This window comes from Apodemus sylvaticus, chromosome 4, assembly GCF_947179515.1.
Source record: "Apodemus sylvaticus chromosome 4, mApoSyl1.1, whole genome shotgun sequence".
NCBI classification, from domain to species: Eukaryota; Metazoa; Chordata; class Mammalia; order Rodentia; family Muridae; genus Apodemus; species Apodemus sylvaticus.
Genome location: NC_067475.1, coordinates 61,763,767 through 61,872,717, shown reverse-complemented (window position 1 = coordinate 61,872,717; position 108,951 = coordinate 61,763,767). Strand labels below are relative to the sequence as shown.

At 46.0% G+C, this 108,951-nt stretch overlaps 1 protein-coding gene and 1 pseudogene across 1 annotated transcript; both read left to right on the top strand.

Moving 5' to 3' along the window:
* The first annotated feature begins 27,102 nt into the window (after nt 1-27,102).
* Nucleotides 27,103-27,735, top strand: LOC127683590 (dnaJ homolog subfamily B member 6-like; annotated as a pseudogene).
* A 13,816-nt stretch (nt 27,736-41,551) lies between these two features.
* On the top strand, nt 41,552-104,149 carry Casq2 (calsequestrin 2). Its single transcript, XM_052179627.1, has 11 exons — nt 41,552-41,986; nt 64,259-64,343; nt 67,031-67,131; nt 74,189-74,300; nt 77,733-77,806; nt 84,383-84,513; nt 85,766-85,811; nt 90,678-90,732; nt 99,865-99,965; nt 101,827-101,901; nt 102,844-104,149. Exons 1-11 carry the CDS (start codon nt 41,711-41,713, stop codon nt 103,075-103,077), a joined length of 1,290 nt encoding a protein of 429 aa, XP_052035587.1. The 5' UTR covers nt 41,552-41,710; the 3' UTR covers nt 103,078-104,149.
* The last annotated feature ends 4,802 nt before the right edge of the window (nt 104,150-108,951 follow it).

Sequence of the window (108,951 nt, the reverse complement as noted above, 5' to 3'; positions counted from 1 at the left end):
TCATAGAACCAATGGCCTCTCCTCTCATTGATGTCTGAAATGGCCATCCTCTGCTACATTTGTAGCTGGAGCCATGGGTCCCTCCGTGTGTATTCTATGGTTGATGGTTTAGTCCCTGGGAGCTCTGGGGGTACTGGTTGGTACACAGCCAACCAAGACTGAGCATAGGGTCCCCAATGGAGCAGCTAGAGAAAGGACCCAAGGAGCTGAAGAGGTTTGCAACCCCACAGGAGGAACTCTTCAGCTTTCAAGAGTGTAACCTGTCCTTTGAGTTGGGCTGTTTGAGCAGTCCTTCATCTCCCTCCATCACCTGTCTTCCCTGTCATCAATAAACTGATACAATTCAATGGAACAGTGCCACAGGAGATGGCTTTTCCAGACTGCCTGAAAGACAGGAGACGTTCTGTGCAGGCGTGGGTGATTCCTTCTGTTCTGAAAATGGCACCTCAGCTTTCTCTTGGCTAACAGCCACAGGAAACATTGTTGCTTGGAATGTCTCCTTGCAGGTGGTCCTCTGGAACCTCATCCAGTTGCTGTCTCACTATGAGAATGTATCTTGCTGAGTCAAAGATTAGGAGTAGGCCTACAATGGTAGTCCACAGTGCTTACCAATTCCAGCCAGAGTTAAAATATCTTCTCTTTCATGCCTATATGAAGATGAATAGGGGCATATTTCCTAGAAGGACTTTGATGTTAAAAGCCCTTCTCATAGCTAGACAAGAGTGTAAAGGCACAGGCACGCAATGGTCTCAGAAGACGGGGATGGGGGTCACAATTCACTCATTAGGTAACCATTGACTTCCAACTGGATGCCCCTCTGAGTAAGGTAGAGAGTGAACCTACCTAAGGGAGAGTTTACAGTCAAGCAAAACAAACAGGCAAACCTCTGAGGAAAGCATGTAGCAAGCGCTCAGGTGTTACTGAACATGGTGAGGGAAGGAAGGTTCTCAGTGGCCTCTGAAGCCAGAAAGCACAATGTCGCTGGAAGACTTCAGAAGACTTTATAATGTTTCCTTCTATTCATTTGAGCCCAACCATCAATCCTAACATCTCAAAAAGTCAAACAGCCAGGGGTCGTGTGTCCCTGCTCTACTCATGGAGTAAGTCTGCCCTCAAGTGACGGGGGCAGAAACCGGAACATTCAGAAAAGCATCACTTCCCAAACCAAAATGACCGAATCTAATTGTATCATAGGGAAGAGGAGACGAAGGAACACGCTAAACAGCATCACAAGGAACAAAGTCAAAAATCGAGCAAAAAGCCTGCTTTCGAGAGATGGATCAAAGCACTAGCAATACAGCCACTGCCGATGATAAGAAGAAGATATGGGATGTTAGGCAGTAGTGGGTTTAACTGGCAAACCAGTTAAGGGAACTGCGTAGATAAGGTTTAGATTTGTCTTCAAACAAACCTGCTATGAAAAAGATGTATAGGGACAATTACCAAACTTGCACACAGATAGAATATTAAATGTATTAATAACTTTTGTGAATTAATAATGACTCCTTATTTTAGATGGGCGAGAAAGATACCATACAGGAAATGGCATGATATTTGTTTTAAGTAAAGTATTCTAGATATACGACTTGTATAATCAAGAATGAAGTGGAAAAGAATTAGCTATGGGAGGCAGCTCTTTCTTATTTATTATTAAATAATTTGGCATAGAGAGAGATCCCATTTACTCAAGAGTCTGGCATAGAGGATGTCTGTAGAAACATGGTATCAATAATGTAGATTGTTGCAGATGAGGCATTCTAGAGGGAAAAGAAGAACACATAGGACCTAAGATCTACAGACCAGCAACATTGTAATCTCCTGGATTTTATTTTTCCCTTCTGCATTTTAATAAGTGCAAAATCTTAGCCCCACATCAGACCCACTAAGTCTCAAATTATATGTTAACAAAATTCCTTGGTAACTCACGTACTCATGAAAGTTTGAGAAACACTATTCTGAGTCATGTATGTCTATTAATAAAGCTGCTTCGTTTTCCACCTCTGAAATCTCCCAGTGATCAAATGTAAGATTTCATGCAGGGTCTCCTGAGAGCAGAGATCCACACATTAATCTGCGGCAACACCTACACCACTTCCCTTACTAATGGCCCCTCTGCCATCCATTCCTGGACCCCAGCCACACAACATCCTCCCTGCCATGCTTCCTAATTGGTAATCTGCCACCCATGACCTTGGCCAGATGGTGTACTGCCTTGGGACCCCTGGCCTCATCAGCTGATTCCACACTCAGGCAGAACCATATTACAAAGAGAGGCTAGTGCCCGGAGCACCCGTGGAGATGGATGGGCCCCCGAAGATTGTGGCATGCAATTAAAGAGAAAGAACTCTATTAAGAATTTTCACGAGAGGCCAAGGCCCTCTATAGACGGGGGTCACCAGTCCTACCATTAATCTAGTCTTGCTTTGTCTTCCAAATAGAAAATACTTTACATATGAAGAACTATGAGGGGGCAAAGGGGCAGCTGGTGAGCGCTTTAAGTCCATTCAGATGACTGGAACTTTCTGTTCTGTTCCATCTTCCTATGGTAGAAAGGAAGGAAGGTGTATCTCTGTGAATGTCATTTCCCTTTTGAGCAGAACCAATTTGGGAGCAGCCTCTAGGCCCTCCTCATGATTAACTTTCTTTCATGCATGCGGCTGTAATGAATATTGATTTTGGTGACAGCACTGAGCCAGTCTGAGGAATTTCACACTTAATGTCTCAGTCTAGATGAGACAGGTGGTATCCCTTCCATTCTCAGGGACCTGGCAACCACACCACACACAGCCTTTCTGGTGGAGCATCCCAGGAGAAAGCCTTTGCATATTCCTCAGCATTTGCCACCAGCTGCTTGAGGATCCAAAAGGTGGAGTTGAGGAGTGGGGGACGGGATAGGGCGTGGTTTCCAGAATGTGCTCTGGGGTCAAATAGCTTGAGTTCACAATGTTTCTAGCTGTGTAGCACTGAAATTTCCCACTGCGCGCCTCAGTTTCTTATAAGTAGAATGGGCAGTAGTTGTGGCAGTCCAAAGCACTCAGGATAGTGGATGGCACAGTGTTCTCTAATATCACGAACTGTGGCTGTGCAAACATATACTGTTGTCTTAGTCAGGGTTTCTGCTCCTGCACAAACATCATGAGCAAGAAACAAGTTGGGGAGGAAAGGGTTTATTGAGCTTACACTTCATCACTAAAGGAAGTCAGGACTGGAACTCAAGCAGGTCAGGAAGCAGGAGCTGATGCAGAGGCCATGGAGGGATGTTTCTTACTGGCTTGCTTCTTCTGGCTTGCTCAGCCTGCTCTCTTATAGAACCCAAGACTACCAGCCCAGAGATGGCACCACTCACAAGGGACCTGGCCCCCCTTGATCACTAATTGAGAAAATGCCCCACAGCTGGATCTCATGGAGGCACTTCACCCACCGAAGCTCCTTTCTCTGTGATAACTCCAGCCTGTGTCAAGGTGACACACAAAACCAGGCAGTACAACTGTGTTCTGGCCCTGGTCCTTCAGACAATTGAATGCCTTATAATTCAACCCTGAGGCCACACAGGGTAAGGGCAAAGTCCGCTGAGTCTGACTCTACTCAAAGTTAGCAGAGAGAGCTCACCTAGCTACTCTTTCTTCCAACACTCAGACTGTGGTACTCCCAGGATTTCTGTACTTAAAATCAAGACAACATTTTGGTTCCATCATTTACTAGAACAACTCACAGAATTCACTGAAAATGCGAGGCAAATAAAGTCTTATCGTGATAAATAAAAATCAGAGCCAGCCATTGTTTTAGAATAAGCCTCTGCACTAGGCCCCCTATAGAGCAGACTAAAAATCACAGTGGAGTCATCATAAAGGTCCACGTTGTTACCATGCTGTGGTTAAGTTATTTAACTGACCATCAGGGCATATAAGGGGAAGATGGCAAACAGTTTTAACTTGTATGATAAGGAAGCTCCCCTCACTTTAGTACAAAATATAACCTAGTCAGACCTGATAGTGCTGGCAAGTAATTCTAGAACTTAGAAGACCTCTGTAGGCACTGTACTCATATGCACATAGCCCCCCACACACACACACACATGCAACATCCACAACACATACCATACACACACAGAGAGCTCACACTTCCACAGACAATACCCTACACACAAGTCTAACCCCCACACCACACACACTGCACACATACATCACACACACAAACAGAGTCTCAGTCATATTGCTGTGATAAAACACCATGACCAAAAGCAACTTGGTTTATTTTGCTTACACTTTCACATTACAGTCTATCATCAAAGAGAGTCAGGGCAGGAACTTGGAGCAGGAACTTGGAGGCAGAGACTGGAGCAGAAGCTATGGAGGAGTACTGCTTTCTGGCTTGCTCCCCCTGGCTCCCTCAGTCTGCTTTCTGATGTACCTCAGGACCACCAGCAGGGGGATGGCCCCACCCACAATGGGCTGGGTTGTCCCACATCAATCATTTTAATTAAGAAAATGATTGATTTTTCTCCCACGGGCCAATCTGGATGGACATTTTCTCAATTGAGATTCCTTTACTCAAATAACTCTAGCTTGAGTTAAATTGACCAAAACACACACACACACACACATACACACACATACACACACACACACACACACAGAGAGAGAGAGAGAGAGAGAGAGAGAGAGTCATAAAACAAAACCAAACAGCTTTTGCCAAGTCCCAGTGGTCCTGGGCCCTGTCTTAGGCATGATGTGAGATTAGGATTAGATGTGAGAAAGGAATGGTCTTTTCAGTGGTTTTCTTTAAACTCTCATTTCAGGAGGAACCCAGCTTTACTCCCTGGAAAGTTGCCACCAGGTAACTCCCACTGGGTAATGCCCAATCACATGTCCCCACAGTTGGCCATTTTTTATAGATTCTAAGATAAAAATAGAGTTTTCCTTGGTCCATTGGTCTTCAGTTTGAAGTCTCCTCTGTCATGTAAAACTGGGAGCCAACACATTTGCCACACTTTTTGTTAACTCGCCTCTGTGACAGGTATGTTGGCCCTCTGGCCTTGTGAGTAGGAGGCTTGGGGGAGGGGGTGGCCCTCTGTGTGCAAGGTGCTGTCTTTAGAGTTTCAGTGTTCTCAAAGTACGACTGCTCTCCCTACCTCACCCTGTGAGGCAGCACCCGCTGTGTATGACACTTTAGTTTATCCATGAGGGTTCATGAAAAACTAATTCTGGTAACGTAAAAATTTCTTTTGTAGCCAAGAACTCAAGAACACATCTCTTCTGAAAAGCCAGTGAACTGGAATTCCTACTCTTCTTCAGGGGCAAAGGAGCGGAGCGGACTGGGCAAATGAATTCAGCTCTCTGTGGTTATGCTGAGGATCTCATCCCCGGGACCAGCGGGGCTTGGTTTTCATTCTGGGCCAACACCAACCTGGGTACCTGGGGAATAAGAGCTCATTTTAAAATTAGCCCATGCAAAAATAAATAATGAGGAAAGAAAATGCTGTGTTCAAAACCAAAAACAACTGGCAATGCCATTCAGTGGTAAAGCTTAACCTGTACGAGGCCCAGGGCTTGATTCTCAACACACACACAGACACACAGATGCACAGACACACACACACACACACAAATACACAAGAGGGAGGGAAGGAGAGAGACAGAGAGAGACAGAGACAGAGAGACAAAGACAGAGAGGCAGAAACAGACAGATACAGAGACACAGAGAGACAGAGATACAGAGGGAGAGAGAGACATAGAGACAGACAGAAAGAGACAGACACAGAGACAGGCAGAGAGAGACAGAGACAGAGACACAGAGACAGACAGAGAGAGAGACAGAAACAGAGACAAGGAAATACAGAGAATAACTGAGACAGGCAGAGAGAGACAGAGACAGTGGTAGAGAGAGACAGAGGCAGAGGTAGAGAGACAGAGAGACACAGAGAAACAGAGACAGAGTCAGAGACAGAGTGACCCAGAGAGATTCAGAGACAGAGTGACTGTCCCTTCTCTGCTTTCTCTTCTGCTTGTGTGAATAACTGAGTGCTGACAATACGATGACCTTGACCATTTCTGAAAAAGCATTCTACCAAGGTGGTCAAGTTGTGCTTTACTGAACTTCCTAAGTTCCTTCATCAGTTCTGAGTTCTCTCCCCCTTTCAGAGACCACACATTCCCAGTTTCTCTCAGCTGACTTGTTGCATTAGCCACTGATAGCCCCTTTCCCAGTGTCTCGAATGTTTCCTTACAAAACTTTCTTGGGTGATGCTAGTTCCTAGGAGAGCCTGTAACAATCTTCCTTTTAATAGAAATGTATTACTTTTGTGTGTATGAGCGTTTGCTTGCACATATATGCCTGGCACTACATTTGGGCCTGGTGGCTGCTGAGGTAGAAGAGGCTATCAGATCCTCAAGAGTGAAACTCACTGATGTTTATAAACTGCCACATGGCTGCCGGACATGGAGCCCCAGTCCTCTGGAAGAGCAGCCAGGGCTCTTAACCTCTGAGTCACCCCTCCAGCCTCATGGTAACATTTCTTCACTCTTTAGAGGCAATCTAAAACTCTTCCCCAAAATGAGCTCTTCCCTTTCCTAAATATGTAGAAACCTAAACATCTTAACTTCCGTAACAGTTTCCATTTGTGAGGATCTCCTCATAAGAGTGCAACCACCAGCATTAACTCTAGAGAAAACAATCTGTTATTCACTTTCCAAGAAAGAGAGAAAGACAAGTCTGCAGGTATATGGCTGTGGTACAGCCATGGGGGTGACCAACTTGAAATGTAAGTCTTGTCAGACCAAACACACACACACACACACACACACACAAAGATGCCAAGTTACTTTTCCATTTTGGTGAGAGAACATAATGGCTGTCGCTTAAATGTGATGATCTCAAACCAGGAAATTATTTCTTCTTCTCTCTTGTTGGAGAGCGGTGTTTAGCAGAGCATTAGCAAGATCTGTGCGGTAATCCCACAAGGCTACAAGGCCTTCCACATGCTAGGAGTCAGGGAACCCCAAAGAGCTGCCCCAGGAAGTCGTTCTGGCCATGCAGGCAGGGTTCTGTGGCTCTTCAGGGGCGTTGACCGGAAGAAGCCCTTTCTTGTCCACTGGAGACTGCATCTGCAGTGTTTTCCTAGACTCTGCTTGGGAAGGAAAGGAAGTGCTTCCTTCTCCTCTCTGTTGTTGCAGTGTGAACCAACCGGCTGCATTTGAATTTTATGCAAAGCAAGTGAAAGCACTTGTCTTTTAGTAATTTCTTCTAATCAATGTCTTGTACAGCCATCCACACTGGTAGGTCACTCTGTACAGTTCACTACAATCAAAGTGCTTCTTTTTTCATCCTTTTTATGTTTTCCATTTTCCAATTTAGATTTATAATGTAGTCTTGGAAGAAAAAAATAATAATAATAACCTAAGCCTTTGGGCCTAATGTAGTTTTTTTTTTAATTTGGTTTTAAAAAAAATAAAAAATGACATTGGCTTGACTTCTTTTGTCTGAATAAAAGCTTAAGCTCAGTGTAAAAGGGCTGCATGTGCTGAAATGTTGCCCAAGGATATATGTTATTATTCCTCCCCCTTGACCAGCAGGGTCTCCTTCTCTTTCCCTTTCAGCCTTTTGTTTGAACAGATGGGGTTGGGGAGACTGAGGAAAGAAAGGCATTCTGTTCTCATTAACTCTCCCCATACACAAACACAGCCTGGGCTTCAGGGACTCAGAAAAGGGACAGCTCCCACTCCATTGCCACTGAGACCCCAAGTAGGAGGTACAAAGAAAGCTGTGCTGAGGACAGACATCACCATATCAATGCGACTGCCAACCACAGAGATTGCCTTTCTAGATGCTTTTAGAAATAAACTCAAAGCAAAGCAAAACAAACAAGCAAACAAGCAAACGCACCCAAGTCTCTTCCTAACATAGGACCCAGGCAAGCACTACTTGACAAGCACACAAATCGGAAAGATATACTGTACTTCAGTGTATTACATTCATTCTTTCACCATGTATGATATCTGAAGAGTACAATGATAAATGTGTGGAGAAAGATGAAGTTATCCTATGAACTATTCGGTTATTTTACTTTATATGTGATAGAGTTAAAAACCTCAAAGATGAAGATCTAGAGTCGCATAAGCTCTTTCATTTCAATGTGATATGATAAAAATTATGATTAAAGTTCTCTGTGTGAGTGATCTTGCCTATTGGCTTATTCCTGAGCAAGAAAAAAAACACAGTTATGAAAATTAAAAATATGGTCTGAATGCTGAAATTGCTCCCTTTACAATCCTTCTGAGAGTCTAAGAATTCCATGGTATTTTGAAGAAAAGAGTAAGGCTTCAGAGAATGAAGTGAGATTGTCTGTCCTAGTGAGTTAATTCACAGGCAGACTCTCTTCCTGGGTTACAGAGTTGTTGGTCCTCTTGATTTTGTCTCTGCCTATCCTCACTAATGGGATGAGGACACTGGAGGGGTGTTTCTCAATGGTTGGAGCACATCAGCTTCCAATGTCACGTGCCTGTTCTCAGGAAGGCAAGGAAGAAGAGAGCCCTGCTCAGGAGAGATGCATTATATACCTTTTAACATTAGAATACACACACTGAGAAATGAGGTCTTTCCCAGGGTTTCAGAACAGTGAAAAAATTTCCCTTCCCCAAAACACACAAAATGGACTGCCTGGCCTTTTTCATTTTTAGTTTTAAAATTGTATGTTTGTATTTATTTATTTGTTTGTTTTTTCTTTGTTTATTATTTTATGTGTGTGTGCATGTGTGTGTGTGTGTGTGTGTGTGAGAGAGAGAGAGAGAGAGAGAGAGAGAGACAGAGAAAGAGAGAGAGAGAGAGAGAATGTCTGTGTGCCTGTGTGTCTGTGTGCATGTCAGTGTCCAAGTGTGTGTGCATGTGTGTGTGTGAGTGTGTCTGTGTGTATGCATGTGTGCACATGTGTGTGTGTGAACATGCACTCAAGCTCACAGGTGGACATCATAGCCCTAGTGGATCAATCTCTCTCTCCTCTGTGGGTTCCAGTGACAGTTCTGGAGGTCAGGCTTGTACCACAGGCATTGTACCCACTGAGACATCTCTCTGCCCTTGCCTGGCCTCCTTATTGTTGGGTTTCCAAACAGGATTGGGATATTTGTCTCAAATGACAAAGCTTTTCCAGAGGATAATCAATCCTTTGGAGTTGCATCAAGCATTTCTTGGCGTTTGTTGTTATTATTCAGGTAAGGTTACTTTACTCGCATAATAAGTCCCCAGTTTGAGTTTGTGATCAAAAGGAGACAGAGGACAGTTTTTATCCTTTGTCAGCAATTGTTAAAACCATGAACTCAAGGCTCCGAGTGACCTCTTAGAAATGAAATGGTCAACTTCCCAGGTGACCTCAAGTGGTGTTGATGCTAAATACGAGCCACTCAGGCTTTGCCTGTGTGCGTCCTGCTGAATGGAAAAAGACGTAGACTTTTAGACTCAGACTTTGGCTAAGCAAGCTGGGAGTAGCTCACAACACTTTCAGATTAGCAGGCTGAGGGCAGACTATAAATTGGACAAACAACTGCAGGGAAGAAAGGCCAGTGATTAAGAGGCAGCGCATCTCAAGGGGAGGCGTCTGGCAGGGTACAGCAGGGTCAGAGTGGGACTTGGTCCTGTTTAATACTTTCATCACATATCTGAAGGGGGAAGGGAAGCCACATAAAGACGGCTCTGCAGATGGCAACCCATTATAGAGGAGCAGCGAATGGGGAGGAGCAGAAAGGGGATTGCAGCTAGGAAGGGTGGTTATGAAGGCCTGAAAGCCCAGGGGCGGAGACTCCCATGGAGATCAATGCCTTCAGCATAGCAGGGTATAGTTGCTGCAGGGATTTGAAAGTGTCCTTGCAAGGGTCTTTAGCACAGGCAAACTCTGGGAGGCTGCTTGCTGGGAGACGTGTTGTCTCAGGTGTTTGGATAGCAACGTAAAGATCTTTTTGTACCCAGGACTGTGAGACTGTGTTTGTTGGGTTTTGTCAACTTGACCAAACCTAGACATCTTTGGGAAGAGGGAATCTTAACTTAGGAAAATGCCTCCATCAGGTTGGCCTGCAGGCAAGTCTGTGGAAGCATTTTTTTGGTTTGAGGGATATGGGAGGATGTAGTCCTGGGTAGGTGGTCCCAGATGGTGTAAGAAAGCAGTCTGAGCAAGCCAAGGTGAGTGTGTCAGCACGAACTCCCCCAGAGCCTTTGCTTTAGTTCCTGCTTCTAGGTTCATCGCCCCTGGAGTCCCTTTCTTGATTTCTCTCAATGGTGGAGTGTGAGCTGGGAGTTGTAAATTGAAATAAACCCTCTCCTTCCCAAGTTTTGTTTGGCTGTGGTGCTTTAACAGAGCCATGGAAACCCTAAGACACTGCCACCATTAGACCACTGAGTATTGTTATAAAAAGGCAAAGGGAGCGGGGCTGGAAAGATGACTCAGCAGTTAGAAGCACCTGTTGAGGACCCTAGTTCAGTTCCAAGCACCCACGCTGTGGTTCCCAACAGTCTGTAACTCTAGCTCCTGGGCATCTGATGACCTCTTCTGACCTCCTTGTGTACCAGATATGAATTTGGCACACACGTGTCCATGAAGGCAAAACACTCACACACATAAAAATTTAACTTAAAAAAATTTTTTAAAAGACAAAGGGAATTCAAGTTATAATCTCTGAGTTCATGAAGGTACTCAGTGAATAGTGGTTGAGATATTAGTGAATATTAGGGTTCAGTGGGCCCTTCTGGGGATACTCTAGGCTCTTGTGTCCCCAAACAAGGAACTGGATAAGGACACACGGACATTAGCAGGAGCAGGGGCTGCTTGTTAATAGATGGTACACTTGAGTCCAAGGAGGAAGACATGGGCCAGAACAAAGAAAGAGTTTAGTACTGCAAATGCAATGCTGTCCAAAGAATAGGGTCAGTTATACAGCCTTTGTATAATGTCTTCTGGAGCTCACCTGGACCTTTTCTGCAGTATTCTCCTGCCTCAGTTGAAAGCACAAGGAAGACTGGAAGACTGGAAGACCTTGGCTCTGGACCACAGGGACCTGCAAAAGGGCATTTGTAGACATGCACGGCCAGCCCTTTGTCTCCCCTTGTTGCTTTAGGTCTCAGATGAAGTGGACATCCAGGTGGCTCTCAGGATGGCTTGGTTCCCTCCCTGTGTAGTTTGCTCAAATCCTCTCTACAGGAATTGTGACTCGCCAGCCTGGTCTTTCTAGAAGTCCAGATTCCTGGTTTCCAACATCTGACTACTACGGCCCTGCTCTGAAAGAGTTTCTTCCTTATCTTTCACCTATGTGAAGTTTTCAGCAACACATTAGACGTCCCCTGTGCTCCTTGCCCTGTGCGACTCGCCACTGGTAACTCACGATTCTGTCTCCCAAACAACAGATATCTCCTTAAATGGGTTGGATCTGCTGTAAGGCAGACTGCTCACCAAGATTTGCTGTAGGCATTCTCCTTAGATACCATATGACAATGATAAAGGTCACAGCTGTCTCCTCAGTCTGCTTTAGGAGTTAGATGGAGTGGACACACCCAAGTGGCCATGGCAGCATAGCAGGAGACAGCCAAGAACTCCCACCAGTAACCTAAAGGGGCCCCCTTAATCTTTTAGGGACCGTGGCTTCCGTAAAGACAGATTGTTAATTTTGACAGAGAAGAGAGGTTGGGGATGAGCCAGCATGACACAGAGCCAGACTTATTGAAAGACAGTTCTATCCCGGCTCTTAAACACGGGTGTGTGTGTGTGTGTGTGTATGTGCGCGCGCACGCGCGCGCAGAAGTGCATAGGGAGGAAAGTAAGTGTGACCTTGAGCGTGGGTGTGGGCTTCTCAAAGGCGAGTCTTGCTTGTCACAGTGGTGACTGGCTGCAGGATTTTGGTAGCTATGGGGGTTCCATTGTCCTGTGGGACTCTGCCTGCCTCTACCACCGTTGCTATCTGACTGGTGAGATTAAATGGCAGCTCCAAAGGTGACTTAGATGCCAAGCAGGTAATGTCAAACCAGGAACTACAGGGGGTTAGGGCATGCCTGTTCCTGTAAATAGATTTTTCTGGTGAGTCTTAAGAGAATTAAGGTTACAGCTTGGAGGAGAAAAAAAAAGCCTTGAGTAAACTTGGTGTGTGTTGGAGTTCTCAATTTTTAGCAGGACATAGGCTTCTAGCAGATTTCAGGGTACCCATGATTTTCTCTGCTTTCCCACCTGCACTACAAACCCTTCCCCAGTGTGTGGGCACACAGCAAGGGCTTAGTGGGTGTCTACACAGCTTTCCTGTTGATACAGGCCCACAGCCACACACGGATAGCATTTTCTGAAACGGGCTTTAGAAGTACTCTCCTTTGGCTTGTTCACAATGTGACTCAAGCTCCAGGGAAAATACCCGCCACACAGAAGGGATATTTTCCCATAGAAGCCCCATGACCCTTTTCACCTTCAAACGGGTGCTGACCAAGCAGCCCCATTACCTCACTGTGAACTGGCTTGTTCCATGACGTCCTTGGCCCTCCAATCTCAACCCAGCCTGTCCTTCCAATGAGCTTACTTCAAGCCTTCGTAGGCAGCCTTCTGGGCTCTACAGCCACCTGCCATTGTCCCAGCATCCCGGGTGGACCTGGATCTTCCCACTGTGCATAATAAAGGCCAAGCATTCATGTTAAGACACGTGGAAAGTGCTCCTTCCGTGAAGCCTTTCAGAGTCACCCCCTTCCCACTCCTGGGCCCCCACTGTGAGAATGCCTCTTTGTCTGTCTCTATTTTGAGAGCTCCTGGTGTGGTACTGTTCTCGGTTTGTTTGAAGACTTTTTATTTATATGCGCCTGTGTGCGCCTGTGTGTGGGTGTGCAAAGGAGCACACTCTGAAGATGCTCTCAGAGGCAGAAGGTGTGGGACCCCTGGAGCTAGAGTTACAGGGAGTTGTGAGCTGCCAAACATGGGTGCTGGGAGTCAAGCTCAGGTCCTCTGTAACAACAGTAAGAGCTCTGAACTGCTCAGGGATCACTCCAGCACCTGCTTTTGTGTTCTGTTCTTTTTAACTTCACAATGTCTTCCTGTAACCCAGGTTAACTTCAAATCCACTCTTCAGCTGAGGATGACCTTGAACTTCTGATCTTCCTGTTTCTGCTTTCTGAATGCTAAGATTACAGGCAATCACCACCATGCCCAGCTTGCTACCAAAAAAAAAAAAAAAAAAAAAAAATTTAATCCAAAAGCTTGGGTCCTAGCAACCACCATGGGCTACCCTTGCCTACCTATCCCCGACTTCTCATTTAAAGAGATGGGTAACAGTAAGACTTAGAGGGGATTTGTTCAATATGGCCACTTAGAAAATGTGAACAAATAATAGGATTCAGTGTGCCCTAACCTGCCTGTCAGGGACAGAGGTTTAGGTTTAAACAGAGGACAAGAGGTGTGGCTCTGCCATCCCTGACCCGCAGCAGCGCTCCGCTCTGGTATTTTAGGTATTTCAAGGCGGTAGGAAGTTGATAGACAGCTAAGCTATTAGTTGCTGAGGCAGCAGACTTGGCTTCATGGATACTTGGCCACGTTTGGTGAAGTGAGAGGGAATCTGAGCGGTTTCACTCTTCCTGGAGTTCAAGGTGACTCAATAGGAAAGATGATGCGATTTGGGGACTTAGCTCAGTGGTGCAGTGCTAGCCTAGGAGAACAAGGCGTCAGCTCGGTTTACCCCAAGTTCCAAACCTAAAGTTTCTCCTCAGAAGTGTTCGCAGAGAGTTCTAGGTAGATTTGTTAAACTCCTGAACAGAGGAGGAGACAGCCTGAGGAAATCCAAGGATCCCCTTAGGAAAGGGTAGATCTGAAGTCTGGAGACAGGATCTGGTCGGCGCGCTCCGCCCCCTGTTGGCGAGAGAAAAAGATGCAAGCGGTTTTGACTTGAACGGGGAACCGGATGCTGGCTGCCTGAGTGATTGAATGGCAGCTAGCCCAGCCTAGGAGAGGTGCTGGAAGGAGTGTGGTTAGCACTGGACCTCGCCCCTGCCTCCCTCCCGCGCCGCGGTCCACATCTGTCCTGGGACAGGCATACAGACTGTGTAATCAGGCTCAGCTGGTAATCAGGGAAGTGCTGAACAGACGCTAGACTAAATTATCTCCCTGTCCCAGACAAAGTGGCCTTGCAGATGAGGGTTAAAACCAGACATGGTAGAAAAAACAAAGGGAGGAGAGCGGCAGCTGCTAAAGAACACCTGGCCAGTGGCCGGCTCCCAACTGTCCGCATTCACCCACAGAGCCTCTGAAGCCAGGGTGGGTTACCAAGGGAAGGGGGGCTTCAGACCAATGGTATTTGGTCCCAGAATCATTGTTACAGGAGGAATAACCCAGACCCACAGTTGCAAGAGAGGAGAGCAGAATCTGTTTCCTGCAATGGCTAGCTGCGTAGATGTGCACACAACATGCCTCGCTTCCTCTTTTATTCACTGAGGGGGCTGTGCTCCCACTTTCAAGAGACAGATGGTAATAGCTTTCCCCCACCCTTTTCCGAGGATAAGAGTCCATTTCTATTCCTTTACTTGTGACATCGGGGTCTGAAGAAGACATTGCAAGTGTTGCTAGAAGCTTCCGAGTTCACAGGTTGTGGGGAACTGGGGGTGGGGAAGAAAACTTAGGAACTATAAGAGATTGTGTAGAAAAGGGAGGACACTGACACTTGGAGGGGGACAGGTCTGGCCTATTCAGTAGGTGACTACTAAGGGCTCTGCGTCACACACGGTGCTGGGCACATGTGGTTGAGCAAAATCAAACTGTGCATGCTGTCCTCACAAAGTTTCCAGTCACTGTGGGTTGTGTGTGTGCGTGGGCACGGGGTGAGAGCCAATGACCTTTGAACAAAGTGTAAAACTGTACCAGTTCAGTTCTAGGAAGGGATGGGCGTGTCTCTGGAGTGGACTTGATCCAGCTAGGGAAGGCCACTGAGAAGGTGGCAACTGTGCTGAAGGAGATGACAGGTGAGCTGGCCGGTCCTGGAGAGAGGAGAACAGGAGTGTCCCAGCTGCTGCCGGCCGGAGGGGATGGGGTGGGGGTGGGGGTGGGGACAGAGACTGCAGGTGGGCGGGGCTTGTCCTCTACTGTGTGCTAATGTGTGATTCAGCCTTAGCCGCTGTATCTACCCGTTTATAACTCTGGGGCTTGAGGCAACTGAATACTGGATGAAGAAAAGTAAAAAAAAAGGCCACAGTGAAAGGTTTCTGAACACACCTTGACCAAAATCAGACTCAAAAGCAGGCACATAGTGGATCTGAGGTGTGTGTGGTGCCATCGCCCCTGTGAGTCTGCCTGAAACACCTCTGCTCAGATTCCAGGCGGCTGGGTGTTACAGACAGCGATCGATTGCTGTATGGACAATGTTTTCTGCCCTTCAGGGAACAGCATGATTTAATTATGCAAGCAGACTTTGGGTATTTTCTTACTGTGGTTCCTCAGCTTGCGAATATCTGGTGAGGTTCTTTTGGAATGTATTGTGTTAGAGTATTCAATTAAAGAAAACTGTTTCAGTCACTGACGAGTTTCATTTAAGAAAAATCACTGAGTTTTGGCTTTGGATTAAGACAGAAATTCCAACATCTTCGGAAATGTCCTTAAATATACTTCTGCCATTTCGTACTTTGCATTTGTGCAAAGCATTAGCCTTATCATCGAATATTATAACATAAAAATGCAGGCCAACTCTGACAAATGTTAAAGCTGCTCTGTGTCCAGCAGTGTCAAATATTCATCTGAGATTTAATTCTCTAATTAAAAAAGGCACGTCTCACCACTTTATACAGGTCAAAATTATATGCATGCCAATTGTTTAAAAATATATTTCTTTATGATTTGTTTTCAGTAAATGTTTGATTTATATTCTTATTTTATGTACTTTTATATCTAGAGTCATGGAAAAATTTCTGAGGCAAAAAGGAATGGAACGTGGAAAAGCTTACGGAGCCTGATTACACAATAATCTACAGTGTTTACAGCAAGAAGGTGGGGCCAAAGGCAGGCCGCCCACATCAGTGGGACTTCACATAACCACACGGCCAGGCGGTGAGGCCAGCTACGGAGGCTACTGCGCGCTGGGTGGCGTGTCTCTTAGAATTATGATAGCAGGTGCTGACAGATTCAATTGGCTCAGTGCTGTGGGACTAGTCCTGCCCACCACTACTCTGGTGCAGATCCTAGCCACATCTATCTGGTTCTTACTGGCCAGACAGCTCAGTGGCACCCTCTGCTGATGGAGAAGTTTGCCACCCTACTCCGGAGTGAAAAACTCAGATGCCTCAGGGTGTTCAGGCTTTTCCCCACTTGTCATCCCTTTTGTCAACTTTTACTGGTAACAGATTGTAAAGATGTCTATTTTAAACAACTGATTGCTGAGCGTGCAATTTTATCCTTTAGTAAGGACACAAACAAATTTGCATGGTGATGAAATGGGTGAGCTCATTTTTACATTAAAAAATTAAATCGTAGTTGACATACTGGAGGGCACTGCAGAGTGTGGGGCAGCTGCTGGTGATCCAGGCTCGGCGTGGCTCAGCGTGGCTCGGCGTGGCTCGGGTCTTTTCCAAGCATCATGTCGAGCTCTGACTGTAGGTAACTGTGATGGAGGCTAGCTCTTCTCAGGACAGGTCATTGAACACAAAACCAAGCCTGACAAATGGACACTTCTATTTACATTATGTCCACTAACATTCCATGGGGCAAAAAAAGTCACCAATGGGTCAGGAAGTGAATATTCCACCTTTAGTGGGAACGGACAGGGGATGAGTATTTGCTGCACAATAATCCCAATAATCCCAATAATTCCACCGACCATATGAGCAGCACAGTCTGGCACGGTATTTGAACCACCCACCATTTCCTTCTTGTTCTCCCTAAGCATTCAGCTAAATTCTTCCTGGAAATGCCTCAGTTGTGCTGTGAAGGAAGAAGGCGTGTCCACCACTGAGCCTGAGCGTTAAGTGGAAGTGAATTGTACTCGAGTCCCAAGTGGGAGAGGAATCTCAGGGGACCATTTCCTACGAATTCCTGTCGGAGAGCCGTAATCCTCAGGGCTTTTCTTTCCAGCCCTCGTCCCAGTTGGCTCTGGGGATTCGCACGAAGTGCAATTTCAGAAGAAATCAGTTTCCTTGAAGTGTGTGCGATGAGTCAGATGACAGTGTGTGTCACTATAATGCACACTCTCCTGGGATGGCAGCATGGGACATCTCTGTCCACTCCTCATCACTCCTCACCACTCCTGAGGGACATGTCTGCCAAAGCCAGCAGCTCCAAAAACCCAACTTGTGACTCCTAAGGAACCTCTGGCCCAGATAACCTCTCAGATCTCTGTTGTAAGAACCAGCAATCACTTCACCCCAAACCGTGTCTCCCTCAGAAGAAAGACTGGGGCTGTACTTTCCCAGAGTCGGAACATCTAGATACAGAAGGCTTGGGGTCCATCCCTCTTTGCTAGCTCTTTTTACACACAAATCCAGATTTGTAGGGGGTGAAGGTAGTATAGGCAATATTTGAATATATCTTAAATTCTTGAACATTGAATTTGGTCACAGATCTTTGGTGTTATTAGGCAAGAAAAAAATGTTCTTGCTTGAAAAGGTAGAAGGAAGGAAGGAAAAAAGGAAGGAAGAAAGGAGGGAAGGAAGGGAAAGGAGAGAGGAGGGAAGAAGGGAGGAAAGGAAGAAGGGAGGGAACGCAAGAATTTATTGGTTCACATATTCAACTCCAAGAAGGAAGGGCAGGGCTTGCTGCTCTAGAGATGGTTGCAACAAGACTGCAAATTTCCCTTCCCCTCTGTTTCTACTGATTGTGGGTCCCATGAAGTCCCCTGACATAGCTAGTGTCTGCTCTGGACTGCTGGTCTTTAAGAAGCTGAGGAGAATTTCCTCTGATCTACATCTACTTAAAACATCAGAAAGTCACAAAGTGAGAAAACCATCTTTTATTTTATAAACATTGATAACAGCCAATCAACCTTCCTCTCATGCCCATTCATCTGCTCATTCATTCATTCATTCACTCACTCATTCATTTTGCAGTACTGAGCATCAAACCCAAGCCTTTGTCCATGGTATGCAAGCAGCTTGCCACTGAATTTTATCTTCAGCAGTCAACTATTCAAATGTCTGTGATTCAGCCCTCCAGTTTGTTACATTGGTGAATGTTTCTAGGTGTATATGGATATAGTTCTGTCTTCATGAGTATAACTTTTATAGTGTCTTGAGATCAAGGTGGGTAACTCCTTAAGAAAGAATAACTTTAAATTATTCTTAGCCCTTTATATTTCCATACAAATTTTAAAATCAACTCGACAGTTTGTATCAAAATGACTCCTGAAATTTGCATTTAGAACTAAATTGAATATACAGCTCAATTGGTTATTTATTCATTAATTTTGAATGAGAGAGAGAGTGTGTGTGTGTGTGTGTGTGTGTGTGTGCATGTGTGAGTTCAAGTGGATGCCAAAGAACAACTTGTAGAAGTCAGTTCTCTCCTTCTACCATGAGGAAGGGGTGCTTGGAAGCAGAAAACAAAACCAAAAAACGACTTGAAGTCACATGCTGACAGCCTGTGTTCTGCCTGAGACAGCTCTCTCAGGAGATCTCCAAACAGCTCATCCAGATAACTGAGCTCTTGCAGACCAAAGCCCAGTCTTTTATTTATTTATCAATTCAGTCATTTACTCCAGGTTTCCTTTTGATTATCCCATAAATCAGCATTTCATGACCCTAGGCCCTGACTCTTAGAAAGAGATAACAAGCACATTTATTTTAATCTTCCAAGTAGTTGATGATTCACTCAAATACCCATAGTCCTCCCTTAGCCCCCCTCCCAGGGGAAAAAATGTGGACAGGAGGTGGGTAGTGCCCAGGCCTTGGTCATGAGGGCTGCTAGTCAGAGCCATACTCAGTCTCTGGAAGGTGGGTTCAGTGCCTGGGGCAAGGCCATGGGCTGGATCAGCAGTTTGTCCATCATGCTGATTTTAGCATCTTGCTTCTCCATGTCCTTATTTGGAATCCATGACATGTCATGTTGCAGTTTGTAGGCACCAAGGAAGTCATGGGGACAGCCTGTTGCCCATTCTTCTGGGGAAATAATGGAAAAGTACTGCTGGCCACTTTCCCACTGGTAAAGGCAGTAAATTGTTGCCAGCTTTTTTCACCATATTACAAGCCACATGGTGCAAGTCAGCAAACCTTCTGCACCTGCTCAGCAAGTGCCAAGAGGTCTAAGGGGTCCTTGACCCAGTGGGTGTGGTAGGGGCTCACCAGAGCCAGGCCACCTGGGGTTGGGGTGAGCTCCACCAGGGCTCCTCTAGAACCAGCTGCCTCCTTCACCCCAAGATTTTCTGTGCCACTTTCACACCGGGAACCCTGGGGGGGGCGGGGGGGGGGGGGAGAGGCTCTGCCACAATAGCACCTCAGCCCCACCACCTACAGGGTAGCTCAGTCCAAAGCACAGCACTTTTTTTTAACATTGCAAATGAATTCAGAGAGCTGTCTGCCTTTGTAAGTACAGACAATAAGCTAGCTGGGTGGGACTCGGATCTAGGATCTAAGATCACCATTCCCACCATACCTGGGTCTAAACTAGCTCTGTCCCAGATGACCTTGAACTCAGCAATCTGCCTGCCTTTCTAAGCACAAACAATAAACATAGCTGGGTGGGATCTTGCCATCACCACTCCCCAAATCTCTTTATGTCTTTCATTAGTATCTTTCAGACAAGCTGGCTCATTGCAATACTTTATAGCTTTTAGTAAATGGTACGGCATAATTAGAGTTTCTGGCAAGTAACTAAGTCTGGCAAGTTTCTGAGGTTACGTTTTTTCTAAATAGACAATCATGACATCTACAAATGGGGACAACTTTATTGTACCTTTTAAATTCATATATGTTGTATTTCTTTTTCTTGCCATATCCCACCAGAGAGACCGCCAGTGTGATGTTCAATATAAGCGGTGAATTCAGCAGATCCCGTTACGCTGACCACCTAAGAACTGCACTGTGAGAAGCAGCTAGCTCTCTTTCTTCTCACCTCTGTCATCTGCTCCACAGCCACCAGCATGTGTGAGTGCACCTGGGAGCCTTCTGCCTGGAATATGGCACCTAGCCTGGTGGCAAGATGCCAAGTGCCAAAGCCATCAGAGGAAGAGATGAGTCCTTCCATACCCTTTTCAGTGAGATGAGTGTTTACATGCACCCAGGGCAGTGTTCATAGGTCAGAAACCCAGTCATTGGTGAGTTCACATTGGTATCTACTGCCAGCTCTACCACCCTGAACACCTCAGCACAGGCAAGGAAGATGTTACTAATAACCTGTTGGCTCCTACACCATTGACTTGCAAAGTTTCTAGCTAGAAGCACTCTTACATTTGTTCCTTTACACATCATCTTCTCTGGCTGTCTTCCCTATTTCTTGTTCTCACATCTTTCCAGAGTTTATTGTTGGCCTTACTTATTTCCTTCTTCCCCTTTCTCTGGTGAGGTTTGTTAAGCTGCTTGGGTCTGTGGACTCATGGTTTCATGACATGGAAAATTTCCTGGAAATTGTTTAACCATTTATTTCCTTAGACATTGTATCTGATTTTCCTCTTTCTCTACTCCTTCAGAGACTCCAATTATAATGTCCCAGGCTACTTGATAAGTGTCTCACAGACTAACAGCTTCATCTGTCTGTCCTTTCCCTCAGCTCCCTCCATCTCTCTCTCTCTCTCTCTCTCTCTCTCTCTCTCTCCTATCCTCTTCCTTTCTTTTTTCTTTCCTTCTTTCTTATGTCTTCCTTCCTCCCTTCCTCTCCTTCTTCTTCCCTCTCTCCCTCTCTTCCTCCCTCCCTTCTTTTTCTATTTTCACCTCCTTCCTCCTTATTCCCTTTCTCCTCCCACCCTTCCTTTCTTTCCTATTTTAGACCTGCTTTTCATTGTTCCTTCTTATGTCTTGCTGTTCTCCACCAATGTCAAATCTATCTTTATTTCCAGGTATTTATTTGTTGTGTTTAGAAGTCCATTTTCCTCTGCTAGTGAGGACATATTACTTGCCACTTCAACACTTAATCTGACCCGCTCCAGTAGCACCTCCACCACCTCCCCTTCTTAGGTATGATAATCAACGGTGTTTACAGACATTTCCATGCTTAACAAGGTCAATGCATTTCTTGAAAAGAATTCAGCCAAGGCTGGGATATTTGCATTGTGTAGACACAGGTCACCCAGCGTGTTAGTTTTGCCACGTTAGGAAAATCATTTAACTTTTGAGTTTATAGATTCCCATCTAGAAATGGTTGTGTAAGAATAAGATTAGCTAGCTGAGTAGGAATTTGCTGAATTCACAAACAGGTGGAGGAGATTTGTGGGACCCACTGCCTCTTCTCCAGTCTCTCCAACCTCACCACTTTAGAAGCTGGCTTTAGTTGTGAGTCAGAGGAAAGATTAGCAGTCCCTTTACTCTCAGAAGGAGGGGCTTGAGGAATGTTTCTGGATACTGTGAACCCAGGCCACACGATGCAAGATACAGTGGCTATTCTTGGAACCTTGCTGAGATGATGAAGTGGGGATATTAAGAGCCCACAGGTGTCAGACGCCATGTCCCATGTCCCAGAACACCAGAAAGGCTTGCCTCACGCCTCACTGGATTATGTGCCCACACGTCCCTGTATAGATGGAAACTAAATCTCAGAACAGTCTCTCCAAGAAGCTTGGTCACCTTCACTCTATCAGCCTGGTTGTCTACTGAGGATAATAAGCAGGGAATTCAGAGATCCTGTTGGGAGTCTGCTAGCATGAGAAAGCAGAAATCGGAACCAAGGACCACACTAGAATATAAGTCAGGAAAGATGAAAGGAGTAGGTGTACGCCCAGATACTTCTCTGGCAACAGTTAAGGATAGTGTTCTTCCCAGTCTATACTTAACCCACAGTCTGTCAGACAAGAAGACAGAGCTATAAAGAGCAAGTGACTACACAACTGGCATAGAGATGTAGGCTTGTGCACAAGAGTGAAGTGTGCTGCGTAGCCAGGTCACGTGAGCAGCGGTGAGAGGCCTGCTACTCAAGTATCTACCAGAACCCTGGGCAGTGTCCACACAGAGCAAACCTCGGTGGGCAGACTGCGAGCTGCTTCAGTCTCCAGTGACACTTTGGGACCGGATGATCCCTTCTGTGCCTTATAAAACATTTATTACACCCCTACATTGACCCACTCCAGTGGAACCTCCACCAACTTCCTCCAGAGTTAAGACAATCAACCCTGTTTACAGACCTTGCCAAAGGTCTCCAGGGGAAGCACAGGCAAAACTGTTCCCCAAATAAGAAGCACTGATGGAACCTTCTGGTTTTAAATCCAAAAATGGTAACATTTGTAGTGATTCCCAGGGCTAGACCTTGGTGTGAAATGTAGAAAGATCTACAGTAAAATAATAATAAAAATAGTAATAACACACATATGTATCTAACACTTACACCAATTTATTTATGTCTGTGGAGCCACCAGGTATTATTTATATGTTACCACCCCACACACTTAGCAGAGGCATACGGTGTGGTTCATCCCACAGAGTCCCAGCTGCTGAGGTCCCAGCTCCATCTGTTACTATACGTGATGTTGGACAAAGGAATCCTGTCCCTGCAATTCTCAGCCTTGGTCCATAATGTAGACAATGGCAGCAGCCACCACCCCGTGCTTCTGTCACGGGGGTATCTCTGTCATGCGGGTATCCCGTTCACCCGTGGATGTAGAGGGCACAGCGCCACCCTGGATGAGGTGGTGGCCATTCCAGCACTTGTCCAATTCCAGCACTTCTCAGCTGACGTGGGGAGATGAAAGTGTTCTAAGTATTCATGTAGCCCCAAGGTTTCTTCTTCTATTTTAAATATAGGTACCCCATATACTAACAGAACTGTCCTGCCACCCAAAATAAAACTGAACTTTCAATTTCCCAGGAGCCCATGTGGACCTTAGGGTTATCACCTGGGCGGCTGCTGGATCAGGCACTGTGACCACCACATAGCCATCACCGCGGCTTTGACTGTTGCAGAACTTTCAGTTTTCATTATCCTTAGGCATCCCCTGGCTCTCTAATCTGTGCCTATAACCACTATCATAAAAGGTGAGAACTTCCGGAGCGTCAAGGCCAAGGTACAAGAAGAAGCATACTAGCACCGTTAATCTGGACTAGTTTTGTTTATCAGACTCAAATCCAAATGTGCATATCTAGATCTCTCCAAACCATCTCATTAGAGTTAAAAAATAGTACCCTCGTTATAATGAGGTCGGCTTTTCGTGTTTTAGGGATGATGAGACAGTTCATCTCTGTGTTTTGCTATTTGTCTGGAGTGTTTCCAAAGAGCAGAAAGCCTACCTTGTCTGGCACTGGGGTCACTTTCTGTGATGATCATCGTGACTGATGAACTTCTACCTTGTCTGGTACTGAGATTACTTTCTGTGATGATCATCGTGACTGATGAACGTGGTGGGATTTAGAATCAGCCAGAAGACACACCTGTAGATGTGTCTATAAAGGACTTTCCAAGGAAGTATGACTAAGGGGGAAAGACCCACCCCGCATTTGAGGGTGGCTTTCTTATGAGCTTAGCATCGTTCTAAGCTTTTAGAGCGATGAAAAAACAAATCTCTGCTGCTCGTGACTATCGTGTGCAGTGAATAAAGAGGAGAAAGTGAGGAGAGCAGCGGCTTCCACCTCTCTCAGGTTCCTGGATGAAGATGACATGTTAACTGTTGCCCAAGCTTCTGCCACCACGCCGTCTTCCCTGCCATGAGGCACACTCAAACTGTTAGCGAAAATACCACAGCAGCTGGGAAACCCCATCTGCTCAGTCTTATGATCTTATGGAGAAAACTTCTGGCTAACACATCACACACACACACACACACCACCACCACCACCACCACCACCACCACCACCTTCACATTTCCAGCAACCCATCCAAGAGTGCCCACTCAGTTTTTGACCATATATGGGCATAATGTCAGCTCCTAGCAGACAAGTCATTACCCCTCACCTAAGATCTCTAAAACCCCCTGGCCTCAGGCTAGGTACGTGACTTCCCACTTCCCACCCCATTCTCTGGGACCAGTGAGCCCATAAACCTGCATTTATCTGCCTCTATCTGGTCTATATTTGCAACACACACACACACACACACAGAGAGAGAGAGAGAGAGAGAGAGAGAGAGAGAGACAGAGACAGAGACAGAGACAGAGACAGAGACAGAAACATAGAGAGCAAGGCGATTACACACCTTTCCTCCCCGGGTTGCTTCTCCTCACGCTGTAGATGTAGCAATGAGAACAGTAATGGACACACTTTCCTACATTCCTCTGACCTTTGGCAATGATGAGTAGTTCAGGCTTTGGAAGGATTCACCCCACCAGTATCTGAAGGATTCAGGATGAGTCCATTGCCTGGGCTGGAGCTTTTAGAGGCATATGCTTCAGATTTAGTTTATGAGATTGGGGAAGAGGTTGCTGTAGTCTCTAGGAAGAAAATCACTACAGTTTCTTGTAGGCGATAGAATTGAATGGAAAGCCCAGACATTGTGCAATCACTATTCAACAACCAGACAGTCCATAGAATGAGTTTAAGAAAGGAGACAGTAGAGCAGAGGGGGAAATGTTGGTGGTGGTGTTGAGAAGAATCCATAGCAGAGTGGTTTGTGTGAGCCATGTCCTCAGCGGCCCAGATACTTGAACAGGTTAGTGGCACTCTTGGTGAGGCTGAGGAGGAGCGGCCTTGCTGCAGAAAGTATGTCGCTTTTGGTGAGCTTTGAGTGCTGTCTTTTTCTTCCTGCTCAATCTTTCTGCTTCATTCTCACCGTTGTGGTTGCGATGTGAGCTCTCTCAGCTCCCTGTTCCTGCCGTCATGCTGGACTTTCAATCCGCTAGAACCATAGCTAAAGAAGCCCTTCCTCCTTGGAGGAGCTGAGACCTCCTGCCTTGGTCTTGGTGTTTTTCTTAGCAACAGAAAAGTAACTAAGACACAGCAACCCACAGCTGCCACCTACAGTTAATCAAAGCTACCTTGCACTAGGGTTTTGCTACCGGATTCTTTATGTAATCTTATTTAAATAGCTCTAGTGTTACTCATTGCTTAGAAATACAAACAAACACCCCTAAACTAAACTATGTGAAATAATGGCAGTCAACCAGAATGACAGTATGCTACATTCTAAGTAACCAACCTCAGTGCGGTGTGGTTAGTGGCAAGGTTTTGAGGAATCAATTAGGTCTTGAAGGTATCAAGGTATCAGTTAGGTATAGCCTTCATGAATTCAATTATCGTTCTTATAAAAGGGCCTGCAGGGAGCTCCCTCGGCCTTTCTATCATGTGCGTTGCAGTAGAAGGCATCTTCTATGAAACATGAGATAGGACCTCAGCAGTCACTAAGTCTGCTGTCACCTTCATCTGGGAACTCTAAGCTTCTAGAACTATGAAAACCAAATTTCTGCTGCTTATAAACCATCTTCTTTATAGTACTCTGTTACAGTAGTCACAATGACTGAGACTGAATTCCTAGTTTCTAAGACTCCTGCTTTCAGCCCAAAGAGAGCAAGAGGAACAAATGTATCTTTCTATCTTTCCTACCCCAACCAAGTAAACAAAGCAGAACGCCTGGTACAGCAGTGTTTAAAGCACCATCCATCCAGGACTGTGAGGTGACTTAGAGGAAAAGGGTATATGCAACTGGGAGCTATTCCACCTGTGACAAAGTTCCCGAAATAAGGACTCTGAGACTTAATATTTCATGAATAAATGCCTAGGCCAATAGCTCTGGCTTGTTCCCTGACAGACCTATAACTTAATTACAGTTTATTCTATTCTAAGTCCTGCTGTGTGGTTAGTAACCTCCCTTCAGGTTCATGCTTCAGTCTCCATCAGCGTTTGGGTGAATCTCTCATGCCTGACTGTTTCCCAGAATCCTATCTCTCTGCTGAATGCCCGGCCTTCCAATCTTGCCTCAGCTCACTGGTCATATGTTTTTTGTTTGTTTGTTTGACGGGCATTGCTTCCATCAGTACAAGAGATTCTACGTAATGGCATTTGCTGCTAAACCCAAGGACATGCATTTTATCCCCAGGACCCACATGGTGGAAGGAGAGAACCAACTCCAACAAGTTGGTCTCTGATCTGCACATTTTCCTGAAGAGAGCATCTGGGAATCCAGTTACAGGGTAGAGTCCCTATGCTGCGACAGAGCAGGGTCCAAGAAGATGAGAAGGCTTAAGTTCATAAGTACAGAGTATCACAAAGACTGCCACCAGGGCTGGAGAGAGGGCTCAGCACTGAGAGCACTTGCTGCTCTCGCAGAGGACCTGAATTCAGATCCTAGCACTTGTGCATCTCACAAGCATCTGTAAACTCCAATTCCAGGGGATCCAAGGCCTTCTTCTGACTCCTGCTGGGAATCCAGCAGGCATATGGTGGCATAGACACACATGTAGCCAAAAGACACAAATAAAATAAAATAAGTCTAAAAATGAATAAAAAATATCATGATTGCTACCTGAGACATTCTTGAAGATATGCTGAGACTCACCCTCAATCATGGAGCCAGGCCCCTGAGACCATGTGTCTATTTTAAAGATTATTTGAGATGAAGAAAGAATGAGCTAAAGGGCCAGCCAGGAGGGGTCATCCCGCAGAGCTCACAGAGAGCCAGCCACGGGCTTAGACTTCTAGAGCTGAAAGCCAAAGCCCAGGGTGAAAAATGCACTCATTGACGATAACAACAGATTTAGTGAAGGGGAAAATATTAGTGAACAACTTCGAGACTCAGAAAGAACACTGAGCACTTTAGCAAAAATGTCAGCTTCAGCATTTGCTGGCTTACCTGGAAAAAAATGTTTTCCAGAGTCGACAGCAAAATAAAAATACTATTAATAGATAGTAATGGGCAGAAGAGAGGGCCCAGTGATTATGAATACACTCTGCTCTTGGGATGGAGTAGAGCCTAGTTCCCAGCACTCATGATGGCTGCTCACAAGCACCACCTCTAACTCAGCTCTAAGGGATCGATGTTTCTGGCATTGCCAGGCACCCGCACTCCTACACACATGCCCCAGCACATAATTAAAATACTGAAAATAATAAACAACTCATAAATGGCACCTGGAGAAAAATCCTGAAAGTAAAGCAGCAGCGGAGTGGAACTTCAAACAAGTAGCTGAGCATACAAGGTGTGATCAGATGCTAACAAGCGGGACATCTGTGACAAAGATGGCAAGGAAGGATTGAATGGCGGCACTGACGGAGGTGGACGTCATTTTGACAGTCATTTGAGTTTGACATGGCATTCTGGAACCCAGACAATGTCTTCAGGGAATTTTTGGTGGAAGGGACCCATTTTCAACTTGAACACTTTGAAGACCCATTTGATGACGTTTTGGAAGCTGAAGAGGTCCCGAGGAAGTAGAAGCTGAGATTCCAGTTCCTTTTTCTCTGCCTTCAGTGGATTTTCTTTTTTTGGAGGTGGATTTCCTGCCTGTGATACAGACTTTATTCCATTCGGGTCACTAGGTCATGGGGTCATTGATTCTCTTCAGCATCATTTGGCAGCAGTGGAATGGGCAACTTCAAGTCAACATCGACTTCAACTAAGATAGTCAATGGCAAAAAAAGGAAAAAAAATCACTGCAAAGAGAATTGTGGAGAATGGTCAAGAAAGTTGAAGACAGATTGTTAAAGTCCTTGACGATAAACGATGAGGAACACCTGCTATGCTTTGATAACAAGTAATTCATGCATGCATTTAACAGAAACGTTAAACCTTAGCAAGCACCATTTGAGGAGTAACCTGAACATTTTTTGTTTTTTGGGGGTTGTTTTATTTTTTTTTTTAAGATTTCAAACGAACTAGACTTTCTGTATAACTGTACTAATCCAAAGTATTTATAAAACAGCTCATCGGAGCCCCTATTAGTCATAGATTTTTGAGTTTGTTGTTGGGAACACAAAATAGGACCTTTTTTCCTCTTTAAAATTGTTGTAGTGTCTGTACACACTTTGCTTTAAACCAAACATACTCTGAGGTGAGCCCTGTGACTCTTGCGTAGTCCCAGGACGAGACTGTCATTAACACCAGTGTGGATCTGCTTCCCATTGTGAGAGTGTCATCCTGCGTGAAGCGAACATGGCTGGATGAATCTTCTACAGAAATATTTCAATTGTATTATCAGCATTTAGTGATGAAAGTCATTGCTGCATCAATGGTAATATATTCCCGGTTTAGTGTAAATTAAGGATGTTTTCTAGTTGTGCATGGATGCTGGCAACCTTACCGTTTGGCTATTGTTTAAATATGTAATGGTAAGCTTAGGTTTTAAAAAAGCTGGTAATTTGGTTTTTTTTGTCATTTGCTTTAAAAAGAAAGAAAAAAGAAAGAAAGAAAAAGAGAGAAAGAAAGAAAGAAAGAAAGAAAGAAAGAAAGACAGACATGTGAATGTGTTTGGTGTCACCAAGAACGTGAAGGTCAAGGTCCCTCTGTGTGGGGGGAGTGATACCCATGGCCACACGAAATGGTACAGAGCGGTGTTCTCCAAGGACAAATGGGGAAAGTTTGGTGAGTGGAATTAAAAAGAGCTACAGAGACAGAGAGATCCAAGTCTATCTACCTTCTAAAAATCAGTTTGTTAACTAAGCAAATCAACAAAGTACAGAAATCTGGAACATCTCAGTAGATTAAAAAAAAATCACCGGACAAAATTAAATACCTGTTTCTGATCAAAAACTCTAGCCATTGGGAAAAGAATGGACTCAAGCTAACAAAAAGCATCTTTTATTAGAACAAAACCTATAGCTACCATCACACTTAACAGAGTAGACTGTTACACTTAGCAGAGTAGGCTGCCTGTGTCCTTCCCCCGGGGGACTCCAGTCAATGCAGGAAGCAAGAAAATAAGGCCAAAGGTGCCACAAATCTCCCAGAAACTAGAGGCTCCTATATACGAATGGAGTGACTATTTATGGGCAAACACAGTGGAGTCCAGAAAGAGTTTCAAGAATAAGTGATTTCAGTGAATTCAGAGAATTCACTGAATTGATATGCAAACATCAACTGCATTTCTGTATACTATCAACAAATAAACAGAAATGAGATTTTTACAGGTGTATTGTTTTAATAGGATCAAAAAATATTAAATACATATGTATGAATGTGATAAGAGAAGAAAGCTGTACAGTTGAAACCACAAAACACTGCTAACCGAACAGATGTCTGTGGAGAAGCACACCTCCTCCTCATCCTCTGAGGACTCACAGCGCCGTGTCGCTTCTCTCCACACTGGCTTACCAATTCAACACAAGGCCAACAACAGTCCCAGCAGAAGTCTATGTAGTATCGTCTGGACTCCATGAAGCAAGCATGAGCAGAACGGTCTGCAGCATACAGACAGGGGAGGGGTGGGGTGGTGGGCGTGTCCTGTAAGGACCCGGATACTCTGGCCACCCAGGTGCTCTTCCCCTCTCGCACCCACTCTCAGGAATTTGTTCCCTGTCTTAATAGACCGTCTCTGTTTCTCTCTCTCTTTAAAATGAAAATAAATAATTTTGTTAATAACCAGTTTGGTACTAACTGATCCAATTGTTTATCTAGTATTCAAAGTTTTTCCAATGAGATTTTTTAAAAAGACGTGATTATTTTATGCTTATGAATGTTTTGGTTGAATTTATATCTGTGAATCACAAGCAAGCATGCCTTGTCGCTTTGGAGGCCAGAAGAGAGTGTTTGGTCCTCTTAAACTGTTTTCAGACATCATGTCGGTGCTGAGAACCCAGCTCAGCTCCTCCAAAAGAACAAGTGCTCTTCACCACTGAATATTCACCCCTCAAGTTCTCTCTCTCTCTTTCTTTCTCTTTCATTCTTCTTTCATTCTTCCTTCCGTTCCTTCTTCCTTCCTTCCTCCCTTCCTTTCTTTCTTTTCTATGTATGTAGCCTAGGCTGTCCCAACACTCACTCTAAACAGGCTGGCCTCAGATTCAGAGCTTCTCCTGCCTCTCCCTCCTGAGCACTGGGCTTAGAGGCGTTCACCACTGCACTCAGCTCCCTCTTTCTAGTTCTTAAAACAAAGAAACAAAAATCAGGCTTTTTTTTAAGTTCATAAATTAATTTTGAAGTTCACATGGAAATGCAAAACAACAAACAAACAAAACAAACACACACACAAAAATAGCCTGAAACAAAAATTGGGGGTAATTGCACCTGCATTGAAAGCTTTCAAAGCTACAGATTTTGAGGCTGCACTATTAACATTTAAAGAGATGTATTGATCCAAGCAACAAATAGAGAACCAGGCCTGCACATGCACAGAAAATTGGCAAAGGAGCAAACCATTGCAGCGGAGATAAACTGCCATGCCCCGAGGTGCTACAAACCCTGATGGACTATCCACAGGCAAATAATAACAAAACCATGTTGTCGTTCTGCCCTAACCTAATAGGGATCGCAGAACTGAGTGGGGTGCTCTTTGTACCTCTGTGCAAGGAAAAAAGCCTCAAATTCCTACTGTAGGCAACATATTAAAAAAAAAAAACAATTATGTTGAGAGCATGCAGTTTTTTATTTCATACATCCATTCATGTTTTCCTTAATTAGCGTAAAAAAATAAGAGAAAGCTCAATACTGTTTTTTCTTTTTAAATTTTTTTTCTTTTATTGGATATTTTTTTTATTTACATTTTAAATGTTATCCCCTTTCCAGGTCTCCCCTCCAGAAAACCCCCTATCCCCTCCCCCCTCCCCCTTGCTTCTATGAGGTGCTCCCCCTTCCACTCAACCACTCCCACCTTCCTGTCCTGGCTTTGTCCTACTCTGGGTCATCAAACCCTCTCAGGCCCAAGGGCGGCTCCTCCTACTGGACATCACACAATTTTAGTTACCAATAAAAATAATGAATGATTAGCCTATGTAACAGCCTGACTAAATCTCAAAATAACTACAGTGAGAGAAAAAAATGCCAACCAGAAAAATAAAAAAGACTAAAATGTGTCCTTTACAGGAAATTGCACCAGCACAAGCTAACTTGCAGTCACACCAACAAGGAGAGGGAAGTGGAGGAGGGGCAGAGAACAGAAGACTCAGTCTGTGGGCAGGCGGACCCCCAGAGCCACTGCCTTTGCTGTGATGATGGCTTTGTGGATGTACACAGGTCACCATGCCTCAAATCCCTTATTTTATTAGCATGTAGTGTGTGTTTATGTGTGTGGATTCATGTGCGCTAGAGCACCATTGCGGAGGTCAGAGGTCAACTTGTGGAAGTCAGTTCTCTTTTTCAACCATGTAGGCTCCAAGGATTGAACTCGGGCCATCAGCCTTGGTGGCAAGTGCCTTTGTCTGCTGAGCCATCTCCCTTGCCTGTCAAACATTATACTTTGGCTATTCGCAATTTTCTGTGGTGTCCTAGCTACTTTCCATTGTTCTGAGGAGATAGCATGACCAAAAGCAACTTATAAAAGAAAGGATTTAATTTGGGGCTTGCTTACAGGTTCAAAGGGTGAGTCCATGACCATCACGGAAAAAATGGCAGCAGACAAGCAGGCTGCTGGAGTAGTATCTGAGAACTCATGGTTTACCCATGTGCACCAGGCAGAGAGAGAGAGAGAGAGAGAGAGAGAGAGAGAGAGAGAGAGGCAGAGACAGACAGAGACAGAGAGACAGGGAGAGACAGAGAGAGAGACAGAGAAGAGAGACAGATGGGCAGACAGAGACAGAAAGAGAGAGAAAGGGGGAGGGAGAGAGAGGGAGAGAGACAGAGATGGAAAGAGAGAAAGAGATGGGCAGACAGAGAGAGAAAGAAAGAGAAAGGGGGAGGGAGGGAGAGAGAGGGAGAGAGACAGAGATGGAAAGAGAGAAAGAGATGGGCAGACAGAGATAGAAAGAAAGAGAAAGAGGGAGAGAGAGAGAGAGAGAGAGAGAGACTGAGACTGAGATGGACTTTTGAAACCTCAAAGCCCACCCCCAGGGATACTTCTCCAACAAGGCCACACCTCCTAATTCTTCTTAAAACAGTTCCACCAACAGGGGACCAAACATTCAAACAATGGGGGCCATTCTAATCCAGACACCACCTACAGGATATAATTTTTAAAAAAAAAAAAAAAAAAAAACAAGCTGTATATCTAATGACCAAAGAGCACAGAGACAGTATCCAAATTAACAAAATTAGAAATGAAAAGGGGAATATAACAACAGAGACTGAGGAAACTCAAAAAATCATCAAATCCTACTACAAAAGCCTATACTCAACACAACTGGAGAATCTGGAGGAAATGGACAATTTCCTAGACAGATACCAAATACCAAAATTAAATCAGGACCAAATAGATCATCTAAACAGTCCCATAACCCCTAAAGAAATAGAAGGGGTCATAGAAAGTCTTCCAACCAAAAAAAGCACAGGACCAGATGGTTTCAGTGCAGAATTCTATCACACCTTCAAAGAAGACCTAACACCAATACTCTTCAAACTATTCCACAAAATTGAAACAGAAGGAACACTACCCAACTCGTTCTACGAAGCCACAATTACGCTGATACCAAAACCACACAAAGATCCAACAAAGAAAGAGAACTTCAGACCAATTTCCCTTATGAACTTTGATGCAAAAATACTCAATAAAATTCTTGCCAACTGAATCCAAGAACACATCAAAACGATCATCCACCATGATCAAGTGGGCTTAATCCCAGGGATACAGGGATGGTTCAATATACGGAAATCCATCAATGCAATCCACTACATAAACAAACTCAAAGAAAAAAACCACATGGTCATTTCATTGGATGCTGAGAAGCATTTGACAAAATTCAGCATCCTTTCAAGCTTAAAGTCTTGGAAAGAACAGGAATTCAAGGCCCATACCTAAACATAGTAAAAGCAATATACAGCAAACGGGTAGCCAGCATCAAACTAAATGGAGAGAAACTTGAAGCAATCCCACTAAAATCAGGGACTAGACAAGGCTGCCCGCTCTCTCCTTATCTTTTCAATATTGTACTTGAGGTACTAGCTAGGGCAATTAGACAACATAAGGAGGTCAAAGGGATAAAAATTGGAAAGGAAGAAGTCAAACTATCATTATTTGCAGATGATATGATAGTCTACCTAAGTGACTCAAAAAACCTCCACCAGAGAACTCCTACAGCTGACAAACAACTTCAGCAAACTGGCAGGTTATAAAATCAACTCAAGCAAATCAGTGGCCTTCCTATACTCAAAGGATAAGCAGGCTAAGAAAGAAATTAGGGAAATGACACTCTTCACAATAGCTACAAACAATATAAAGTACCTTGGTGTGACTCTGACCAAACAAGTGAAAGATCTGTATGACAAGAACTTCAAGTCTCTGAAGAAGGAAATGGAAGAAGACCTCAGAAAATGGAAAAATCTCCCATGCTCATGGATTGGTAGGGTTAATATAGTTAAAATGACTATTTTGCCAAAAGCAATATACAGATTCAATGCAATACCCATCAAAATCCAAACTCAGTTCTTCATAGAGTTATAAAGAACAATTCTCAAATTCATCTGGAATAACAAAAAACCCAGGATAGCTAAAACTATTCTCAACAACAAAAGAAATTCTGGGGGAATCAGTATCCCTGACCTCAAGCAATACTAGAGAGCAATAGTGTTAAAAACTGCATGGTATTGGTACAGTGACAGACAGGAGGATCAATGGAATAGGATTGAAGATCCAGAAATGAACCTACACACCTATGGCCACTTGATCCTCGACAAAGGGACTGAAAACATCCAGTGGAAAAAAAAAATAGCCTTTTCAACAAATGGTGCTGGTTCAACTGGAGGTCAGCATGCAGAAGAATGCGAATTGATCCATCCTTATCTCCTTGTACTAAGCTCAACTCCAAATGGATCAAGGACCTCCACATAAAGCCAGACACTCTGAAGCTAATAGAAAAGAAACTCGGGGAGACCCTTGAGGACATCGGTACAGGGGGAAAGTTCCTGAACAGAACACCAATAGCTTATGCTCTAAGATCAAGAATTGACAAATGGGACCTCATAAAATTACAAAGTTTCTATAAGGCAAAGGACACTATCAAAAGGACAAATTGGGAAAAGATCTTCACCAATCCTACATCTGACAGAGGGCTAACAGCCAATATATACAAAGAACTCAAGAAGTTAGACCACAGAAAACCAAATAACCCTATTAAAAAATGAGGTACAGAGCTAAACAAAGAATTTTCACCCAAAGAACTTCGGATGGCTGAGAAGCATCTTAAAAAATGCTCAACATCATTAATCATTAGGGAAATGCAAATCAAAGCAACCCTGAGATTTCACCTCACACCAGTCAGAATGGCTAAGATTAAAAACTCAGGAGACAGCAGGTGTTGGCAAGGATGTGGAGAAAGAGGAACACTCTTCCACTGCTGGTGGGGCTGCAAATTGGTACAACCACTCAGAAAATCAGTCTGGTGGTTCCTCAGAAAACTGGGCACACCACTTCCGGAGGATCCTGCTATACCACTCCTGGGAATATACCCAGAGGATTCCCCAGCATGTAATAAGGATACATGCTCCACTATGTTCATAGCAGCCCTATTTATAATAGCCAGAAGCTGGAAAGAACCCAGGTATCCCTCAACGGAGGAATGGATACAAAAAAATGTGGTATATTTACACAATGGAGTACTATTCAGCCATTAGAAACAATGAATTCATAAATTTGTAGACAAATGGATGGAGCTGGAGAACATCATACTAAGTGAGGTAACCTTAGGAATACCAGAACAGGGAAAAGGGAAGGGGTGGATGGAGGAACAGGGAGAGGGAAGAGGGCTTATGGGACTTTCAGGGAGTGGGAAGCCAGAAAAGGCGAAATCATTTGAAATGTAAATAAAAATATATCGAATAAAAAAGAAAAGAAAAGAAAAAAAGCTGTATATCTAATGTGTGTTTGTGTTTGCTTAGCATTTTGTAAGCATTTGTTGAAAGAGTTGCCTTTCTCTTGAATAATTATTTTAACAAATACAAACACAATTAATGACTTGTAAACCAGCAAATTGAAAGTCATCTGTAATGTGTTTGCAGTGATTATGAGTGATGTGAAAATAAACAGAATAGGGCTGGACTGATAAGAACTCAGTGGAGAGACTCTTGCAGCCAAGCCTGATGACCTGAGTTCAACCCAGGACACTCTTGGGAGACAGAGGAAAGCGAACTCTCAGGGTGTCCTCTGACCTGCACATGTGTGTTGTAGCAATGCATCCTCTTAGAAATACACACACACATTTATAGAATATACAAAAATTAAAAATAAATGTAACCGAGTCTAGAATAATGAATGGAGACCAAGATGATCACGAATGCACGAGAGCCTGCTCAGCTCCTCTGTGCTTGATTACACTGGCCTTTTGTGCCTGGGCCGGGCAGTGGGGCTGGGTAAAGATGCCCTATTCTTACAAACAGCTGAGGCTTGGATATGTCGTCCTTCTATACTGGAGAAGCAGGGTTTCCCTGTCCTGCCCTCTGCATCCATTCCCCATGACGACTGTAACACATCCCCACATACATAATGATTAAGACAGCACATATACACAATCTTACAGTCATGGTTACTAAAGGTCCAAAACGGCATTTTCTTAGTGACTGATGTGGAAGCCCCCCAACCCACCCCACAACCCATTGTGGGTGGCACCACTTCTGGCATGTTAGTCCAGGGTTCTATAGGAAGCCCGGCTGAGCAAGCCACGAGGAGCAAGCAAGCAAGCAGCACCCCTCCACGGCCTCTGCATCATTTCCTCCCTCTTGGTTCCTATCCTGTTTGAGTTTCTGCCCTGACTGACATCAGTGATGAACTACACTAAGGAAGAATAACTAAAATAAACCCTTTCCTCCCTAAGCTGCTTTTGGTCATGATGTTTCATCACAGCAATAATTCTAAGTATAATAGCGTCTTTCTCCTTCCTCTCAACAATGAAAGAGTGTATCCGGTTGAGTATAAAAAGCCAGAGTCGTGGCGCAGTCCCCATGTGGGGTCCAGTTATAGCTCTGTAGCAATTCTAGGTTTCTGTGAGTGACACAAGACATCAGAGAAAGATTGTGGAGGACAGGGGCAAGAATTCCTTAGCGGGGTTCAAATCCTGGCTCTGCCAGTACTAGCTATATGGCCCCAGACAATGTATGTAATCTCTCTGTCCCTCAGATTGCCCATCTGTCAACTAGGAGGAGTAAAATTATCAGCTTCCTAGAGTTGCTAAAAGGAATAAATTTGCAGTGCTTTTGAAAAGGCCAGGCACAAAGTAACTCCACAATGCTACTTAGTATATTGTTACTGAGCTCTGCTCTGAGCTGGTAACAGATGCTTCCCTGATCCAGTAACCTTCAGGCCTATCTAAGGGGCTAGGAACCCCAGTGGGAAGGATTTTTTTCAAGAAGAAGTGCCACGTATCAGGCAGCAAATGGCAGCCCTAGTCTAGCCCGACACCCTCCCCAAGGAAGTAACATTTGTTAAAAGCAGGGTTCAGATCCCGCTAGTGGACCCTTGAGGCTTGTTGTCAGCTGAACATTGTTCTTTCTGTATTTGATTCCGTTCGGAAGTTTCCAGATGCTGGGAAGGTCGAAAGGCTCCTAAAGGTCACCTGACATTCAGTGCTCTGAGGAAAGAAAAGCCTTCGGGCAGCTCTAACACATTTGCTGACAAGCCGTGTTGCCTGGGGATCTGATCTCCCCTAGGGCGGCAGGGAGCTACCACAGTAAGGCCAGCTCTGAACAGGGCGTTCAAAGGCTTACACGGAGAAAGATGCCATGTTCGGCTTGTCCACTGGGTGGAGTATTTTAGTCAAAGAAGAGTGCAGTGGAAACAGCATAGGGACTTCATCTAGAAGAGAGGCAAGCTTGGCCTTGTTCTGAGCCCTGCCACCTCAAAGCACCTCCTTCTCAGGGAAGGCCCCACCACACTTCCTCAAGACCAGTCCTGCCCAGCCCAGCCCAGGAGAGGCCTGAGGCCTGTCCTCTTCCCAGGAACTTAGAACCAACGAGAAAACTTGAAAACCAGAAAAAAAAAGCTAAATTCTGACACTATTTTTCACATGAAAATCTGAGAGCCCAGGAAGGAGAGCTGACCTATGCCTTTGCACATAGGTGTGACCTTTAAAAGTAGATGAGAATGTGTGTGCTTCAAAGGACAAGATCCTATGAACAAGGAAAGTAATGCTGGGGGAAGGGCAGTGAAGCCCTTCCGGCCTGGGTCTCCCTAGGGCTGGAGAGAGCCTGCAGGTGGAGAGTGCAGTCAGGCCCGGGCTCCCTGGGCTCTTCTGGAAGACTTTGCCTTAATCCATCCCTTCTCTACCTGGGCTATCAGCTCCGACAGTGTCTATTCTCAGTCTGAAACCTTACAGGAAGGAAGTCTAGAGACACACCCATGTCCCTTCCATCCTTCGGCTACCAGACTGATGAAACAATGGACCCAGAGAAACTGAAATTTCCATGGCAATCTAGTAGTGGGGGTTGGAGAGAGGACAAGGTTAACTTTGTCTGAGGAGAGACTTATCTCCCAGGAGTTGACACCATTCTGACAATTCTTGTCAGATCACTTCTCAGGGAAGACTGGAGACAGACAAAGGTGGGTCCCGGTCAGACGGGACCTCTCCACCTTGACCAGGACTGCTTACTCATGTCAGCTCTTGGCCTGCCTTTAAACCTGCACCTCAGGCTGGTACCCCAGGGATGCACCAGACAGTTCCTGGACCCACTTACTCCCTTCTCTTCTGGTGTGGCCATGTTGAGTAAATCTCCTTTCTCTACTTTTTCACTACTGTCTCTTTAATTGTCCCATTGAGGATAAGTGACCATAGGTCTCTTCTTCCTCTTCTTCTTCCTCTTCTTTTCCTCCTCTTCCTCCTTCTTTTGAGAAAGGGTCTTGATGGCTTAGAAGTCATCATATAGACCAGGTTGGCCTTGAAGCTGCTATGATCCTCCTACCTCTGCCTCCTTCAGCTTCTTTCTTGCATCAACTAGCCAGTGGCCATCATTTTTCTTGTGTCTTTCTTAACTGTTCTTGAGAACATATTTCAATATGACATACTGTGTGATGTGAGTGCATACGCATGCTCTCCTCCCCTCAAGATAGTAATTCATGAATCCAGTGTGTCTATTCCCTTATACCCAAGGGAAGTGTGTAGATAGATGTTCCAGAAAAATCTCTGTCATTGACCAGTAAAGAAAAGACGTGGCTTTGAGTCCCAGTTTACCCCTGAAGTGGATTACAGAGAAGGTCAACCTGAATCATGTTCCTGAAATAATCTGGGCACCTTTCAAGACAGAACAAGTGGGAAGGGATGAGGTTGGGGGATTCTAGATGTTCCATTCACAGAGGTAAGAAATAGAAACTGTTAGAAAGCCACAGGCTTGTATTGCAGTGTGACGATGAACATTTATCTGTGTTTGTTTGTTTATTTATCTATTCTTTCTTGTTCAAAAATCAAACACAACAAAACTGAAAACGCCTGTCATTAATTGCACACATAGCCAACCCCGCTGGCTTCAGCAGACTCACACAGACCTATAGTGTGCTTGCTATATACCAGTCTGGGCAGCGTTGACAGGGACGGCAAGCTGATTTGAGGCATGCAGGTTGATCTAGACGTGGATGCAGCATCCATGCTTATAAACTACCTAAGGCTGGCAAGGAACAAGAGACACCAAGAAAGCAAGGAGTGAAGGCTGCTACAGTGGAGTGTCAGCCAGGAAAATGTGCTTCTCCCTACAGCGGGGACACAGGTCTGCCCTCCCCACTTCCACCCACTCGCAGACCCTCCACACTGCAGGTGTATCAGAGACTGTGCGCCCACCCTCCTGTGCGCCTGCAGGCCCCTCACACAGTTCCTCATTGACAGACACTTCTCATTGGAGCTGTCAATCAGAAGCCAGACTTGAAGGCGCGAGTCAATTAAAAACCAACAGTTCTCCCTCTGCCCTCACAGTTTTGTTGGTTGTAAGCTGGGCAGAAATGAAAACATTCTGGAGAGGCTTTTTTTTTTTTTAAATCTCTCAGTCTGAAACAATGGGCCCCAAAGACAAGGGAATTTCCTCAGAAATCTCAGGCTAGGAGAAAGGAAGGACAACAGCCTGAAAGGGAAGCTGTCTCCCATGAAGACCACCTTACAGGATGAGCCGGAAGCCCAGACAATGATGTGCCAATGATGGGTGGGGCCACACAGGGCTTCAGTACCCATTCATCCCCTCATAACTTTTCTTGTTTGTTTTATCTTTCCAAACACATACACTGTCACCTAAGTTTAAAGGTCACACCCTCGTGGCAAAGGGTATCCCCAGACTACTTAAGTGGCATATCCTTGGCTGCCTATTTAAGTTTCAGTTTCACTTCAAACTGAGGATGGACTTGAAGGGGTTGCTATCTCTTTGTCCCCCTTCCCAGTGTGCACGCATCGACTAAACCTGTTTTCTGCTCCCCACTATTAATTAGAAGCTTTTAATTGGTTTATTACGAATAGGTGCTAGATCTAACTTGGAGCACAGATTATGATGCCCAAGTTTGATAGCAAGTGAATAAGAAATGCTAAGACCCTAGCATTAAAGGTTTCAAAGTGGTAGGGGATTGGGGAGGTGGGGAGAAATGAAACAGAAAGGGAAAAAGAGACAGTTACATATTGAGGAAAGTAGAGCGACTTCTAAATAAAGGTAACCCAGTGAGATTCAGACAACAGGGAACAGTTTGCAAAGCTGACCTCAAAAAGATACGACATCCACACCCCACCTCACCCACCTCACTCCAACCCCACCCCACCCACCTCACCTCTACCTCACTCCACCCCCCACCCCACCCCCACCCCACACCTATATTTTCTAAGAAAGGAGGAATCTTGCAGGCTTGGCAAGGACTATGTCTCAGGACTTCCTCCATTTAGACACCCAGAGACTGTACACCTGGGAGGACCAGGCCCTGGGAGGACGGCCCCTGGGAGGACGGAGAGTGGTCAGGGTCATCAGTCCTGGACTCACCAGGGCCCTGCTTACCTGTGTATGAAAGTGAAGGGTGACCGGAGCTTCTGTGGCAGCAGAGGGCCTGCCTCAACACGTCAGACAGGGCCCTGGGGTTAGCTTTTTCTTCCAGCCCCTGGGAATGGCGCTGGTGGGTCTAGCACAAAGAAGATAAACCTTGGCCAGATCCCTAAGCGCCACTACCTCCTCTGAAGAACATGCAGACAGAATCATTATGACCAGACGTACCAAAGAGCCACCTGAGGGGTGCTGGCAGGGGATCTGCTGAGTGAGAAGAAGCCACACAGCCCAGAGCCCTGGCTTCTGCAGTGTGGCTTTGAGAACTCTGATTCCCAGGCACATCCATGGTACCGGGTTCACTCCTCTGCACACTACACAGGAATCAGGTCTACGCAGTGGCTGACTGAGCATGGAGAGAGCGGACAAGCCAGGCTTCACACGTGATGTTAGAAATGGACAAACGGTGTCTTCCACTCTGGTGAGTAGGAGCCACACAGAGCGGCTGCTGTTTTCGAGGGCTTGCTTTGGTCAGGCTCTGTGTGCTCTAAACACCAGGATTACAGTCTTCCTCACTTTAAACAGTGGGGATCTGGGACCTTGAGAAGCTGCATGCTCCTCCAGTCTGCCAGCCACTAAAAAGGCAGAGTGGAGACTACGACTCCGGTCTGCCTGGTCTGTCCCGGCTTGGATAAGTCCCTGGTCTGTCCTGGCTTGGATAAGTCCCTGGTCTGTCCTGGCTTGGATAAGTCCCTGGTCTGTCCTGGCTTGGATAAATTGCCCATGGTTCTGTTGCTAATGAAGAAATGAGCAAAACTGTGTCTTGTCTTAAGAGTTAATGAAGGTGGGGGTGGGGTAGGACGTGGGGTGGGGACAGGACGTTGGTAGAGACCCCAAGGATGTTCCTGTGGTGACCGGTAAACTTCTTTAAAAATTGACTTTAAAGTGGACCACCAGTTCCCCTGCCTCCTGCGGCCCTCAGCTGCTGGAGCAGAAAGCGGGCTAGCACCGCTGCCAGTCCTTTGTGTGCCGGGTTAGTAGGAAAGCGCGTCTCTATGTCCCTGATCGGCAAGGACATGTGGACACGGTACTGCCAGCACTGGGCTTCCAAGAAGACCTAGAAAGGCATGTGGAGAGCGTGCCTGCCCTGCCCTCTGTGGGACAGTGCAGCCTGGGAAAGAGACTGCATGGTTGTGCTGGGACTGAGCTATGCACTGTCCAAGTGGGAGTTTTGTGCACTAAGCATTCCATGTTCTTATTGACACCATCAGCCCTTCTTGCTGTCCCTTCTCACCCACCCCCATGAGTTTCCTTCTTTTCTTTGACCTTTGGTGACCCTTTATTTCCCTTGTATAGGTCCCTCCAGTCCCCTCCTGTCCCTGTCCTTCCACTGCTGACACTGTATGGACAAATCCCTCAATGGTGTCATATCTGACTTTTTTAAAAAAAATTATTATTCATCGCATGATTTATTTTTAGCTCGAAACAACTGCATCCTAAAAATGGAGTTCTTAATGAGACAGAGGCTGGGAGAGCTATGTAAGGTATCCAGGGCTTGGCCTCCCAGCCCGTGCCTGGCACTTGCTCTGTGCGCATGTGTGCACTAAGCCTCCACAGTTTGTTCTGAGCCCACGACTACACAGCTGCAGGGCCAAGGAGGTGAGAGCAGCCTCTTTGTTCCCTCCCCAAGCTTAGCGACATCTCCAAGAACTCTCCATTCTGTCGTCCATGATGTCTATTCTGGGAACTGAGAAAGAAGACTTTTCCCAAATGAAGAGGATTTACCTGCTCGTGGTGGGGCTTCACATGCTGTGCTTTAGCGGGGCAGAAGAGGGGCTGAACTTCCCCATGTACGATGGGAAGGACCGAGTGGTCAGCCTTTCTGAGAAGAACTTCAAGCAGATGCTGAAGAGATATGAGTTGCTCTGTCTCTACTACCACGAACCTGTGTCTTCAGACAAGGTCTCACAAAAACAGTTCCAGCTGAAGGAGATTGTACTGGAGGTAAGTGAGCAGGGGCAGCAGCCATCTGTTTGAGCGAGCATTGGTGCCAGGGTGCCATTTAACAGGAATGTGGGGACAATGGCATGGAGAATACACGCAGAGGTCTCAAGTGTTACAGTCTCACATGAATGGAACTTTTTTTCCCCTGCAGAAATGGACTGTGGGGGCAAATTCTTAAGATGGAGGGAGTGAGGAGGTGTACACTGACCCTTCTTTATCCAGGGAATCGGGCACTCATTGCTCCAGACAAATAGGCTCACCCGTGCAGGGCAGAACGGGAGGCCCGGCAGGCAAGCGCCAGACAATTGATCTAAAGTTCTTCCTTCACATGCGTGATTTGTCAGGGGTTCTTGTCCCACCTGCCCCTTTTCTAGCATGTTTCAGCTCTTGTTAAAACCACTGGCTTAAAGGGAACCGAGGGATTTCCTGTGAGCCTCTTCAGTGCCAATTCCCCATATTCTTCTCAGTCCTCTCCCTCGGATCCTGGAGAAGCCAGGGCCGGCTGACTGACCTTGCCTCTGCTCTTGGGAAGAGGGAGAGTGACCATGTCATTTTCCCAGTCCACTTCAGAGTGTGGGTGTGCGCTCTTCTGGACTGTGTATTCAGTAACAGGGTTTCCTCCCCCCTCAGAAAGTTCTTGATGTGAGTTTTGAGCCCACGCTGAAGTAAGTTCTTATTTTATCTCTATTACATGACCCGTTGGTCATCTGGCGCTGGGGGTGGGGGCATTTCTAATCCTTTGCAAGTGCCACAGAAAGACTCTCTGCATCTCCTCCTGGATAGCTAAAGGCCACTGTTGCTTCAAGAATACCCGTGCTGCCAAGATCCCATCCCAGTCGCCACAGCCGGCTCAGCACACAGCTACAGGGCTGTGTGAGAATTAACCAGGCGGCACTTCCAAGACATTCAGGCTAATCAAATAACACAATTAGCAAACTCACCATATAAAAACCAGGGAGATTTAGAGTCTCAAAAAATGACTACAATAAAATCCAGCAAACCACCAGAATATATCAATCACATTAAAAGAGGGAAAAAGCATTTCATAATTCAAAGTGTCCCCTAATCAGCTGAGAGTGCTAGTGTTTAAAAATATCTCCACAGCCACCCTGTTCTCCCCAGGCTCTGTCTACCTTGGGGCGAGGGCAGCAGTTTTGTCCCTTCTGATGGCAGTGGATGGAGGGGAAGTAGGTCCTAAGGCTATAGAAATGAGGGAAGCAACAGGCTGGGGGAAGACCAGGGCCAGAGCACACCTGCTGCACAGCCAATGAAATGGGCGCATTATCATCTCTGTTGCCAACTACCATTCTCAGGACTGAGATCCTATCGTATGAAATATGTTGCTGAAAGCATAGAGATTTTATTTGGTAATCTTATCTTGTCACCAAGGTAGAGAAGTGTTGTGTCCTGCAGGCAGGTCTCAGGAACAGGAGAGAGGCCTGGATTCCCTGGGTAGGAAGGGGGTGGGGAAAGGGGGACATTTGTAGGGATACCTGTCATAACACAGAACAAAAATGGCCTGAGAAATCCTATTGGCACCAAGAGGAGTTGATGTGGTCTCCCTAAGTTTTTTTCTTAGTCAAAATCACCAATTTGTTCTATGTTTTTCTCCTGTACTTCAAACTTAAACTTAGAAAGCGGTCCTTCTAGCCCCAGGGCTGTGGCTATTCACTGCAGATGGGACAGTACAGTCTCAGCCATGACTCTGGGGAGCTCTGGAGAGCCCAGATTGCTGCCCAGCTAGTGGCTTAGGAACATAGCTTCCCACCTGTCTTATTGTATTAATCCTGCTTGACCTAGATCACACAGACATTCGTTAACAGCAAAACACGGGCTTCGTGGCGTGATACTACTACTGGGGGATACTTGGATCTCATAAGAAATTGATGGCAAATATCTGTGACCCCAGCACTCAGGAGGCAAGGCCAGGCAATTGCCAAGTCCAAAGACATAGGACCTATTTTGACACATACATCATCACAGATAGACTCAGGCTTCCACTGGGGGCCCTGAAATGTTTCTTCAGACGTGAGGGCTGATGACTGCTTACCCCTCGATTGTCACCATGACCTGCTATACCTTTTAAGAGACCTCTGAGCCACCTGAGTGTTTCATTTGCTCTCCTGGATTTGGGTCAGTGCACACCTGATGCACAGTGCTGCGGGTTCATCCCTATGCGTGCTTCTGAGGAAATGCAGAGCCCAGAAGGAATCTTCTGGATTGTTCTGCATTCCTCATTTCATGGATGCGGCTGTTACTGGTAGTAACAACCTATGCTCAATTCCCTGTCATAATTAGTCCAATTAAAGAGACAAGCAAAAATGAGAAAGAGAAGAGGGAGACTTATCCAGAGAGGCCAGACTCGGAAAAGGAACAAAGGGGTTCATTTGGTGACTCTGAAGTTCATCTTTGTGGTCCTGGGAGGAGGTTTAAGTTTAAATGGAAGGTGAGAGGCTAAGCCATCCTGGTCAAGGTGTGGCTTCTTCTGAGGTCTAGCCTGTTCACATGGGGGTGTGGGAAGTTGTCAGAACTGTGTGAAATGTCTTCCTGGAACTAGGATCCTCCTCTGGCTGGCACAAGACTTCAGTGTTTTTCTTTTTCCAGACTAACATCCCTAGGGAAATGCCAGGTTTGGGGGTCCATTGTTTGAATTGTCTGATAGTCAAAGGGAAGAATATTCCAGGATCTTTTCAGAGCATCTTCTCTGCCACAAGAATGGTTATATGTCCTCCACTTAAATGGATGGTAAGCTCATTTCCTGTCTGGTCTCTTATTAACCATGTAGCACAAGGATCTTTAGAAATTTTAAAAAAAGGTGGATGAAGGAGGCCATAAAGTGCCTCTTGTCTGGTGGGGTACAGTCAGTGTTCTGCCCCCACGCTGTTGCTGTGACTAAATGTGCGGCTTCAGTCAGGATTAAAGTGTCTACGCAGCTTTGTTTCCTGCCTTATTCTGTATCACTAAAAAGTTTTGTGTTTGTGAATGTAATGCCAGCACCAGTCTTGTATTCTGTTGTATAGCTGTACACATTTCAAAAGATCATTTCCCTATTTTATACAGTCTGGCACAATTTTCAAAGCATTTTTTAAAATTAGTCTGTTTAGATTTTCAAAGTTTTAATGAACATTTTTGGGTTTTGTTCATTTGTTTTTGTTTCTGTTTTTGAAGAGGAGTCTCACTTTACAGCTCTGGCTGTCCTGGAATTGTGAGGACCAGACTGGCCCTGAACTAACAGAAATATGCCTGCTGTTCTGGAGTTAAAGGCATGTGCCTCCACACCTGGCTTGGAAATTATTTGCCATTCACATAGTTTTTTCTTCCATAAATGATTCATCTATTCCATTTCCCCGTATTTCTCTTGTGGCATTGACATAAATTAAGGAGAGAGTTGCGGCTTTGTGTGTTGTATCCTGTCGGAGAGGTCTGGAAAGTGGAAACAGTAGACCAATCTACAACTCAGTTGCTAGGTGTTGGTCTCAGGGATTTCATGGGCAAATAGATGCTTTAAACAATGAAAATGAGCATTGTGGATTCCTGGATAGATATATCCATCCACCCATACTTAGTGCTCTCAGCAGACAGGGTAGTCTTAGTGGGTCAAAGTGAACACAGGGGTCGGAGATGGGGGATGAAAGACCAGTGTTTTCCTTATTGTGAACAGTTAGAACCGGCCCATTTGTTTGGAGTGAACTGGTCCCTTGAGCTGACCAGCAACTTCAGGTTTTGGCACAGAGGCCAGTTGCTTTTGTAGCATCTTAACAGACAAAGACTTGGAGCTGCTCTTCAGTGTCCCTGTCTATTATGGTTTTTATGTGGTGACTCTAGCACAATTTCCCCTAAGACCCGATGGGGAAATAGGAAGCTGGTTCTATGGTCCATGGGTAAAAACAGACCATGAGTGTTAAACTGTGGATCCCAGGGATCTGCAGCTCTTAGGTGAGTCTCTTAGGCCATTTTCTTAGTCTCCAGTATTCTTCACAGTTGATTTCCCCCTCATAGTTAGGTGTGTCAGTTCCGGTGATGGTTTGTACATGCTTGGCCCAGGGAGTGGCACTATTTGGAGGTGTGAGCTTGTTGGAGGAGGTATGTCCCTGTGTGCATGGGCTTTAAGACCCTCATCCTAGCTACCTGGAAGCCAGTCTTCTCCTAGCTGCCTTTGGAACAAGAGGTGGGATTCTCAGCTCCTTCAGCCCCATATCTACCTTGATGCTGCCATGCTCTTGCCTTCATGATAATGGACTGAACCTCTGAACCTGTAAGCCAGCCTCAATTAAATGTTGTCTAAGAGCTGCCTTGGTCATGGTGTCTGTTCACAGTAATAAAGCCCTAACTAAGACAGTCTCCATTTGATCTGTATGCCCGTAGAAAGTCTTTAGCTTAATGTTACCATAGCCTCGTCAGACACAGCAACGCATCTCACATGTTTTGGTGGTTTGAATAAAGATACTCTTCTCCCCGACTCTCTCATGTCTCATATGTTTGAATGATTGGCTCCCAGTGGGTGGAGCTGTTTGGGAGGATTTAGAAGTTGACCTTTTTGGAGGTCCAGTGTCACTGAGAGTGAGCTTTGACCTTCAAAGGCCTATGCCATTCCATTGTCTCTTTCTCTGCCTCATGGTTGTTGCCTAGGTATGTAAGTTCTCAGCGACTGCTCCAGCACCGTGCCTGTTTGCCTGCTGCTGTGCTCACCAAGTGATGGCCGCAGACTTTACTCCTCTGGAGTCATGAACCTTAAGTTAAACACTTTCTTTTGTAAGTCGCTTTGGCCCTAGTGTTTTGTCACAGCCACAGAAATGTAATCAAGACACATGCATGTACTCTAAATCACTGTTGCTTTAATATGTCCATCCTTGTATGCAATAAGGAAGCCAGAGAGCTTGAACTCTCTGCCATGTACTCATTACTTGATCAGAGGAAAGCACAAAGATTCACCCCCTCACACCATATCTGTAAGATCAACCATATAGCTTTAAACACATTGAATTAAAAGGATCAAGTGAAAACAAACGAGTAAGAATTTTGTGTACTACAGAGGCTATACAGGGATCGGTGTCTTATTTTGCTATGCCAGTTGCAGAAGGGGAAATCCATCCCTGTGGGAAACAACTGTTTTCACCCAAAATGGACCCTTCATCCGCCTCTGAAATTTTCCAACATCATCTTAGCCTGTTTCAGCAGTTCTCAGCTAACACCTAAGGAGCTTTAAAAAATGTCCACATTTCATGCCCTAGATTCTGTTTTAATTGTGATAGGTAAGGGAGGATGTCTAGACCCTACATATTTTTCACGTGTGTTTATTTACTTGTGTCTGCACACACCATGGTGTGTGAGAAATCAGAAGACAACATCTGAGAGTCAGTTCTCTCCTTGGTGGCAAGGGCCTTTACATGTTGAGCCATTTCGGCAGCTTCCTGAGTTTATTCTTTATATTAAAATACCTTCTTTTTAAACATTGTTTTTAAGTTTGAAGGTTTATTATGCTTATTTGTGTGTTTGTGAGTGTGTGTGTGTGTGTGTGTGTGTGTGTGCCTGAAGAAGCCAAGAGACAGTTTCTGTTCTCTAAGAGTTAGAGTTGTAGTTGATTTTGAGTCACACAACATGGGTACTGGAAACAGAACCTTGTTTCTCTGGAAGAATAGCAAGAGCCCTTAAGTGCTCAGCCCTCTCCCAGTTCCCTTAGTGTTTGTCTGTTTGTTTTCTTATTTATTGTGGAGACATGGCCCATATTAGACAGTGAGCATGTGGAAGTCATAGGACAAGGTGTGTGAGTTCTCTCTTATTATATGGATTCCAGGGATGGAACTCAGGACCTTAGGCTTAGTAGTAAAGGTTTAGCACTGCTGTCATCTGCCCAGCCAGACACCACAATTTTTGAGCATGTTCATTCTTATATGCCAAAATGCAAGTGAAGTAAAGAGTTCTCTGGGTGATGCTAATGTGCAGCCAAGTTTGAGGACCACCTAGGCCTTAATACTAAACACATAGACCCAATGGCATTGCATTCCTCAAGCGTATGTTGGAAATAGAGGCTTTCAGGGCTTTCAGAATGTACATTTAAATGGGCTCTTCAGAAGATTTGTAGGCACACTAAGGTTTGCAAAGCACTGAGTGAGTCTTTTGGGTTGGAGAAATTATCTATATAACCAAACATCATGAAGCATCTGTTTGAATTCTGCTCGTTGGACTTTTTGAATGACGTTGGCCTGCTGGTATACCTCTGGTTTTGTATGTTAAGCTAGGTCTTGGGGGTACAATAATTCAACACTACTGTGGAACTTAGCCAAGTCTCTCAGGTTTATTCCATTGATTCCTACCTCATGGTTGGAAGAATTTTCTCAGAAGAGAATAATATGGGTATTTATGGAGTCTTGCCCTCTTTGAGATGTTTTCCATTGAATTACCTGTACTTCTGGGACCAAATCAGAAGGTGACCTTCAACGTTCCCTTAGGGAGCACTCAGAAGTTAGTTGAGAAAGAGAACATGTCTGTTTGGCTGCTGCACCTGCTTTTTCCTTTCCCAAGAGAACTGGAACATCTGGGGACAGTGGGAGTATGCATGCATAGGACATGCAGATGCCTTGATGACCAATGGGGACATGCAGACACCATGATAACTGATGGAGACAAGTAGATGTCATGATAACTGGTGGGGACATGCAGATACCGTGATAAATGATGGGGACATGCTGATGCCACAATGACTAATGGGGACCATAAAGAGTGGCTCAGAACAGACTAGGAAGTGTTCTGTAGTGTGAAGCTAAGTTGTCCTTTCGTCTCTGCATCAAGAAGTCATCTCACTTGCAGAGGCAGGTGACATGGCCTTTGATATCTACAAAGTTTCTCTCTTGTAAATGATAAAAAGCTGTTTCCTTTAGATCTATGTTTAAGTGTCACTATCTTAGTCAGTTTTCCATTTCTCTGAAGAGACCCCATGGCCACGGCAATGCTTGTAAATGACAACATTCAGTTGCGGCTGGCTTACGGTTTCAGAGGTTCAGTCCGTTATCATCAGGCAGGGAGCATGAGATCACGCAGGCAGACCCAGTGCTGGAGCAGGAGCTGAGGACTCTACATCCATATCTGCAGGTAGCAGGAAGAGAGACTGGGTTTTGAATACGCTTTTTGGAACCTCAAAGCCCACCTCCAGTCAAAGCCCACCTCCAGTGACATACTTCCTCCAAAAAGGCCAAACTCCAAATCCCTCTCAAGTAGTGCCTCTCCCTGAAGCATTCAAATATATGAACCTATGGGGGCCGTTCTTATTCAAACCACCTACAGTATCTTAATCAAAGAAGTCACCTCCCTGCTCATGTATATAAACCATACTCTCCAAGATGCCTCCTCCTCCTCTACTCTTTATATATGTAAATGTGTATATGTTTGTGTATGTGTATGTGTATATGTCTGTGTATGTATATTTACAGTAATAGTTGGGTGACATATTACACTCACTTTCTATAGAAAGTGAAATCTACCAAGTTCAGGACTTTTTCCCAGTCAGAGCATCTGGATCATGGGCGGACACAGTGGGCATTCTGCAATATCTTTTAAAGAAATATTGAAGGAAAGGAGGAGGAGAGAAATAGGCAGTATTGAATGTGGTTTGAGCCAGGCCCATGGCAGAGGCCTTGCAGATAGTAGCTTATACAATTCTTGTATTCCCACATTACAGAGAAATCATAGAGTTAAGGAAAAATTGCCCAGGTCACAAAGCTATGAAATGGCAACATAGCGTGAAGGCGGATTTAAACCCAGACCTATTTGGTTCCGACAACATGTGAAGAAGGAATGTTCCTTCCACTACCCCACAGAACAGCTGGATGGGATAGTTTCAGGTTTTTAAGTAGTACCAAGTTATGAAAGTACATGTCTGATACTTTGGACTTTCCCCCACACCTAGCAATACTGAATTGTACCCTGGACTCTGTGTGGCTCCTACGTGGTTACTTAGTGTAAATGGGCAGAAGCTGAGCGTCAATCTAGACTTTAATGAATGAATGGCAGCGGATGGATAGATGGCTACGTGGAGGAGAGATGGGAAAAGAAGTTATACACATGTCTGTATATCCAAAATACTTTTTTCTTGATTTCACTTAAATTATTTGTCTGGTGAGTGTATACCATGGTGCTCAGGCCAGAGGACAGCTTTTGGTTCTGTTGTCCTTTACATTGTGTGTGTCATGGGGATCAAACTCAGGCCACCAGGTTTAGTGGCAAGTCTCTTTACAATCTGAGCTGTCTCTCCAGCCTGATTTTGTGTTTGTGTTTTTATTTTTACGGTACAGAATAGAACAGAGTGTTGAGTCTGTTAGACCTCGAGTTCTGTGTATTCTCCTCCACTTCCTCCCACTAAAATATTGGTAAAACATGTTTTTTGTTTCTTTGTTTGTTTGTTTTCCCAAACCTTGGGACTCTGAGTCCAGCACGTATCTGTGCATACGGGCAGAAAGCCCCAAGCTTTTTAAGGCTGACCCTGCATTCCGAGCCTGTTTAGCACTGGCAAAAGTCCCAGTAGTTGCTCTTCCAACCCCCAAGGCAGAATGAAGTTGCTGGAGTCAAGCAGATCTACAGATGGAAAGATGTGGGAATACTGGGCAGAGAGGAGCCCCACACGCACGCAGGACTCGTGGTGTTTCCAACTGCTCCCCGCCCAAAGACGGCCCTCTTCTGTCTCTCACCTGCTCCACTCCGAACAGTCAGAGGAGCTCAGGCCTATTTTGGTTTGGCTTTGAGAAGGAGTCCTCACAGAGAGCCTGTGCTATCCCCAGAAGAATGGCTCTCCCTCGCCACCCCCACCCCCAGTTCGCTGACACTCCAGTGCGGTGGGACTGGAGAATGGGCCTTTGCTGGGCACTTTATATAGTGTAGGTGATCTTGGGGGAGTATGGATTCAGTTGACTATAGTTAAGCCTTCCTTGTATAGAATTAATTAAGAAATAAAGATTTTGCAAATGGGGAGCTGGCAAGATTGCCCAGTGGTTAAGGCTGATTACCACATAAGCCTAATAATCTAAGTTCGATCCCTGGAACCCATGTAAGAGTGGGAGGAGAGAGAGTTGTCCTCTGACCTCCATGTGCATAGTGTGACACATGAACCCCATGGCACATATACCTCCACACGTACTGTGCCCGTGCACACACTAATAAAAACAGTTATTTACAAGCGGGAAACGCTCTGAACTGGTCTGCTGTTTAGATATTTGGAACCTTTACCCTGCTCCCATCCCTCAAAGCTCTCAGTGACACTTAGGCCTAAGCAGGACACACAAATCCGCTCTCTTCATCAGAATCACACTTTGCCTCGAAGCTTCTCCATTCAGAAACACAGTCTTGTGTCTTCGGGGTAGACACCCTCCCACAGTCACGTAATTTTAAATGGGGCCATTTCCGGCATCAGGAAAAGATGGTAAGAACTCTTATACTACAAAGCAGTCAATGAAGAAGGCCCAGGCTCTGCTGGAGAAATCGGAAGACCTTCGGTCCTGTCACCAGCCCTGCTACCTCGCAGCTTGTGCTTTGCAGGTTGCTGTGGGGTATGCTATATGACCATCGGTCCCAGCTTAAGATCTCTTGCTCTCCATAGAAATCCCGTTCAGCCCAAAGTGCTGGCACGCTCGAATAAGCCTCAGAAGCTCCCATGGTTTCTAAGCTACATGCAGCAGGCTTGAATTATCCATGCGAGCTGTCTCTACTTGGACAGCCACTCAGGAAGGCATCCAGCACGCCATCTTGCAATGTAGTGGGCTGGCAAGACATTGGGGTGCCCCAGGTGCCTGGTTCCAGGAGCCCCCTCCTGCTGCCAGGTACCCAAGCCAGGCAGCCTTCCCTCCCCATCTGCTGTGTGCTGGGCTGCCCCTACCAGGCTTGTCTGCCTCGGCCTCACCCCTTCCCTACAGCTATCCTAGCTCAGGATATCACTCTATTAGATGACCACACATCCCCAATTTACCTATGAAGCAAATGAGTTCGTGTCTGTGTTAGTAGTGTGGCTGTAAGCAGAATGGGATTCTCCAAGGCTGAGGGTTTGTTTTGTAAAATATTCCAGCAGTCACAATATAACAGTCAATTACAATGGTAAAACAGACACAAGATATGTGTAAAGTGACTCACATGAGATTGGTGTGCAGTTAAAGACTTTTGAATTGGCCATGGATGTGATCTCCCATAAAATCTCCCTCTCTCCACACAAGCTAGATTTCTATGGTATCTGATACCATTAGTAGATGCTATCAGAATATTCTAGTCAGAACTAGATGTTGCTGTTGTTGTTGTCTGGTTATTTTGAGTTTGGAGACAGCGTTTGCATATGTCACCCAGACTGACCTTGAACTCGTGACCCAGATCCATTGGCCTCAGCCTCCTGAGTTCAGGGATCCAGTTAAACTCGGTGTTTCATAAATCCAGCCAAGCAGGAACAGCCTTCTGTTTTTCAATGCCCACCGCAGACAGAGAGATTTAAGTCCTTTATCTTCTCTGCAGGGGTGGGGCACCTGCACCTCCCCTTCTCATGAAGGGTGATATAAACCAAGAGAAAGGGAATTTAGAAAAAAGCCTTTTCTTTCTGCTCCCAGAAGGGCTCTGGGCACTGTGTGTGTGTGTGTGTGTGTGTGTGTGTGTGTGTGTGTGTGTAGTCCTCTCTGTCTCTATGTGTGTGTGGAGTGCTCTGTGTGTGTGTTTGTGCATGTGTGTGTAGTTCCTCCTCCCTCCCTCCCTCTCCCTTTTTCTGTCTGTCTCTCCCTCCCTCCATCCCTCCCTCTCTCCCTCTCCCTTTCTCTCTCTGTCTCTTTCTCTCTCCTTCCATCCCTCCATCCCTTCCTTCCTTTCTGTCTCCCTTTCTCTTCCCCTCCCTTTCTCTCTCTCTCTCTCTCTCTCTCTCTCTCTCTCTCTCTCTCTCTCTCTCTCTCTCTCTCTCTGGTGTGTGTGTGTGTGTGTGTGTAGCCTGCAGGGCACTCTCCTGCCAGACAACTTTTCCATAAAAGAACAGAGCTCTACTGAGAGTTAAGAAAGGGCACAGCCTAGTCTCATGTTATTAAATAATTATTGATTGATTGATTTATATGATGTTAGAGATTGAGCCAGAGCCAGAGCCAGAGCCTTGCTCATATTAGGCAAATGTTCTACCACTGTGTTTACAGCCCCAAATATTACCTTAGGAATTATTTTGTTGTTAGCTTTGTGTGTGTGTGTGTATGTGTGTGTGTGTGTGTTTTACTGGAAATCAAACCCATTTTTTCTTATTCTGTGAAAGGCCCTTGTTAGTATAAAATGGATAAACAAAAGCTCTGACCTCCAGGGACAGCCTCCCTCATTCTGTCATGGTGGATATCACTGAAGGCTGTGCAGCGAGAGCTTATGCTCATATGCTAGAAGCTGTTCACGGAGTAAAGGTTCTCACCATATGTGGGCCCAGGGCTCTGATCAGAAATGTTTGTTCCGGGGTTTCCATCCCAGACATGCTGAGTGAGAAGGTCAGGGTGGGCTCCCCGAGTTATGTTAGCATCAGTTTTCCCTGCAAGAGATGCTGATGTGTGCTTGTGGTCAGGGTAAGGCTTAGACTAGAGCTTTCCCTGAAATAGTTTTACAGAGAGTAAGCCTCCAGTAAGCACTTGCATACAGGTCATGGCAGCAACAGCTGGCTCTTGTTTCTTTTTAGAATAGAAACTTGAAGATCAAGGCAACTATAACTGGCTCAGCTCACAGATGGCCACCAGCAGAGCCAGGGCATGGACTTAGGTTCCTCTGGTTCCCTCTGCAGAAGCAGGTTGCAGTGGAGGAGTGTACAAGTTAGGTCTAATTCTTCCTCCGAGCTCCATGCTCCCAGAAAGAAGACTCAGACTCAAAATATATTTACAAATACCTGGGCCATATAGCTGGGCTCTTCTCTGACTAGCTCATAACTTAAAAGAACCCATTCATTCTAATCTACAATTTGTCCCGTGGCTGGTCACCTGCGCTCAGACACCATGCATCTGTCTGGTCTCATCTTTCCAGGTAAATTTCCTGCCTGGCACTATCTCAGAATCCTTTCTGCCTCCTGGATGCTCCACTACCTATTTCCTGCCTAAGCTATAGGCCATCAGGTTTATTACTGACAGGTGCCACACCCATCCAGACACAGATGCTTTCTTTACAGCGGAAACTGGGTTTCTGGAGCAGTATCAGGTCTGGGCTCTCAGTGAGGTTGCTTAAAAGCTCTCAGCTTCTCTGTTTCTCATTTCTGCATCTGTGAGGCTCCATGTTGGGAGACTTCCATGAAGATTCAGAAAGATAATTCACATGAGATAGTTGGTGCTGCAGTTGACATAGTGAACGCCCATTTAGTGTTATGTATCTTTTTCAATATTATTTGTGTGTTTCTGTTTGTGTGTGTGACAGAGGGGGAAGGGGGAGGAGGAGAGGGAGGGAGAGAGAGAGTGTGTGTGTGTTTATGTGTGCATTCATGTCATGGTACATATATGGAGGTCAGAGGACAACTGCGGAGTCAGTTGTCCCTTTCCAGCATGTGCATAGAGAGGATCAAATTCAGGTTGTCCAGTCTAGTGACAAGTGCCTTTGTCACTGAGCCACTCCACTGTTTCCCTAATTGGTGTTTTACGATAGTTGTTTTTATAGACTTTCAGCCTGGAGGGGGTTAGCAAACATACCCCAAAGTGCCAATAAAGCAAACCAGTAGCCCCTGCCCACCCCCCAGCACTTCCAAGAGCTACCCAACACCAGCTTCAAAAGGCTCCAATGCATGCTTGGTTCTCATAATAGCTGTCCCCTTCCCCAGCCAGCCTCCTCGGTGGACATAATGTGTGCCAACTGCCAGGCTATACATAGCCCAGGCCTTGCTTGAGAGTGGCCAAAAGTGAGAGGAGATTACCGGAGATAAACGTGGGCTCTCGTGTTTCAGGGGACGCACGGTTTTGAATAGTTTGGGCGGGTGCCAGATGGTGTCAGGGAGAACAGCCCTCTCCAGCTCTTGGCTTGCTTGGAAAGGACAGCGGTGCAGCCAGAGTATTTTTAATGGCTGGCCGGAGGGAACACTCGCTTTGAACAGAGATCTGCAGAATCCTCGGGCTTCTTATTTTGATGTTTGAAGATTCTTGAGACTACAGAAAAGTACAGCCGCCTCCCCCCAAGTCACCCTCTCCAATGTCTCCCCACCCCCACCAGGAAGGACCTTCCTGTTTCTGCCCATGAAGACAGTTCTTGGGAAGCGTCTTCATCTCTGCCCCTGTGTTAGAGCTGACAAATTTTATAAAGGGACTTGGGATGCCCACACAGACCTACTGGATGCTCTGTCCTCTGAGACCCGGGGTCAGGCATCAGGTGGGACCTGCCCCATCTTACAGCATTGCACACTGATTTCCTTTCATGGGCAAACTTCTGGAGCAAGCAAGCCACACCTGCTCCAGCCTGTCCTCGACACTCATTCAACTGTCCAGTTCCCTGCACTGGCTTCTGTCCCGGATTTTCTTTACAAGGTCATCCGTGACTTTCCAGTCCAGAAGGGAGACCTGATGAGGGGGTCCTTCCCCTCCTGGACTCCCGGAGATGCCATGCCTTAGTGACTTTGGAGCCAGGGTACCACGGTGATTCTTTCATGCCTTCCACCTTATGAACAGCTCCTCCTTGCATAAGATAGGTACTTCTTCAGGCACGTGTCTCTAACACTGCCAGCTCTGGCCTACGGCTTTCTCATACACCAGCCCCAAGACTGTCTCCTCCTCTCGTGCCTCCAAATCCTTTGAGTAGGTTGAGTGCCTTCTATGATCATGAACTCACTGCAGTTCTGTTTGTTCTGAGAAGCTGGCTGTGGTTCTGGAACATTCTCTTGCTATTACCATTTGTCCTTTATTCTGTTTTCTGGGTGGAAAGCCTGACTTTCCTTATGGCCCCTCTCCTCTATTCATTCTCTCTCTCTCTCTCTCTCTCTCTCTCTCTCTCTCTCTCTCTCTCTCTCTCTCTAAAAAGTCAGTGAAGAGCTTCTGAGTGGGTCCCAGCTCATGTGACTCACCATACAGGCAGTTGCTTCTCCTGTCCCAACACTTTGTCTGAAACCAGAGCCACCTCTGTGGAGACCACAGCCCCTGCCAGCCACCTTCTTCTGTCTGGTTTGGGCCCTCAGACCTACCTTCTCTGAACTCAGGTCAGCCTCGTAACTATAACTCCAAATTATAACTTTCAACCACAGTATTTAAAGTCGTCACTCTTTTCTTTTTTACACATCTTAAACAGATAATTTTATTTTATTTTATTGGTTTTTTTTTTGAAACACAGTTTCTCTGTGTAGCCCTGGCTGTCCCGGAACTCACTCTGCAGGCCTCAAACTCAGAGATCCACCTGCCTCTGCCTCTCAAGTGCTGGGATTAAAGGCATCTGCCACCATGCCCAGCATAACACAGAAGTGTTTTTAGCTTCCTCAAACAAAATCTGCTCTAAGTTAGCTTGTTCTGGTCCAACCCTTGGCGCGTGCACCTTCAAACCTAAGCTGACACTGTTTCTACCCCGTGGATATGCACACTCCTGCCTGTCCTGCCCAATGTCTCGCTGCCCTCTGTTCTTACAGGCAATTTCCCTTTTGATTTATTCATTTATTTGAGGCACTAATTTGGGGACCAGCCTAGCTATTCTCCTGGATGCTAGAAATAGAACGGGGAGGAAGGCCACATAGATGCGGAGCCCGCGGGAGCCCACACCAACAGTACAGAGACAACAAGCATAGACAACCAAAGGGATGGGTGCAGAGGAAAAACTTGAGGCACCCGAGTAAGCACTGAATTGGGAGTGGGGGTTCAGGGGACTCCTTCTGGGGAACTAGAATGTTCAAATATACTACGAAGGCAGTGGAGTTGGTGAAGAATGGTGGGAGGAGTCTTCCAGAAGGAGCAAAGGGCATACACAGATGCAGGGACCGGTTCTGTGTCTTTGTAGTGTGTTACACAAGATAGAGTGTTCCCAGTGAGGCCGAGGAGGCAGAAGGCCACACACGCAGGGCTGTGCGGCTGTGTGGCTGTGTAGGGAGGTTTAGACACACCCAAAGTGCATGGGAACCAAGCCTACGGCTTGCATCATGGCCGCCATGCTCTGTATGGTTTGCCTCTCCTACCCCCAGCCCCGCCCACAAGCTCTCTCTTATGAGACTTCATAGTCTCTAACTTTGCCCTGCTGTTCTGGCTGCCCCACCTCCCCCCTCTCCTTATTAACTCATCCTTGGCTACTGAGTTTTACTCCTCTTTCTATTCTGATAATATAGGCTTTGGCATTTGGGAATCAGTAATGACCCAGAACCGTATTCAGCTATCATACTACTAAGGAGGAAGTTTAGCATTTATTAAGCACCTACTGTATACACTTCATATGCATTATCTCAGTTAATCCCCAACAGAATCTTGTGGTATAGATAATGTTACTGCCTCTGCTGGGCAGTGAAGTCACAGCATAGGCTGGTGACAAAGCCAGCAATCCAGGAGTTGACACTAAGTCCCAGTAGGGTCTAGCAAACATAGGCTACCTATTCATTTAAAGATGGCGTGCATGTGGACCTCATCATTCAAGCAGCAAGAGTGATATAATGACTTTATGAACTATAACACCAGAAAGAAAGACATGACAGAAACATACTTATCAGTTTTAAATTATTTATTTATCATGCTATCTATGTTATTGTTTATATGGAACTTTGTTAGAAGTCTACTTGAGTTAAAAGAATCCTCAAGTCTAGCCAAATCCCAGTGTTTTTGAGAGAGAGCAAGCAATACTTCCATTCTAGAAGCTACACACAGGCAGCCAACTGATGGGGCTGGTCCTAAGGATGGACTCTCAAGAGAGACTATGGAATAACTCATCAATCAGCACACCAGTGCAAGGTAGTTCAGGAGTGGCTATAAGGTAACAGGAGATGTCATGTATAGAGTATTCCAGTTTTCTGGGCATTTAGGAAATGTTTTTCTCACGTAGGATTCACAGTATTTGATGATAACTGCTTCTTGCCTCTCTGGCTTACAAGCCCTTTGCACTAATCCATCCATGGACCCACAAAGGTGCTGACTGTCTCCAAAGAACTGCACAGAATACAGAAGGTGCGTGCCTTTCTCCCTACTGAGGAAAGCGTCACAGCACAGAATCGGGACACTGGTGATCACACACTGGGCGCCTGAGTTCGCTCCTGGGGATGGACCACTGGGATCCTAGAGAGAAGGATGAGCTGGGGGCTGCTCTCAACACCCAAGGCTGGCTAAGCCTTACAGGAGAGAAGATGAGTGAGGTGGGGGTTGGGTGAGATGGAAGACTGTGGGGCAGAGGAAACCAAGCCACAGACAAGAAGCAACAGTGACCTATTTGCCTACTCCAGCCTCCCCAGACATAACTGGTTCTCAGGGACCCAGTCACATAAAAAGTTAGCCCAGAGGCCCCAAGTCTCCACCACAGCCACCCTCCTATTCAGTCCCATAGTACCTATAGGTGTCTGCTAGCTCTGGCTACTGTTGGTTTAAGCTTGCTAAGGGTGTGTGCTAGAGCTGGTGGTGGTGGAGACGAAGCTGAGATGGGCAGGCTTTGGGTCTAGTGAGGGTGGAAGTTGGTGGTGATTCAGGGGCTGCAGGGATTGCCAGTCAGGATGCTGAGGAAGGAGAAAGGGGAGGAGGAAGGTACATCTCAGTGCCTTTCGGGCCCATCTGTGACGGTCTGTTCTGTGTATACATCTAGGGCACAGGATAGTGACAGGTACTTAGTGCTCAAGTATGCAGAGTACCACGTAGATACCCAGATAGGAAAGAGTATGCTTTATGTGCCCAGGAGAGGGACACAATTATGCTTACCTAAGGTTGTCATTCTTTCCCAGTGTGTGTGTGTGTGTGTGTGTGTGTGTGTGTGTGTGTAAGACAGGAGGGTGATGTAGTACATGTATGTCATCACGGTGCACTTGGCATGGCATGCCTATGGAGCTCAGAGGTCAACCTTGTGGAATCAGTTCTCTTTGCAGGGGTTGCAGGGATAGAACTCAGAATGTGAGACTTGGCAGTGAGTGCTTTCAGTAGTTGATGAGCCGTTGCAATGGCCTCTCTCTCTCTCTTTAAAATTATTGTTAATACTTACCCCTTCACTAAATGGAGAGAGATCCAAAAAACCAACATGAGCCCTCAGTTGGAATGGTGCTGTGTAGCTTTCAGAAGTGACAGCCATTAACAGTTGTTCTTTCCAGAGCCTGACGTGAAGCTGTGGCATACAACCACGGGCGTGGCTGTTCTGTTTATGAGGGTGTGCATTCCTGAGCCCGTCCCAGCTCGATTTTCTGTGCTCTGTCGGGAAGGACTAAGAAGCCCCATTTTAACAGAGCCCTGGGGCCTTCGTGTGCACACTGACGTTTAAGAGCTGCCATCAGAGAAGCTCGTGGTGAAGAAGAGGACTGGCTCTTGTGACTTTGAGTGATTGACAGGGGAACATTTGTTTAAGATGTTTACTAAAGTAAATAGGGCAGTGTGGCTGGCAACGAAAAACAGGGGATTTATTAGGAAAATAAAACACAACATGGTCTGAAGGATTGTAATAGCCTATATGCCCAATGGGTTTTGCAGAAAGACTGGCTTGGGGGACCTCAGGAAAGCTCAGGGTGAGTCCCAGCGTCCTAGCACTAGTGGTGATGACTCGGTCTTCCCTGTTTTAGACAAAATTCAAGGAAAGAGAAAGCTCGAGGTCGGGGAGGGGAGTGTGTGTGGGGAAGACAGGGTGTCATTTGTTGCCTGCTCCTGGGGTCCACTCCGGCCACCTGGAGCAGCGCTCAGATGACATTCTGTTTAGGATCCTTAGTCTTAAGGGGAAGGGGAGTGATTTGGAGCCAGAGAAAAAGAGAGAAAATAAGAGCAGATGACAAGGTGGAAACGGAACTTAGGAAGTCTATCTGGCAAGGGAGGAGAAGGAAGGAGAGGTACTTCAGGGAAGACACAGGAATGGAGGAGGGCGGAGCCTAAGAAGTAGCCACAGAATGGATTCTGGAGGGTAGCGGGACTTAGCCCTCGCAGAGCTAAATGGTCCCCAGGTTAGTCGGTGGAGATAAGACACCCCACAGAGTTGTAGAATGCAGAGAACCAAACTACAAATATAACAGAATTGGAAGGACAGAAAGGGAAAATAGATATATCAGCAAGACAGATGCAAATAAAAAAATGAAATAAGAATAAACAAAAACACCAGGTAAGAATCAATCTACTGGCCGGACAGTGGTGGTGCACGCCTTTAATCCCAGCACTTGGGAGGCAGAGGCAGTCGGATTTCTGAGTTCAAGGCCAGCCTGGTCTACAGAGTGAGTTCCAGGACAGCCAGGACTACACAGAGAAAGCCTGACTCGAAAAACAAACAAACAAACAAACAAACAAATAATCAAGCTACTGTCTTCAAACAAGAGTGCTCTCATTGGTCGAGTAAGGCATAAGGAAATGAAAGGAGAGTTCTCATTGGTCGAGTGAGGAAGCATAAGGAATTGAAAGATCAGATGGGTGGGAAAGGGATAAGTTTTAGCATGATTGCCTATACAGAAGTTTCCCAAGAATTCCAAAGAAAGGAAGATGTCTTAGAAATAAGTGAGTTCAAGGTGAGAAGCTACAAGATAAACATAAAAATGCAATGATATATTCTGTACTAGAAAGAGTTCAGATTCAAATATAAAAATACACCACTATGGTACAAATGACTCCCAATATTTAGATGTAAATTTCACAAAACTTGCACTAGATTTGCACACTAAAGTGAGTGTGGTGGTGCCTGTCAGCAGTCCCAGCACTTGGGAGGTGAGGGCGGGAAGATCCCGGAATGAGACATAACGTCAAAAAACAAAACAAGGGGCTGTTGAGATGGCTCAGTGCTTAAAAGCACGGGCGGCTTGACTTCAATTCCCAGCAACCACAGGGTGGCTCACAACCATCTGTAATGAAATCTGGTGCCCTCTTCAGGCAGGTAGATGTATATGCAGCAGATCACCCACACATTAAATAAATAGCTTTTCAAAACAAAACAAAGCAAAAAAGGCTTCTGTGCTCAGTTCTGCGATGCTAATGGAAAAGTCATGAAGTAATGGAGAGATACAGAATCTTCCCACATTGACAGACAACACTGACTACACCACTCTCTCCACACACACTCTGTCTTATGAGAGTTAATACAGTTATGTCTTACTTATACTATATACATGCATATACACATATAAATACATGCATACAACACAATAAAACACAACACAATATAATATAATAACATACTTGTCCAAACTCTAGGGGATCCCTTTTGTGTATGAATAAGATTATTCTGAAGCTGCTGTGTAAGAGGAAAAATTACTAGTTAAAGCAACCCACAAAAAGAATTAATAAGAAACACAACTGCTGTGTGTTTTTAGGACTCACCTCACAGAAGCCACAGCCTGCGCTGTGTGGTGCAGACAGAAGGACAGACAGAATGGAGACAGCAGATTTACACACACACACACACACACACACACACACGCGCGCGCGCGCGCGCGCACACACACACACGCACACACATACACTCAGATGTGTCAACTGAGTCTTGTTAAAGGCACGGGCTAAGTGCCAAGGAAGGAAGGCTTTCTACAAACGGTGCTGGAGTCAACTAGCACAAAAGGAAAAAGGGCCCCCAGGCTGTCTCATGGCTTCCCCAGAATTTCATCAAAATACTCTGTGTCCCACAGAACAAAACGTAAAAGCTGTAAGACTTTTAGAGAAAATATAATGCAGTTCGGAATTTAGCCTTAACATTAAAAATCCCAATTACAGCCGGGCACAGTGGTACACACCTTTAATCCCAGCATGTTGGAGGTAGAGTCAGATAGGTCTCCACGAGTTCGAGAGCAGCCTGATCCACACATTGAGTTCAGCCACAGCTACTTAGTGAGACCCTGCCCAAGGAAACAAAAAGCAACAATAACAAAATCCCATTTATAAATGAAAAACATTGCTAAATTAGACTTTATGGAAATTAAATTCTCCATTTATGTGTTGGAGATGGTGTGTGTGTTTTCATGTGTGCACAACTACTTCAACTGCTCTCCGGCCCGTGTGTGTGTGTGTGTGTGTGTGTGTGTGTGTGTGACTCACAGACGAGCTGCCCAGGGCCTCAGGCACCCACTGGCCCCCACATCCCCACAGCCGGGGTTGCAGGCACACACCCACTGTGGCCAACTTTTATTTGGATGCTGGGGATCCAAAAAGGAGAAAATGAAAAGCTAATGTGCTCTATAAAAACAGGAAAACACCACGAAGAGACATTTCACAGGAGCAGACAGATATAAACACAGCACATGCTCAAGTAAATGGTCACAGAGCACAAATTAAAACCACAAGGAAACATTGCTGCGTCCCTAGGAGATATGACTAAAATGTAAATGGTGATAATACTCTTGGGATGATAACACTCCTGGCTGCCAAGGTTGGAGTGGGGGGGGGGCTCATGCATTATTCATGAGGATACACAGCAGTTCACTGTGGCCAGAGAACAGTTCCGTGGTTTCAGTGAGAACGAAGCCTGAAACTCCCATATGAGTCACAGTTTATTCTCCTAATCATTTATTCCTGAGATTAAGACTAATGTTTAGCCGGGCAGTGGTGCTGCATGCCTTTAATCCCAGAACTTGGGAGGCAGAGGCAGGTGGGTTTCTGAGTTCCAGGACAGCCTGGTCTATAGAGTGAGTTCCAGGACAGCCAGGGCTACACAGAGAAACCCTGTCTCAAAAAATAAAAAATTAAAAAAAAAAAGACTAATGTTTAACTCAAAATCCCACAAAGCAACTCTGTTCACCAGAGCCAGTGGCTAGAAACAACTCAGATTCTGTTTGGCAGGTGAATGATTACGCAAACTGTGGCACGTCCACACCTTGGATGTCTACTTAGCAGTGAAAAGGGACAAACCTGGTGATTCAGGCAGCAAAACATCAGACCCTTTGGATGGACCATTATGTAAAGTGTAAAGAGTTATCTTAAAAAGGTACTTGCTACGTGGTTCTGTGTTTAGATGCCGTATGATTGATGGTGGATAGGGGAATCCCTGGGGAGGGGGTGGGACAGCACACAGTGGCTGTGGCTATGAGGGACAACAGAGGCCCCGTGTGGTCATGGGCACTGCTCTGGACTTTAACTCTTGCAGGCACTGTCCAGTTTGTGACATTGTACCTCAGTTTCACAAGATCTAGCTTCTGTAGAAAACCAGAAATGTGTGTGTTTAAGAGATCTCACTTGTGTAGTTCTTACAACTGCATATGAACCCAGACATTTTGAAAAGCAGTATTAGGGTTCAAAGTTTAGCACAATGCTTCGGCTAGTAATGGACCGGCATTTGTAAGGTCGCAGGTTCTATCCTCAGACAGCTCATGTCCCCATTTCTGTCCAGCCCCATTTTGAGATGGCAAGATGACAAAGATGACACTCTGTTAGAGTACCTATTTGCTCATATCTGAGTCTCAGGAAGCTTAGCTGGATGCCAGTCTTACATGCAGTGCCATCTCCTATACTGCTGTCTGCTCAGAGCACTTTTTAGCTAATTCTCCATCCAAGGCTCTGCTGCACCCTCCTGGACATCGGGCGTCAGTGGTACCTTCATCCTCAGATACTCCCTGCGTTTCTTCCTCACTAGGGGCTGTAGGAAGCCTCTGGATGCCAAAGGGCACCTGCATCACAGCAGCTCAGGGGCGGGAGGCTTCCTTCAGGCCTCAGGACTCCTTTACTGAAAGGCGTGGTCTTCACTTGGCACCTACAAAAGATCTCACTGCTCCACGCCAGGTCCCCACTGGGTATCTGCGCAGCTGTGGTTCCTTTCGGATTCTGTGTGCCCCAATTTTAGTCAGAAAGGATTTGTGAGCCGGGCAGTGGTGGCACAAGCCTGTAATCCCAGCACTCTGGGAGGCAGAGGCTGGCGGATTTCTGAGTTCAAGGCCAGCCTGGTCTACAGAGTGAGTTCTAGGACAGCCAGGGCTATACAGAGAAACCCTGTCTCAAAAAACCAAATTAAAAAAAAGAAAAGAAAAGAAAGGAAGAAAGGAAGAAAGAAAGAAAGAAAGAAAGAAAGAAAGAAAGAAAGAAAGAAAGAAAGAAAGAAAGAAAGAAAGAACGAGCTTGTGGCTGGGTATACATTTTTCCAGGGCTCTCTTCTTAACCTCTGAGTCTCAGCACTCTCCTGCCTCATCTGGGCTCAGAGTGGCAGGGAGCACTGATGTCACACCTGCGATGGTCTTTGCCACCTCTCTTCCCTTAACTCATTTCCCTGACCTTTTTGTCTTTTTAGCTTGTGGCCCAGGTCCTGGAGCATAAAAACATAGGCTTTGTGATGGTGGATTCAAGGAAAGAGGCCAAGCTTGCCAAGAGGCTGGGTAAGTTCAAAATTTAAAATCTGTTAGTAAGAAACAAATATATCTAGAAAAAAAATGAAGGTGTATTTACCTTGCATGGTAACTGGATTAATTTCAAACACATACTAAAAGATAGTATGCCCACCATTGTGGGTCAGAGTAGACCTCATTATAATAACACCTAGACCTCAACCTAACAGTTTGATGGGAATCTTTTAATTTATCTTTGCAGTAGTATCAGAAGAGAACTTGGAGAAACTAATGTGAGGCTTTAGAGGCCTTACTGACAGCTCTCGCAGCAGCTAGAAGCCCAGTTTCTCCATCTTCGTACCTCAGTGGCTTCAATGGGCCTCTCTGGGAACATTGCAGCAGCCAATACACGATGCATTTACAGCGGGGTTAGGGAGGTCCCAGAGTTCAGGCTGACCCCTAGCTGGGACCCTTCAGCCTGGATGGATTTAGGTGAGGGATGGTAGAGAGAAGGCGTGGGAACTGTAATCTCTCGTGTCAATATGCCATGATCAAGTGCCCTTTGTGATTCCTTCCCCATAATCCCAAGGAGAAAGGGCACAGGGGACCCCTCTGCTTTACAAATATCACCCCCAATGGTGTCCATTTAGGTTTTTCCGCATGACCAGTGGAGAATGGCTATTAAAAATAGCAGGAGGTTTTGAAACAGTACCTTTGAAGAAAGGTTAATTGAGTTTGGAGTAGTAAACACGGAAAAAGGAAAGGAGCTTAGTGGCGGTTCAGTGGATATCTTCGGGTACATGCTGGTGCATTATCCCAGGTGCATGCTGGTGCATTATCCCAGGTGCATGCTGGTGCATTATCCCAGGTGCATGCTGGTGCATTATCCCAGGTGCATGCAGGTGCATTATCCCAGGTGCATGCTGGTGCATTATCTCAGTTCCATGCAGGTGCATTATCCTAGCAAGTTAAAAACAATTCTTATCCTAGTTTATTTCTTAGAAGACCAGACGTTTTTAAAGATAAGATTTATATTATTGAAAAGTACTTAAGTTAGACACAAATTCCTGAGAATGGCTGGCATTTCTCTTTCTCTGGAGACCTTCTCTGCCAGAGCATGGAACTAAAACACACTCAACTCTTCCTAGAGTCAAAAACAATTTAATGAGTTGGGCTTTTTTCCCCCAGCCGCTCACCGATTCTTAGCTCTCACCACCCCCCCCCCCCGCCCCCCACCCCACCCCCCCCCCGCCCCACCCCACCACTGTTTTAACGGGTAGTTGGTATTTGGGAGCATTTTTAGTAAACTTTAAATGAAAATGCTAGTGTTCTAGAAATACTCAAATCTCGGCAGCATGGACTGAGTAAGAATTCACAAGAACAGACTGGCCAAGGGCATGGTGGGGCTTGGTATGTCTAAATACATTCTCCTCTAAGCTTGTCTTGGAGGGATGAAGCAGCTGCCCCTCTAGATAGTGGATCTTAGGGATGTGGCTGTGTTCTGTGACCCTAACCCTTTGTCCTTGTCCCCTCTCCTTTTTTTTTCCCCCGAGACAGGGTTTCTCTGTGTAGCCCTGGCTGTCCTGGAACTCACTCTGTAGACCAGGCTGGCCTCGAACTCAGAAATCTGCCTGCCTCTGCCTCCCAAGTGCTGGGATTAAAGGTGTGCGCCACCACCTCCCGGCTTTTGTCCCCCTCCTGATTATCTTACTTTGGCTCTGGCTAAAGCTGCAGGTGGAGCTCTGCCCTTGGGAGTTCATCATTCGAGACAATCTCCCAAGCAGGACCCTGACTGATACACCCTGGGACATATTTTAAGATCAGATGTCACTACAATCAAGAATACTCTATGTCCAGTGCTGGGCTGTGCCGAATCTCTTTAGGTGGACCACAGGGCAGTAGGCAGTGCCTGGCCCTCTCACTCTTGAGAATCTTTTGTAATTCATTAGGAGAAAGCATTTCCTGGGTAACAGAGTATGAAAACAACTAATCTGAAGAATTAAAGAAGCTGTGGAGTCACCACATCAACCTTGGCTTTTTAATATTCAGCCCAAAGGCTACCGTGTGTCAGCAAGGGTTGGTTAAAGTACACTGCTCTGTACCAAGGGTGCTGGGGCAAAAGTGAAGCTGTGGTCTGTCCTCCCAGAATCTGCCATTGACCTCAGTGAGGAGGTGTGTGACTCAGAAGGGCTGTCCTTCTGCATGTTCAGGCTCTGTACAAGAGGCTGGGATCTGGAGAAGGCAGCACCCCTGTTGTTAGAGATCATCCCATTAGAGCAAGCAGCAGCAAGCAATGGGAGGGGAGGGAGACATTAGACGAAAATGGGCCCAGAGACAGAAGAAGTCACCAAGATGGAGTCAGGGCTGGAGGCCACTCTGAGTTTAGAGAAAAGGGAAAGAGGAGCAAAGCCCCGCTCTGGGCCTTTTGCGAGACACACCCTTTCATAACAGCATGCAGCCAGAAGCAAGGAGAGAATCTCGGAGATGAGGAGCCCTGGTCCGGCCGAGGTGGGTGGAGAGGTAGGGCTGGTATTAGCCAATTGAGGGCCTTGACGTCCAGGTAGGGCAACAGATAGACAGTGATGCTACAGGTTCTGATAAGGAGAGTAGCTTTTGAACTCAATGCCAACCCTGACGCACTGACCTGTCTGTGTTAATGTTAGTTCTACTGCTCCTGGATCCCGAAGTTAAGGTTTTCCTGCATCTGACTGACTTTGCCCCCCCCCCCTTCATTCCAGGCTTCAGTGAAGAAGGAAGCCTGTATGTTCTGAAGGGTGATCGCACGATTGAGTTTGATGGGGAGTTCGCGGCGGATGTCTTGGTGGAATTTCTCTTGGACGTAAGTATTAACAGGTAGCTTTGTGTGCAGCTGTCCCATATAGGAGAGGCCACAGCTCTGAGGCCAAGACAGAGGAGCCAGAGAGCCTGGCACATCCTAAGACATTTATCAGGCTGCCCAAACAGCGAGGAGCTATAAACAGCACTTGTGTTATAGTGAAATCTTTTCTAAAAAGCAGGCCCTTAAGTCATCATAGAAATTGTTATAAGTGACCCAAGGATAGTGTGTGTGTGTGTATGTGTGTGTGTGTGTGTGTGTGTGAGAGAGAGAGAGAGAGAGAGAGAGAGAGAGAGAGAGAAGTGACATGGTATTCTCTTGCCAGTTACACCCTGATACCCACAGGCATTCCCTCGACATTGTACAGGGACCCTCAGAGAAAGCCAGGGAAAGGCAGGAAAGAGGGGGGAAAACAGTCACCAGAGATGAACATAGGGACCCACAGGCTCAGTCTCCCTGAGTCATCTTCTGAGCTGACGGTGACCTGCTAAACCATGGGTTGGTGAGGTGGCTCAGAAGGCAAAGGCACTCACTGCGAAGTCTGCTGACCTGCAGCCAATTCCTTGGCTCCACAGGGTGGAAGGAGAGAAGCAACTCTCACAAGTTGTTTTCTAACACTCTCCATCAACACGCCCCTCCCCTGTCACTGCAGCACAGGAGTGCATACACACACTGGCATGCACACACCATTCTACCCAAACTAAGCAAATGTTAAAACAAACAAACCAAAAAAACCAACAAAGAAGAAGCTAAGGAACACCCAGGGGCCACCCTCCCCCACCACAAAAATGTCACTTTCAGTCCCGCAGATATAAAATATTTGGCCCATGCATAAAGTCACATTCCTGGTCATAGCTGTGAGGCTAAAGGCTTTGGAACCCATGCTCTGCACAGATAAAGAACCCAATCCTGACAGGAATGGTGATTCACCCATTACCCTGGCACTAGGGAGGCTGAGGCAGGAGGGTTGAGGCCACTCTGTGCTCTGTGGCACAGCCTGGGCTCTGTGGAGTGACTCTGTCCCTAAAATAAACAGCAGTAATAACATAAAGATCTCACAGCTGACCACCCACACTGGCAATCCTCCAGCAGACACCAAACAAGTGTATCAATTTCTCCCTATGCCCTCAATAGCCAGAGAGGGCAGAGAGAGATGGTCAACTACAGTGTCCACAGCATCTGCTTGGCTATCTCATTGACCCCCACCTAGAAGCCCTAGGGAATATTCAAGAGAAACAACATTGTAGTTGAGGCCAGCCTGACACTGTGCCAAGCTAAGATGAGAGACAGCTCCTGGAAGCAAGACTCTATGTGCTTTAAACAATAAATTGTGTGATTTGTCTTGCACCGAAGTAGCAAACCAGAGTTAGGGGCAGTGTTTAGACTTACCTAATTGGGGTTTCATCTCTGAAAAACACAGATAATTCTGTTCTCAGTATGTAGTCTGTCTTGGGGTTATTACGACTGCCTTGAAATATCACGACCAAAAGCAACTTGGGGAGGAGAGGGTTTATTTGGTTTACATCGCAGTTCATGGAAACCAAGGCAGGAGCTGAAGCAGGGTAGGAACCTGGAAGCGGGAACTAATACAGATGCTATGGAGGGGTTCTGCTGACTGGCTTGCTCCTCATGGGTTGTTCAGCCTGCTTTCTTATACAACCCAGGACTTCCAGCTCAGAGATGGCACCATCCATGATGGGCTGGGCCCTCATTCATCAATCACTAATCTACTGGCTTGCCTGTAGCTTGATCATATGGAGGCATGTGGTTCCTTCCTCTCAGATGATTATAGCTTGGCCAAGTTGACACAAAACTAGATAGCACATGGCCTTTGTCTCCAAGGTGGGTGCTGCGAGGTTGGTGAAAGATGAGCCATTTCAGGAGCCCACTTATCACACATCATTATTCATGTGCATGGAGAGAAGAAAACCTGACACCATCGTTTTCTTAAGAGTAAAGAATTATTTTCTCAAGGCCTTAGCAAACTGAGTCAGAAGAAGGTTACTTTCTCATTCTTGACTCTAGTGTCAAGAAAGGCTATATAATTAACAACTAATGAAAACAAACAAACAAAGAAACACCAATTTTGACTCCAAGACACTAGGAAGCAAAGTAGAGAGCGTTAGGCTTATGAGTTTGGGCACAGAATGGCACACACCATACGTATTGATCACTGTGATGAACACCTGGGGAAAACAATTATATATATATATATATATATATATATATATATATATATATATATATATATTACACACACACACACATGCAATAAAATTCTTGCAAATTGAATCCAAGAACAAATCAAAACAATCAAACCAGAGTTAGGGGCAGTGTTTAGACTTACCTAATTGGGGTTTCATCTCTGAAAAACACAGATAATTCTGTTCTCAGTATGTAGTCTGTCTTGGGGTTATTACGACTGCCTTGAAATATCACGACCAAAAGCAACTTGGGGAGGAGAGGGTTTATTTGGTTTACATCGCAGTCATCAAGGATGAAACCTACTGCCATCAAGTAGGCTTCATCCCATGGGTGAAGGGATGGTTCAATATACGGAAATCCATCAATATAATCCACTACATAAGCAAACTCAAGGAAAAAAAACCACATGATCATTTCATTAGATGCTGAAAAAGCATTTGACAAAATTTAACATCCCCTCATGTTAAAAGTTTTGGAAAGATAAGGAATTCAAGGCCAATACTTAAACATAGCAAAAGCAATATAGAACAAACCAGTACCCAACATCAAACTAAATGGAGAGAAACTTGAAGCATTCCTACTAAAATCAGGGACTAGACAAGGCTGCCCTCCCTCTCCCTATCTATTTAATATAGTCCTTGAAGTTCTAGCTAGAGCAATTAGACAACAAAAGAAGGTCAAAGGGATACAAATTAGAAAGGAAGAAGTAAAAATATCACTATTTGCAGATGATATGATAGTATACTTAAGTGACCCCAAAAATTCCACCAGAGAACTCCTACAGCTGATAAACAACTTCAGCAAAGTGGCTGGATATAAAATTAACTCAAACAAATAATAACTTTCTTATACTCAAAGGATACATGGGCTAAGAAAGAAATCAGGGAAATGACACAATAGTAGCAAACAATATAAAATACCTTGGTGTGACTCTAACCAAACAAGTGAAAGATCTGTATGACAAGAACTTCAAGTTTCTGAAGAAAGAAATCAAAGAAGACCTCAGAAGATGGAAAGATCTCCCATGCTTGTGGACTGGCAGGATTAATATAGTAAAAATGGCCATCTTGCCAAAAACAATCTGCATATTCAATGCAATCCCCATCAAAATTCTAACTCAACCCTTCATTGAGTTAGAAAGATCAATTCTCAAATTCATTTGGAATACCAAAAAACCCAGGATAGCGAAAATTATTCTCAATAATAAAAGAACTTCTGGGAGAATCACCATCTCTGACCTCAAGCTGTACTACAGAGCAATAGTGATAAAAAATGCATGGTATTGGTACAGTGACAGGCAGGTAGATCAATTGAATAGAGCTGAAGACCAGAAATGAACCCACACACCTATGGTCACTTGATCTTTGACAAAGGAGTTAAAACCATCCAGTGGAAAAATGATAGCATTTTCAACAAATGGTGCTGGTTCAACTGGTGGTCAACATGTAGAAGAACGCAAATTGGTCCATTCTTATTTTCCTGTACAAAGCTCAAGTCCTAGTGGATCAAGGACCTCCACATAAAACAAGACACACCGAATCTAATAGAAGAGAAAGTGGGGAAAAGCCTCGAACACATGGGCACAGGGGAAAAGTTACTGAACAGAATGCCAATAACTTTTGCTCTAAGGTCAAGAATTGACAAATGGGACCTCATAAAATTGCAAGGCCAAGAACACTGTTAATAGGACAAAATGGCAACAAATAGACTGGGAAAAGATCTTTACCAATCCTACATCTGATGGAGGGCTAATATCCAATATATATAAAGAACTCAAGAAGTTAGACTCCAGAGAACCAAATAACCCTATTAAAAAATGGGGAACAGAGCTAAACAGAGTATTCTCAACTGAGAAGACTCGAATGGCCAAGAAGCACCTAAAGAAATATTCAACATCCTTAAACATCAGGGAAATGCAAATCAAAACAACCCTGAGATTCTGCTTCACACCAGTCAGAATGGCTAAGATGAAAAACTCAGGGAACAACAGATGCTGGCGAGGATGTGGAGAAAGAGGAACACTCCTCCATTGTTGGTGGGACTACAAGCTGGTACATCCACTCTGGAAATCAGTCTGGTGGTTCCTCAGAAAATTGGACATAGTACCACCCAAGGACCCAGCTATACCACTCCTGGGCATATACCCAGAGGATTCTCCAACATGTAATAAGGACATATGCTCCACTATGTTCATAGCAGCCTTTATAATAGCCAGAAGCTGGACAGAACACAGATGTCCCTCAACAGAGGAATGGATACAGAAAATGTGGTACATTTACACAATGGAATACTACTCAGCTATTAAAAACAATGATTTCATGAAATTTGCAGGCAAATGGATGGAACTTGAAAATGTAATCCTGAGTAAGGTAACTCAGTCACAAAAGAACACACGGTATGCACACTTACTGATAAGTGGATGTTAGCCCAAAAGTTTGGACTATCCAAGATTCAATTTACAGCCCAAGAAGAAGGAAGACCAAAGTGTGGATGCTTCAGTTCTTCTTAGAAGGGGAAATGAAATACTCACAGGAGAAAATATGGAGACAAAGTGTGTAGCAGAGACAGAAGGAAAGGCCATGCAGAGACTGTCCCACCTGGGGATCCATCCCAAACACAGTCACCAACCCTGGACACTATTGTGAATGCCAACAAGAGCTTGGTGACAGGAGGCTGATATAGCTGTCTCCTGAGAGGCTCTGCCAGAGCCTGACGAATACAGAGTGGATGCTAGCAGCCAACCATTGCACTGAGCTTGGGGGTTAACAATGGAGGAGCTGGAGAAGGGAGTGAAGGAACTGAGGGGGTTTGCAGCCCCATGGGGGGAGTGACAGTGTCAACAGGCTAGACCACCCGGAGCTCCTGGGGATTGGACCACTAACCAAAGAGTACACATGGAGGGACCCATGGCTCTGGTCACATATGTGGCAGAGGATGGCCTTGTTGGACATCAGTAGGAGGAGGGGCCTTGGGCCTGAGGGTGTTTGATACCTAGTGTAGGGGAATGCCAGGGCGGGAAGACAAGAGTGGGTGGTTGGATGGGGGAACAGCCTCATAGAGGCAGAGGCAGGGGGAGGGGGAATGGGATAGGGATTTCCAAAGGGGAGACCTAGAAAGGGGAAAACGATAGAAATGTAAATAAAGAAAATATCCAATAAAAATACACCCCCCAAACCAAAACAAACCAAAACAAAACAAAACAAAAAAAGAGGATTTGCTTTGGTTCTCAGTTTTGGAGGTTTCAGCCCAAAGTTGGCTGAATTCATTGCATTGGGCCTGAGAAAAGTCAGAAATCAGGTTGGCAGGGGCATAGTGCCAAGGCTGCTTGACTCCTGCTGGCCAGAGAGAGAGAGAGAGAGAGAGACAGAGACAGAGACAGAGAGACAGAGACAGAGAGATAGAGAGAGACAGAGACAGAGAGACAGAGACAGACAGAGACAGGCAGAGACAGAGACACAGAGAAAGACAGAGACACACAGAGAGAAAGGCTCAGGGACCAGATTCAGCCTTCAGGGTACATCCTCCATGACCTACTTTCTCCCCTCCTAATTCTCATCCTGACCCAGAGTCATTGGCTTCATCAGAGTTTAACTCCATCAGTCATCAGAGGTTTCATGCTCTTAACACTCACAGCTCAGTGCGGGAAGCCTGAGCTGTGGACCAGTCCTTCAATACTTGAGTCTTGTGAGAGACACTTCATATTCAAAACACAGGGCATGCTTTTACTTACACGTAGAATCTAAGACAATCAAATGTCTTTTTAAAAGAAACAGAAACAGAGAGCCTATGTAATGCTGGTTACCAGGGTTGGTCAGGAATGGGGTAGACATGAGACGATTGTGATCTCAGCAGGCAGGAAGATATAGAGAGCACAGTGTGGTCAGAACAGCAAATAAAAACCTTCACTCAGAATCGCCAAGAGGGTGCACTAATATTCTAACCACACAAATGGTGAGTATTTGAAATAATGGATGTTAATTGGCTCTATCTAATTATTTTACAATTTATTCATAATCCCTAGCACTTTATGTTCCAGGGATACAAACAGTTCTGGGCTGAGTTTGAATCTCCAAAACCTGTGTAAAAAGCCTGTCGTGTCTTCTTGTACCTGAAACCTGGCACTAGAAAAAGTTGACAGGCAGTCCTGAGAGAGGGCTGGCTGGTACCCTAGCCAGAAAGGCAATCTCCCAGTTCAGTGAGCTAGCCTGTCTCTAGGCAAGAGAATGACAGATGAAGGCACTGATTTGTGCTCTCCACGTCTGAACACATGGGTCTCACACTCTCATAAATGCATACTACACGATCTCTCTGATTCTGTCTCTCTTGTGCACACATTCTATGTGTATGTATGTATGTATGTATGTATGTATAATTATAATTATCAATTTTTAACTTAGGATACAATCTTTAAAAGAAAATGTGACTGTCATGAGGAATATAATAGCCCCCAGGACAACCATCCCAAGTTAGAACCAGGTCTTCCTGGGGGCATGGCAGCCATGCACACTGGTGCAGGCTGGGGTGGGTGTGCTCAAAACCCTAGCCTTTGTGTCCACATACACAGTCACATACACACAATCACACATACAATGACATACACAATTTCAGATACACACACACACACACACACACACACACCATCAAGGCAGGATTGAGAACATGGTTTGACTTCAGTGTTCTTTCTGTCTCGCTGTCTATCTTCCACAATTTCTGTACACGTGTCCCTTCTCTCCAAAGTGCTCTATGTCCCCACTGGGGAGAGATGATCTCTCTTGTTTAAACATCTTTGTCTCTTGTGCGTGCGTGCGTGCGTGTGTGCATGTGTGTGTGTGTGTGTGTGTGTGTGTGATTTCAGCTCATTGAAGACCCCGTGGAGATCGTGAACAACAAGCTGGAAGTCCAAGCCTTCGAACGCATCGAGGACCAGATCAAGCTCCTTGGCTTTTTCAAGAATGAGGACTCAGAATGTAAGTTGTCTCTGTCGACACAGGCCAGCGGGTCTGAAGGCTAGCTCTTAACAAGGTGTTCTAGGCTATCCCAACAGAGGGTGTGGCTTTTATATCTCTTTTGCTGGGAGCAGTAGAAGCTGGATTTCTTCCTGTTGCCTGTACAAAGGGATATGTGCAAAATAGGCAGGGAGAAGGAAAGACCATTAAGGTTAGGCCGAGTTTTCTAGCCCTGAAATCATGTGTGTGTGTGTGTGTGTGTGTGTGTGTGTATGTGTGTGTGTGTGATTGTATGTGGATTGTGTACGTGAATGTGTGTTATTGTGTGTATGAGTATACGTGTTATTATATGTTATTGTGTGTAAGCATGTGTGTATTATTATGTGTATGTATTCTATTGAATAAATGAATGCCTTCTGCTTCCCTCCACTCTCCTTCCTGTCTACCTCCTCATCAGACTCTTCTGTAAAATGGACACACAGTGCCAGTCTCCCTGATGTTGGCAGTTCCTGTGGTCACCAGCTGGAGAACTTCCCTGTTAGCTGGAGAGGATTAGATGAATTTTGGTTGGTGTACTGTCTGGTTTTGTACTGTGTCAACTTGACACAGGCTGGAGTTATCAAAGAAAGGAGCTTCAGTTGGGGAAGTGCCTCCATGAGATTCAGCTGTGGATTTTCTCAATTACTGATCAAGTGGGGAGGGCCCCTTGTGGGTGGTGCCATTCCTGGGCTGGTGCTCTTGGGTTCTATAAGAAAGCAAGCTGAGCAAGCCAGGGGAAGCAAGCCAGTAAGAAACATCCCTCCATGGCCTCTGCATCAGCTCCTGCTTCCTGACCTGCTTGAGTTCCAGTCCTGATTTCCTTTGGTGATCAACAGCAGTGTTCCCACAGTGTACGCTGAATAACCCTTTCCTCCCCAACTTGCTTCTTGATCATGATGTTTGTGCAGGAATAGAAACCCTGACTAAGATAGTTGGGAATGGACTTAGTAGCTGCTAGAGAATATGGAAAATTGCTGACCAAGCTCAGAGCTGGCCATGTGTATTGTGGTTCTCTCTCTCTCTCTCTCTCTCTCTCTCTCTCTCTCTCTCTGTGTGTGTGTGTGTGTGTGTGCGTGCGTGCGCGTATGTTTCCATGTATGTGTGTGCACATATGTGTGCATATGCAGGTATGCATGTTTGTGTCATGTAGGCATGGATGCTTGTGTGTACATGTGTGTGTGCATGTGTCGATGTGTGCACACCTGTGTGCTTATGTGGGTGTGGGTGCAGCAGAGAACAGACTTTATTATTATTTTTAAGTTTTTAAGAAATGGAGTCTCTCACCAGCCTGGGACTTGCCAAGCAGGAACCAGCAACATCAGGGCTCCACCTGACTCTGCCTCCGCTGCACCACAAGGATATGTCCATCACCCCGCCTGGTTTTACTATGTGGGTTCTGGGGAGTGAACTGCAGACTCAAGTCCTGGAGTTTATCAGGCAGATAGTTAGCCGACTGAGATATTTGCCCAAACCTGTGACTCTTACAAACCAGGACCCTTTCCAGGTTCTTAACGTTGGTGTGCTTGTCTGGGCATTGCCTGATTTAGCATTAATCTAAAACTATATATGGTTGAATCTTATGCAAGTCTGCCGAATTCTGGAGTAAGTAATAGAAAATTCAATGAAATTGAGAAAGTGAATCCACTGACGAGTAAACACAGCCTCAGCATTGCAGGGTTACAGACGTTATAACTCCTCGTGGAGTGGAGGGCCTCACTCCAGACTTTTCAGTAGTTTCACATGGGTGTGGTTTCTTTCTTCCGTGACAAGTTTGGATACATGTTTGAAACCAGTGTCAAGTATAGGCTTGGTTTAATTAAAATAATCTTCTCAGAGGATCGGGATTTAAAAGTAACCCCCTTTTTAGTCTTTGAAAATTTCATACATGTACACAATGGTACTTTGATCATATTCATCCCTTAGTGCCCCCCTAAATGTTATCAAACTGCCTTCTAAATATTTATATTTACAGAGCATGGAGGCACAGTATTTAATCCCATCACTTGAGATGCAGAGGCAGGATAGACCTCTGTGAGTTTGGGGCCAGCCTGGTCTACATAGTGAGTTCCAGGAAAAGTCAAGTATATACAGAGAGACCCTGTTTAAAAAAAAATTAAAAAACAAAACAAAAAACCCAAAAAATAAAAAAAAATCAACACAAAATATAAACAAACAAACAAACAAACAAACAGCATAGATCTGAGAAGCTCCCAAGCCTGGTCAAAAAGCATCTTATGTAGTAGTTAAGTGCAGAGAATAAGAGACAATGAGTGTTCAGTGTAGACAGCACATTTCTATGAGTTTTCAGTGTAGATGGGACACCTCTATCAGGCCCTGTTCTCTACTGCTGGTCTATGTAGGGCTGTGTGCCCGGGTGCAGCTGGCAGCTAGGAGCCAAAGCCAGGGCCACTGAGCAGGAAGAGGATGCGGTCAAGTCAAGCACCGGGCAGGTTGGGCAGGGCTGGGGTCCAGGAAACTCTCCCCTGGAGTGTTACAGCTCAGTAAGACAGGCACTGTCAGTCTTTGGTGAAATAACTCATGGATTTTATTCCTGTGGATAGGACCTTATAAACATTGGGGTGGGTTGGGATCTAGAGATAGGTGCTTTCCGTTGGCCCATTCTGAGATGATAGGGATGCCTCGTCTGCATGTGGAAGGACTTCAGGTGTTGCCCCTATGCGACCGACTGTCACAGTCCTCTCAATGAGGTGTCGTGGTCATTTGTTCCAGGACAGGAAACTGGTTGGGAGTAGATTTAAGCACCTACCATTTAAGCTCTTCTCAGTTATGAGAGAACAAGAGTGTTCTGGTATGTTCCTGAATCTTCTGGACCTTACCAATTTTCTGTCTGTTGGCACGGCGCTGCCCCATACCCCAGGGCTTGTCCATACCCCAGGGCTTGGGCAAACGGTGGGAGAGGAGGCAGACAGAATGTATGAGCAGGAGTGGAGAAGAGGTCTATGAGACTAAACTGCTTTTAAAAAGGAAAGGCAAACATAAGAAAACTAGAAAAAATTAAGCAAACTAGGAGCCCTCCTTTGGAGAAGCCTAAAAACACTTTATGGGGCAGTGTTTTCCTCTTAATTATAAATACAGTGCGGTGAGTTTCCTTCCTACTTGGGGTTCATCTGTGCAGAAACTGTGACTTCCGCAGGTACAATTTTAACTCTACACATTTGGGTGAAAGGAGGTTTTGAGGGGGGCTCCATTTTTTCCTTCTTTTTCTTCAGTTTCCCATATGTCCTGCTTTCTCTCCACAAACCTGTGGTGGAAGGAGGCTCTTCTTGGGTCATTGAACACCAGTCAATTTCAACTCGAACTATTTTTTTTTAAATAGTATTAAATAGCTGTCTAACCCCATTCTCTCCAAGTGAGCAGTTTGCCTCTTGCAGATGTTTCTCTCTTCCCTCCTAGATTACAAAGCCTTCCAAGAGGCAGCTGAACACTTCCAGCCTTACATCAAGTTCTTCGCCACCTTTGACAAGGGGGTAAGTACCTAAGAAAACCCCATTTGAACACGTTCGGTGACTCAGGCAATCAAGGTTTGAACTCTCCACCATCCTGCTCAGCCTCTTTGTCAGGAAGTGTTAGAGGATGCTGGGAAACCACTTCTGAGAATACAGTCCCTGTCTGTATCCAAAATCCAAAAGGAAGGGCTAACTAATGATTCTAATATAATCTAAGGTCAAAGAAGTTTGCCCCAATTGGTTGAGGTTTAGAATTGATAGCAAGATGGTGATAACGATCATCTCTTAAGTACTTACTATGGGCAGGGACCAACCCCATCCTCTCAAAGGTTCATAAAAGGGGGCTGGTATTCCCGGTGCATAGAGGGAATAACCAAAGCAAGGAGTGACAGATTCATTCAATTGAGTCACACAGTCAGCAACTGGTAAGATGGCATGTAGTCTGAGTCCCGACTGACGTGAAAGACTGTTCTGTACAGCTGTACTCAGAGAAGGAAGCTGCAGGTGGGGCGTGTTGCTGGAGTTTTCCCATGCAGTAGATGTTAGCTGGATATAAGACCTGCTGTCATTGAAAAGACATTTAGACCCAGGGGGAGGGGTCTAAACCGGACATTAGGTAAGGATGAGTGCAGAAGATTCCAAATTGGAATCATCGTGGCCTCTGGTTTTCTGACCAGGGCTGACTAAGGGATTATAGGGTAGAGTCCTGAGGGCTGGGGATGTAGCTCAGTTGGGACAGCACTTGCTCAACATGAACCAAGCCTTAGGTTTGATCTCCAGTACTACATAAGTAGCATGCCAAAGGAGTGCTACTCAGCTACATAGGAGTTCAAGGCCAGCCTGGTCACTTGAAACCCTGTTGGAAAGAAAAGAACTGATGTAATAGAGTCAGCCCAGGTGTTCATAAACAGAGAGGCAGTAAAAGGAAGGGTGGGACTGGAAAGATAGCCCAGCAGCTAAGAGCATTGGCTGACCTTCCAAAGGACCCAGGTTCAAGTCCTTGCACCCATAAAGTGGATCACAATTATCTGTAACTCCAGTTCCAGGGGCTTCCTATGCCCTTCCAGCCTCTCCAGGCTCAGAAGTAATGTACAGAACATCTGTACACAGGTGATGGTTTGTATATGCTCTGCCCAGGGAGTGGCACTATGAGAAGGTGTGGCCTTGTTGGAGTAGGTGTGTCACTGTGGGTGTGAGCTATAAGACCCTCACCCTAGCTGTCTGGAAGTCAGTCTTCCCCTAGCAGCCTTCAGATGAAGATGTAGAACTCTCAGCTCTGCCTGCACCATACCTGCCTGGATGCTGCCATGCTCCTGCCTTGATGATAAGGGACTGAACCTCTGAACCTGTAAGCCAGCCCTAATAATTGTTGTCCTTATAAGACTTGCCTTGGTCATGGTATCTGTTCACAGCAGTAAAACCCTAACTAAGACAACACATAAAATAAAAAAAATTATATATACACATAATGAACTTTTTTCAGTCATAAAGAGTGAAGTTAAGTTCTTTGCAGGGAAATGGGTCAGAATTGGAGATCACCACATGGAGTGAATGGAACCAGTCTAAAGAACACAGTTATCATGTTTTCTTAATGCATGAGTTCTATATTTTATGTAGATCCATAAAAATCCTGTAGTACATGTGACATGAAATAGAGGCTGAAAACGGAAGGAATTCAGGGGAGGGGCACTGAAAGGCGGGAGGGAGATACAGAGAGATCATACAGTTGCATGATAATGGCCTAATGCAACCCATGTAATCTTTTAAAAAATGTAAAAAGAGGGTTCATCTAAAGGACAGAAAGCTAGAACCCTGGGCAGGTGGACTTAGCTAATCACCAGGCCCTGGTCTTCTGAGCGGCATGCTGTTCAGAGCAGTATTTGTTTGCAGAAGTAACCTCCAATCTACCCAGAGTGTGAGTACATGTCTGCGGCTATGAAGCCGGGAGGCCCGGGAACCTCCAAAGCTGCTTGACTAACAATTAAAATAGCATTGGAAGCGTGGCTACGCATGCTGCCTTGTGCGGTTCACGCCCTTCGAAAAGAGACAGGCCGCCTCTGCACCTCCTTATGGAACTCAGAATGGGGACCAGCATAATGCCCCCCGGGACTCGCACTCATCCTGCAGAAGGCAGTGCCCCATGGAAGGTGGTGGGATTCAGAGGGCACGGCTGCAGCCTCAATAATGTCCAGCAGGGGGCGAAAGAGCCGAAGACCAGAAAAAGTAATAAAACCAGGGAAGCGGAAGACAGTCCTCTTTGCAACAAGGGCATTTGGCCACCGGTCAAGGAGAGAAAATCCCCCCAAATAATTGGAGATTGTGAATCTAAGCTTTAAAAAAAAAGAGAGAGAGACTTGAAGCTATTGAGGACATTAAAAGGCCTGGGAAGAAGCTGCTGTTAAGAACACAGTTTGGGTCCAGTTTTTCACACATTGGGAAAACATTCAACACGGTGATTTTTCCTTCCTTCCTTCCTTCCTTCCTTCCTTCCTTCCTTCCTTCCTTCCTTCCTTCCTTCCTTCCTTCCTTCCTTCCTTCCTTCCTTCTTTCCTCTCTCTCTCTCTTTCTCTCTCTCTCTCTTTCTTTCTTCTTTCATGGATTCAGCTATTCATTTAGCAAGTGATTATTGAGTGACTTCTTGGCTCTCAAAGCACAACAGCATCAAGCAAGACATGCAGTTGCCCTTTGTGGAATTTAGAGTTTACTGTGAGAGAGAAAGTGAGAGAGCAGAAAATCAGTAAAAACCCAGTAACAAATCAAGAGGTGACTTGTGAAGAGAGAGAGGACATGGCCGCTGGTATAGATTTGAAAGTCAGTAGTTCTCAACTGCAGTCAATTGATCTTGCTTCCTCTAATGAGCTTTTAAAAGTTTTGGTGTGGGCCAAGGAGATGACTCAGCTGTAATGGCGCTTGCTTTCAAGCCTAAGAACCTGGGATCAATCCTGGGGACCCACACAGTGGACAGAAGGACTAACTCCATAAGTTACCCTCTGACCATTTGGCACATGCACGTACACACACACACACACACACACACACATACACACACATACACACACTCACACTCACACACACACACACATACGCACACATACACACAAGCATGCATGCACACACATACACACAAGCATGCATACACACAAATATGATAAAGAAATTAAAAGAAAAAACCCTTAATCTATGAGATAAGTCCAGGAAATTTGTTTTTTGGTTTTTTTTTTAAGACTTGTGACAAGATACAGGAATCTGAATTAGTTTTTTTAATTTTTTTATTATGTGTGTGTTAGAAAGACAGAGACAGAGACAGAGAGACAGAGAGACAGAGGGACAGAGAGACAGAGAGACAGAGGGACAGAGGGACAGAGGGACAGAGGGACAGAGGGACAGAGAGACAGAGAGACAGAGGGACAGAGAGACAGAGAGACAGAGGGACAGAGGGACAGAGGGACAGAGGGACAGAGGGACAGAGAGACAGAGAGACAGAGAGACAGAGAGACAGAGGGACAGAGAGACAGAGAGACAGAGGGACAGAGGGACAGAGGGACAGAGGGACAGAGAGACAGAGAGACAAAGAGCAGGAACCTTCAGACATCAGAGGCATCAGGTCCCTTGGACCTGGAGTTACAGGCGCCTGCGAGCCAGCTAACACGGGTGCTGGGAAACAGGCCCAGTCCTCGGCAGGAGCAAATGCTCTTAACTTCTGAGCAATCTTTTTAGCTCTAGGAATGGAATGTTTAAAACAAAACCAAATTCTTCCCAGGAAACTTTGCAGGACACATAGGACCCCTGTGATGTGGGTCCTTTGGGGACCCGCATGGACCCCTGTGATGTGGATCAGACTACTCTAAAGCTCAGCCCCTGTGAGCAGGGCGTGGGAACAAGAGGCTGGAGTCCACCTTGGCAGCCGGCAGCCTGAGACATGTCAGCTCTAACCATCACCAACCACTCTGGCCTGCACTTCTTCTGCCTGGGGAGATGTGAAATAAAAATCAGTTCTGAATCAAACTAGAGCCTGAAGAAGCTGACAGAGAGGACAGATGTGGAGAAAGCCCAAGTTCCTGCTCAGCTGATTCTTCTTTGCCGACCACAGGCCGGGACTGCTACAGTGCAGCCAAAGTCATGACTCAAAATCCCTGTGTATGCAAATGCCAGGAAAACTCTCATTGTCCTGGATAGCTTTCTTGAAAGTGCCAAAATTTTATTCCAACTAAAAGAAAAAAAAAAAAAGAAAGAAAAGTATGGGCAGTTTTCTGTTTTATGGAGCTGTCTGGTATCCGCGAACACAATGCCTCATTATGTAATTGAACACCCACGAGCCAGGTTTTGCTAGAGTCTTGCCATGGACACAGAAGACCCAACTAAAAACATATCAACAACTGAACTAAGGAATTCCTCAGTCCGTCCACCCTCCTTCAGTCCTTGCTATCCAAGATGCAAAGATGCAAGGCTGGAAGCAATCGAAGGGTAAGGAAGGGCACTCCATGGAGAGGAAGGGTGGGAAGACCCGAGAGACTGCTGGAGATCTTTACGTAGGCTCTTTCAGGTGACAACATAAGGCCTCCGCCATCCAATTTTCCATGCATAGACTTAGCCTTGCGGACCCAGGCAGCGGCATCCGAGGACGAGAGACTCTGCGCACAGCGCATGCGCACACACAATCATGCGCAAGCTGCTTGACACGTGGTTCCGGACAGCTCCCGCCTTCAGGAGGTCATAGTTATCTTTCCGGATGTGGGATGGATCAATGAGAGCAAATGATAGAAAGACAAAGAAACATCTCATTAGGATGTTTCTGCAGACTTCTTTCTTTGCATGGTCAAGGAGAAGGGAATTCTCAAAAGAAAAAGGATGTTGGAATACGAGAGACTAGAGAGAGAGGTCCTGCCGGTCTCTCCCTATAGGACCCCGATGAGTCACTCACCCAAGTTATTCTTCGTATGTAGAGCAGAGCAGAGTGATGGCTCTGACCACTCCAGTCAGAGTGAGCGTGGCGCAGCGTGAGCAGCCTAATCACGTTACAGCTGTGGCCAGCAGCACATAACAGGAGGCCATGTGCTTGACGGTATTGCAGTTTCCGTTCACACGAATCATTTCTCATCCCCTGGAAGCCTGTTCTCAGGTGAGAGTGAGTGAGCAAGTGAACTCAGAGGATGTCATTGTCAAGCGTGTCCTACTGGTCCTGGCCTGTGTCTGTCTCATTTGTCTCCCCGACTCTCTCTCTCGCTCTGCGTGCTGGAGACGGAACCTCACGCATGCCAGACGAAGCGAGTCTTTACCAAACTTCGTCCCCGGCTCACTTTTAAACTTTTTATCTTGAGACAAGATCTTCATAAATGAAACTAGCCCTGAACACATTCTAGTGTAATCTGATGTCGCTTTTGTGATCTTCCTCCCTCAGTGCCCCTCATGCTTCCACCAAGGCCCAGCCTGACTGTAGCTCTGTTTGCATTAACTCCACATAGGATGTTGGAATTAAAACATATCTTTTGGAAGATAGTGACCTGGGATTAATGGCAAGAAATGGTACTTGCAGACGTGAGTGTTTTCGCAGGGTAGACCTCCTTGTGTGAGAGCTTATGTAACACTCATGCCTCCCCTGCTAGTCCCAACCCCTGGGTTACTGGGTCACCTCCCTGTGGTTGCCACCACAAGGTGTCAGCTCCTAGGCAATGCTGTGCGGTTTAAAGGGAGCCATTGTTCCATCCTGTGCCTTCTTGGACCATGGCTCTGAGCTAGAGAAAAGCATTTGGCTTCCCACCGAGCTCTGCACATTCCAGGCCTCTCAAAGCATGTCGCAAGGAGAGGTCCTGAGCTCAGCGACTTTGCAGGCAAACACAGCAACCATTCTGCCCTGCATCGATGTGTGGCCTCTTTGACCAAGAGAGACAATCTGCCAGGCTATAGGCACTTCTCTGAGGTTAGTTAGAGGGTGAGCCATTGGCCCTGGCTTCCGGGGAACAATCCAGAGTCTAGCACGGAAAGTTCTGTGTCCCTGGAAGCCTTTCTCTCCCAGGCAAAGCAGGACGGTTAGTTATCTTTCATCTGGGCAGTCCTTCTGCCCCAACAAAATACCAGCAAGCTTGATCCAGAGACTGAACCCTAGTAGGTTTCACACTTTGGCTTAACTAGCAATCAGAAGACATATGAATGGATTGGCTTTTGAGTCTGTGAACCTGTGTGCTCTAATGGTTTCCAGCAATTGCCTTTGCCATGCAAATTAGCTCTGTTCAGGCCGACCAGCGAGCTTGGTCTCTTATTGCCTGCTTGTCTGCTTGTTCCTCCAGCCCTGGCCAACACAGCAGAGAGGAGATAACCACGCACTGACCTTCCCACTTTTTATTCCAACAACCCTTTGACACACACAGGCCCTCATCCTCCAGATGAGTCTTTTTCTATTGAGCTTTCTTTGATCAAAGATAAGTCTAGCCTGGACCATAAGGAATACGAGTCCCCGCTACTTCAACATTTAAGTTAAAATTGCCCACAATCTTGCACGTTGTTACCAAAGCACACAAGCACCCACTCTTGGGTAGATAGGCCACTGCTACTCTAAGCTAGCATTTGAACAAACGACAATCTGATTTCTGCTTATTACAGGTGGCTAAGAAGTTATCCTTGAAGATGAACGAAGTTGGCTTCTACGAGCCGTTTATGGACGAGCCCAGCGTCATCCCTAACAAACCTTACACGGAAGAGGAGATTGTGGAGTTTGTGAAGGAACATCAAAGGTACTCGAGATGGCATGGCTGAGTGGCAGGTCCAGGTAATGGGTAAGAGCTTCTCGGGGTTGACAGTCCAGATCCACAAAGAGCAACAACGTAGAGTAAGATACCCAGGAGGACGAAACTGGCCAATGTGGCTCTGCCAGTCATCGGCCAGTGTCAAGGGTGTTACCACTTCTGAATAAGGCTCTACACTTGCAGGTAGGGTTAGACCACCTTCTTCTAGTGCAGATGAAACTCTATGCTTTCGGTGACGACTTCCTGTATGTGGAACGATATTCCAGGTGCTTTATGGGAGCAACTTTGGCTATTCCCCAACCCATGGAGCTATTATTCTCCCAACATCACAGCCGTGAGATGAGTCTGAATAATTAAGTGATATAACCGGAGACATTCCACACATTCTACAGACAACTCATAAGATAGGGATGTTTGCTAGACTCACAGCATCTCTAGCAGGGGATCCACAAACTTCTTCATTGAAAAACCCACATAGTAAATATTTACTCAGTTCTGGGAGCAAATGGCCTTTGTTGCAGCTGTTCAGCTCTGGGCTCGGTAGTATAAGCAGCCCCACTCGCTCGCTTGCTCATGTGCAAACAGATGGGTGTGGCGAGGTCTAGTTACACAAACAAGAGGCCTTGGCCTGGGCTGGCCTACCAGCTGGAGTCCTCTGCCTCTGCTCTGGAGGGAAGAGCTTTTTGGGAATATGGATCATGGTAGTGGGTCCACATCACCTCTCCTCCCTCCATATCATGGACAAATGTGTTCACTGAACCTGAAGCACCCCGGTCCCTATGCCCGGACAGTCTTTGTCCCTGAAGAGAATCAGCACTGGAAGGGTAAACGTGACATCTGTTGTGTTTCTCATGGATGATCCTGATGACAAAAACTGGCATTCTATATTTCAATAATTGTTGTCTGTCCCATTTCCTTGTTCTTGATTGGCTCTGGACTTTTTTCAGCAATGGTCTCTATCAATGAGGAGAGGTCAATAGGAAGGCGCCGTCTCCATTCCTTCTGATCATCCCCATACCCTTGGTGTGCCTTGGATCTAAGAAGGCTGTGACTGGGCTGAGTGGGTCTGGGCCTAGCTCTCTCCTGACAGGGCTGGTGGGAAATCTCTGCTTCCTTGTGGGGCAGAGACGAAGTCAGGGCTCCTTAGGCTCAAGCAGAGGAGCCAACGTCTTATTTGCATGGCTGAGGCTTAGTTTCTGCTGTGGTGATCCTTACTCAGGGACACTTCTCTGTTTTTCAGACCCACCCTACGTCGCTTGCGCCCAGAGGACATGTTTGAAACATGGGTAAGAAAATGACAAAGTTTTGTGGTGTGTGTCACTCAAGAAGGGTGTCCTCTGACTATGAAGTCTTTCTGAGTGGGGTAGACATCTAGGGAGTGTGGTATTGGAAACACAGATGGCTTCGTGTTCATATAAAGCCCATGTTTTCATGGATCCAGTATGATCCTCCTGAGTACTATTTACCAGGTAATATTATTCAGAGTTATTTCCCTTAGTCCCCGGTTTCCACTCATGTGACACCAGAGACTTAGGGCAGCTTAGTGGAAGAAGCCCATGTCTACAAGGTCATAGAGACCTGGGTTCAAGTCCAGCATTTGCCATTGAGCAGCCTTGTGTCTTTATCTTGCACGTAGTCTTTTTGACTTTTATCTACCCAGTTAAAACTGAGGCTTTTCATGTGAACAAGTGGGATGGCATCCCCAGGATATGGGAGGGGCTTGGTTAGTGAATGACAGCTTTTAAAACATATCAGCTGAGGACAGTAGAAAGTGAATTCAGCCCTCCACTAGGTCTGCGTCCTAGAACGTGACAGACTCCAAAGCTCAGAGACCCACCCCATGTCCAATGTAGCTTCAAGTAGTGTCTAAGAACAAAAACAAGCAGAATCTGTGGGACACTTTCTAGGCCATTGCTGGTGTCCCTTCACTTAGACCAGCCCGCTCTCCAAGGCGATGCAGGGCAAATACTATTTTAGCCCATTTTACACATAGAAAAACTATGACCATCTTAGGTTAACTACTCAAGAACACATGACTAATAAGCATGGGTTCTTGGGGTTCAAAGCTGTCTGGACCCAAGTCTTATATCTTCTCCAGTATCTCTTCCTAAAGTGGCCGTGTCCCCACAGGCTGACACTGTGGTGTTGGTGCCCATGTGTGAAGATATAACGGTCAGATGACAACTCATAAAGGTTGCTCCTTGTCTTCTACCATGTGGGTACCAGGGACTAAATCAAGTCATCTGTTAAGTGCCAAGTGCCTTTACCTGCTGAGCCATCTCACCTGCTCCAGAAATTTCTTCTGAAGGACTCTTCTGTCTACTGTATTGAAGAATAATGTATAAAACAGGACCAAAGAGCCTTCCATTAGTACCCCCAAGGCAATGCCATTGCATAAGGGGGCTATATCTCATTTTCTTTACATCTGTTCATTTGGTCTGAGAGATTTCAATAGAAGTGAAGAAGATAGAATAAAATAGGAACAGTGGTAACATAGCTGGTAAGCAGTTGTTAACACTCCTTTCTTCTTGGTATTGCTATATTTTCCATTTTTTTCAGTGAGTCAGAGTTTTATAGACTTGGGCTCTTTTGAGTTGGTAGAAGTTATGTTCATAAGGATCTGTCACACTGGGTTAAGAAGAGAGTTAGTAAAGTGAATGCTGCTTTCCCAGATTCAAATACTAAGGGCTGAACAGAAGAAATAGTCTCAAAGTATAACACCTCCGTGCAGGGGGAGAGGGAGGCTGAGCTAGTTAAGGCAACTGTTGCCCAGGCCTGGGAAGCTGGGAACCCCCAGGACCCATGGAAAAGTGGAAGGACAGAACTGAGTCCACAAGGTTCCCTGGCCTCCACAAGCATGCTGTGGCCTGCTCCCTTTCCCACATCATAATCACGTAGTAGTAGTAGTAGTAGTAGTAGTAGTAGTAATAACAATAACAACAACAACAATAATAATGCCAGGACATCCATTGTATGGCAGGAACACATAAAAAGCTGAGGAATCTGCAGGAGAGTGTAGAGGGTCCCGGAGCCCCTGCTCTTTGGAGTCTGGTGCACGGCCGCTGCATACTTAGGATCCTTTTATCGTCTCTATGCACATTCACAGAACGCAGCAGCACTGAGATTCAAACAGTGGGATTCACTGTTGGTACCACGGACTACATCTGTATCCCACCCAAATCCACAGTTTGAAAACATGACGCCAAACATGGGGCCTTTGGACGTTCAGCGGTCACCCTGTCAGAGCCATTGCAGTTAGTGTTGCCCTTATGAAAGAAGTCCCAGGCTGTGCCTAGTGAATCACGCGTGTGCTTGCAGCAGGAGACTGATATGTTTGAGGCCAGCCTGGGTTGCACAAAGAATTTGGAGCCAGCTGGGATTATTTAAGGAGTTGCTATCCAACAAATAAATAAACAAACAAACAAACAAAGAAAAAGAAATGGTTCAAAAGACCAAAGAGTAAACAAGCCCTCATCTGACACAGAATTCACTGGCGAGGAGGGTGCCTTGGGCTTCCCACCCCCGGAACAGTAAGGCATAAGCTACCTGGGTTCCTGTTGTTAATAAGTTACCCAGTGTATGACACAGGATGGCCCAGCATAGGGCTTTGGGCTAGACAGAGCCAGCCAATCGTAAGAAGGTCTCCTCTTGGTCTGTGGCTTTGGTCATTGGGATTCTTGAAGTATCGAATAGGAGCACGATGTGCATTTGCAATTCAGAGTCCAGGGATTCACGAAGAACTTACCGGTTCTACTTGCACTCATGTCGTGCACAGACATACACACAGACCTCACCAGTTCTTCTGTGGCCAGTGGTAGATAGTGCTGCCATTTTGGGGACTTTTCTGCCAGGGAGCTTATCATTCGGCTGAGGAGGGAAGATTCCTCCAATTCAAAAGACAACTTCCAGCTGGGAGTGGGGAGATATCTCAGCACTCAGAAGTAGAGATAGGGGATTTCTGTGAGTTTGAGGCCAGCCTGGTCTACATAGGGAGTTCTAGGTCAGCCAGAGAAACATGGTGAGACCCTGTCTCAAATAAAATAATAAAATAAAAAGCAAAATGAACAAAGGAGAATTTCCATGACACATTGAAACGTGCTGCTTTGAAAACTAAAGAAAGGGGGAAAAAATTCAAGACTGGCACTCTCTAAAGGCCAGTTGGGTGACTGAACTACAGAGGGCAGACTTCTGGACACCTGGCACCCTGTCCCTTGGCACTCTTTCTCCCTGTATACACTGATTCTCACCAAGCAACTGACTCATGGGCTTGCGCACAGATAATTACATCATGGGTTTACTGAAGAAAAATCCCAGCACCTAGCACAGGCCTCGCATCTTCACAGGTGTCCAATACAGGCTCCTGCCCCTCATCCCTGAGATGCTTGCAGAGAGCCCCTCTGTACGTCCGTCACAGTGCTCCACCCAGGACCCATCTCATCTGAGAGAAATGACAGCTGATACTTGGAACAGCCTGTCAGAAAATGAATATGGATTCTTCATTCTAAAACCAATTTCCAAGTGCACTCTGGAAGGGCAGGCAGAAATGAAGCCTGCTTCACACAGTTACGGGTGCTCGGTTCCAACTGATGGCAGGCGACAGAGACATGGGACCGCCTAATGAGACCTGATCGGGATAGTCTGTCTGGCGGTAATGGCAAATGTACGGCAGGCGAGCCTCAGACTCCTTTTGGTCACTGCTGAGTCTTCCTAATAACCTGGTGCACACACATATATGTCTGTAACATTCAATTCCCCAGGGAATCTGACGCACGCAGAGCCCACTCTTGTTTTTAATAATAATATTTTCTATTTAATCTATCTTGGAACTTTTGGAGGTTTTTGTTCATCCCAAACTCAAAGGGGAAAAATTAGCATTTAGATAGGTTTGCAGTAGCATTAAACTCAATCGAAATGGAAATGGGGTTGGAGGGGGTTGGGTCCCCACCCCGGTAGGATGACTCTGTCATGACACTAGGCTTCCCAGTGAATACCTCTCTCTTGGCAGCTGCCATGGGTATGCACTTGGCTTTGTTTCTCCATCTCATATGGAGTCTCCAGAGGGTCACACTTCCTATACAAGAGGCTGCTCCAAGCTCTCATCTCCCCTCCCCCGTCATAATCAACATGAAGGCGGCCTCCCTGCCCCAGCTGTGCAGATAGGAAACGCTCTTTGCTACCCGACATGGTCCCTAGCTTGTTTTCCTTGCCCTGGCACTCCCTCCCTCCCAGGACACATCCTCAAACCACAGTCCCACATTCCAACCTCTCCTCGGAGCTCCTCACATCGCATTCGTACAAATGCTCCTGTGGAGGGCTGAGAAGATGGCTCGGTGGTTAAGAACACTTGCTGTTCTCGTAGAAGACTTGGCTTCTGTTCCCAATACTCATATCAGGGCACACACAGCTTCCTGTCACTCTAGTTCCAGGGGATCTAACACCCTCTTCTGGCCTTTTTGGATACCATGCATACATGTGGTGCAAAGACATATACATCTAGGCAAACACACTCATACACACAAAAATCAGGAGGTATTACTGATTTGTTCTATGGGCTCTGCATTCCCAAACAGAGTCATTGGCTGAATCTTCACCTCTTGTGTAAATACCAGTGACCCAAATCCCTAGTTGAGCTGAGGGCTCCTTACTACCCTCAGAGGGTTTAGGATCTGCCAGCCATACTCAGAAGTCCCTGTAATCTGGTCCATCCCTGGTGATAACTCCTGGTGGGGAGCCTCAAAACTCACATGTGCAGAAGTATCTTGAAACTGTCACATTCAATCAAGCTGTTTCCAGAGTTTTTGTTGCCCCTGGAGACTCTGATAAGCCAGACTCATGCTCTCCCCAATTTTTCCTTTGCCGCTGCTCTTGGGACTCGCCAGACTACAGGAGTGAGACACATTTATTGCTAACTCTTGTGTCTGTTGTTTTGTCTTACAAACCCGTTGATCTGAGTCCCTTATTGAAGTTCCATGTGTTGCTACCCACCACTCGCCAGCATCTGTTTCCTCTTTGTGTGCCTGTCCTGCTCTTTTGTGCCTGGGTGTCTATTCCCTGTCCATCCCGTCTCCTACCCCTGCCAGCTTCCGCATTGTTGGCCCTAACACGCATCGTGTCTCTTCCTAAGAGGAAATGCTGATTCTTTTCTCTTTCAGGAAGATGACTTGAATGGGATCCACATTGTGGCCTTTGCGGAGAAGAGTGACCCAGGTAGGACACCTTCCTCACCCCCACCCCAGCCCATTCCCACCCTGCACCAAATCTGCTTAACCCTCATCGGCAGGGACTTCTCACCCTTCCAAGGGATCATGGTTCCAGTTCAATTGCAATATAGTGATCACTGGGAAGGTAGGAGCGTGTCTTCAGTGGTAAACTCAGCTAAGGGAACTGTGGAAGTTCAAGGAAAGCCACACAGCTGGGTGTGCAGGTGTGTGCAGCTTTGGGGAGGGGACAGGAACTTCAGCAGTTCAAGGCTTTCGTGGGCAACTTGAGACCCTTGTGTTCTGATATTCAACTTGGGAATGAGCACATATGGAACATATGGTCTTACAGAGGGTGTGTGTGTGTGTGTGTGTGTGTGTGTGTGTATTGTTTCTGTTCACATTAAATGTTTGTCAGTTTATTACCAAACCTATATAAACCAATCCTATTTTAACATAGTGATAAATATATGTGCTCCTCTCCAAAATACCATCTGTGCCTAGGAATGGCCTAAAGATATCTGCCAAAAACTGAGGCCAGGGTAGAGCAAGCAGCCTGCTCACAGAGTGCCAAGGACTCCTCACCAGGGGAAGGGAAACATTGCTATTCTTGCACTGTGGATGGTTTGCCCTGGTTTCCCTCTTATGAACGCCATGAAGGAGAAGGGAGAGAGCAATGAGCTGTGAAAGGGGCAAAATGGCGGCTCCTATGACGGTGATCCCCAAACAGTCCTCCCCGGGGAAGGTGAGAGTGCACACAGGAGGGCCTTGTGGGAGGCCTGGAACCTTCCAGAATTCGGTCAGGGTACTCTAGCTGGCAGGCTTTGGTCATGAAGATTTGGAACAGGGCCGCAGAACCAACCTGACAGGTATGCAGCTATGACAGCAAAGCCACCTTAGCCTGCCTCAGACTAAGACACCTCAGACAACACCTCAGAACCTGTGGTTTCATGGGCTCTGCTCTGGGGCAAGTCACAGTGGAGCATCAGTCTTAGGGACCACTGCTCTGGGAAATGTGGAATTACATGGTATTCTTCAGCAACCTCAGCCATTGCTGTAGGACAGCAGCAAGAGAAGCGCTCCAGCAGAGATCCAGACCAGGACTGGCCAGGCTGGCCTAGCACGCATGAAGCACTGGACTCCATTCCCAGCAGTGCAAAACCAGACCTGTAACCTCAGTAGAGGTGGGAGGATCAGAAATGTATGGTCATCCTCACCTATGCATCAAACCCAAGACTAGCCTGGGCTACATGAAGCCCTGTCTCAAAACAAAACAAAATGAAACCCCTCAAACCCAAACCTACTAAAAAGATTTTAGTTTGAGAGAAAAAAAGCGAGAGCTGGAGAGGTTCAGCTCAATCCAAAGGAATACGAGACACTGTGAAGAACGGACCCGTTGGCTCATCCGTCAACGAGACACTGTGAAGAAGGGACCCGTTGGCTCGTCCGTCAGTGCAAACCTGATTGCTCACAGTGGCTCGACAGGGCAGGTGCTCAGTGAACGTCGTCGTCGGAGCAAGTACTTAGATCTTTGTTAACTATGTAATTTTGTTTTTAAATCAAGACAATTCACACAGCATAAAAACAGTCACTCTTTAAACATAGTATCTGAGTGGGTTTTAAACTCCCAACACTGTGCAGATGTCAGCACCACCTTACCTCAGACCTTTACCAACAACACCCAGGAGTCACTTCCATTGTCGACCTGTTCCACGGATGACAACCACTAACTGTTTATTATTGGTCTGTCATTCCAGATATTTCATTTAAATGGAGTCATATAATGTATGGACATTTGTGTCTGGCATCTTTTCTTTAGCATGATATATAGTATATATCTCATATACATGTAATATGTAATATACACACACATATACTATATAATATCTATGAAAATATCTAGTAGTACTTGGCCATTTTAAAGATTGAGTAATATTCTATTGCACCAAAACCAAATGACCTTCAAGCTAGTCTTTCAAATGTCCGTGACTGTGCCAGGTTTCCCAACATACACTTGCAGCGGTGGGAATGTTCCCAGGGGGGTGGATCTAGGTTTGGGGGTTTGTTTTTACTGTAGGTCAGATGCTTTTTACAAATCTGGCCCCCTCAGCTCCCCAGGTTTACAGGCCTTCATCAGACTGAATGGGAGCCTCGGTGCTGTGTGATCAGGGTTGCTGCTGGCAGCTGCCTGCTGGCCGGACTCCAGGGGGCTTCCTTCCCACCCGCTGCCCCCTTGCGGGGTTTCAGGGAGGCCTGTCTGGCTGTCTGGAACAATAGGACAAAGAGGCCTCCCTGAACTGCAGAAACCTGTTTGACAGAGATTGCCGCAGTAATGAATCAAGCTTCTGAAACTGCTTCCACCTCCTCCCTGTGCAAACACCCCTGGGCCCTGGAGCTCTGCCTTTTCTCCAGATCCCAAGCTGAGGCTTGTCCCTGGGGAGCGAGCAGAGCTATGCTGGGAGGTGAGGTCAGGAACATGGCCTTTCAGTGGCAGGGGGCCTTCACAGTCAGGCCTCCGACTGAACAGTGAATGTTGTTCTGACAAAAGTCCCTCCCCTTGGCTTTGTGGTCAGGTAACGTTTACCTGCTGGCCAGTGGCGTGCACACTGGGGCCCCGAGGCCTGGTTGTGGTTCTGGAGAGTGCATTCTGGCAAACAGTTATTCAGATTCCTTTCCTCTTGCTAATAGGTCACCCACAACCTTATGGCCTAACCAGACTGCACCCACTTTCTGAAAGAGGAAGGTGCTAAGTCTGGGAGAGCAGATGTTTCGTGCTGAAGAGCTGTGAGGAGACAGCCATGTTAATCCTGAGGCTACTCCGTGATATGTGTGTGGTTATTATTATTTATTATTCTTGTGTTGGAAGAAAGTAACCTTAAAGACTAGCTAACTAGACCACAGTGCCCAGTGTCGCTAAGCCAAGGTTGACATTGCCCTTATGACAGCCATATGCACCAGGAGTAACGGCAAAGGTGGCATTGATGACTGTTACTGTCAAACAATTGAACAAGGAAGGTTTCATTTTAAGTCTCCTTTTATGATTGAGGAGCACTGCAATGGAGTGAGGGCTGTCTGGCTTCCTAGCCTGCACCCTTTACCACAGGCAGGCAGCCTTCTGCATCTCTCAGACAACAGCCGACAGCCACAGATCACTCAGTGTGCCCCCTCCCTCCGTGCTGTCCTTCTCTGCCTTCAACATTTGAACCACAGGAAGGATCGACACAGACAGCTCAGTGGTGTGCCCAAGCTTACAGGGGTAGGGGCGTGGTAGGAAAGCGAGTTGATGTTTGCTGAGGGCTCCCCTTGGGCGTGGTCCTCTCTCTGATACCACTTCCCAACAGTGACCCAGCTGGCGGCAGGTTCCAAGCTTGTGTGGCCTTGCCACAGGGCTGTGGAGAAGGGGCAAGGGCTGGTAGACCAGAAGACCAAGTCAAGGAAGTGAGACCGGAGCTGAGCCACTTAGCAGCTTGAGGGTCCCATTCATGACGAGCCATCCCCTCCGGCCCACTGTTGTTCCCAGATGCAGACTGAAGTTACAGCAGGGCGGCAGCACCTGCCTATGCAGTGACCTGGCCCCCAAGAACTCTCCTTCCAGCTCGGACCTTTCCAGCCAGAGGGCTAAGAGCAGGGAGGTTCTCTCTGACAAGAATCCACTTGCACTCTCTGGGCCCTGTAGCATGAGCTGCAGGCTTCTGTTGCTGTGAGCTTTCATCTTTGTGCCTATAGGCCGGCCTGGCTGGGACGGCCATGAGGACGCTCCCTGGCTGACTGTCACACCCCACTCTTCTCTGCATGCATCTTCTCTTAGGCTGCACTTGCTCAGAGCAGAACTCTGTGACAGGTTTGAAAATGAAAGATTCTTCCTTCCTGCTCCCAGATGCGTCTGCATCTGTATCGGGTTGACATCTTCTTTACGATATTTGATGAAAGGTTTGCCACGCGGCGTTTCTACATGAGCGCGCGCTGGATGGAAACCCTCCAAGGGCGTTGGGAATATTCACACTAACAAGCTAGACACACGAGGGTGGCTGCTGTCTACAAGCACGGATCAGATTTAGCAACAGGCCCTGGAAGGATGCTTCAAGCCCTGCTGCACCTGAGCTTTTCCTGACCTGGAATTCTTGCAAAAAAATGGATTGGAGCCAGAGTATCTCAAATAGGAGCACTAAGTGTTTCCTGGAGCTTTATAAGTTTAAATTTGATATGCTAACCTCACTATCTGATTATTGCTGGGTGTTGAAGGTACTTGCACACCCAGCAAATACTAACTCTGCACATCTGGATGTTATTCGTATTCCCTGTATATAGAGGGAGCATGCGTACGGGGAAGGTATAAACATCACCCCAGCTCTCATGAACAGTCAGTGGGAGAACTGGAACTCCAGCCCAGCAGTCCATTCCTCTGTCTCTATGTGCCTCTGTACTGTGAAAATGTATCATTTGATTTTTTTTTTCACACCAATTCTGGGATCCAAAGAGTAGGAGATGCTGGTAAGGAGACGCAGGACCTGCTAAGGCTCATTTTTAAAGCCACAACGTCCTGCTGTGGCTTTTATTCTGATTGGTCATCTCGCTGCAGCAGATGTTCTTTGAAATGGGGAGCTCCCAGCCTTGTGGCTCCCTCCCACTTCTCAGAAGGCCAAGTCTACCGAAATCTGCTTTGGGAGAATGCCATACAATTAAGAACCCAGGGGGCTTTTGGAGAGAGGGCCCCAGCGTCCTGCTTTATTTGCCTCTGTGTCTCAACCCCGGCTCTGGGTCTGTAGCTCAGAGGCATTTAAAACACACCTAAGGAAATGAACAGGTCCTTCGAGACAACGTCTAAGCTGGGTAAAACTGGCCTTCAGCCTGCCTAGCTGCCCACCAGCCACATGGACAATGGCAGGATCCCATAGTAGGACCACAGACAGAGACCCTTCAGTTCACAGCTGCACGTAATGTGGAGTCAGGAAGGGCATCTTTTAGTCTGTGTGTATTGAACATAGGTAGCAACACAGAGGAGGCTGGGAGGAAAGGGCACAGTGGGTAGCATAAAGGGCCTGTTCACTCTGGGCCGCAGCTTGGTCTGAGACACAATCACCTCTGCAAAAGGGGCCTTTCCCTCGATGGCCGTGAGTGACCTAGAACTGGTCCCCTGGGGCCTGGTGCAGGCTCATTCCCAGCAACCTTTGCCAGGGAAACAAGAGAGGATAATGACCGGGTTCTCTTCCCACAGGGATGTGATTCCCAGAGGCCACTTGTTTGCCATGGGAAACCTGGCCAGACACACACACACACACACACACACACCTCAGCCCTGGGTCCTGAACTCACAGACCTACAGTCTAGGGCCTGGGATGGAAGTGCAGTTCCCACAGCCTTCTTCTGTATTTAGGCCATCTTGGGGACTCCATGGTTCTTCAAAGTATCACTGCACTGACTTTCTACCCCACTGACCAATCCCTACCCCACCTTCTACCCACAGCAGGCACAGCTCAGAAGCCCGTTCAGAATCAGGACCGCCAGGACTTTGCTTTAATTTCTCTGTCAGAGGAGCAGAGGCAGCCCCTGATCCCCTCTACCCCACTCCCATCCCAGCATCAAGGCCACAATGTACATCTCTCTGGCCTGGCCTGGGCCTCCCTGAGGACAACGTTTCACAGAGGGCTTGGGAATCTCAGGTACAGAATGGAGGAAGGAAGCTGGCAGCGATGCGGTAGGAATGCTGAGACCTCAGAGGGAGGACTTCAGAGGGAGAACCTCAGAGGGAGGATCTCAGAGGGAGGACAGGTAGCGAATGACTGTGGGTATGGATTGAAGACCTGAGTTAGATTCCAGACTCTGTTGCTTGCTCATGGATGACAGCAGTAAGCCGCCTCCTTCCAGCTCTCTGGAAAGTGAAGGCATTAAAATCTTCCACACAGACAAACCAGACAAGCACAAAGATGAAACAGAAACATCCAAGTCCAGAAGAGCTCAGTATAAACGCCCATAAGGGCGGGGCTGTGGCAGGTGGCAGACTCTGTCCATCAAAGAAGGTAGTGCAGAAAGGGAGATTTTTCAGTTTAGGATTAACAGCTCTGGGGTCAGACTTTGGGAGGGGCAGGGGGACCTACCCTGGAAATAAAAGGAGAGAGAGAGAGAGAGAGATGGGTAGGGTCTTTTATCAGCGTGGAGCTCTCCACCAGCTTGGTTACTGGGGACACTGAGTTCCTTGGGGCCTCTTTGGATGTACCTCTAGTGTCGATGCTAGACAACTTCAAGCCTCAAAGTCTTCAGCTAGCGCCCTCCCCTCTACCCACTTATTTCACATTATGGGCTCTTGCTTCTGAAAGGCAGATGGTCACACTCTAAGAAGGCCTCCTATCTAGATCACCGATATAGGAAACATATTCACTTGACCCTTACTGGCTCCCATAACTCCAGGGGTCCCACTCGTGGGATCACCATGCTTGACAAAGGGGAAACAAGGCTCTCGCTCCAGCCCCTGGTGAGAGAGGGAGACCCAGGGGAACCGTTACCACTGTTCTGGCCTTGCTCACTGTTTTGTTATTTTATATGTGGGTGTTCTGCCTCCTATGTCTGTATACCTGTGTGCCTTGTGCTCTAGACGCCAGAAGAGGGCGCCATATCCTCTGGAACTGGAGTTACAGACACTTGTGAGCTGCCAGGAGAGTGCTGGGAATCAAACTTCTTAAACTCAATGCTCTTAACCACTGAGCCCTCTCTCCAGCCCCCAGAAGAAGAATAAGTAGCCATTGAAGCCTAACCAAGAAGCCTAGGTCCACTCAAGGCTGAGGAATGAAGTGGGTGGAGGCCAGCAAGTCATGAGTTAAGAGTGCCCAAGCAGGCCCTTGCTTTACAAGTATTTAAACTTGTAAATGAACAGCAGGAGCCAGATGTTCCTGATGTTCCACCACCTCCTGATGTTTTGTCTCGTGGGGTAGTTTTCTGTGAGCATCTGTCTAACCTTCTCCTGGAATCCAGGTGACCCCACTGACCTATGAATGAAGAAACGAATGACTGGGCTTAGTGGTGGTGTTCAGCTGCTCCCTTGCATTCAGACATAAGACCACAGATTCCTGAGGGAAACTCCCGACTGAGCCTTCCTGTGTCAGACTTTAAGTATTTCAGAGACATTCATTTAATGTACAACCATCATATGAAATAGCTACTACAGCGATAGGCAAGATGGCTCAGTGGGCAAAGACACGTGTTGTTAATCCTGATGACCCAAGTTCAAATCTTGGGACACAAGTTATGGAAGCAGAGAAGAGAGACAGTAGATTAGCCTCTGGTGTCTGCACACATGATGACAATGTGGCACATGTGCAAACTCTCCCACCTGAACCACAGATATGTACATGCACAGAAGATAGCCAAGTGAATGTAAAAGCAATTTCTAAAACAGGTAGCTATTACTGTCACCAATCCATTTACTCACAAGGGAAGGTGGTAGCTTAGGTATTGCCTTAAGTGACAGTCTAAGTGATTGGCACAGAGGTCACTTGGTCCCAAGAGCCATGTGTGTGCAACACAAAAGTGAATAAAAACCCCCAGAGCCACAGGCATGTGCAAACAGAGTTTCTTAGCCTTGATGCCCCAAGGTTATCCTTGGATCTCAGTGTGGCTTCTGTGCCATTCATGTCAACTGTATTCATTTTGTTCTGGGAATAGATAGTATCTGAGCTTTCCTTGGTTTCCCTACAACATGAAAAACATTCTTTTCACACACACACATGCACACCTTAAACATGAAAATTAAGCCATCTGTGAATTCTTTTGTTTCACACGGATTTGAGTGCACTTTTTTAAAAAAAAATGTTATTTTTTATTTTTTTGCAGAACCCAAATTTTGCTCCCTTTTGCTCCCTCTGTCTGAACCTGCTCTAGGATGGAGACTTGAGCCATAGCATACTCTTGTATATAATATTCCTTTAATCTTCTGCTCCACCCAGACACCTTGGTACTCAGACAGCTGGACAGGATCATTGCCACCTGCACACACTGGCCCTGTTGAGAAGTTTGTTGTTCACCTGGCTCTGTGGTCCTTATTCCAAGCAAGTCACCCAGACCTCCTCCTCCTACCTGTGAGACACCATCAGAATTGCCACCTTGATCACATCTCTGCTCGTGTTCTAAGATGCACTGGCTGTTGGTGGCTCACACACGACTTTCCTGCATGAGTGCTGGGGGCCATGCTAAGGGCTTTCTTGATTTTTCCATTTTCCTTCATTTAATTGCTTAACAAAGTATGAGTTCTCTTCTGGATTCCCTGAACTTCCAGAGATACTTCATGCAGACATGTAAATACATGACTTTGTTCTTCACGTGTATGCGAACACACATACACACATATGCATACATACATACACATACATAAGCACACACACACACACACACACACACACACACACACAGCATGTTTCCTGCCAGGGAACTACCAGGATCAAACCACTTGTCCCTGCTCTAGCTTGGTGTGGGGTGTGGGGGTGTGTTCAGGGCTCACAGTATCACTTACTGAATGTTCTTTCAGAAATTTTGCTTATGGAAAAAACCTGTATTCTGCAGGGCTTAGGCTCAAAGTGTGGAAGGCTTGTCTCTGCTTTTCCTATGATTCAGCTCTCCTCTCTGGGGCAGAGAGAGCTGCTGACAGAGGACAGGGAAAGCTGTGTGCACCAAACCTGGTTGGTGCTGGAGTGTGGGACGCAAGAAGGATGCCGACCCTATTGAAGGTGTGGGGGATTCCAGGTTGCTCTTGGTCCGTAGAGCAGATGTTGTAGGAAATCCAGGGATGGCACGTGCTTGGAACAATCAGGATCATTGGGGATAGGCAGACAGCTTCCACTGCTCTGGGACTGGCCTTGATCACCAAAGCTACTCAGTTTTCATCTTCTGATGAACAAATGAAAGTGACCCTTCCTTTAGAATGGGGCCTTTCCCTGGGACCTTTCAATTTCTTTGTTTCAAGTTGCCACTGTTTTCTGCATCTAAGCTCTTTTGTGTCTGCGGCTCTTCATGTGAGTCATTTTATAGACTCAGTCTGTAATTGAGGGTATGTACCAGATGGCCAAGAAAGCCTTGTGGAGATACCATGCCCTCGTGCTCCACATGAGGAGTGGTGTGCACGCTGGGTGACTCAAGTTTCTTGAACCCTATTTAGATGGCTATGAGTTCCTGGAGATCCTGAAGCAGGTTGCCCAGGATAACACTGACAACCCTGACTTGAGCATCTTGTGGATTGACCCAGATGACTTTCCTCTGGTAAGTGGCCCAGGCCAAGGCCTCCCCAAACCATTGGGAGTCTTCAACACACATATTTGTATTTAGCACAAAGCCTTCAAATATGAGGGACAAACTGAAATAGTTGAATGTGCTTGAAGAAGCCCAGAGGTTACTGCATACATACGGAGTGTGTGCATATATTTTTAATACAGCCTATAACCTTGTATGGTTATTGTGGTGACCAGACTTACTACTCTCCTTACTTCTGGGATACCAAGAGGTGAGTACTCCTGGAGAGGCCAAGCCAGGGGGCCAGAAACATTCCTTCTTTAAGCAAATATATGGCCCCTTTGTGTCTCCGCCCACATCTCCCTGAGACTCTAGAAGCAACCTAAATTATTAGGGAATAAGTGCAGAATTAAGGACCCAATGGAGCAAAGGAGCGTCCAGTCTGAGGACAGAAGCCATGCCTGGCTTGTTTGTCATAAACTCCTCAGAAGGCACAAGAAATTTTCCACCATGGTGCTGGCCTGTGTTGATGAGCAGGAGTAGGAAAGCCTTGTTAATTTGTAATTCTGGACACCGTACATGGAGTTCATGCCATGCATGGACACAGTGATGACAGTGGAGGAAGCGACGACAAATGTCCCCTGTTGGCCAGGGTCAGCACTGCACCAGGAGCCAGGATCCCCATACTGCATGAGGTAGAACCTGGGTCTCTTCAAGTGCTTTAGAGACTAACACATAGGTACTGAATTACAGTTATTTGTTTGAAGATGTCCTCATAGCTCATTCCCTCAACAGCCCTAAAACTAGGTGCTATTCTGATCCCTAAGTCATGGAGAAGGGCAACCCCTGGAGATTTTAAACCAAACGGATGTTAACCCCCACTGTGATTCACAGCAAAGTCAAAGCTTGGTCTATTGATTGTTTCTGGTAAGGCTAACTGCTGATGATTATACAGGCTTGGTTATTCTCTGGATGTGAGATACATAGGTTATGACTTGTGAAACTGATTGGATGGAGAAAGCTGACATCAAATCCTATACATACAGAGATTGGGTGAACCGAAGGCAGAGACTGTCATGGTAATTGAAGCCAATGGCATGATTCTGGGTCAGCATAAGAAAGCCGTGGCCATACAAGCACACAGGGTTAATCTGCTGGTGTACTTCTGCTGGGGATATTCAGTTTCCCTGGACTGCTTCATTATGCCAGCTTGTAAGTGGTCACCCATTCTTTGGGGCAATTCTACATCTACTTTGGTTCTTGCCCAGGCAATTTCCAGGCAGTTCTAATTTCCAAATCCACCAACATCCCAGTCTGGTGTTTAGGTCCCCACATTTACCAGGGAGATCCCTGTCCCGCAACGTCTCCATCTTCTTAGCTTTATGGATGCCATCAGCTCAGTCAGCCTGCCCCAGCCAGAGATTTGTCCAGATGGAGCCCGTGCTGGGCTGAAGACATTTGGCTTGTATCTGTGGTTCATGCCAAGTTAGAGCCTATCAGAGTTCTCCCAGCCATCTCATGTGGCAGGGAGGCACCAGATAAGGGCTTTTAAGAATGGAACATTGAAACAGAGGCGACAAGAAACAGCATTTTCATTACAAACTGTCAATGAATGGAGTCATAATTTCGGATCTGCCATCTTTGGGGTAGTCTCCCTAAGAGCTGTGGAAGCATTTATGGTCTATGTTGCCGCAGCTAGTGCTATAGTATCTTTTACCTAATTCTTTAAAGTGCTCTAATGCTGGAGCCAGCCTTCAATGTCCTAAGTGTCCACCGCTGTTTCACAGGCATCTAATCAGTTGCTATGCGGCTACTCTGGTAGGCTGGCAGGCAGGTCTAGCTACAAAGAGCCCTCTGCCCACTGTCTAACTTGGCCTTTTTGTTGCTGCAGCTTGTCGCTTACTGGGAGAAGACTTTCAAGATTGACCTGTTCAAGCCACAGATCGGGGTGGTGAATGTAACAGATGTGAGTATTCTTACCGAGGGCTGGTCAGACGGTCTCAGCCGCCCTGTCAGCTGCTATGTGGGCCCGAAGCACAGAATCACTCAGGTGTCTGCAGCATCAAGATGAACTCTTGGGTCTTTTCCAAACTCTTGCATATGGACCACGACTGGGCTGTAGCCAGTCCCAATCTTCTCTGGGAGTGCATTTCCTTGCCTGTGGCGCTAGCCCAACCTGACTCATTGACCTAGGACTTTCCACCCAAGAACATTCTCTGTACCCTCATCCCAAGCTAAAGAACAAGGCCTTCTTACACAGGCAACTCACCCCTAGAGCTACCATTACCTAAGGGGGATGAAGAGATTGATATCCAGAAGCCCATGCTAGCGGCCACCCAGTCCACAGACAGAAGGGACACCTCCTGACAGAAGTTGAAGGACTGATGACCTGAGGGTGGAAAGGGTTAGTGTGGTGATCCGACAGAGTGGACTCAGTCCAGACATCTGATATGCAACAAGACGGAAGTGGGGCAGATTCAGTGATGTGAACATTGGGAAGAAGGAGCTATAATGAGGGCCCACTGCAGCTAGCACAGGCAGATTCTTTTGTGAATAAGGCCAATTAGCAATGTCTTTTTGCCTCCTAGAAAGTACCCTAGCAATCTATACATTTCTTGACTTTTGTGAACCACTTTTGAAATCTGAATGAAAATTAATTAATTAATAATTACTTTTGTGTACACACATATGTATTCCCTTGGGTAGTAGAATACAGATTCCTTTTACTGTTATTGAAACAATACTGGGCAAGCCCATTCTGCAACTTGGCATTTCCATTTATCTATCTGTGTGTACTCCTGATAGGCAGGAGAGACTTGGAGGCCCGCTCAACACAGCTCCTTGGAAAATTCTGCTCCACCTCAGCCTCCACCATGTACTCATTGGCTTGTTCTGTCCCTCGTTGTAGGCTGACAGTATCTGGATGGAGATCCCAGATGATGATGACCTGCCCACAGCCGAGGAGCTGGAAGACTGGATTGAAGATGTGCTTTCTGGAAAGATCAACACTGAGGATGATGACAATGAAGATGAAGATGATGATGGTGGCGACAACGATGATGACGATGATGACGACGATGACGATGATAATTCAGATGAGGATAATGATGACAGTGATGATGACGATGATGACGATGAATAGCTCCAGCCTGGGGTGATTCTGATGAGTGACATTACAACCATACAGACAGCCCAAGGGGCAGCAAGCAGTGGTGCCCACACCTAGTCAGCTCTTTTCCTTTCTCCAGTATCTCTTTCTAGTCCGTTCTTGGCAGGAGTGGTACAGTTCAGTGAATGCTTTTCCAAACCCAGCAGGTTCGCTCTGCAGGGCCAGAAGGGGAGCTATTCCCATGCTGACTTCCTCTAACCACTGAGGAACAAATAGCTCTTGTTCTTTGCTAGACAATCAGGGGTCATGGAATTCTGGGAGTCTGGGGACTGTATCTCCTGACACCTCTACTCAAGTTTACTTACTGTCTTTGATTCAGATGGTGACAGAACTGACAACTTGCTATTAGTTCACAAGCAGGGAGAGGCCTTCTAATCAGAGCCCAGGAAGGCCACATGATTATCTAATCCCCGTCCCCCAACCTAGTGAACTCAGACCCACCAAGCCTTTAGATGGCAACTAGGAATGCCTTGAAATGTGTGGGTGTTGTCATCATTTCTGGAATATTAGGATGCTGTGTGTGGGTCATCTAGCTCAATGAACATCCCACTAATTGCCAAGCCTCATTATTCACCAGCGGTGAGAGAGGAGAGAGGCCGAAGGATGAAAGGCTTTTCATTTTTCTGATGGACACTGTTTAGGTCTCTGACAGATGGGTCTGCTGGCTGCCTAGAGTGAGCTGAGAACTGAATGCACCCTCTCTGTCCCCACTAGTGAGCTGTCCCATTCTCAGTTAAAATCGCTTTAGCCAATGGTCAATTAACTCTCCCCATTCATCAGCACTCCCACAGTTGACCAGGGCAGCGACCATTTAGAGTTCACGATGCCCGGAGGCACCGAATGAAAAAGAATCCCCAAGTGCCTTTTGAATTGTCTGAAAGTAACATCATGCTTGGTAGTTTAAGTTTTAGTTGCTAAGTGTTCTAATTTATTTTTGAAATCTGTTAACATGGAGAAGACTCTGTGTGGTGTTGTTTTTGAAACTGGGGCAGTCCTTTTATGGAATGGTAATAAACTAATGGACATTAAACTTGTGTTTTCAAAAGAGAGGCTATCTTGATGATCCTACTCGGTCTTTTGGAGTTTGTTTGGTTTTGCCTGGCACCAGTTCTACCTCTCTGCTCCTCTGTCTGCCCTTCTAGGTTAGCATCCCACTGTGTCTCTCAGAGCTTTTCCATGTGTCCAGGCTCGAGCATCCACACCCATCTGTGTGTGTGACCTCCACTGTGGGTCTCTACCCTTAGTCTTTGGACTTTGACCTTAGTGTTTGATCCACTTGGATTCTAGCTGAAAACTTTAAATTCAACACAACAAAGCCTGAACCCATTCCCCTTTCCTCCACTAAGCTTGTCCTTTTCATGAAGTCCAGCCTGGATGAGTGCTATTCCTGCCTATGCCATTGTCTAGAAGCCTGAAAGTGCCTTGCTCACCTTTGCTTCCACGGCACTGGGTACACACCCGTGGTCACAGCACTTATCATTGAACCGATAATGCATTGCCCAGCCATCCTTTGACTAAATACAGGCTTCAAGAGACATGACATTGACTCACCTTTGTATTCCAAGCACCTGATACTTTGCTCATCACAAAGCAGAGCTTATTTATTGAGTCAGTATGTGAACAAATTGGTCAGCCAAAGCAGCTGTCATTGCTTAGCTGTGTTGGGCAGTGGAGCTTACAGGGCACATAAAGGCGCCTCACATTGTATTAGGTAGCTTCCGTTGCTATAACAAAATACTCGAGAGAAACAATTTAAAAGAGGGGATTTTACTTCAGCTTACAGTATCAGAGGTTTTAGTTTAGGATTTGATTGCGTCCATGGCTTGCAGCTGGAGTTATGGCAGAAGGGAGCAGCAGCTTAGAACAGGCAGCTGCTTGCCTCATTGCAATCAGGGATCACAGAGAAAGAGGGAGGGGCCAGGATTCCAAACTATCCCTCAGAGTTCCTCCCTGCAGTGCCCTACTTTCCAGTTTCCTAATAGTCCGCAGAGTTAGAAACTCATCAGTGGGCCGAGATGAGGCTAGTCCCCTCATGATCTGGTCACCTCTAAAGCCACACCTCTGAATATAGCTGCATCGGAGATCAAGTTTTCACTGCACACGTCTTTGAAGAAATTCACATGCATCCCACAACAGAATGCCACAGTCTGGGTGGCTTACACAGCAAAAGTCTGCCTTCCATGGTTTAGTCCAATGCCAAGTTGCCAGTGTTGGTTCCTGCTGAGGGCTCTTTTCATGGCTTTTCATTCTGTTTGCACGTGGCAGACAGAGAGATGATAGAGATAGAGATGATGCAGATAGATCTATAGTAGTAGATAGATAATTCTCTTCTAGAAGGATGCCTGTACTGTCAAATTAAGGTCTCACTACTATGACTTCATTTAACTTTAATTATCAACTGAAAGGGCCTTGTCTTCAAATGTATGATTCGGGGGATGCATAACTCAGTCTATAATGCAGGGCTTCAATATAATTTTCTCCTCTCACCAAACTAAGCAGGCTGTGCTGTGTTCCACTCACCCAAGCCTAGCCACAGCTCAAGCAAACTCTCAGGAAACTAATCAGTCCCACAAAGTCTCAATGCTAAAACTTTCAAGTAGCCAAGGAGTTGGGGAGGGTGTACATTGCAAAAGTGATCTGTTTCTCAGCTCAGAAAGATCTGGTGTTCTCAGAGGCCTAGAAATATGTGTGAAGCTGAAACTATGCTCTGATATTCCTGTGTTAGGATCTCTGGGAGTCTATCTGGTTCTGCCTGGATGGTGCCATGTAAGTACTGAGCCCTCTAAGCTGATACGGATTGAGCGCTTTCTTGCATGCCCAGAGTACAATGCTAAATACCTTCCATGTTATCACAGCTAATCCTTACAGCAGATTAGAAGATTCGTCTGGTTACTGTCCTTAATAAAGAGAGGCATAGAGGGCTCAAGGAACTTCTCAGGATTACACAAACACTCTGAAGGGTCACAGATAACACTTCATTTTTTACTTAAAAGGATTTGCATTAAGAACCAAAACACTGCATTCTTTTTCCCTCAGAGCATGTCTGAAGACAGACTCAAGTGAATTTCCAGTAACTCTTTTTATTGCTTGAACCCATGTATCTTCCCATTCTGGGGTCATAATCAGCTCAAACAAAACTAAAAATGTAGGCTAATTAAAAACACAAGATCTGTTATCCTGTTAAAAAGAAGAGTAAGATTAAGCCTGTTATCTGGAACAAAGCAGCCCTTTCAGTGTATGTTGATGAAACTCCATCTCAGAACTTGAAAAGATCCTGTCTTTTCTAGAAGAGATTGTGACCCCTTGGGTCTTTGGGTCTTCGTGTTTGTCACCCTGTGAGGAGTCATTATTGTATCTTGGGCAGACGACACATAACCTCACTTTTACTGGTACACATTCCTCATGTATAGATCTGAGAGCAACCTCAGGAGATGGACTGTTTTACTCATCTCCACTCTGCCCAAATTTGGGTAGGCAAGCAATAAATTTTGTGACAACTTTGTCAGCATGATCCAACTTGACCTTCATGGCTATTATCCCTATTAAAAATACACAAAATCAGACCCAGTGATTATTGAAAGTGAATATTAACAGAAGCTTTCAGCAGCACGGCATCAGCTGTCTGGATGAGCTTAGGGTAACAGACTCCTACAGAAACAGGACCAGAGAACCTCCTCAGATTGGAAAGGATGTTTGCAATGTAGGATGACCTTTTTCCTCAAGTGAGCAAAGTCTTCCAGAAACACAGCCCTCCTTTGTGAGGGCGGTTTAGGAACGGGCACGGAGGTGTCATGTCACGTGGGAACGGAATGACCGCAGCCGTTTAGCAGACTCAAATATGTGCAAGATGGATTAAGAGGAGCCTATGGAACCAATGTGATATTTTAATAATCTGAACTCTACTGATAACCACAAGTCAGAGTGATAATCCTGGGGCCGACATCAGTCCTGACAGCCCCCCAATGTAATCTCGTGTGATTAGTTTGTAGTCGGGGCTTTGATGGTGCGTGTGCTCCATGTACTTATTCACCCACTCACCCATTACACCTTACAGCTTTAAATAGTCTATAGACCAACAGACTCTAAACTTTGTTGCATATAGATTAGGGAAGGCAAGAATGAGTAGGCTGTAAACGGGGCAGCTGAGCAGAGAAGCAAGAGAGGGAAAAAAATTGAAGTACCCAGCTTTAGTTCTGAAAATTGCCCCTTCATATTTCCTGAAATATTACGAAATCTTAGACCGCAGAAACACCTTTGGACATTGACCCAGGAAGCAGAGCCAAAAGTCATCTCTAAGTTTGGAGCACGATCCTGTGGAACTACAGGACGCTCTCATGGCACACTGGCACAAACGGTGAGAGCCGCCTCTCTCCTACAGCTGAGATCCGTCTGTGCACTCGGCTGCCAGCAGGCCCTGCCTCTTGCTCTGGGAGGCAGCCCACTTCTTTAATATGATAGTTTATCATCTGAGATCCTCAAAACTCTTCCATATTTTACAGCTACAACCCCGGGAAATGACTGAAAGAGAAAAGGGCCTTCGGCTCCCATCTGCACGTGGCTTTAATTGTTTTCCAGCAGGCTTTGCTTGTGAACTTATGAACTGTGAGCATCTGGGCTGATGGCCCAAGGAAATAGCTTATCATTAATCTATACGATGAGTATCTTCGAGTCGATTGCTTTCTCTGATCCCTGCCCATGCAGCTGGCAAGAATGTGTGTGCTATCAACATTCCATGCAGGGGAAGGGTAGTTGAGTGAGGAGGCGGAAAGCAGCAACATTTCTTCATCAGCTAATCTAGTTCCGTCATCTAAAGTAAGTCAATAATTTAAAATCAATTATCAAGGTACCACAAATCACCAAACACAGATGTCGGTACATCTCATACCCCATCCAGTGTATGAGAGGTTTCTCCCGCTTTCCTCGTCTCCTCTCAAAGGTCTTTTTTGTTTTGTTGTTGTTGTTGTTGTTGTTTTTGTTTTGTTTTGTTTTTTATTTACTCACAAGGTTGGCTTCTTCTCCGGGTTTTAGAATCTAAGGATTTCATCTTTCACTACATATTCACTTAGAATTTCCCTCCCCATAAAATGATCAGTAACTGTTGGTGTTCGTTACTCTCATCACTGCCCTTCACCGCCCTCCTTCTCAACCACAGGTCCCTTGATTACCACAGGAACGTGTGAGATCCCCTGGAAAATCAAATCAAGATCGAAGATGTTCCCTGAAAAGTGGGCAGAGCTTAAAACTAAGATATTTACATCAGTAAGAGAGATAGTATACGACCTGAGGTCTCAATTTCTTTTCCAAGCTTATAGCATCTTTAATGTGCAAAATGTCTTACAGTTCGTTTGGAAGGGGGTGACGGCATCAGTGGAGGAACCAAAAGAAAGCCAGATAACATTGGATACAAGGTACAGTGTGTCCATGACAGACACCAACCTCTCACCAGCGTCATGATGAGAGTCCATTTCGTACAACAACCCTTACTGACAGACACAAAGAGACTTGCGCACATAATTCAGTCATTTATATGTTCAAAAATGTCCAGTTAGAGTGCAACATACATTCAGGCATTGTCATACACGCATGATATCTGCTGACTGTAAGTACAGGCTAAGTCAAAACTGCCTTACTCGCTTACAAAGCACAACACTAAAGTATTCAAGAGTAATATGGTCTCCGGCTACCTATTTTGTATTGTTGGCTCTACCAGATGAGGATAAATGCTGGGTTCAAAATTCAGAGATTAAAATCCTTGCTGGCAAAAGTACCTGTGAGGTAACCTTTCCCCTAAGGCCTGGCCCAGGGATCTCTGGTCCGGTCCTCATCAGAGTTCAATCATACCCTGGA

Excerpts from the sequence above, each read along its gene's own strand:
- Casq2 (XM_052179627.1), top strand. The coding sequence starts at position 41,711 with ATGATGTCTATTCTGGGAACTGAGAAAGAAGACTTTTCCCAAATGAAG. Across the intron at positions 41,987-64,258 it reads TGAAGGAGATTGTACTGGAG|CTTGTGGCCCAGGTCCTGGA; the intron begins GTAAGTGAGCAG and ends TTGTCTTTTTAG. Across the intron at positions 99,966-101,826 it reads ACCCAGATGACTTTCCTCTG|CTTGTCGCTTACTGGGAGAA; the intron begins GTAAGTGGCCCA and ends TTGTTGCTGCAG.